General features: G+C 35.1%; 8 protein-coding genes across 17 annotated transcripts; 4 read left to right on the forward strand and 4 right to left on the reverse strand.

The window, feature by feature from the left end:
- Nucleotides 1–23524: 23524 nt before the first annotated feature.
- MCM2 (minichromosome maintenance (MCM2/3/5) family protein) lies at nucleotides 23525–31528 on the forward strand. Its single transcript, XM_078303341.1, has 18 exons — nucleotides 23525–23651; nucleotides 23925–24145; nucleotides 24539–24726; nucleotides 25019–25203; nucleotides 25376–25565; nucleotides 25907–26126; nucleotides 26604–26811; nucleotides 27522–27656; nucleotides 27743–27934; nucleotides 28032–28204; nucleotides 28454–28642; nucleotides 28847–28963; nucleotides 29064–29148; nucleotides 29785–29922; nucleotides 30010–30135; nucleotides 30300–30482; nucleotides 30590–30754; nucleotides 31226–31528. The coding sequence occupies exons 1-18, from the start codon at nucleotides 23649–23651 to the stop codon at nucleotides 31346–31348; spliced, it is 2841 nt and encodes a 946-aa protein (XP_078159467.1). The 5' UTR covers nucleotides 23525–23648; the 3' UTR covers nucleotides 31349–31528.
- A 1846-nt stretch (nucleotides 31529–33374) lies between these two features.
- Nucleotides 33375–38578, reverse strand: LOC144555240 (methionine aminopeptidase 2B-like). 2 transcript variants are annotated; one of them, XM_078303514.1, is made up of 12 exons: nucleotides 38391–38578; nucleotides 37934–38134; nucleotides 37797–37833; nucleotides 37569–37676; nucleotides 36900–36999; nucleotides 36257–36402; nucleotides 36068–36159; nucleotides 35904–35998; nucleotides 35708–35804; nucleotides 35441–35584; nucleotides 34743–34960; nucleotides 33375–33711 (listed from the first exon to the last, which is right to left on the reverse strand). In XM_078303514.1, the coding sequence occupies exons 2-12, from the start codon at nucleotides 38115–38117 to the stop codon at nucleotides 33601–33603; spliced, it is 1332 nt and encodes a 443-aa protein (XP_078159640.1). In that variant the 5' UTR covers nucleotides 38118–38134; nucleotides 38391–38578; the 3' UTR covers nucleotides 33375–33600. The 2 variants fall into 2 exon arrangements, with proteins under 2 accessions (XP_078159640.1, XP_078159632.1); XM_078303506.1 differs by having other exon boundaries at nucleotides 37569–37697.
- A 15504-nt stretch (nucleotides 38579–54082) lies between these two features.
- LOC144553566 (zinc finger protein ZAT5-like) lies at nucleotides 54083–54802 on the reverse strand. Its single transcript, XM_078301826.1, has one exon. It carries the CDS (start codon nucleotides 54800–54802, stop codon nucleotides 54083–54085), a length of 720 nt encoding a protein of 239 aa, XP_078157952.1.
- A 3268-nt stretch (nucleotides 54803–58070) lies between these two features.
- On the reverse strand, nucleotides 58071–69437 carry LOC144555197 (endoribonuclease Dicer homolog 2a-like). Of its 6 annotated transcripts, XM_078303448.1 has the most exons (23): nucleotides 69075–69192; nucleotides 68854–68924; nucleotides 67898–67987; nucleotides 67514–67805; nucleotides 66975–67112; nucleotides 66691–66778; nucleotides 66548–66600; nucleotides 66288–66428; nucleotides 66073–66201; nucleotides 65869–66004; nucleotides 65675–65768; nucleotides 65397–65592; nucleotides 64709–64869; nucleotides 64071–64289; nucleotides 63452–63693; nucleotides 62736–63013; nucleotides 61529–61986; nucleotides 61331–61431; nucleotides 61059–61249; nucleotides 60777–60989; nucleotides 60133–60531; nucleotides 58882–59163; nucleotides 58071–58725 (listed from the first exon to the last, which is right to left on the reverse strand). In XM_078303448.1, exons 3-23 carry the CDS (start codon nucleotides 67960–67962, stop codon nucleotides 58381–58383), a joined length of 4221 nt encoding a protein of 1406 aa, XP_078159574.1. In that variant the 5' UTR covers nucleotides 67963–67987; nucleotides 68854–68924; nucleotides 69075–69192; the 3' UTR covers nucleotides 58071–58380. The 6 variants fall into 6 exon arrangements, with proteins under 6 accessions (XP_078159574.1, XP_078159590.1, XP_078159582.1 ...); XM_078303464.1 differs by lacking the exon at nucleotides 68854–68924 and having other exon boundaries at nucleotides 66975–67109; nucleotides 69075–69437; XM_078303456.1 differs by lacking the exon at nucleotides 68854–68924 and having other exon boundaries at nucleotides 60777–60986; nucleotides 69075–69205.
- Nucleotides 69438–79489: 10052 nt separating this feature from the next.
- LOC144555228 (ARM repeat superfamily protein) lies at nucleotides 79490–87520 on the forward strand. Of its 2 annotated transcripts, none has more exons than XM_078303496.1 (24): nucleotides 79490–79918; nucleotides 80001–80104; nucleotides 80187–80411; nucleotides 80797–80916; nucleotides 81005–81088; nucleotides 81190–81249; nucleotides 81332–81460; nucleotides 81563–81624; nucleotides 81710–81766; nucleotides 81857–81977; nucleotides 82061–82183; nucleotides 82268–82348; nucleotides 82427–82540; nucleotides 82641–82723; nucleotides 82834–82969; nucleotides 83039–83188; nucleotides 83272–83357; nucleotides 84305–84495; nucleotides 84578–84670; nucleotides 85105–85292; nucleotides 85840–85951; nucleotides 86035–86195; nucleotides 86904–87020; nucleotides 87099–87520. In XM_078303496.1, the coding sequence occupies exons 3-24, from the start codon at nucleotides 80223–80225 to the stop codon at nucleotides 87327–87329; spliced, it is 2688 nt and encodes an 895-aa protein (XP_078159622.1). In that variant the 5' UTR covers nucleotides 79490–79918; nucleotides 80001–80104; nucleotides 80187–80222; the 3' UTR covers nucleotides 87330–87520. The 2 variants fall into 2 exon arrangements, with proteins under 2 accessions (XP_078159622.1, XP_078159617.1); XM_078303491.1 differs by having other exon boundaries at nucleotides 79496–79918; nucleotides 80001–80099.
- Nucleotides 87521–90099: 2579 nt separating this feature from the next.
- LOC144555252 (chloroplastic import inner membrane translocase subunit HP30-2-like) lies at nucleotides 90100–93753 on the forward strand. The gene is made up of 6 exons (XM_078303524.1): nucleotides 90100–90615; nucleotides 91406–91521; nucleotides 92070–92196; nucleotides 92289–92437; nucleotides 93130–93192; nucleotides 93497–93753. Exons 1-6 carry the CDS (start codon nucleotides 90301–90303, stop codon nucleotides 93528–93530), a joined length of 804 nt encoding a protein of 267 aa, XP_078159650.1. The 5' UTR covers nucleotides 90100–90300; the 3' UTR covers nucleotides 93531–93753.
- A 27785-nt stretch (nucleotides 93754–121538) lies between these two features.
- Nucleotides 121539–127674, forward strand: LOC144555121 (heparan-alpha-glucosaminide N-acetyltransferase-like protein (DUF1624)). 3 transcript variants are annotated; one of them, XM_078303353.1, is made up of 13 exons: nucleotides 121539–121901; nucleotides 124984–125121; nucleotides 125237–125318; nucleotides 125433–125509; nucleotides 125630–125745; nucleotides 125853–125964; nucleotides 126074–126190; nucleotides 126345–126436; nucleotides 126540–126606; nucleotides 126701–126779; nucleotides 126894–126985; nucleotides 127091–127234; nucleotides 127328–127674. In XM_078303353.1, exons 1-13 carry the CDS (start codon nucleotides 121755–121757, stop codon nucleotides 127346–127348), a joined length of 1284 nt encoding a protein of 427 aa, XP_078159479.1. In that variant the 5' UTR covers nucleotides 121539–121754; the 3' UTR covers nucleotides 127349–127674. The 3 variants fall into 3 exon arrangements, with proteins under 3 accessions (XP_078159479.1, XP_078159495.1, XP_078159487.1); XM_078303361.1 differs by lacking the exon at nucleotides 121539–121901 and adding an exon at nucleotides 123341–123359; XM_078303369.1 differs by lacking the exons at nucleotides 127091–127234; nucleotides 127328–127674 and having other exon boundaries at nucleotides 121551–121901; nucleotides 126871–126985.
- An 807-nt stretch (nucleotides 127675–128481) lies between these two features.
- Nucleotides 128482–131240, reverse strand: LOC144565534 (UPF0481 protein At3g47200-like). Its single transcript, XM_078315329.1, has 4 exons — nucleotides 130882–131240; nucleotides 129727–130111; nucleotides 129082–129520; nucleotides 128482–129001 (listed from the first exon to the last, which is right to left on the reverse strand). The coding sequence occupies exons 1-4, from the start codon at nucleotides 131106–131108 to the stop codon at nucleotides 128682–128684; spliced, it is 1371 nt and encodes a 456-aa protein (XP_078171455.1). The 5' UTR covers nucleotides 131109–131240; the 3' UTR covers nucleotides 128482–128681.
- Between the last annotated feature and the right edge of the window lie 12939 nt (nucleotides 131241–144179).

The following is a 144179-nucleotide window of genomic DNA, read 5'->3' on the forward strand; positions in this document are numbered from 1 at the left end:
TTACTTACAAATGTTGCAACCGTGTTGTTCGTGTATTTAATTGAATACCATGCACCACTACAATGATTAAGGCTGCCCTTTTTCATAAATTGTATGCGAGAGTAATCCATCCAATAATTAGGGTGTCAATGTCACCCTTTTACTCGTTTATCTGATCTGATTTGTAATGTATCCGATAATATGGATATAAATAAAAAAAACTTCTTTTTTAGTTTAATTTATCGGATACGAGTAAAAAAAAAAATTATTTTCAACATAACAGGTAAATATTATTTTTATATGTTTCTTATACAGTAATAATTTAAAATAAAGATTATAAATTATTTATATATATATATATATATATTTACATAAAAATTATGAATGATATGATATAGTTTTATTCATAATTTATATATATCAATGTAATGACACTCTTTTATCTGTCCATATGTATTGTATTTAATAAGAGAAGTATGGATAAGATTTTTCGTTTAACTTATCATATACATATAAGGATAATTTTTTTTTAAACATAATGAATAAGGGTACGAAGATGCTTCCTCCTAACCTGTTTCCTATCTGTAACTAACAACCCTACTCCCTCTCTCTATCTCTCTCTCGGCTCTACTTCTTTGAGCGGAGAGGAGAATAAGAGAGAAAGGAGGGAACCGAGCGGACCTGACCGGACCTGACCGGAGTCGAGAGTATGGTATCGTTGGAGCTTGGAGTTTAGAGTCCTCATCTCGATTGGAGCATGACGGTGAGTAGATTTGGTTGTTAGAGTACAATGGCGGTCAGAAGTGTAGATCCGGTCGTAGAGCGAGATGAGGATTAAGGTGTTAGAGTGATTATGAGTGTATATAAGTAGGATTAGAAGAGTAGATCTAAAAATTTAGAGGATGATTTGTTAAATATGTACTAACAGGTCAGAATATTTTAGGCCTTAATTAATAGTTAATTAATTATGGATTAAGTCTTTTTGGGCTGCATTAAATATGGGCCCGAAATACTCTGTTTTCTGATATGATATGATCAGATATGATTGGGTATGCATATCTGAATGGGTGCGAATTGAAAGGATGCAACCAACAGATGTATTGTATTACTAGTATTGTACCCGTGCGTTGCAACGGGGGCATTTTATAAGATAATAAAAATATATTCTCATATAAAATAAAATATTTTCATAAAAAATAGACCAAAAAAAGAATAATTATTCAATAATGAAGTTAAATTAAAAGTCCAATGAAACAAGGTGCTAATTTAACTTCATTTTTTCCTAAAATTTTAAAAATAAAATAAATAATTAAATAGAACTTTCTATAATATAAACAAAGCCAACAGGTAAACCATACAAATTCTCCACATTTTGAATGATATAAACCTAACAATATAACTTTAAAAAAGAAACCATACTTGCTCCTGCTTTAAGGCTTGCATCTCCAAGTGCTTACACAACTTCTCATGTACATACATTGGAAAGTTTCAGCATTGTGTTTTTTTTTTAAATAAAAATAAAATGATAAAAATTCCTTCAAACAATAAAAAATTATGCATTCCCCTTCAACAGTGCCCTAACTGCCCTTAATGTTTCATCTTCAGAAAAGTGTATTAAGAGATAAGAAATAAATCACCTCAGTGTTGAATCTTGTATCAGCTGTTGGGATATTCAAATTCTCCTTCTTCTTCCAAATCCTGGCTTTAAATGGCAGCACTATGAAACATTAATAAAAAAAAAGTATATCATTTGTTCATCCTCTTCTTACCTTGAAACCATTGTATTGTAACAGCAGATGCTATGTTACCAGAATAAGATGGAACAAAAACATTACTTTCTACTTAAATGAAATAAATCTAGAGCTGCGCCATTTGAGACACATCCTTGCTGAAAGGTCTCAAACAAAACCAAATTTGGTCAAGCCAACTTAACAGTAGATAAATAAGATCAAGATGAGAAAATAATAATAATATCATTTGGACATTCCTATTGAAAATGGTGGCATGTTGAAATTCATACTTTAAAAATCCAAATTCTGTGAAGTGTGCCTTGACATCTACGCTGTTATAAATTTTGCATTAGTGTTAATCCAAGTGTTAGATAGAATTAAATATTAATATTTAGCTGCATGGTAGACTTGATACTAAAGTTTAAATCTGTGAAGTTTCATTCAAAAACAAAGAACCAATTTGCTGTATTAAAATTGCGACAACCTGAAGTAGTGATGAACAAATGTTTAAAACTTCGCATACTTGGAAGCAACAACCTGAAGGAAAGATTTCAAGCTGAACATTAAAAAAGTAAATTATTGTTAAGAAAAGCACGACGACAAATTAAATTCAGTTTGAAACATGATGAACAAAAGGCATACCCCAGTTTCTTCTTTTCTTATTGCTTCAGAAAAACTATCCTCAGACAACACTATCAACACAAATAACCATTGAGTAATATATTTACATTTATTTTGTTTTCTCATGAAATCCTGCTAATAATTAATTTAATTTGTTGTAAATAATCTTTAAGTGCTTCTTTTGCCTTTTTTCATGTTATTAATAATTAATTAACCTTGTCGATGATAAAACCAGTTGGAATTTTCCAAATGCCAGAACACCAGGAAGGGCCTTTATTCTTTTTCACCACAAGAACCTGCACAAATTGTTGGTAACGAATGAAAAAAAATACCTATTTATCCAAAAAGAAAATATTGTATTGTTATTGTCTATATTGAAACAATTTTAAATTACACCACTTCAGCCAAAACTCAAACTATCAAACCCATCAACATAATAATATTACCCATTAACATCTGTTCATAGTGTATGAAAACCTTATTGTGCATATGCATTATGCAACTTAATGATTTGTGTTTCTAAAATAAAGTACAACGTCGACCATGCCCCATATCTCAGATAGCATCAAGAAAAATTCTCAATCTCATAGTATGAACCAGTCAAACCAGTAAAGATAGAAAAATGAAAAAAAAAATACCAAGGCCAATTAAATTAAGATAATTGAGCATCCTCCAGAGTCAGGAGGAACCAAGCAAGCCAACACGCATTCAATTTGTCCATGCTAAACAAATGGCTTCTCTAGGTGATGAATAAGGAAACTCAGAAATTGAGCACAAGGACGTGCAGATTTGTATAGAAACAAGTAAGTAGATATAAGGAAAAAAAATATCAATTTTCATTATGCTTAATTGAAGAAGGAGAATAAGGAAACATATATATGCAGAATTTGTTTAATTGAAAAAGGAGAAATAAGGAAATATATGTCACGCAAAAAAATTTGCCTAAAAAATTGAGGTGGCTCAAATTTAATTGTAATAAATAGTGTGATTGTATGTGTGGCGAGTTTTGTTTTAACTAAATTTAAACTTCTACATATAAAAGAGATACATTTTATCAATAGAAGACAAATTATGTGATTAAAGGGTTGAGATTAAATTCAAAATTTTATATTTCAATCGTAGCCGTTGGCGGATCGGACACCCAACGTGCTTAATAATGGAATGGAGATAAATATAATGGGTAATTATAATTTCCTCCACCTATCCATCTCCCATTTTATCCCCCAACTAACTTTCTATTTTAACTATAACTATAACTACTATTTCTAACAACTTTTATTTCTTTCCTTTTTCTCCCTTTCTCTTCCACCTCCATTTTTCCTCTTTCACCTCCATTTTCTTCTCCCACCTCCACCTCCGCCTCCCTCTCCCACCTCCCTCTCTCACCTCCGCCTCCCACCTTCCTCTCTCACCTTCGCCTCCTACACCTCACCTCACCTCCGCCTCTACCTCCCTCTCCCACCTCCGCATCCCACCTCCTCCTCCGCCTCCATTTTTTCATCGATAAGCTCCCCTCCCTCTCCCACCTCCCACCTTTCTCCCACCTCGAAATGGTAAATACAATAAGGTCCCTCCCTCTTACACTTTCGCCTCAGTTTTTTACCTCTATGCCTGCTGCTCCCGCTCCAGCAAACGTTCTGCCGGAGATCATCCGTCACTCCATCCCAATCAAGCACGCCTCTTCCAGGAATGAATACTTCAACGTGTATGAATGAATACTTCAATGTGTATGAATGAATACTTCAATGTGTAGGAACGAATACTAGAGCACGTCTCTACCGGGTCAGATCCGTCACTGTCGATCGTATCAAAATAATTTTGTATATGTATATGCAATTAATCCCTTTCATGTTTATGTTTCCCTTCCTCATGAAGTAGCGACTTTTGCAAAGAACAAAGCTTTATTAATGGTGAATTAGGCCACTGCATATTAAATAAATGACATAAAAATAAATTTTGAAAAAAAAAGAGAGATATATGAATGAATACTTCAATGTGTATAAATGAATACTTAATATCTTAAGTATGAATACTTGCGTGACAAGATATTAATACTTGAGCAACGGACAACTCGAAAGTATGTCATCATGGATCTCATTTGCAAGATAAAAATGTGTAGAAAACATTCGTGGTTTTAAATTTGCAAAATTTTTCACAGATCGTCAGAAATATTGGTTAGATTGAACGGAGAAAAAAAAATCCACCTCTAAAAACATGTAAAAGATGGATGAGTGATGTTCCAGTTTTTATATTTGCACTTGCACGATGAGGATAAATACTTTCTCGATAAGGATGAATACTTGTACAACGGACAACTCAAAAGTATATCATCATGGATCTCATTTTAAAGATAAAATTATGTCAAAAACATTCGTGGTTTTAGATTTGCAAAATTCCTCACTGATTGTCAGAAATATTGATTAGATTGAATGAAGAAAAAAAAATCTCACCTCTAAAAACGTGTCCAGTTTTTTTTTAAATACTTGATATATTAGATGTGAATACTTAATGTGTTATAGATGAATACTTGATGCATTATAGATGAATACTTGCGCGTGCCAGTTGTAAAATCTTTCAAATATTATGTGGTTCCCAAATAGTAAGTGGTCCTCCTAGGTAGTTAGTAGTTATTGAAGTAGTTAATGACTGGGGATGAAATGGGGGATTGTTACGGGGGGATAGCTAGGTGCTCCCAAATATAATACATATGCTATTTTCGGGGTTGATCTCTTCAGATCTCTCTCTCTCTCTCTCTTCAGAACAGATTTCCCTCTCTCTGTCTGTTGCAATTTTCAGATAGAACCAAAAACAGTAAAAAACCAAAAATAAATATATTTTCGGACAAGAATAGAGAGGAGATTTCGGATAAGAAAAGAGACTGAAAATAGATGAATAAGGATTTTTGAATTTATTGGATGAAACCGAAAATCTGATATGTCTGATTCGCACTTAGTCAGAAATGAAAAGGAAAAGCAGAAAGACAAGAAGGGGATTGCAAGTTGGCACTAGCACTTCTACTTGCAGTTGTTCGTCAACCTGTTCATGTGGATACTGATAGAGATGTGGCTGCGGTAGCTGTTGCGTGAATCCAACACGAGGTGTACGAATCGAAGAAGATCACTGCTAGGGCTTGAAGTTTTCGCTGCGCGTCTAGTGGTAAACTCTATATTAATCTTGGAATTAGTTTTATACATGGATTCTGGTTTTCGGGTAGTGAATCGAATTGTTGCACTATAACCTACCCGAAATCCCAACATGATTAAGGACGATTAGAGTAATTTTGAGTAATCTAGAAGATTTCGTGAGAATAAAGGAACAAATTTAGGAATTAGAGTTACTTAACTCGTTGTAAATAAGTTGTTTATTAATCGACTTGTTAGTAGTTATTAAAGCCATTAACCTTCAAAAAGAAAATGACCCCCTACCACTGATGCAAAGATATATATGTTTTCAATTGTGAAATTAGATTCTACAAATCTAGTCTAAACTTTGCCTTAATCAGCAAAGACGAACTATTTTTTGAAAAAGAAAAGAGAATCTAGTCCTCATTTCATTAATCAATTTGTAGTTACAAGGGATTGGAACTGTGAAGAGTAAAACAAAATAATGTTGCTCAAGACAATTAAGCATAAAAAATGAAAAAGAAATAAAAAAATAGAGACAGAAATAGAAAATACATCAACAAAATAGTAAAAATATTATTCTAATGTTGTAACATCTCAATATTCTTCTCAATTGCCTGATGATGAGTTGTATCTCCGTTGAATTTCAATTTGTGTACAGTATATATATATCCTTCTAAGTGTTTTAATGCAAATATAATTAAAGTAGCATTTTACAAAATTGAAATTAGAACTTGCAATTTAAGAATTGAAGTTTTCAACTTTTCAATTGCTAATTAAAAAAATCTAGTGACTGCGGTCACAAATTAAACGTGACTATTTGCTATCATATTATTGTGGTCTGCATGAAAATTTGGCACACGAGAAATTTTCCCATAAGAAAATAAAATAAAATTAGTATTTGAAAATGAAACTTAAAAAAAAAAAATCAAAACAAAGGGTTAGATTTCGAAAGACTGGCCTTTATTTTCGGTCCATACTTCAAAGTCCAGCGCAAAAATAGTGGAATCCGTATCACCCCAGGTACCTGAGGTGCAAGTTTAAAATGAGGACCGTTCTTTTAGCATAGCACAAATCTTAAAGCAGCCCCCTACAGTAACTACAACATTAAGTTTGATTTGAATAGAATTAATTTGAACCGTTCGTTCTTTTAAATTGCACCTCAGATATCTGGATACGCACTCAAAATAGTGACCGGACTTTTTTAATCCCATTTTTTTTCCCAATTTTAATTAATACAAATACTAATTTCGATTTCTTTCCAAAACTGAGCTTTATGTCTCTTTTGTTTATTTTGTATTTTTTGGATAGATGGCCAGTTATCTGTATCAATGTTGCAAAAGACGTCCGTTTAGACCGATTAGTCGTTAGCGGTGACTAAACCATCATGAATTTTTTTAACTAATTGGTCGATTATTTTCAATTATAGCAATTATTTTTTATTATTCCCGATTAATCGCTTGGCGGTCTGCATACCGATATTTACAAAATTATTAAGATCCTAAATTTTCATCCAAATTGTTCCTCTCGTCATGATGGCATAGTAAGAAAATATCCATATTTTAGTTGTTTCGAATAATTTCAAAATGCTGCAGATTGGTTTAAAAGTGTTTTCCCTCAACAATAGATATTTTATACCCTAGCAGATATTCACAGATTTGTTTTAAAATATTTTAAAAATACTCTGAATTTGAATTTTTATGCTACCAAATTAATTTAACGAACATCATACAAATTTTTGACAATTCTACATGAATGTTATTTTAATTATTCTTAGTTTCATGTTGTAGACTTAAAAAACTTCAAATAGATGTATATTACTCTGATAAATTTGTCAATAAATTTGTATATAAATTGTAATGGTTACAGACAATTTTGGTGAAGTTGAATTTGATTTAATTTAATCAAGTTGCAAACTAGTTCAGTGGCAATTAAGTAATAATTTAATGAAATTGATGTAATGGACTAGTGACTATAGGACAAAGATAGACTGAAGAAGAGAATTGTATTATAAATGATCTTAGCGGGACTTGTTAACAAATCGAAAATGACTATTACCAACTGTTGCCGTTTACAAACCGAATAAATATTTAATCATAAAAGACAGTTTTACTTAGAAGAATAATTCCTTAATTCCTTTACACAGATTAAGAAAACAAAATCAATTTCAACAAACCACCGCCCTCTCAAAATTTAACTAATATCACCCCCAACCGCTAACCCCCCAAACGGTAGGGTAAAGATTTTAACAGAGGAGTTTTCACTTCATACAGAGCACCAACTATAGAATCAAAACAGAGCTACATATGATTCATGCGCTGGATGAAGTCAAAAGTGCTCTGTTAAAATCTTTACCCCAAACGGTACTAAGAAGAACAACACATCACTGTTTCTTTTCTGAAACAAATTAAACTGTAGAACACTTACCATACATACATAAAAACCTAGTTATATATATGTGTGTGTGTGTGTTACAGTAGAAAAGTTGATCAGGAAATGATGCAGCCACGTTCTTCATGCCAGACAACAGTGCCATACGGCGGCATATACGGCCCTAGGCTACATGAAGTGCAGCAAGAGACTATCTCCTTGGGTGGATCATCGGGTTTTTTTTCTGGACCAACGCTCTCGATCTGTGCGGGTTTTTTCTTCTTCCTGAGAGCAGAGATGATACACACCGGATCCACATCACCCACCACCGTAAGAGTGCTATTTTCGCCATCAATACTTAGTGACTTGATACCTGTACGAGTTAGTAGGAACCATAAAAGTAAAATGTGCATCAACATTAAGCATATATATATACAAACAAAAATTGTAGAGAGAGAGAGAGAGAGACCTTCAAGTTTGGCGACTGTTTTCATGATGAGAGTTTTGCATTTTTCGCATGCAATGGTCACTTTCACCACAATCTCCTGTTTAATCAATGTGTACATGAGAGAAAGGAAATAAAACAAAGTTAGAGATTGATATTTATATATAATCCCAATACAATCTATAAAATTACTGTAAATACAATAGCAAAACTTCATAAAATATAATCAAATAATAAAACAATATATCCAAAGAAACACTAAAATGAACACAAACTAATTGGAATCAATTTATGGAAGGGAATTGGCATGCATTATGCATGCAAAACCAGAAACAACATTTTATCTTGTGCATCATCAAGTATACCTTCATATTTGGGAGCAGAACAAATGAAATGATAAGATATCAAGTCTAAAAGAGACAATGGTTGTTGTTAAAAGTACCCCGATGTGAGATTATATGTAGTTCTGTGTTACAATTTTTTATAGGCTATTGACCAAGCCTAGCTCTTCGTTGTTTTATATTTTGGGGTGGCCCCAATTTAATTAATCCATTTTACCACTTGAAAATTACCGACTTTAGTTTTATAGCCCCATCTTGTCTATGGATAGATTCAAATAAGGACTTTGATCCTTATTTTTCCTCAAAAAAACTCTTGATTTTGACAAGAAATATTGACCAAATTAATTAGGTACATCAATGGAGTGTTGACTTGACTTTTGCTCCAACGACCTTAATTAATGGACTTGGTTAAACTTGGCTGCATGTCATGAGCACTATACCAATTAATCATGTGCTAATTTTTGGAGAACATACATAAGACAAAAATCACATATTCGTCCTGGAAAAGACTCACAGCTCTTAATTACTTACTTTCATATTCCATATTTCCATTCACTAGAATTTTGAATTTATAATTTTTCTAAAACTCGTTGTAGTATTTTTTTATTTTTTTTACCAAGTTACTAGCTAGCTCGATTAAAAAACAATGTACTTTTACAGCCAATTAATATTCTTCATATAAGCGCCAAAGTAAAAAAAAATGTTTAGTATCAACATAATTTTCTTATACTACTCTAAAATTACATTAATGCATGTGTGATTAATTATTTTTTGAGAGAAATGTGTGATTAATTATTGTTGTAATTGTTTTACATTTCATTGAGAGGCTTCAGTGTGGAACGGGAAACATATGTTTGTTTACAGTAACAATAATTTGTAAAAGGAATACTAACACAACAATTTGGCTACTGATTAGGGACCGAATACTAACACAACAAACAATGGAGATAAGAGGAATAACTGTGGTGCCAGGGTGTGCAATGTGCCAATCGGATAGGTTGGAGGACAGAGACCACCTCATGTGGTCATGTAGGTTTGCACGTAGATTCTGGTTGGGAATTGAGGCACACATGAACATACAATTTCAGTGGGGGGCGCAAACAATTGTTAGAGCATGGTGGGATGCAAGGCCAGCAACGAGGGACATCAACCAAAGGAGGAGGGACACGGCATGGGTAGCGGGATGCTGGGCCATATGGCGAGAGAGAAACAGACGGACATTTACTAATGAGAGTAAGACGGAGTGTATCCTCATAAAGGACACAATAAGGGAGTGTATGCAATGGATGGAGAACTGCTAAGAGGAGTGTAAGCAAGTACTATGTAAATAGGTAGATCAATTGTAGAGCTAGGATAATAGAAGGCGTTGTAAATAATTGAACTATCTTTTCTTCTTAATACAAAAAGTCAGAGGCTTTGCCCTGACATTCAAAAAAACAATAATTTGTTCTTTGCTCAATTATATCACAAGAAAATTAATAAACCTATTTTTGCTGTAACAGTAATTTGTTCTTTACTTTATGATCATGGAACTTGATGATTTCTCTTCATATATAGATTTTATTTATGAGATACAATCACACACCAGCTCTATTCGTTTCAATCAAATACCTAACATATTACCAACCAAAAAGAAGCATTCCCAATACCATCTGATCAGGTGGCATATCATAGTGGTGCATGTCTCGTCCATCTCATTAGTTATTTATACTGCAGCACTAATTAAGTGTATATATAGCTTGGACTCTAAGGCTGTGCTCCAACACTAATTAGTCTAGAAGCAAGGAGAGGCGCAGCGTGTATTTTAAACGGATCTTGTCACCTCCAATTCGGGATGTAAGATTTACTATTCAGAGGTAGCGAACTCCGTATTTCTTCCTTCCGTCCCTTCCCTTCCTCTATGGACGCTACTTCTGAAGCACAGCCTAAACATCACAGGTCATATGCTATGAAAGTTACCAATATTAATTTTAAGTCATGCTCACTGTATCGGAGATGAGGAATCTCGATGTTGCATGCCAGAGTCCCAGACACCTTGTTCCTTGCTTCTAGACTAATTAGTATTAACTTCAGATTAAATGATTTTTAGGCGAATAATCAACTCATTGAGTAATTAAAAGGGAGAATTTCACGAATACCCCTCAAAAACTTCAAAATTACATATTTCCCTCTCTGAACTTCAAGAACTCACATATTTATCCATTTTATTGTCTTTTATATAAAACACATTCTAAATTTATAAAATACCTATTTTACCCTTTTATTAAAAAGCATAAAATGCACATCTGGCTCCAATTTGAATCTGAAGGCTCCTCTACCGTTCAAATTGCTTTAAGATCTGTATGCACTAGATCAGCACAAATCTTGAAGCAAACACGCACGAAATATTGAAGCAATGTGCACAGATCTTAATGCGATGCATGCGGATCAAAATTGCTTTGAGATCCGTGCGTGTTAGATTAGCACGAAATTTGAAGAGAACACGTAATAATCTTATTGCAATGCGCGCAAATCAGACGGCAGAGGAACCCTCCAAATTCAAATTTGAATTTGATGGAGTGTTTTATACTTTTTAATAAAAGGGTAAAATAAGTATTTATAAATTTAGAATGTGTTTTAATATATAAGAACAATAAAATTGATAAATATGTGAAAGTTCATAGGGGAAATATGTAATTTCAAAATTTAGAGGGGGAATACGTAATTTTGAAAGTTTTTGAGGGGTCTACGTGAAATCCCCCCAATTAAAAAGTCATTAGTCCTATATTGTGATATTCTTAAATCTTAATATCGCTAGACAACTTAAATAAAAAAGGTCAAAATGGTCAATTAATCCATCTCATGAAAAATAATTCCGTTTTTGCAATATTAAAATGTGAATGTTACTAAACTGATGCTTGACAGTACCAGGCTACCAGCATCATTTTGTTGTATTAGACTACTGCCTGTGTACCAGTTAGGTGGCTGGAAAAGAATAATTTACAAAAATGATATATCGTCTGAATTAGCAGCTAGGATATATAGCAATCACAAATTGGAACATTTGATGGTATTGCAGCTACTATTCTTGTCAAAGAAAATTATGTGCTGATGCAATTATCAGTTATAGCATATAAATTAACATTCTATTTAATAGAACGAATTTATGCAGCACATTTGAGTGTTTCTAATTAAATATAGAAGTCGGAAGGGGAAAATAAACAAAAGAGGAAACGAGAAACTTATCTCACCGTATTTCTCCGAAGAACTCAAATGCTTTATAAAATCCTTAACGTCATCTTAAAAATGAAGAAATCTAAAACGAATTCTAAAGCACCATGGTAGATAGAAATGTAAAAAAAAAAAAAAAATGGAAAACCAAGCTCCTAGTAGGTTACTTGAAATGGAGAGCACATGACGAGGAAAACAGAGAAACAGTGGCAGCGGCCTTGGACTAGTATCATAATGGAACAATTTGGGCCGAGGCCTTGGGCTTAGTTAGCTGTTTGTTTTTGTCAACATTTTAAGAACAGACTTTTTCTTATTCAGATTTCCTTTGCCAATATTTAATATTGAAACAACACTGGATACTATAATAAATAAGTTGTTTTTATTCCCTGCATAATTCTCTTGGGGTCCCTAGTTAGTATTAAATTTTTGTATTATTTCTTGCCCCCACCTCTTCCCCCTCTTTGCTATGAGTCTGGGGGAGGTACCTGAGGTACAATCCAACAAAATAAACGGTCTAGATTAATCTCATCTGATTCAAATTAGATCCGGTGTCTATTGAAGTTATAGGGGTCTGCTTTGAGATTTGTTACAGGTAAAAAGAGCGGTCCAGATTTGACACTTGCACCTCAGGTACCTGGGGTGATACAGATTCCTTTACTATTGCATTGCTTTATCTCTCTATTGACATAGAAGGCAGCCATTTTCTTAACTAGTCCCTTTTAAAAGTATAAAACATCTCTTTGAACTTAAATTTGAATCTAGAGGGTTCCTCTATGGTTTGATCCGTGCGCAATAAGATATGTGCATGTATGCTTCAAGATTTGTACTGATCTAGCGCGCACAAATCTTAAAGCAATTTTGATACGCGTGCATCTTTTTAAGATCTGTGCACGTTGCTTCAATAATTGTGTGTTCTCTTCGAGATTCGTGCTGATCTAGTGCGCACGGATCTTAAAGCAATTTGAATGGTACATGAACCCTTAAGTTCAAATTGGAGTTAGGTGGGTGTTTAATGTTTTTTTAATAAAATGGTAAAATATGTAAGTTTTTGAAATTAAGAGGGGAAAATACGTAATTTTAAAATTTAGAAGGAGAAATACGTAATTTTGAAGGGTATAAAAGTAAATGTTGTAACCCGTTCGGTGGATGAATTCAGATTCAGTGTAATACTTACCGTGTAGAATGAGATCTGAGTCATCCGACATTCATCGGACCACATCCCGTTTTTATCAAATTGTTAAAATTAAAGTTGTAACCCGTCCGGTGCACGAATTCAGATCCAGCACCTATATTTCACATAGACACTGAAATTATTTTGATTGAGATGTTTGTATACTCATGCTCTGTTCATATTTCATTTTTAAAGTTTAAAATGTAAATTTAAATCTTTCAACATGATTTTTGTATTAAAATGTACTTAGAGATCAATTTTTTTAATATTTGAAAATAATTTAATGTTATTTTTAATTTTTTAAAATCAATATTTTTCAGATTTTTTTACTATTTTTATTTAATTAAAAATAATGATTTTCATAAATTCTAAAGAATAGTAAAGAATTTAAAAAAAATAAAAATTGATCTCCTTCACTTTTGATACGGAGGTCGTATTGAAAAGTTCAGATGATTGTGTGAACTTTAAAAAAAAAATACGAGGGTAAAGTAAATTAGAGTTTTCAGAGCATAGTCGAACTCATATAATGAATAGAGGAGGGATCCAATTACACTATTTTATGGTGACACATCTTGACACCATATTTTATAAGTTATTTTTGCAATTTTAAAATTTAAATAGTCGATCCGAACCGTTCAACGTGATGTCCATATTAAAATGTACTTGGAGATCAAATTTTACATTTTTTTGAAAATTTATTACTATTTATTTAGAATTTTTTTAAATTGTTGCTTTTAATGGTCCAAAATTGCCTGAAAACAACAATTTTGTACACATCATAATAAATACTAAAAAAAAATTCAAAAAATGTAAAATTTGGTCTCCAAGCACATTTTAATACGAAGATCTTGTTGAACAGCTCGGATCGTCTGTTTAGATTTTAAAATCGCAAAAAATAACTTATAAAAAAATGATATCAAGATGTATCATCATAAAATGATGTAATTGGATCTCTCCGATGAATATTGAAGTTGCACAAATAAGACTGCAGCATTCAAACTCTCGACAAAGTCGAGCTGAAATCTCTCAGCTCGGTCTCACACTACCTTGAAAGCTGCATTTTATTTTATGCAAATTGAAAATCCAGCATTCAATAAATTTATTATTTCATAAAAATATTCGATCTTAAAAAGATGCCCGTCCTTGAAACTACAGTCAATTTTTTTTTAGAAAAAAAAATATAAAGTGGTGGTGATCATAATGCAGGCTTTCGTATAAACTAACATCTGCGTAGCTCAAAACTCAAAACCATAAGTGACGGATAGAGTTAAAACTATAGGGCAAATTGACCTCCATTAGTTTTCAATTTTTATGAGACTATACATAATTTTCTATATATTTACTATTTTAAAGTAAAATGCTACATGTACTATAAAATTGATTTTCATTCACTGTATAAAATTTTTATATAATTAATCCTCATACTTTGAAAGTCTGACTCCGTCGCTGAAAACGTATACAAAAACATGTATATCAGTATGAGGAGGGTTCAAATGCTACCATGTTTTTGTGCCTCCATTATGCCTCCATCTCTCTCCATCATTTTCAAAGTTTAAACAGTCGATCCGAACTGCTCAACCTAACATCCATACTAAAATATGTTTGGAGACCAAATTTTATATTTTTAGGAATTTTTTTACTATTTTTTTAGATAGGTAAAAAAATATTGTTTTTAGATGGTTCAGATTTACTGATTTTGTACCTAAGAAAATAGTAAAAATTTTTCTAAAAATATAAAATTTGGTCTCCAAACATATTTTAGTATGAAGGTTAGGTTGAGCGGTTCGGATCGACTGTTTGAACTTTGAAAATAATGGAGAGAGATGGAGGCATGATGGAGGCACAAAAACATGGAGGCATTTGAACCCTCCTCTATCAGTATATACTCTATTAAAATCTAGATGCCATGAATTTAATTAATAACAGATTACAGGAGAAGAATTAGAGACTGCATATAACTAAGTGATTGTTATAGACTTGTAGTTGTAGCCTTCGTAGAAAGATGGTTTCTTACAACGGAATTAAACGAATCAACGATTCCAAACCAATATCTTTCCAATTAATACAGTTTATTTCTCATGCATCTTCACATACAGAATATATCAGATCTTCAGAACTACATATGAACAACGAAAGCTTTCATTAGAACTTTCAGAATTATTAAGTACATCTTTCTATCGGTTGAAAATGTAAATTTGTGGAATCTAATAGTGAAAGCTATTGGGCGGCAACCCTGCAGTCACTGTATGGAGTGCACCGAGCTGACCAACTGCAAAAACATGCTACTAGCTCCTTTTTTATCAAATCACTCATGCTCCTACAGCCTTTCTACAATTCCTCTGTCACGCTTGACCCACAGACAAACAGCATAACCTGACGTTGGACGACATCACGTATGTTCTCAACAAAATCGGCCTGTGCTATGTTGCACCAAACGGGTATTACGTGTGTTTTTTGGCAAAAGATCTGGAAATTCAAAGTTCCGATCAAAGTCAAAATATTCGTTTGGCTCACAATCCACAACAAAATCCTTACGCAACAGGTGCTCACGATTAGAGGGTGCAATGTGGTGCAGGGATGTTGAAAATTTCTGATAAAAGGAATTTATATATTTTATTGATTATCAATCATAATTTACAAGGTACAAACCTACTGCTATTTATACATACATAGGCAATATAGCCATTTGAGCTAACTAAGGAAGATAATTACAATTAATTAATAGAAAGAATATAGAGCGGATCACGGGACAGATTGTGATCTTCTGGAAATGGAAATAATACAATCACATGAGTGAGAATTGCCAGACATCAAGTTCTGCCAGCCAAGGAAGAAACGTCAGGGAAGGAAGGGTTGGAATTTGGGTATAATGTGCAAATTTCCAACATGCTTTGATAGGTGTCCCCAAAAGGTACATCTCCAATAAATATGTGCTAGTTATTTTCAACACTCCCTCTCAAGTTGGAATCATATAAATTGATAGAACCCAACTTGTGCAAGATAGTTTGAAAACTTGATGTATCTAAAGCCTTTGTTAAAATATCTGCCAATTGATCCTTGGAGCTAATATAAGGTGTTTCAATCTCTTTTGATTGCACTTTTTCTCGTATGAAATGGCAATCAACCTCAATGTGCTTTGTACGCTCATGAAACACCGGATTGGATGCAATGTGTCTAGCCGAGTTGTTGTCACAATGCATCTTCATAGGTTGATCATTTTTAACTCCCATGTCATTTAGCAATTGTTTTAGCCAAACTAGCTCACTTGCGGTTGCCGCCATTGCTCGATATTCCGCTTCGGCACTTGACCTTGCTACGACACTTTGTTTTTTGCTTTTCCAAGTTGTAAGATTACCTCCAACAAATGTGCAATAGCCGGTTGTCGATCGCCGATCGCAACTTCCCGCCCAATCCGCATCGGAGTAACCTACAATGGTCAAATCATTATTTTTCTTAAACAAAATACCTCGACCGGGTGAACCCTTAAGATATCTAAGAATCCGTTCAACATCATCCATATGACTTGTCCGGGGAGCATGCATGAATTGACTTACTGCACTAACCGCAAAAGCAATGTCGGGTCTAGTGACGGTTAAATAAATTAATTTACCAACAAGTCTTTGAAATTGGCCAATATTCTTTAAGGGTTCACCATCCTCGAGATTTAATTTTTTGTTAATTTCCATTGGAGTGTTGAATGGTTTAACACCTAATTTTCCTGTTTCTTTTAATAAGTCTAATGTATATTTTCTTTGTGAAATGAACAAACCTTTAGTTGAATAAGCTAATTCAATTCCTAAAAAATATTTAAGTTGACCTAAGTCTTTAATGTCAAATTTATTTTTTAAATGACGTTTAATTAGCTCAATATCTTCGTCATTACTTCCGGTAACAATTAAATCATCTACATATACTAATACAATTGTTGTTGAGTTTTTGTTTATTTTAATGAACATGGATGAATCGGTCGAGCTTTTGGTGAAACCAAATTCTAAAAGACCATAACTAAGCTTGGCATACCAAGCACGTGGTGATTGTTTGAGACCATATATGGACTTATGCAATTTGCATACCAAATGTTTGTTATTTTCTTTTAGGTGGCCCGGTGGTAGGTTCATATACACTTCCTCATCTAAGGTTCCTTGCAAAAATGCATTTTTAACATCCATTTGGTACAATTTCCAACCTTGATTTACTGCAACCGAGAGCAATATTCTCACCGTACTCATTTTTGCAACAGGTGCAAATGTTTCTTTGTAGTCTATGCCATATGTTTGTGTAAACCCTTTTGCTACTAACCTAGCTTTATATCTCTCAATTGAGCCATCACTATTATATTTTATTTTGTAAACCCATTTGCATCCTACGGATTTTTTATCTTGGGGCAATGTAACAATGGTCCAAGTTCTATTTTTTTCAAGCGCATGTAATTCTTCTTCCATTGCTTTTTTCCATAATGGATTTTCAATTGCTTCTTGATACGTAGTGGGCTCATATTGATTTGATATAGAGCTTAAGTAAGCACAAAAATTTTGTGAAATACTTTCATATGACAAATGATCTTGAATTGGATATGTAGTTGCATGATATGTTACAAAGTCATTTAGTCTTGAAGGGGGTCTAGTGGAACGAACTGACCTTCGTAGCGTGTTTGTATTTGTAGTATCACCTCGAGCTTGTAGATTGTTACCTTGATCTTCATTTTCTTCAAGTTGAAGTTCTTCAGTACCTATCTCATGATTTACACCTTGCTCAAAAATTGTTAGTTGTGGTCTAGGTTGTTCAAAACAAGTCGGATCCTTTATTTGATCACTTTCTTCTTGTTGAAAAAATGGTTCAAATTCAAAAAATGTAACATCTCTTGATATGTGTAATTTTTTATTGATTGGGTCATAACATTTATACCCTTTTTTCTGTAATGAGTATCCTAAAAATATGCACTTTGAAGCATGCTTGTCTAATTTATCCCTATGTTTATTTTGAATGTGTATAAAGCAAGTGCACCCAAATATACGTAAATGATCTAAATTTATAAATTTATTATTCAAAGTCTCTAAAGGTGATTTATCTTGTAAAACATTGCTTGGTGTTCTATTAATTAAATATGCTGCAGTAAGAACAGCTTCGGACCAAAATAATTTTGGAACATTATTTTGAAATAACAATGATCTAGTTACCTCAAGCAAATGTCTATTTTTCCTTTCTGCAACTCCATTTTGTTGTGGAGTGCCAACACATGTTGTTTGATGCACAATGCCAAGATTTTTAACAAAATCTGAAAATTCTTTGTTTATATACTCTGTTCCATTATCAGTACGTAATATTTTAATGCTAGTATTATATTGGTTTGATACCAAATTTACAAATTCTTTAAAAGTACTAAATACTTCTGATTTTGCTTTTAATAAATAAATCCAAGTAGTGCGAGAAAAATCATCGATAAATGTAATAAAATATTTGAAACCATTGTATGAATCAATTGGAGCTGGACCCCAAACATCCGAATGCACTAGTTCAAATGATACATTTGTTTTATTTTGAGAATTTGGAAAAGGAGATCTTGTTTGTTTTGCAAAACGACAAACATCACAACAATTATTATTTAAATTTGGTAGCACAAAAAGTTTATCTAAAACTTTATCAGAAGGATGACCTAGTCTATAATGCCATAGTTTATCTTTGCTAGTACAAGAATTTGCAATATGAGCATAATTAAGTGAATCTAAAATATATAATCCATCTTATAATGTTCCCTCACCAATCGTCTTCCCTGTAACTATATCCTGAAATATTACATTATTGGGTGAGAAAATCAAATTGCAATTCAATTCTTTTGTAATCTTACCCACGGATAATAAATTAGAAGTCAAGGATGGTATATACATAATATTTGAAATATTTTTTGAGAAAAAATTAGTTTGTCCTACACCATTTATTGGGACCTTAGTACCATTTGCCACTGTTACAAATGATTTATTATTATTATTATTTGAAATTTTTTGCAACAGTGCTAAATTTCCAGTCATGTGGTCTGTGGCACCCGAGTCAATTATCCAATAATTTTTATGAACCGCAGATAATGCAACAACGCCTCTGGAATTTTCAGAATGGATAGAGTAATTAAGTATAGGTTTTGCAACAGTTTTTGCATTTTCTAAAAATTTCAAGGGCTTGTCACAAAAATTACCATTATCATAAAAATTACCTTCTCCATGCTGGCTGCGCTCATGAGATGTCACAAAAATTACCATTATCATAAAAATTACCTTCTCCATGCTGGCTGCGCTCATGAGATGTTGAATAGTTCAGTGCCTGATTAAGTTCAGTTAGATTCGCTTGACCGAGCTGCCCCGTCTCACCTAGGCGTTGAATTAAATTATGTAAAACAGATGTGATAGGTTCGTTTGCACTGGAGGAGGCTTCCGCTAAGTTTCCCTTCGCGGCTCCGTTCGAATTAGCCCTATCTGACTGATCGCCTCCAGTCACTTTCTTCTCCTTGTTCGGCCTGAGGTGTGGATGCAAATTCCAGCAATTTCCTCGCTCGTGCCCACTCTTGTTGCAATAATCGCACTTCAGATTGCGCATCTGACCACTTTTTCCTCTCCCCCTACCGCGACCGCCACTCGGTGCGTATCGATTGTCACTATGGTTCACGGCTAGGGCACTCCTTTCTGTTTCAATGTTAGTTGAGTTGTTCCCTTGATTCATCAGCTTTCTACGACTCTCATCTCTCTGTACCAAGCTTATGGCACTAGCAAACGAGGGTAATTCGGGAGAGAGGAGAATTTGACTTCTTACTTGTTCATATGATGAATCAAGGGATGATAGAAATAAATAAACATTTTCTTGGTCTGCTCGTTTTTGTAATTCACCCAATTCAATTGTCGGAGGCTGGTAAACAACAAGCTCTTCTAATTTTGATTTCAAAGATCCAACATGTTCAATAATTGATTGGTTTGGTTTTTTCTTTATTTGAAGTAAATCTTGTTTCAATTGGAAGATATGAGCATAATTATTTTGTTGACCATACATTTGTTTGATTCCTTCCCACATATCTTTTGAGGTGTTAAATGCAAGCATAAACAAGTTAGATATGCTTGGTTCCATTGAGTTTAATAACCAAGTCATAATCAGGTTGTCAATTGAATGCCACTCTTCCAATTTGTTTTCAAAGTTTGGATCTTTGCCATCAGATATAGGAAGAGAAACTTTACCGTTTATCCAGCCAATTATTCTTTTTCCATGAAGCGCCATTGTCACTGAACGCGACCAAGTTAGGTAGTTATCGCCATTGAGCAGCGTGGTGGAGAGGCGCAAAGATGAATCAACAGATGAGTTTCTGTATATGCTCGCATTTCCAGGGTTGGTGCTTCCAGGATTATTGCTTACACCTTCAAGGGTTGGTGGTGTGTTGTTAGGAGGGTTCGACATCACTTATCTAGATTGCTACACCAATTTTGTGAAATAAGCAGACTCAATTAGTCTGTGGTTCAATATGCTCTGATACCATGAAAATTTCTGATAAAAGGAATTTATATATTTTATTGATTATCAATCATAATTTACAAGGTACAAACCTACTGCTATTTATACATACATAGGCAATATAGCCGTTTGAGCTAACTAAGGAAGATAATTACAATTAATTAATAGAAAGAATATAGAGCGGATCACGGGACAGATTGTGATCTTCTGGAAATGGAAATAATACAATCACATGAGTGAGAATTGCCAGACATCAAGTTCTGCCAGCCAAGGAAGAAACGTCAGGGAAGGAAGGGTTGGAATTTGGGTATAATGTGCAAATTTCCAACATGCTTTGATAGGTGTCCCCAAAAGGTGCATCTCCAATAAATATGTGCTAGTTATTTTCAACAGATGTGTCTTATGTACAAACAACTTACAGGAGGATAGAAACCACTTGCTTTGGTACTGCACCTTTGCCACTGGGTTTTGGAGAGGGCTATTGGCTCAGCACAATTTAAGGCTACCGATGAATGGCAATATGCCACTCAAATGGATATGGTGGAATCATCGTACGGGCCAAACACCTACACAGAGACGAGTGTGGGATACTACTTGGGCGGTAGGTATGTGGGCGTTGTGGCGTGAGCGTAATAGGAGGATCTTCTCGCAGCAGATCAAGATGGCGGCAATTTTGATCAATGAGACGGCTTTGGAAATTCACATGTGGATGCAAAATTGCTAATACACTGGAGCAAGTGACCAAAGATCTGGTGAAGCAATTTTGTGCTTTCCTCTCTGTCCTGTTTTGTATTTAGCAAGTTCAAATTCAATTATTGGGGCAAGCCGGGTACCCCCGGTATCTTGTAAATATTTTCTTATCAATACAAATCGTTAGTAGGCTATCAGCCACTAACCTTCAAAAAAAAAAGAAAATGTAAATTTGTTGAAACCCATGCTACAACCAACGGCAATAAAATTTGTATTCTTGCGACTAACATTTTTTTAGAGAAAAAAATGTGGATCAAGTCCACATTTAATTTAATTAAGAAAGTTACAAAAGTTTTGTAACAAGATTACAAGAGTAAAAATAATATCCAATATTTGAGCAATAAAGTGAAATAAAAACAGAATAGGAATGAAATAAAATAAGAAGTCTAAAGTTTCAAAAATCCAAAACTAACTAGTTACTTCCAGTATTATCCTTCCTCCATGAAGCTCTGCATCTTTTAATTCTCCCCATTATGCCCCCATTGCCCTTGCCGTACTAGTTGGACCGCTCGCACCGGTTTCTGGTAAAATTGCAGTGTCTTCAATATCTCTTCAAGCAAATCTTCTGTTGTCTTGTTTGACTCCGAGAAGCATCTGTTGCACCTTTCTCTCAATATAACGAATTGCATAATGACTATTGCTGATTTTTCTGCTTTTCCCATCGCGCCAGTGGCCGTGTAGTCTAGTTGCAAAAGAGGCCATTTGTGAGATGGTCTCTTTAGCATTAACTCATTATACAATTTTACCGTGTAAGGGCATTCCTGGAATAAGTGCTTTGTTGTTTCTTGGTGTCCCCTGCACAGTGTGCACATACTTGCAAATGTCCATCCTCTTTTTTGAAGATTTGCATGTGTTAGAATCTTGTTTTGTATTGCCAACCATCCAAGTATTATCATACTTTGCCAAACCAGGTCAAATGCAATTTTCTTAAAAAAAAATTGAACCGTAATTTGTACCAAGCACTCTCGAAAAAAAATACATATCACAAATGTTGAAGATTTTAAAATCACCAAAACCACTAAATCAATAAAAAATTCTTAGAAGATTCTAAAACTTAAAAGTATTACTCCTGTTTCATTTCTATTTTAAAAGCAGAGTGAGTCTATGGTACTATGCATATTACGATTTGGTCCGTATTACGGCTTAATATTCAACTTTTCATAATTCTAACGGTCGATCCGAACCGTTCATCTTGTTCTCCATATTAATATGTATTTGGAGACCAAATTTTACATTTTTACAATTTTTTTTACTATTTTTTTTAGATTTATTGGAAATCACTGTTTTTGGATGGTCCAGAATTTTCAGATCAAGTGATTTTCTAAATATCTAAAAAGATAGTAAAAAAATTTCAAAGATTGTAAAATTTGGTCTCCAAAAACATATTAATATGGAGAACAAGATGAACGGTTCGGATCGACCATTAAGATTTTAAAAACTCGAATATTGAGCCGTAGCACGAACCAACCCGTGATATGCATAGTACCATAAACTCACTCTTAAAAGTATCCAAACAGAAACCCCAATCATTCTCTGTGCATTTTAGTCCAAGAAAGATTGAATCCGGATCACCCCAGGTACCTGAGGTGCAAGAGGTAAATTTGGACCGTTAATTTCACTTGGCACGAATCTCAAATCAGACACCCTACAGCCTCCACAGCTACCGGATTGAATTTGGCAATGAAATTAATCTGGACCGTCCATTTTTATTAATTGCATCTCAGGTTACCTGAGGGGACGCACTCAGAAAGATTGTTTGATCCCTACAAGTCCATCCGAATTTATATCCTCTGAGATATCTCAAACTTTGCGTGACTTTATGGAAAATCCCAACCGTTTAAATACGTTATGCATGAATCTCAAAGCACACATAATACTGACCCCCTACATCACCCCCGAATAGGCACCGGACACGTAGGTCACGCAAAAGTTGAGATATCTCAGAGAATATGCACTCAGTCCATCCGTCCCTGAAAAAATCTAACCGGGCCGAGGGAGTGATGGGCCGAAGAGCCCATACCAATCTAGGTTTTCCGTCGGGAAGGAAAAGTGGAATCCAGATCCACTAAAATAACTCAAAGTTTGAGTTTGGATCTAAACCGTCTAATCAGAATCTGCACGAATATTAAAGTACCTCGTGAATTTTACCTCGGACCGGATTGATCCGGATCCAGATTGGACGGTCATAAACCAAACTCAACTTTTGAGATACTTTAGGGACCGGACCCGCAAAAGTAACCTCAGTCACGTGCAATGCACACACTTGCCCGGGAAGCCACCCAGCTTTGGCGCCAAATATTCCCGCCAATACCACTCTCGCATTACGTCGGTACAGGGTCCACCAGACGCAGAACATATCTACAGCAAAATAAGATAACCAACAATTGAAGAAAAAGAGCAGCAGCAAAGCCCCAATTCGTTGCCATGGTAATCTCTCTCTCCCTCCCTCCGTATCTCCGCCAAGTCCTAGACATCATTTCAGAAATCAAATAAGAAGCAAGTACTACAGCTAAAATTCGATCTCAACATTAATTAATGAGCTATTTTTGTTCTTTATGTGAAACCTACAAACTGGTCGCTCTACCATTTCTGTACGCGCAAATCAATAGAAACAGTTCTACAGATCTAATGCGAAATAGCCTTATTCACCTATGTCTATCTCTATTTTTTTTTTAATTCAATTTCTCTTCCTCTCTGTAGGACGATTCAGAGAACAATCCATCAACTCCCGTCTCCCCAGCGTCAGCTGGATTCAGCACAGATCGGCTACCTCCGACCCGCAACACAGAATCCTACTCTGACGAGGAGGCCGCAGAAGATCCGCACATCATCGAGGATGTCGCTGATGATATGGCTGCTGGCACTCCAGCTGATGGAGAGGACGAAGAAGGGGAAGATCTCTACAACGATAACTACCTCGAGTGAGTTTTATTATCAATTCTCTTATGCTGGTGGTGTTAATTTTTCATATGCTTTGATCATTTCTGATATTCCAGTGAAAGGCATTATTATCAGATTGGCCCTTTATTTCTAATATACAAATGTTTGGACAAGGGAATTGTTTGTTGTTATACTTTATTCTCATGATTCATGACCATTATGTTCAATTATTGGAATTTTGATTTTGCACCTCTTTTTGCCATGTCTTAAAAAAAGCATCAATTGAAATCGAAAATTATGTTAAATTGCACAGCATGTAATGTCAGCAAGGAAAAACAAACAAATGGGTTAAAATGATAAGTGAATCTGATCTGAAATTCTTGACCTGAATTGGGAACTGCTTCTGAATTATTTTCTCTGCATGCTTGATCAAGTGATTACCGGCGATTGGATGAGCATGATCAGTACGAATCAGTGGGGTTAGATGAATCTTTAGAAGATGAAAGAGACTTGGATCAAATCATGGCTGACAGGCGTGCGGCTGAGGTCGAACTTGAGGCAAGAGACATACGTACTGGGGTCGCAGGGGGTACCAGAAAGCTTCCCCAGATGCTCGATCAGGGTAAATGCTTATTTATTTGCACTTAGACTGACAAAATTTGTTTCATGCAAGGATTCTTTAAGAAAAACAGTCAAAGATTACACATTAAGTCAAACAACATATGCTTGCAATAACAAAAACCTGCAGTTCCCTCTAGGTGCTTAGAAGTTCAGAATCTTCCTTGTACTAAGTCTACTTGTGCAAGAAAACAAAATACTTCATGTTGTGAGAACCAACATGACATTGATCCTAACTTGAAGGTCTATTTGTTATAACTTCTTTTTCCTTTGTCTATTTTTTCTTGTTATTGTAGACACTGATGATGAAACAAACTTCAGGAGGCCCAAGCGTCACCGGGCCCATTTCCGACCACCGCCAGCTGGCGGTCCAGATGATGACGGAGAGGATGGTACACCAAGCTCACCTGGGCGGTCCCAGCGTGGCTACTCAAGAGAGGATACACCAATGACTGATCCGTTTGATGATGACCCCTATGATGTAGTGACATTATCCTTTCCCAAAGCACCCTTCTAATTTATATTGATATTGCGCAATATTGATTGGTTTGGTTCGGCACCTGTAGTTTTCCTTTGTTTTTTGGCAATTCTAATGCATCTGCCTTATGTGACCCTAACTTATTTTGTTTGTATTTTGGTATCTTCCATAATAGGATGAGACAGATGATGTGGATGAGACAAGCATGTACCGGGTACAAGGTTCACTGAGAGAATGGGTTGCAAGAGATGAGGTGCGCCGTTTAATTGGGAAGAAATTTAAGGAGTTCCTTTTGACCTATGTCAATCCCAAAAACGAGCAAGGGGAGTTTGAATATGTCCGTCTCATCAATGAGATGGTTCTAGGTAAGAAGTTTTTTAATTTCTATGGATGCTGTTTTTGTACCCAATGACCACCCTTTACTTATTCCTCCCATACCAGAATCATATACGAAGTTCATTTATTAACTTGATAACTAAGTAGTAAACAAGCTGACAAATTTACAAGGGCACTTGCACTGCAATTAACTGGTACATGGATGGTACTTTGTTTAGTTTCCAACAGGTGTATATCTGGGATTTCTTCTTTCTTAGCAATTTTAAGGGGACGTTGTAAATTTTAGTTTTTCGTGTCAACAATGTAGGTTTGTGGCAAAACTCGCACTGATGTTTAAGAAATTTAATTCTTTTATTCTTTTTATTCGCAGCAAACAAGTGTAGCCTAGAGATATGCTACAAGCAGTTCATTTATGTTCATCCAAACATTGCCATATGGCTGGCGGATGCACCGCAATCTGTGTTGGAGGTGATGGAGGAGGTTGCACGAAATGTCGTTTTAAACCTGCATCCGAATTATATCAAAATCCACCAGAAGATCTATGTCCGGATCACTAATCTACCTGTCTATGACCAGATTCGCAATATCAGGTAAAGAGATTAATAACCTAGATTATTTTGTCATGTGCTATTCCAGTACCAATTTGGCCAAAATAATATAGCATAATGGTGCAGAATTCAGAATATTACCATTTCGTGAACTCTTTTCAGAATATAATACAGCATTTTGAAGATTTCTCTGAGGAAACATTGTGGTTCCTTATAAAGCCTAACAGATTGCAAATACCCTGAGAGGCAATAGATATTTTCTGTTACTTGTGGGATGTAAAGACATGCACATCCATCCGCTATCAATATTTTTTTAATTCCCAATCTGCCTTCCTCACCTTTTCTCTCAAACAGTTAATGAAATGGAAAATAATTTGGGCACTGTTAAAAATGGCAGAGGCAAAATATTTTCCAACATCTTAGGACGTGTATGTGTTAATTTACAGGGGCTAATATTTTGGATAGCTGCTATTAGTTTTCTATCCTAAAGTAACATGTGCAATTTTTTTTGTGGGACAGACAAATACACTTGAATACAATGATAAGGATAGGAGGTGTAGTTACGCGTAGGTCAGGAGTGTACCCACAGCTACAACAAGTAAAGTATGACTGCAGCAAATGTGGGACCGTGCTGGGGCCCTTCTTCCAGAATTCCTATTCTGAGGTCAAGGTTGGCTCCTGTCCTGAGTGTGAATCCAAGGGCCCGTTCACTATCAATGTTGAACAGGTACATTTCTTTTCAAAGACTTCCATGCCAGTGCAATCATGCATTTTATGGTGTTCTCTTCTGGCTGATATTCCCTGTTTCCAAAGCTGCATCCTTTCTCAGCATTGCATGTGAACTCAAACTTTTTATTTTTTAAGTCAAACTGGCAAGGTTTGAAGTACTGACAATAGAAACCTATATGGTCTGTATACAGTGATTTACTGGTTGGTTTGTGTTGGTATATACTGAGTCCTGTTCTAAATGGATGAATTTCATTGGATAGGTTCTCCAGGAGTCTTGCGAAATTAACTGTATTTAGAAACTTGTCATGCTCCAGGACACTTAATTTCATGGGACATTTATATTTTAATTGAAAAAATGTTGTTAGGGGTATTGAGGTAATTTTATATTAAAAATATCTACACAATATATATTTTTAAAGATTTAATCTATGGAATTGATCAAGAATATATACACGTATTCTCAGCTGATAAGTATCTAAAACCAATCTATTAGATACCAAAAACTCAAGACTGGATATTTAACTTTTCCATATCACCCTTCATTAATCAAACTGTTGAAATCAATCTAATATTTTGCCTCTTAAAATAGTGGTATCTTAGTGCAAAATTATTTTGAAATGAAGTGTAGGTTTGATAATATGCAATAAGTTCTTCTATTTTGGGTAAATATAGTATTGTTCTGACATCTGTAGCTATCTTTTCATGCAGACAATATACCGAAACTATCAGAAATTGTCACTTCAAGAGAGCCCTGGTACAGTGCCAGCTGGCAGGCTCCCCAGATACAAAGAAGTGATTCTTCTAAATGACTTGATTGACTGTGCCCGACCCGGCGAGGAGATTGTAAGCCAAAATATATATTTGCCCCTGACAAGTAAGGTTCTTACATTGTCACTTTCCCTGATCTACCCTTGTTCTTGTCTTTTTAGGAGGTGACTGGGATATACACGAACAATTTTGATCTTTCTCTAAATACGAAAAATGGGTTTCCTGTATTTGCAACTGTGGTTGAGGCAAACTATGTGGCAAAAAAACAAGACCTCTTCTCAGCTTATAGACTCACTGATGAAGACAAGTCTGAGATAGAGAAGCTGGCCAAGGATCCAAGAATTGGTGAAAGGGTTTGTACCTTCATCTTTAATAGTTTCCACATTCAACTTGAAGTTGTTCAAAGGTATTATTTAATCTTCAAATAAACAACACTTTGTTGTTCAACAGATTGTCAAGTCGATAGCACCGTCCATATATGGCCATGAAGACATAAAGACAGCAATTGCACTGGCTATGTTTGGTGGTCAAGAGAAATTCTCAACTGGTAATCATAGGCTAAGAGGAGATATAAATGTCCTTCTTTTAGGTGATCCTGGCACGGCTAAATCCCAATTTCTCAAGTAAGACCTAATTCTAAAGATTTTTCTCTATTTTCTCTGTAGGTATATTTTTACCATATATCATCTTAGGTAAAAAGTATCATGGTTTGGTTGTAGGCAAAGAACTATATATTCCACTAGCAACTATAAACATACAATGTATGCAGTACACCATGCAAAACGAGATGTCCTAATGTCCTAAATAACTTGTTAAATATCCACCCTAACCCCCCCTATCTGAACTGCTTAACCTTGGTAACTTACTGACAGGTATGTGGAGAAGACTGGGCACAGAGCTGTTTACACAACAGGCAAAGGTGCCTCAGCCGTCGGTCTGACAGCAGCGGTCCACAAGGACCCTGTGACACGTGAGTGGACCCTAGAAGGTGGTGCCCTTGTGTTAGCTGACCGTGGCATATGTCTCATTGATGAGTTTGACAAGATGAATGATCAAGACAGGTTAGAAGAATAGTTCTGTACTTGAAATTTTTATTTGAACTTTTAGGTTCTGATGTTATATACTGCAATAGATTCATGTAATTATCTGTGATTGTAACTTTTTGGGGCATATACTATAGTATCTATAGTGTGTACTATGGTATCTGTAACAGGCCATGCTGGTACTAATACCATATTATTTTTCTCAATTTTAACAAATTGCAGAGTGAGTATTCATGAAGCAATGGAGCAGCAAAGCATAAGCATATCAAAGGCTGGGATCGTTACATCTCTACAAGCTCGGTGCAGTGTCATTGCTGCTGCTAATCCAGTTGGGGGAAGGTAATTTTTTCTCAACAGACTAGTTATTTTATTATGTTCATGAGTGGAAGCATATTTTACCAGAAATCTGTTGTAATTTTAACACTTCTATTAATATTAGGTACGACTCGTCAAAGGCATTCACTGAGAATGTTGAGCTAACTGACCCAATCATCTCTCGTTTTGATATCCTGTGTGTTGTCAAGGTGAGACTCGAATTCCATAGTCATCAATAGATTAAAATAATGAGGGTTCAAATGCCTCCATTTTTTGTGCTTCCATCATGCCTCCTTTTTTTAATGTTAACAACTTAAAATTTTATCTACTTATTTTCTCTACATACACAAAATTTATCACTTTTTTATTTTGTTTATATGACTCAATAAGTTAAAAAATCAACATCCAGAATTTATTCGTGCAAGCTCCAGGATTTTGGTTGCGAGCTCTTGATGCCGATCAAAACAAAGTCAAAATGTCGTAATTTTATTCGTCCATATAGAAAATGATATAGATCAAATCTAATGGCTTTATTTTAATATTTGAGTTTTAAATTTGAAGTTATTAATATTTAGAAAATGGAGGCATAATGGAGACAAAAATGGAGGCATTTGAACCCTCTTAGGATAATGATGAGAATAAGAATACAAATAATAGTAGACAAATGAAAATGTCAATTTTACTAGTAAAGTCCTCTTTTGGATTTCTAATTGCTATGAAGATAGACATGAGCATATTATCCTCTAGTTTTTTTGTATAAAATTGTATTGCATTGACCTGTATCTGGAAAAAAAGTTCCTTTGTATTCTATAACTGTGATATTAATATTTTGTTTTCAATTACAGGATATAGTTGATCCAGTAACAGATGAAATGCTTGCTCGATTTGTAGTGGATAGCCATGCTAGGTCGGTCCCAAAGGGTTCCAATTTGGAAGAAAGGGCTCAGAGTGGCAACGAGGAGGCTGGACCAACTGATCCAGATGTACTAATTCATCAATAAGCTTGCCACTTTTTTTTTCTTTCCGTTTTCATTATATCCCTGTTTCTAATAAAACTTTTGTTAAACCAGATTTTGTCGCAAGATATGCTGAGAAAGTATATAACATATGCAAAGCTAAATATATTTCCAAGACTCCATGATGCTGACACAAACAAACTGCAATATGTCTATGCGGAGCTGCGGAGCAAGTCAGCGGTTAGTGCGGCCCCACATTTTATCTTTTTTTTTTATTGCAGAGGTTACATTATTCAGACTAGCATTACATAGATATTTAGGAGGTATTCCTTTCGACTTCAAATAATGACTTTTTTATTTTTAATTATTTATTTATCTTATACGTTTTGTTTTCTGATGTTTAGTATGGGCAAGGGGTGCCAATAGCAGTGAGGCACTTGGAGTCGATGATACGAATGTCAGAGGCACATGCTCGGATGCATCTCCGGAGATATGTATCACAAGAGGATGTTGACATGGCAATTCGAGTGCTTCTTGACTCCTTCATCTCCACCCAGAAATTTGGTGTACAAAAAGCCCTTCAGAAGGTGCAAAATATACAACTTTTGTTTAAATCCCATGTCTTTTGGTGAAATTTGGTGTTCATTTGGATTGAACTTGAATTGAGATGTTCTACTTGTCATGTCTATAACAGAGCTTTAGGAAGTATATGACCTACAAAAAGGATTACAACGAGCTGCTCTTGCACCTCCTGTGTATGCTTGTGAATGATGTGTTACATTTCCAGAGGACCCTCTCTCGGTCACGTGCACCACACCTAACACGTATTGAGATTAAAGTGTCTGACCTTCAAAACAAGGTTAGAGAGTTGTACCCATGTCTTGATTTCATAATAAAGACCACAGAACTAATTAAATCTACTCTTTTGCAATTTGATCCCTCCACTTTAAAAAGTGTTATTAAATAGATCTGATTAGGGAAAATTGGTATTAAAAAGGCTCAGTTGAAACTATCAAGCTTTAATGCGTGGTTGTACAGCAATAATCTGCTCCACTTACAATAAGCAAGCTTAATAAGAGCTTCTGTAAAAGGAATTTGCAGCGATTAGTTTTGCATGACTAACATTTCCGGATAAAATGCGTAAAAGGGATAATCTAAACAGCTTCCAAACATGTCAGAAAATGTAGAGCATTAATCATTATATCTGCAAAAGAGGTTCAATAAGACCATGAAAAGGTTAATTAAGGTTATGCTGGCCTACTTGGGGTGCCTGATTTTGCTACCAAACAATATTTTTCAAATATGTAATTGCACTTTTTGATTGATTCAGGCCCAAGAGTATGAAATTTTCGACTTGAACCCATTCTTTTCAAGCTCACACTTCAAGGATAACAACTTCATTTTAGATGATGTACGTGGTGTTATCACCCATCCAGTTGCTGAAGATTTTTAAACCGAAATTGAGAGATTTTTTTAAGAATTTAGAGGGCTAAGAGCTTTGTGAGAATCATTGGAGTGGAGTCTCTTTGCTGTGAGCATCTGTTTCTATGTTTAATTGTTAATTGTGTCATAGATTACTGTCTTGTCTGGAAATTCTCCATTTTCTGATAATATAACACCTAATTAATCTTTAGCTGGTTCTCTGACGTAGCAAATAACTTTTATTTGGAAACAACCACGCGCTCGATTTTGTGTAAAGTATTTTAAGGGGTTCGAAAGATTTAAGCAAGAAATTATCAGGTTTTCACTATCTTATACGGATTCGTAATTCCAAATTTCTATCTAGTTCAATTCAAGAAATCACAAAATTAGTGGTATGGTACCAAGCTGGTACCATCACGCCATAGGTTCGTACAGCAATACAGCAACTATTAATTATTACAAAACCAGGTAGCCGCACCACATCCAACTAAGAAGCCTACTACATGTCTTTTTAAAAACAAATTAAACATCTGATCTGACAATACAAAAAATAACACTTTTGAATACAGACCCACAAAATATGACAAAAATATAGAACCAACGTATAGGACTGCCAAATATCCATCCTCCATAGTGTTCCTCTCTATTCCACACCAATCATCCTACAAATCTGGATGGTCCTCTTCCTCTTGAGTTCTCCCTTGGTCTAAATTTGGATGAATTTTCTTAATATCATCTGGCAAAATAAGAGTAAGCTTAAGATAATTACATCTTAATTTGGAGTTCTCCTTCGTGCTCTCTCCATCTTCATTCCCTTTCCTCACAAACTCGGGAGCATATATATTCTATTAGTATGAATGAGCCTACGGTATTATGCATACAATGGATCAATTAATATTTGTATTTTCAAATTTCAAACAATTAATATAAACTATTCAATATGATTTTTATATGAAAATATATTATCAACTCATATATTTTTTTATATTCACTATTCTTTTTGATAGGTAGAAAATCACTCGATCTAAAGATTCTAGACAGTTTAGAAGTAGTGATTTTTTTATTAAAAAAAATAGTAAAAAAATATAAATTTTAATATGCAAGTACATTTTTATATGGAAATCATGTTGAACGGTTTATATCAACTATTTAAATTTTATAATAAAATTATTAGTGTGTATTAATGAGTTGAGTTTAAACGAGTTATCCCTAACTCGTGCTCAGTAAATGAGCGAGTCAACTCGAGTTGGGATATCAATAACAAGCTATAGAGCTAACTCAAGTTCAGCTCATTACCAACTCGAGTTGGCTCACAACTCATTTATAACTCGTTTGACCAATCAATTTTCTTAGTTATAGTTATATATTAGTAAGAGTTTATCTAAACAAAAACAATTCAAAAGATTTAGTAAGAGTTTATCTAAACACAAACAATTCAAACATAGTTAATAAAACAACTAACAAAACAAAAAAATCTAAACAACAACTCAAGAGTCATTTAGAAGGGCATAAGATTTATTGTGACGACCACACGAAGTTATAACATGACACGACCACACGAAGTAGTCTTACGCTAACACCTTGCGTAAGGTGGATGTAACTTGCAAATACACGCACGGTTCTTCATTCGGAAACCTTATTAAGGGATTTGAGCCTCACATCTAGACTCCAACAAGCATCCAACCAAATTTGACAATGCTTGCTTTTGACCCCAAACTACGAGCAGCATAACCAAAACCCAACCAACACAACTGGAGAGTAACAAGCTAAATAAAAACCCACCTATGCGACAGGCTATGCTAACGTGACATCAAATATGAATCAGAAATCTTAAATTTATAGAAGCACCATGCGTGTTATTCATGGGATGATAGGCTATGCTAACGTAATACCCAATTCTGAACCAACGAAGTAAAAAAAAAAACTCGAATTGACTTGAAATGGATGAGTCAACAACCCCATTGAACTTGGACTTGAATCAACATCTAGTGCCACAGAAGTCTTGACTCAAAACGGCCATAATCTAAAGAAAACCAAACGCTTATTGACCCCAGCTAAATGAATCCAACAAGCCTTCTTTCCACCCGGAATAGTAAGGTTCTATGAAATACAAGGGCACTAATTTAATTGTCACAAAGGATAGCAAAACAACTAATTTGGAATTTCTAATGAATCATCACTTGACATAAATAAGGACGACCACATTACAAACCCATCTTACGATATAAATACATGCTTTCAGAACATCTTCAAATGCAAAACTGCAAGACTTCATAAGGAGTCTCAGTAATCGTTGCCGCGAGATATAACTTCTTTGCAGGTAGGTCGAAGCAAGATGGTGTGCTCAAACTGTGACACATAGCTTCCTTTTGCATCACACAGAGGAGGATACGCCTGCCACAATACATAAGAGTAATACATATTAGGGATGGAAGGTCAATGCTTCATAAAAATAACAAAATAATACCTACCATTTTTCTGTTTATGCAAAGAACACCTAACATCTTATTTGCAGCAAGCAGCAAGTAATATGGACTTGTGGTTTAATGAATGCAGTCCACTAAATGTGACAAGTTTGCCTTTATAATACAATCTTCTTCACTGGACCATATAGGACACTTATTTTATGTAAGCACAGAAAAATATTGATGCAGATCGAAGCTTTTCAGGATTTTTGATTTCTAAGCAAGGCAATAGTGTTCATGATTATTTGAGGACACAATCAAATGACGGAATCCAATCTTAAAAAAAGGACCGCCTCAGTGCCTGAGCTCTGTGAAAATCACTAAATTATCATCTCAAATTTGCAAAATTCACATTTCCACTAGGCTCGGCTTCTGAAATATCCAAGCTTAGCTGATTTTAAGCTATTATACCTTTCAAAAAATTAAGAAACATCACAGCATCATCTACAAGGGACTTTATTTCGTGCTTAATACATTATTGTTATATTAAGTACATATAATGAAACGACAGATAGCAGCAAGGGGGATTGAAGAGGTCTGCAGTGGTGCTTATAAAATTGATAACAGAGGAAAGCAACAATAATGGGAAGGCTGTATATAAGTGGAATCTTCAAGGCTTTGTGGTACACCTGTATATCTTTTCTGTCCTAAAAGATTTATGGATGTGGCAAATTCCTATTGTCTTGCTTACACGTCGAAAACCCCAGCCAACTGCTCAGATTTCAAATTTGAAACTTTCTTGTGCTTAGATTTAAAAAAAAATAGCCGGATATTAAACTGATATCAAGGTAAAAAAGAACAGAGATTTTGAGTAGCTGGTATATATACTGGTCACTATAAACTTAATAGGTATTGATACGAACAATAGACTTGTTTTTTGCTTGACGAACATTGAACATGGCGACTACATGTCATTTCAAAATAAACATTGATCAATAAAAATAATCTAGTCACATTTACCTGGACAATGCCTGTATCACAGAGATTTTTGAGAGCCATGAGGTACTTGCTCTCACCAATACGATCCAAATACCGTCGGCAAAAAGCCAGAGTAGAGAAGTTTTTATTTATAGTTGTAAGGAGTTGCTTGGCTCTTGGCAAACGAAGTGGTATGTGTCCTGCATCAAAGTTCTTCATGTAATGGCTACATTCCAGATCCTCCCTTACAAATCCTTTGCCTGAAAAAACATTCCAGTTGGTTTAACTAAACACAGATAACAAAAAAATAAATTTTACAGCTGTCTAACAATCATCAGTTCATTTGTATGAAAATCATATGATAATTTTCAGAAAGGTGCTATCCACTAGTAGGTATGACATTTTTTCAGGAAAAAAAAGGAGACCATCAGTGATTACTGTGAACACAAAGTTATTTCAAGCATACAATTGTATATAATAAATAATAGCTAATCTCAATATGATAAAAAGGACCTCAAGAATTGTTCATCTACATAATAAAGACCTGTATTAAATTAATAGACGCCTCCATTTTTTAGGAAGCAGAGGGACCAAGTTTCCACCACCAATCTTCATTTTGTCAAACAGAATTTCATAATCCTTATATTTTTTATTTCACCAAATGGTATGTTTTCCTATAAAATTAATCAATTCACTTTTAGACAATAGAAACACACTCTCATTACAATGCAAAGACTAACCTGTAGAACCAAAAGTTTCAATAGCATAAAACTCGCCTTCCTCCATTTTTGTTTGTTCCCCACCTTTCACAATTGGTACAGATTTACCAGCATGGATCTGGTATGGTCCGATGCTGTGTCCATTCAGGTTCCTAACACTTTTCACTACAATCAAATTACAGAAAAAATGCCATAAAGGTGAAACAACGAACATTCAAATCACTATTCCAAAAAGGTGAGATAATATTCAGGAAGAAAGGAAACAAGAAAGAAAATTAGAAAATTAACCTTGAAAAACCTTTCCATTGATTTCAACTTCATAGGATTCCATGACCTCTTGGATTGCAGCTCCAACATCACATAGCCTCACATCTATCCCAGCTTCCTACAAAAGAAAATAGTATCATTCAAATTTTAAAGGGTACATAACAGAAAACCAAAAGAATGAATCGAGCTCCACATGCAAAGAATTAAGTTTCCTTGCCTTAATTCCTGTGTTGGTAGCCTCCTTTGTAGCCTCAAGTAATGGATTGAACATGGGGTTGAATGCAACAGTAAATGCACAGTCGACGATGTATCCTACAAGGCAGAAAATGAGATTAACTATGTTCACAACAATTAGAGGAGACACTAGCAATTAAATATTACCATCAATATGTGTGCCAAAATCCAACTTCATAACATCATCATACTGCAACACAGTTTTATCACCAGAATTAGGAGTCCAGTGTGCCGCCACCCTACAATATTGGGAAAAAAAGGGCAGAGTTATACAAAATTGAACGATACAATTCTCTTATAAAACTGGAAAAATAAAATAAAGAGAAAACAAATTACCAATTTAGGGAGCAACCAGTGGGGAAGGCAATGCCAGCTTGAAGTCCATTCTCTTTAATAAGCTTTCTCACCATATTCTCTAAAGTTTCACACATATCCGCCATTAACATTCCGGGCTTCAATATGCTCCGCATATACTTCCTCACCTTTATATTTAAATAAATCCCATTTTAGCATCATAAAAAATGCTTTCAAAAATGTTATTCAATAAGAGAATCTTGAAGGGTATGGAGCAGGAACCATTGAGTGCTAGTTTGTGGATGGATTGTGTTTCATACGCTTTTGTGTAATAGATCAGACTTTTTAAGGCATATTCAGCTTTTGTAATAGCTGTATTTGATCAGAATTACTAGGGCTAGTTCTATGTTTACTTCATGATGTATTAGGTGTAAAAATTCTAGAAAAACAGACTGTAGGTTCTTGTAACAAGGGATATGCATCAGATGCTTGGTGCCCTTCTCTTTTGATCCGTTGATTTCAATGAAATCGGTGGGATTCCTTCCACTCTTATAAAAAAAAAACAGAGAGAGAGAGAGAGAATTTCGAGGTAGTCTTATTTCGGTGTTGCAGAAGATGTGTTAGAAAATGTAGTTTGTTTAGGATAGTCTCAAAGGAAGAGACTAAATTTAGGAAAGTAAAGAACCTGTCTATGGACTTCAGCTGCTCGGCGGACAGAATTGTAAATGGATTTTTGAAGGCGCTCTAATTCTCTCTTTTCTTCTGATGTCACTCGCCACAAGTTACTACCAATCCATGTAAAAAACCAAAAGAAAAAAATTATTGAACAGTTGCATTTTTTTATGATCCAGGAAAAAAGTTCTTCAAGATATTTATGAGCATCATTTGATCAAGTTTCCTAATATCATAGCAAATGCCATACGCAACTAAAACCCAACAGTTTCATACACGTACAAATAGGACCTCTCAGTAAAAAAAAAGGTCAATTTAAATGCACATTCCAAATTTGACCAACTCTGCCATTATTTCTTCAGTCAAACTGCTTGAAAATGATTCACCCTAACTTAGATGTCCTTATTATGGGAAGGGGATTTTTTTTTTTTTTTTAACCTTAGTGCATACTGAACTTGGGAGAGAAAGGACTTGTTAAAAGTAAGGGCAGAATCATTAACAATTAATAGAATTTCGTAACACTCACCTACTTCGTGAGTGTTATTAGCAAATGGCCAACTACTATAGGTTTACCTGTTAGCAAGAAAATATTGGGTTCCACGGCTACCTGCAGACAAGATTGCAATTTGCAATAATCCCCAAAAATTATAAAAAAAAATGTATAAAGGGAAGAAAAACATACTCGTCTTTATACTCTTGGATTTCACCTTCAGGAAATTCGCCAGAAGGAAAGAGTTCATCAACAGGGATTGATGGCGGATCAGTCTGCTCAAGAGGATCTTTCTTTTTTCTACAAGAACAATTAATTACACTTTTAACTACACCATTTAGAATAATGCCAAACATTGATCAGACTAATCATCGACTGATAACAAGGGAAGATAATGGAGATGTCAAGAAGGATGCTCACTTTGATTTATTTTTCTTCTTCTTTTTCTTAGCAGCTCCTGTTGTAAGAAAACAATTCGGCAAGTAAGGTTCAGCAACAAATATAAATTATGATGTACAATTACATCCATTGGATGTGTTTTCTTTCAAATAAGTTACCAGGGGCAGCATCTTGAGACTGTGCTTGATCATCATCCTCATCATCACCTACTCCATTAGCATTGGAATTAGCATCAATGTCCTCTTTAACTGAACTCGAACCCACACATTTACTTTCTTCTGACATTGTTATTTTAAGTTCTTCAATCTTCTCAGCAGCATCAGTAGCTTCCTTCCCCACCATTAGGCTTGCTATATCCCCTGTATTAAACAGATTTAACAAAGGTGTTAACTCGTCCCAAAATCAGTGATATCAGTGGCCTAAGTAATGAATTTCTTTTAAAAATTAATAGTTATAAATCAGGGATATCCCAAATTCCGAATCAGATGGAAAAAAAAAACATAAATCTCGAAAAAAATAGAGATAAGCAAAGAGGTCCGATCACACGCAAAAAAAAATATCAGTATGCTCACACAAAGCTCCAGAGAGGTCAGAAGAGAGCGAGAGAGAGATTACCTCGACGATAAAAGTTGTCGTAATCAAAACAGATGATCGGACGGCGGAGAGGCTGCGCTAGGGTTATAAGTCTAGTCGGAGGAGGTGGAGGAGGCCAGAATATGACCTAAACGGGTTTAGAAGAAATCAACAGAATGACTGAATGAGAGCGAAACCGGCTGACTCGGTGAGGTATTCTAAACCGCGTTAATGGGTCGGATCAGATTACACCACATGTGATCCGAATTCCAAAGAGTTAGAAGTTAGAACTGATAATTGAGTGGAAACTCTTAGAAGTTAGAACTGATAATTGAGTGGAAAAAACGTGCCATGTCGTGACTAATACGTCGTAATTTTTATTTCGTGACGTGCTATGATTAAGTTAAATTTTCACGTGTCATACTGTACCGTGACCAAAATGTCAAAGGATGGTCACACGCGAATGATCACGCTACGTGAATCACGTCATGTCCAAACGTGCTGTGACCAAACGTGTCTCGCGTGATCATTTGATTATAATTTTAATTTAAGTTAATTTATTTAAGATTTACCATTTAATCAATATTTCATGGCTCTAATTACACATGACTCGCGTGACCACGTGCCATGTCGTGACTAGATCTTTCACGTAATGTACCGTGCTAAAGTTTCAAAAGATAATAACAACACGGGAATAGTCACGGCACGGAACACGCGAGTCATGACACGAAACTAACACGCGTATCGTGCCATTCCATACCATAACTGTATTGTTCTATGACGAAACCAACTCTGCCGTGCCATTTTTCCCATTCTAACTAAGAAGGATGTAACACAAATTTTGAGTATAGATATGCACCATCTGATCAGAGTCCGATCAATCTGGTACGATGTATAATGTACAATTCCTTTGATATTCGTGTTATGGTTCAAATCTAAACTCAAAATTTGAGTTACTTTAGGTGATCTGAATTCAAGGGGAGGATTAGATGTAAGAGACAATATATAACCACACGATAGATATTTTTGTTGAAGAAAATTAAACATAAATTAAAAAACTGACTTCCTTTAAATCTATAGAAAGATTAAAAATTAAGGAAGCTTAATTCGTAACAAAAATGTCTTAAAAGTTTAATAAAGGCCAAGTAGTGAAGTAAAATGAGGTTAAAGCATGTACTAATTCTCGTTATATAACTGGTGTCAGAAAGAATTAAACAAAATAAAAAACTTAAAATGTTAAAGAGAAGTTGTCAACATATACTAAATCACAAATTTAAAGTAAATAGAAGTAAACTTATAATATAAAATATGAGATATTATATTTGATTTGCAAATACATTTTTATATAAAAATTATGTTGAATGGCTTATATTGACTGTTTGAATATTGAAAACAAAGATATTAATGTAGAGTTAGGCTAATATGACATTGGTGTTATTTGAAACTAAATAACACCAAATCTTAAACCCTTAGATCTGCTTTAAGATTCGTACAAAATAAAGTGCTTGAACAGTAAAAGCGGATATTACGAATCTTAAAGCAGATCTAAGGGTTTAAGATTTGGTGTTATTTAGTTTCAAATAACACCAATGTCATATTAGCCTAACTCATTAATGTATAGTACAAATCAATCTGCTCCATACACAATATCATACTTTGAAAAAATTATTTGAACCTATGACTTTTTATATAGAGTTCATTGTTTTAGCTATTAGATTCAAGATTATTTTTTTTTCCAATATCTTAGACTTAATGGGTTGAACTTTAGTTTTAGCATATTCTTTCTAGAGAAATATTATATTTTAGATTTTATTTTTCTTAATGTTATTACTGTTACATGTCTAAGAGGAGGAATGATGATGCTTTGTGAGCAAGGAAAACTATATCCTATCACCACAGATGCATGGGGTCCGCATCCTCTATAGTAACTCAATTTTTGAGTTTAGACGTGTCAGGTGTCTATTCGGAGATAGCGAGAGGACCAGTATTATTTGAAGGGTTGATGCTCTTTAAGATTCGTGTAAGAGTATCTCAAATGGTCTGGATCAAAACTAAAAAATTGAGTTACTTCATGGGATCCGAATTCAGATGTGTGCCGGTCTAGTGAAAATGTGCTTGGGGCGCCAACACGTCCACTTGAGGTCGAGTTCTGTGAATGCAGATCTCTGAAAGTAACTCAATTTTTGAGTTTAGATTTGAACCGTTTGATTCGAATCCGACCGTCATATTAAAAGGGCAAATGCCCAGGCACATAGCAGTGCTTGGCACAACAAAATAAGCCGAGTCCGAATCTAAATATATTTAGGGTTAGAATTAAATTTGAGGAACTCTGAAATTTCAAATCCAACCGTCTAAATTTTTTTATACAAGAATCTTAAAGCATACAATTTTTTATGCACAGATCTCGAAATATATAGATGATTGAATTGAGAATTCCAGAGTCCTGACTGAGGATTCCAGCCGATTTGTTTCCATTTAGGGTTACACAATTAATCCTGTCATACAAACCACTATGGCACGTCTCGGCATGTCTATTATTCGCTTTTCTTGGGGAAGCCTTTTCCGTTTACATGATTATCAACATCGTGATAAAAATTACAGCGCACTTGCATGCCGCTGGGTTTTTGAAGAATTTTTCATCATACAAATGTCGATGTGGTATAAATCTCATCCGTTTCATGATAAAAAAAAAAAATCCACTTTAGTAGAGAAATCTATTAACCTAAAACCTTAGGTTCATGTCATCGTATAATTATTATTCTTTTTTGTTTTTTTTTTTAATTTTTGTATTGAGTGGCATAATTTGTAAGAAATAAAATAAAATTCAGTGACTACTGCACCAAAATAATTTAATCTAATAAGTAGAAAACATTCAAAATAACCAAGGTTCTAAATAGCGATTATAGCGGCATAGCGGGGAGACCAAAAAAAAAAGCTATTGCGAATAGCGTAGCTATAGCGAAAGCTATCACACGTAGCGATTTTCTCTTTTCAAACTTTATATTCTATATTTCTACTAATTATCAACATAATCAATATTAGAGAATTTATGTAACAACTAAATGACAACTAATCTAAGTCTATACTTTTTATCAATTACGCAAATAAGAATGAAAAAAATCTAAAAAGTAATATTATTTAATAGTTTATACTTCATGGTATTACATATTATAATAGACAAAGAGCAATTAATTTTATAAGGTAAATGAAGTCAATATACATATTTAAACATTTTATAATTATAATAATAATCAAAATCAGCTTTCAATTGAAACGAACGATAATAATTTTACAAACGAATATTATAAAAAGAGTAATCAAAATGAATAATTAGTATTTGAATATTTCTCGATATAGAATGATAGAATAAATCACAAATAAAAATAGAAGCTTATAGTTTGGTTTAGTATACTTATCGTAGAAGACCATGTGGCATTAGAAATAAGAATAGAAGTACAGAAGTCCATATAAATTGCAAAAAAAAAAAACCATGTAGCATAGCGGTAGCTATAGCGGGTCTCATATAGCGGTAATAGCGGTCAGCTATTATAGCTATAGCGGTCGTAGCTGAGTTAGCGCAATTTTATCTCATAGCTTAGCGTTTATTGTCCGAAAAAGCTATAGCGTAGCTATAGCGCCACTATAGCTAGCTATTTAGAAGCCTGAAAATAACACACCAAATAGGCAAATACATACACAAGTAACACAACACGGTTTATCCCGTTATCCGAACAATGCACCAAATACAGACAATCCCAAGTGCTGATCACTATAGTGACAAATAAATAGTTTGGATTCGGTTCGGCGGGATAAAAAAATTTGTGATTTGGATATAATTTGGAAATGATTCGGTACAATCAGAAAGCAAAAAAAAAAAGGTAAAAAAAAAAACCCAACCTCCCCCCCCCCCCCCCCCCCCCCCCCCCCCTCCCCATTTTTTTTTTAAAAAATTCGCGTTATTTTGTACGTTTTTCTCGCGAATAATTCGTGACTTGTGTTTTATTCGCGAATAAAACGTATTATATATTTTTACGTTTTATTCGAAGTTCAATTCAAAAACATTAAAAAAAATAGATAAAACATAAATTATTTGCAAATATATCACGTATATCCTATCGCTAGACTAGAAAAAGTTCGTTCCAAGTGATCGTACAAATAAAAGTTTGAAAATATTTTTATTTGTATAATGAAATTACTAATAGGCAATTGTCTGCCACCTTAAAAAAAAAATATTTGTGGTCATACTGTCCATATACAAGCATGCAATAAGCTAGACCATATTCAATTTTTGCTATTATTGAACGAAACTAACGTGGCCGTTGACTTATTGGCCCAGAACTTGTTTAAAAATAATATATTACAATTTTAAACTGAAGTTTTAGAAATTAAGAAAAATAATTATAAGTAGAATGGATGATTTTTTTTTTTTTTGGTTCCTACCTTGAAACAACAGGCCAAAAAATAAACGAAAGGAATTTTCCACCTCAGCGCCTTTTTTTTCTCAGCATGGACAATTTTCCCTTTTTTATCTGTAGTATTTAGAAAGGAATAAAATAAAATAAAAACATCATTTTTGGGAAAAAAAAAATATGAAACGATAGTAAGGACGTAATTTTTTAGAGCGACTGACTCAATTTTTATTTTATTTTACTGGACGCTACTGTTTATAGTGTCTATTTGAGGACTATTGTTCACAACGTTCTGGGTTTTTTTTTTCAGTAGTTCGGTCAGTAGAAAATTAAAATAATTAAAAAAAATACTTTTAAACTAGACATTTTTCAAAATAGAAGTTGAATTATTTGCAGGAATAATTATTTTCAAATCAAAATGTTATTTGAAAATTATTTGTGAGTGAAATTCATGAATTAAAATTTAATTGCAATTGATATTAGTTGAGACATTTTGTTATACTTTGAATTACCATTATGAAATAGTTATTCAAAAATAAAAAAAATATAACCAGACATTTTTTCAAACCACACGAAGAGCCTTTACCACTAGACTAAAGTATGATTTTCTATTTTAATAGTAATTATTTTTTATTTTCTACCGACTGAAACATGTAAACATTAAAAAAAAACATAAAAACTGATCTGGATACTGTAAACAATATCATCCAGGTTAAAAAATATATATATCCGAGCCGGACGATGTGAAAAATAAAAATGACATTATTACTGTGATCCGAGATTTTCCGAAAATAATATATGTAATATATGTTATTTATTCAATTTGTTTATTTTAAATGCTACTTAAAAAAATGGGACAAGTTTCATTTGCCCCGGAAAAAAAAACCGTATATAAAAAAAAACATTTTTTTATAAAAATAATATACACCACCGATTTCATTAATAAACGAAACCTGCATAATTACTAGACAACGATACTTACCAGTTTGTCAGATCACAAAAGCACAGTTCATTATACAAAACATATCACAAAACCTACTACATCGTAAAACTACAGATACGATACCCAGTTCTTTTAACAAAAACCAGCAGAAATCTGCATACACTACTACATCAACAAAACAAGTAAACTAAATGTCAGACTATTCTGCATGAACTATCAGAAGACTATCTCCTTCATTTCTATGCTCTAATCCACTTGTTCCAGCTACAATTAATCTTTCCTACTGTTCGCTTACAAAAGTATGTTACAAAGTCTCAGGTACAGCTAGCTGTACCAGTTTAAACCTTGAATCAACTTCCGTCTAAGACTGCAAGTGCACAATCCTATCCTATAGTATAATAAGGTATCAATCCTCAGGGACGGTATAATTCGATTCTAAATTCCTACAAATCCGAGTTAGGTACTAGAAGTGACAAACTTTGGTTGAATTGGTTTCAATTTCTAAATTCAATAACAAAAGATTGCAAAAGAAAATAAATGTTCGTTTCAGTCAAGTTTAAAAGGATGTTTCCAGGGTTTCAGATTTCATCCTCAGCTTTGCCTCTCTGGACCCTCACTCGACTCGCATCATCTCTGATGCGACCCTAGTGATGCGACCCGCATGGTCTCTGTTCGCTTACAAAGGTATGCTACAAAGTCTCAGGTACAGCTAGCTGTAACAGTTTAAACCTTGAATCAACTCTCGTCTAAGATTGCAAGTGTACAATCCTATCCGTATAGTATAATAAGGTATCGATCCTCAGGGACGGTTTAATTCGATTCTAAATTCCTACAAATCCGAGTTAGGTACTAGAAGTGAAAGGTTTGGTTTGAATTCGTTTCAATTTCTCAATTCAATAACAAAAGATTGCAAAGGAAAATAAATGTTTGTTTCAGTCAAGTTTAAAAGGATGTTTCCAGGGTTTCAGATTTCATCCTCAGCTTTGCCTCTCTGGACCCTCACTCGACTCGCATCATCTCTGATGCGACCCTAGTGATGCGACTCGCATGGTCTCCCATGCGACTTGCATGGCCCTCGAGTGAATGCAGCATTGCACATGTTTCTGAGTTATTCGATTGTGCAAGGTTCTACTGACCCTACCTACGATTCCTGAGCCTCAACTCTCGTTTATTAGCACCAGAAACCTAGTAAGGAATTGCAATTTCACCTTCTTAGATCTACAACTTTCAACTCTCGTTTATTCGTGTTCAATCTAAGTCAATTGATCGGTTTGCTAAAGGTATCCACTATCTCTCAATAAATGAAAATCTCACCTTTCGGTTCAATTGATCTATCTTTTCAGATTTCTAACCTACCTCATGTGCTTGATTAAATTGCAAGAAGGATCAAGTCAAGATATTAGATGAGATGCAAGAAACACTCAACAATAGACAATCAAGATTCAAACAATCAAAATCAAGCAATGGAAGAATAATACTCAATCAATTGATCACAAGAACAACTCAAATTCAAATGCAATACATACAATCAAAGCTTTAGACTACATCAACCCTAGAAACAAGAAAGATCTACTCAAACAACATCATAAAAGAAGAGAGAAGAGAAGAGATCATGATAGAACCCAATGTAGTAATCTAGCAAGGATCTTCCCTTCTTTCTTGATCAACACTCCAATTCTTGAGGTTTTGAATCTTCAAATTCGGAACTCCCTCTCTGGTAGCAGGGGTGGCCTATTTATAGACTTTTCAAAACGAGTGCTTCAATTCTGGGCCTTTATTGGGCCTTTGCTGTTTGCTCTGGAAGCTCGCGATGCGACCAGCGTCAGGTCTGATGCTACCCGCATCGACTCTGATGCTACCCGCGTCAGGTCTGATGCTACCCGCATCGACTCTGATGCTACCCGCGTCAGGTCTGATGCTACCCGCATCGACTCTGATGCTACCCGCGTCAGGTCTGATGCTACCCGCATCGACTCTGATGAGGGTCACGTCAGATGTGATGAGGGTCGCGTGCAGAGTCTCAGAATTCAGTAACTTCCCTGATTTCGCCTGTTTTCTGCAAAATAAGAATGAAATCGCAGCAGTACCACATTCTATGGATATTCAATGTAAAATACGCGATTTGGTGGTTTAAAACACATATTTTGGTACAGGAATTGGTCGGAACAATAGATCAAATATGGAGATATCACCTACATTAGCAAATTATCAAAGAAAAAAGCAATTGCATCACATATATAGGTAAAACATTAGATAATGTAATTACGCAAAGATCAAGATATGCTGAATGCTATACGTTTGGTGAATTATACAAAATCTAGGTTGCAAGATATGAGTGATAGTGGCTGGGATTCATTATTCCAATTAGTGTGTACATTTTGTGACAACCATGATATTATTGTTCCAAATATGGATGATTTATATGTAGTGAACCCACGGTGCCCAACAAACTTAACTAATTTGCATTATTATCGTGTTGATTTATTTTACACGGTTATTGATATGCAATTACGAGAGCTTGGTGAAAGATTCACGGAAACTGATACCAAACTTCTTATTTGTACGTCATGCTTAGATCCAAAGAACTTTTTTTCATCATTTAACAAAGATAGGTTGCTTCAATTTGCTCAATTTTATCCCTCTGATTTAACCAATATGATCTATTAACCCTAGATAGTCAATTGGGGAATTACCACTTAGATATGAAAGATGATAGAGATTTTGAACTAAAGACCTTAAGTGAACTTTCTAAAAAAATGGTGGAAACGAATAAGCACAATGTTTATCCCTTGGTTTACAAATTATTAAAATTGGCATTGATATTGCCGGTGGCAACCGCTAGTGTTGAAAGGGTATTTTATTTCGTGAAAAATAACTTAAGAAGTGCCATGGGAGATCAATGGTTGAATGATTTGTTGGTTACTTACATTAAGAAGGAGTTTATGCGTGTCGATGATGAAAGAATTATGTAAAGATTCCAATCTATGAAGAACCGTAAAGAAAGACTCTCTCCATTGAATTAATTAATTATTTAGCATATGGTTTTTTTTAATATGTGATGTCACATTATTAGACCTATTATATTGACTTGTTTCCATACAGAAAATGATATTTTGAACCAACAAATAGCACCTTTTACATTGAATATCCCTAGAATGTGGTACTGCTATGTTTTGGTTCCTACTTTGCAGGAATCAGGTGAAATCAGGCAAAAGGTAGACTTCAGGAAGCTCTGATGCGAGTCGCATTCACCTGGTGCGAGTCGCATCCAAGCCCAAAGCGACCTGCGATGCGACCCTCACTGCTCTCTCTTGAAGACCATCTGATGCGAGTCGCATCCAGTTGATGCGAGTCGCATCCAGTTGATGCGAGTCGCATCAACTGTTGCCGCCCAATTCAAATTCGACCTGATAAGCTCCAAGTCAGATCTAATGCCTATATAAAGAGGTCCTAAGCCAGAAATTGGAGAGCTTTTTCCCCCTCTACATTCCAGAACACAAAAAGAGCGAAGATCAAGAGAGAAGAAGGAGATTGGAGCTTGATTGAAGAAGAAGAGAAGGGAAGATTTCAAGATCCTCTCCAATCTACTTTGGATCTTCGAGCTCCATCATGATTTGCTTATTCTCTCTCTCTTTTATGCTTTCTTTTGCTATGCTTGAGTAGATCTCTAGTTCTTAGGGTTAAGATGTAATCTCTAAACCTTTTCTTTGAGTTGAATGATGTTTTGATCTAATGTTGAACTTGTGTGATTGATTGTTTGAGTATTCATCGTTTGCTTGATTGTGATTTCTTGATTGATTCTTGATTGTCTACTGTTAGATGTCTATAGCATCTCTTCTAGTAATTAGGCCTTGATGTATCTTGCAATTGTAATTGAGCACTTGAAGTAGATCTAAGATCAATAGTAACCGAGAGGTGAAATTTCTATTATCGAGAGGTTATAGATACTTCTAGTTAACCAGACAATCAATTTAGGATAGATACCAGTAGGCGAGAGCCACAGGTTGAAGCCTCGCACAAGAAATCAACTTAGATACGAACTCATGTCAGCTCTGCTCGAGGGCCATGCGACCCGCATCAGAGATGATGCGAGTCGCATCACACAGGTCGCATCAGAGATGATGCGAGTTGTATGATAGGTCCAGAGAAGGAAAAGTTTGAGATGAAGTCTGAAACCCTAAGAACACCTTCTATAATTGATTCAAAACCAAATCTTTTAATCGCTTTCATTTACCTTTAATTGAATTGTCTTTTGAAATTAGGAAACATAAACAAATCAAACCCAATTCTTCAAACTTCTAGTACCTAACTTGGATTTGTGAAAGTCTAGAATTGAGTTTAACCGTCCCTGAGGATCGATACCTTATTTTACTACACGGATAGGATTGTACACTTGCAATCCTAGACGTGAGTGGATTCAAGGTTTAAAAACAAGTACAATTAGTTGTATTTGGAACTTTGTAAGCACACTCTGAGAAGCGAACAATATGTAAAATGATAATATTTGTTGTTGTTTTTGTTATGCAAAAGAATACTATTTTGTTGATTTTTTGTCATGTTTTAATTAGTAGTTTGCTTAGTTGATTATCTAAATATTATGGAGTAAATTGTGTTATAATACTATTTTTGTTGTTTTTGTTATCATGCTTTATCTAGTATCTGATTATTTAATGGGTTTGGATCCGATTATCTATTTAAATCCAATTCAATAATTTCTTGTCCTACCCTGATCAAAATCCTGCATTCGCCTCTGAATGTAAAGAGACTGTCCCTCCCTTTTGATTTCATCTAAAATTGTGCTAAAGAAATGATTTGAGCTCCTATAAATCTAATAGAAGTATGAACTCCTTGAAAACAAAACTTATTTCTTGTTAACAAAATAAAAATAAAAAACATCTTTATAATCCCTTTTTTATTTTTTTTCAAGTAAGAAAAGGAGCAGAGATTGATCTCACATTCTCACTATTTTTTTTTTCTTAGAAGTAGCAGGCAATTATCTCGATCTCACAAGTCGAACTTAAATAATAACACAAATTCATAACAAGCAGCGGTCTTTTTCCGAAATACTGTTTCCATGTCCACTGAACTAGTGTTGTAACAACGGTATACGGTGGTCGAACAAATACCATCAAGCAATTAATCGAGAATAATTGATCGATTAGTTAGAGAAAAACGTGACGGTTTGATCACAGCTAATGATTTAGTCCGATTACTAAAATAGAAGAAAATTGTATCTGCATTTAGGTCATGTTTATTTTTCAAACTTTTTAGGATTTATAACCTTGATTTTTACTTGACCTTGAATAGAATTTGTGATTTTGAACTTAATTGCTTGAGATTGCAAATTTGTCAAGATGTTTTACGAGGTTATGAAAAATAGAGTCTTGCATAATTGGACTTCATTGTCTGAAAGTGCATAAAGTATAAAACTCATGTTTATTTTGGCGATAAATTTGTGTGATTGTTAGAATTAAGTACTTGATTGAAAATTTTTGATTGTGATTTGGATGACTTTGAAAGATTAGAAATAACCCCATGTTTGATCAAAGAATTGCATAGGATGGGATGTTTAGAAACTTTGAAAAAATGAAAACTTGAATTGTATTGAAAAAACATTTTGAAACTGAACCGTGCCTTATAAAATAGGGAATTGGGGATTTTAAATAATAGAAAGATTGGGATATCCATGGGTATGAAAGAATACCTTGGATGTGTGTATTCATGATATATGCAAATGAAATAAATGAAAAGATGGAGAAAATAAGAGTACTGGCAATAAGTCCTACTGGGCGCCTTTGAGCTCGTCTCCCAAGGAAAAAAGAGTACTAGCACAATTCGACGGGATGCCTTTGAGCTCGAAAAGTTTCAAAAATATTTGCAGTTATCAACACATGAAATCCGCGACTTTCTAACCTAAGCTTGTTTCAAGCTTGGGGGGGGCGAAAAAGGAAAAATCACCACAAACGAAGGCATAATTTCAATGTAAGAATGAAAGATTGATCAATTCAAGTAATTAGTTTTTGCAAATATTAAAGCATCTCATAATATGAAATTTCATTAGTCAATTTGTGGGGTGAATCAAATTGATCAAGGAAAGTCCAAATTGTATCCAAAATGATTCTCTAGGTTCTTAACAATAGCAAGCTCATGTAAATTTTTCACATTTAGGAATTTATCTGCATTTAGGTAGTCCAACCCGATACCTAAGTTGGGATTTTTGCTTGAGGACAAGCAAAGTTCAAGCTTGGGGGAATTTGATATCTCCATATTATATCTAAATCACAGCCCTAATTTATACTAAAACCTGTGTTTTAAAGCCTATAAAAGTGGACTTTGTACTTGTATTTCGATAAAATGTGGTACTGCTATGCTTTGTTTGGTATTTTGCAGGAAAAATGGCGAAAAACTGGATCTGACTACTTTTCATACGGCCCGTACAAAATCTGCCCAACCACACAGAAGGTTCCACAACAGAGGCACAAAGTCTCCAAGACAAAGCACAGGCATACGGCCCGTAGGACGCTAATTCGGAAAATCCAGCTGGAATCTGAAATGAGCATAATTTAAGGAGGCCGAAAAGGAAGCCTCTGGGGGCATAATCTGAGGTATTAAATGAGATATTCCACACCATAAAAAGGAGATTTCGTGGTTGAACCTGGACAACCTTCCCTAGGGGGAGCGAGGGCTTGGCTTGGAGAACAAGTAGAGAGGAGAAAAACGAGAGTTTTGCGACGGATCTTTTTCGTTCCTCGAGTTTTGCCATGAGCTTCCTTATCATTATCTTTACTTGTTTTATTTGCTTTCTTTTCTTTTAGTTTCTAGGGCTAAGATGTAGTTTCTAGTTTGGTTTTGTTTGCATGCTACTTGGATTTTGTGTTGAATGCTTTGTTTTTACCTTGTTGTGTAGTATTTTGATTGCTTTATTTGTGCTTGCTTGAATCGATTAGTCATCCCGTTAAATGAATGCGCACATCTAAGTGTTAGGAGCCAAGTCTATGACATTTAATCCAACCGAATAAAGTATATGAAGTAGGGTGAAATCAAGGAGTACCCGAAAGGTGAAACTTTCCTTGAGGCGAAAGTCCTTGGATACTTTTAGTAAACCGATAAGTAACTTGGATAAATTAGGCCAAAATGCGAAAGTTGAGGTTTAATGCATCTAAGAGGGAAGTATTTGAGTCCGGTAATCGGGTACTAGGCCAAAATGCGAAAGTTGAGGTTAGGTATCTAGATCTGGTCGATAGAAACCCTAAACATTAGCACCAACGCAGAAAACAGTAGCTGCAGCATTAACTCGGGGTCCCCTACGGGCCGTACGGGAATCCGTACGGGCCGTATGCCTCGGGGCTGGACAGAAATGAAATCTGAACCCTGGAAACACCTTTTTATTCTTATTAAACAAAACCCCAAAAATATTTATTGTTTTGAATATTATTATTAATCTTTTTAAAACACCAAAATCACATTTTCAACTTCTAGAATTTATTTAATTTAAGTAAAGTCCAGTTAAGTTTCAACCGTCCCTGTGGATCGATACCTGATAATACTACGCGATTAGGATTGTACACTTGCAATCTGAGTCGAAAGTGTAATCAAGGTTAAAAGGTACAGCTTGCTGTACTGAAACTTTGTGCATACTTTTGTGTGAACAAGTTTTCTACCAAAAACTTGGACTACACAGATTGTTCACACAAAAGTATGCACAAAGTTTCAGTACAGCAAGCTGTACCTTTTAACCTTGATTACACTTTCGACTCAGATTGCAAGTGTACAATCCTAATCGCGTAGTATTATCAGGTATCGATCCACAGGGACGGTTGAAACTTAACTGGACTTTACTTAAATTAAATAAACTCTAGAAGTTGAAAATGTGATTTTGGTGTTTTAAAAAGATTAATAATAATATTCAAAACAATAAATATTTTTGGGGTTTTGTTTAATAAGAATAAAAAGGCGTTTCCAGGGTTCAGATTTCATTTCTGTCCAGCCCCGAGGCATACGGCCCGTACGGATTCCCGTACGGCCCGTAGAGGACCCCGAGTTAATGCTGCAGCTACTGTTTTCTGCGTTGGTGCTAATGTTTAGGGTTTCTATCGACCAGATCTAGATACCTAACCTCAACTTTCGCATTTTGGCCTAGTACCCGATTACCGGACTCAAATACTTCCCTCTTAGATGCATTAAACCTCAACTTTCGCATTTTGGCCTAATTTATCCAAGTTACTTATCGGTTTACTAAAAGTATCCAAGGACTTTCGCCTCAAGGAAAGTTTCACCTTTCGGGTACTCCTTGGTTTCACCCTACTTCATATACTTTATTCGGTTGGATTAAATGTCATAGACTTGGCTCCTAACACTTAGATGTGCGCATTCATTTAACGGGATGACTAATCGATTCAAGCAAGCACAAATAAAGCAATCAAAATACTACACAACAAGGTAAAAACAAAGCATTTAACACAAAATCCAAGTAGCATGCAAACAAAACCAAACTAGAAACTACATCTTATCCCTAGAAACTAAAAGAAAAGAAAGCAAATAAAACAAGTAAAGATAATGATAAGGGAGCTCATGGCAAAACTCGAGGAACGAAGAAGATCCGTCGCAAAACTCTCGTTTTTCTCCTCTCTACTTGTTCTCCAAGCCAAGCCCTCGCTCCCCCTAGGGAAGGTTGTCCAGGTTCAACCACGAAATCCCCTTTTTATGGTGTGGAATATCTCATTTAATACCTCAGATTATGCCCCCAGAGGCTTCCTTTTCGGCCTCCTTAAATTATGCTCATTTCAGATTCCAGCTGGATTTTCCGAATTAGCGTCCTACGGGCCGTATGCCTGTGCTTTGTCTTGGAGACTTTGTGCCTCTGTTGTGGAACCTTCTGTGTGGTTGGGCAGATCTTGTACGGGCCGTACAAAATATCATACGGGCCGTATGAAAAGTAGTCAGATCCAGTTTTTCGCTATTTTTCCTGCAAAATACCAAACAAAGCATAGCAGTACCACATTTTATCGAAATACAAGTACAAAGTCCACTTTTATAGGCTTTAAAACACAGGTTTTAGTGTAAATTAGGACTGTGATTTAGATATAATATGGAGATATCAATTACATCCCACAGTATTGGCGTTGTTTCGCTGTAATTTGCTCTTTCCAAAAACAAAAAAGAAGAAAAAATAATGGGTGACAGTAAGCCTGATCATCTAATCTAATTGAGTTACTTTATTCATCATTAGAGCCTCCTTATAGAAAGATCAAAGCACTAGAACTATAAAACATGAATGAAAAGGTATATCAGCTCTTAGCCTCTAACTCTGCCTTAAATTAAGCTCAATCAACCACCTATATCATTTTAGGTGTTTCTTCATAAGGAAAAAAAAGTACATCACGTTAGTATCTAGAAAATTCAATTTTTTTTTCAGTAGTTTAAGTACAGATATGCACATAGAGCTTGACTAATGGTGGCCAGCTCTAAGAGAAAAATTAGGAGCACATGCTACATGCATCTCCTTCACAGGTAACACCGATCGTATTATTTACATATCATTTTTTGCCTCCTCAAAATTTTGTAAACCCTTGTGTTTGTGTAGTCCAAGTGGTGTGAAAAAAAAATTACAACTAAGACACATTACTCACACTAGCATCAAAAATGAAAATCCACCTCGGGCGAGACCAACAAAGTAGTTGCACGTTTTTCTTCCAACGGTGGTGGGAAGTTGAGATCAAGAGCCAATGGACTATTTTGATTTTCTTTGTTGAATACCTCGTTTTCTTCCTTTATGTCAGTATCCAGTGCAACCATGTCTGGATTTCGATGCCGCCTAGTCAATTGCTAACGGGTTACCCGTGACCCGTTCCGGGTTACCCGTTACGGGTAACGGGTAGGACGGGTAAAGGGGTAGGTCGGGTACGGGTAAAACCCGTAACGGGTAGACGGGTAATTGGGCCAAAACCTATATCCGGTCCGTTTATTACCCGTACCCGTTGCGGGTTGACGGGTACGGGTACCGCGGGTACAGGTCCGGGTATCCGGGTACGGGTCCGGTCCGCCCGTTTTTTTTTTTTTTCTGTTTTTTTCAAAAAAATTCAAATTTTTTTGAAGTGAAACGGGTCGGGTACGGGTATGCGGGTAGATGGGTACGGGTATGCGGGTAGATGGGTACGGGTAACGGGTACGAGTATGCGGGTAGATGGGTACGGGTAGGCGGGTACGGGTTGGCGGGTAGACGGGTACGGGTACAACGGGTTATTTTTTAAATTATGTTATCCGGTCCGTTTATTACCCGTACCCGTCTACCCGTTTGTGCCCGGGCAACAGGTACGGGTACCACGGGTAACGGGTACGGGCCGGGCAAAACGGGTTCTACCCGTTCCGGGTTTAGCAAATGTCTAATGCCGCCTCATGTGGCCACCAAGTGCCTGTCCAGAGGCTAATTTGGATCCGCATATCGTGCATTGATGGACTCTGGTCTTGGTAATAGCCATAGTGAATGAATTCATGCTCCACTTAAATGTATATTCTTCTTCTCTCTCCTCCTCGGCAACTTTGCTAATTTCATGGATGCTAGTTCTGCTATTGTACTCAATTTTAGGCTGAGGCGTCGACCTTGACTTTTTGTGACTTGCACAGTGGCCACCAAGTGCTTGAAAGCTAAGAAAGTCCCTTGCGCAGGTGGTACATCGATAGAAAACTTGACCATCTGAATTGATCCATTTGCTTGTGTAGATGTTTTTGGACTTGGCCTCGGCCTCGGCAAATTGAACTGGCAGTGCCTCATTAATCAGTATAGGTGCCACATGACAGGGAGCCTCAGGACTGTTGGAAAGTAGGAGGAGGTAAGATGCTACTGCTTGCTCTTCCTCGGTATGTTTTTCACATAATGATTCTTGAGACGAGGGAGATGACAATGACGGGGGTGAGGGAAAGTCAACAGCCGGAGCCAATGAACCAACAATTGGCCCATGATCTTGATCGCAAGAGCAAAATCTATTTTCATTTTCTTGTAGAGCTGGTGGGAAGGGAGGTCTATAGCGCTTCGTGCGTCTCCCTTTCGGGATCGATCCTATTCTGATTTCGTCTTCTTCTCTCCCTTGCCCTCCATGTTCCATTTCACTATAAAATATGTGGTTTGATTTTCACAATACAAAAAAAATGGGTGAAAGAGGGCAGGTACTGTCTAAGACTTGCAAACAGTGGCTGAAGCATTAGAGATAGGGAATGATAACAACACCATTTATAACGAGAAAGCACGGTCAATAATTAATGAGAGGCATAAGTGAACGAAAAGGGTAGTGGTAGAAAAATACCTATTTTTAGATTATTTTTTTCCGCTTGTTACTTAAGTTTGTTGAAGGGTAAAGAAAGTTGGCTGGCTTTGCACAAAGTTAGGATTGTCCTAGATAGCCAGAATGTGTAGTACATGGGTGGCATGAGGATGCATAGTAACTAGTACAAGCTGGTTCGCTCGTCTCGCATTGCTCCCGAACTAAAAATGGAGAAACAAAGTGGCCACACGATAGAGGGGCGTGCCGGAGGGAGCAAAAGCATACCAGAACATTGCGCAACAGCAATAATATTTTCTTAGAAGTAATAAGTTCCTTTTTTTGAGTTTAGTAGTCTAGCAGTCTACCTAGAGTAACAAAAACAAGTTCTTTTATGTGAAATTTGAGATGTTATGTCCTATAATGAGTGCTCAGAAGTCAGAACCAAGCAGACACATACACTAGTCAAAATCTAAAACAAGATTAAAACAAGTTATATCAAATCATGATAAAATCTAAGAGTGGTCTGAAAAGTGATCTAAGTAATAGCAATACCAGCTTCTGGTTCCATCTACTGACATCATTCCACTACTATAGTTTAGTCCTTCTCTTTTATATTCTTATTACAACTTTTTTTTTTAATTCTAAGTTGTATAGTTTTGGTACTAACTAATACATACTTGAGGCTTGATTGAAAAAATTAAGTTAATTTGAGGCATTTGCACAATGGTTAATCAGATTTAATTGGTGGTAAAAATTGCACAACTAGGGAAATCAGCACACTGCTGTGCTACAGGACACTTTAATTGTTTATAGTTATACTCACTTTGCCGAAGTGAGAGAAGAGCATGTTGCAGTTCATGTTGCTCGATGCATCAGGCATGTTCACTATTTAAAGATATATGCACAAGAAAGTGATCAATGGGATAAAAATGCCTTTATTAGAAAGGCATGATAATTAATTTTTAATATGAATCTAATATATTTTATAAATTATGGAACTCATGATAATTATTTTTTATTAAAACTATGGGGTCAATTTTCAATTTTCTTTAATAATTTGCGTTGACATAAGGAACAAACTAATACTATGCAAATAGATGCTATTTTGAAAAAATAAGAAGAGAGAATCAATTAAACCTCGTTTGTAAAATATAAATCTTCTTCTTCTTCTTTAAGATCGTGTCTTCCCCATCAACACGACAGCACCTCACACAATATTCCTGAAAGAGTGTGGAAAATAAGTTCCGGCAGAGCGAGCTGTAAGAGAGGAGAGTTGTCTGGCTACTTGATGGTTAGAAATTGGAATAGTGATAGGCAAGGAGTGAGGTTATATGGTATTGTGCACAATTAGAACTGTTGAAAATTGCTCAAACTCTTAACTTGCTCATAACTCGTTCGCTAATTGCTCACTTTAACTCGCTCATTTACAACTCGAGTCAGTTATAACTCGAGTTGGTTGATTCGTTTAATAAATGAGCTAAGTTTGAGAATACCCCAACTCGCTCATTTAGGAGGTATGGATATAGGTTTCACCATGGAGCTGTGAAGGAACACGACACTAGTAAGTATCGATATGTTCCGCATAACGACCATTGTGAGGCCAGTTTCTTTTCCTCAGGTTTTCGTTTGTGAAGAGCTTGTTTTGCAGCTTAAGCAGGAGAAAGATTTTGACTTCCAGCAGATGTTAAGGAGCATGCAGATGCCGAGGTAGATTTCACACTCCCAGACTACATATATTACAATGTTGTTGTTTTTATTATGGAGCAATTTTAGTTGAATATTAAAATTTAATTTAATTTTTTTATATAATTTAGCCTCCTCATAAAATATTAAATTTGTGCATATAGTTCAGTGGTTAGAATTTTACTTTGTAGTCATGGAGATTTGGATTTTAATCTTAACTGTCACACATTATTATGTATTATACTATTTCAGGCTTCTCAATTTTTTGGTTCAGTCTGTAAATCTGTGATCGCTTCGTCAAAAGAATTGCGTCAGAGAATATTGGTAGTACCGTTATGTATATATCAGAGAATTCAGAGAAACATGTACATGTTAACCAAAAAAAAACAAAACAGAGAAACACGTACATAACAATTTACTAATTTGAGTACTTCATTTCATTATTCATTTGGTTCAACACTTTACCGATGCAAAAAGCTCTCGGCAAACATATCTTTTTTTTGGGCGTAATTTAGTATTTAATAAATTATTAATTTTATATATTCATATATTATTTTGAGATGGACTATGGTGCATTGCAATGCATAGGCTATGGTGTGCATTGGACCATAAATCACCGATTCAAAATCCAAATGACCGATCCAAGCCGTTCATCTTGTTCTCCATATTAATATGTGCTTGGAGACCAAATTTTACATTTTTTGGAATTTTGTTTACTATTTTTTTAGATTTATTGAAAATCTGAGTGAACAGTAAAAATTTCTAGACCACCAGATCAGCGATTTTCAAAATGACTTAATAAATAGTAAAAAAATTCCAAAAGAATATAAAATTTGGTCTCCAAGCACATATTAATATGGAGAACAAGATGAACGGTTTGGATCGGTCATTTAAACTTTGAATCGGTGATTTATAGTCCAATGCACACCATAGCCTATGCATTATAATGCATCATAGCCCATCTCTATTATAATGGATCGGTCCAATACACACAATACATTTTAAATGCCTTTAAGAATAATTATATACGTAATTTCTGATTTACCTGTTTGGTTTTTGAAAAAAAAATTATGACCGTGTAGAATTGGTTGATAATATAAACAGATGCCCCTATAAATATAATGGTCAATTTCCATACTAATACCGATTATACTCATTTTTATAGTAAAATTTGCGAAATAATGTCCCTAAAAAAAAAGAATTAATCTATTAATCCATATGACCATATCAAGACAATGACTTCCATACATTTGTCAAACAAAAACACTATCGCTATAGCATTTCCTAAACCATAAATAATTCAGAAGGGCTGATCAGAACTAAAATATGGCTAAAGCCCTGAACAATTCAACAAGGCCACCAATGGAAAGGACTTCCATTTGATCCCAATCAGAAAGAACAAAATATATTAATAAAAAAGTGAGGAACATAAATAAACCAACAAATTTTCTTTTAGTTAATACAAAATAAATGTAACGATTATATAAAATTAAGAAATTTATTTATTTTGTAATCAATATATAATATTATATTATGCAAGGGGAAGGCAGCCTAGAAATTCCATTCTCCAGACCCCACAATGTGTGGGAGCTTTCGGCACTGGTACAGCCCCTTTTTTTTATATAATATTATTAAATAGGTATAAAAATGCTCTAAATGGCTAAACCCTTGGCTATATTCAAAACCTAGTGGCTTCCACAAAGAACAATACCTTAATAACTATTACCAAGACCTAACTACTAATCTGTCTTGATTTCCTTGAGGCACTTAAGCACGGCTCGAGCCGCAAGCTTTTTAGCTGTCTTTTTGTTGGGCCCGGTTTCCTTTTCGCTGTAAGTGACCCCTCCAGCTTGCACCTCTGCTACGACATAAGACATGCCGTTCTCCGCAGTGGTTTTGTAATTGCTAGTGTAGCCTTTGCAATCGCATAATTCCCCCAGCTCTCTAATTGGATTGTACTCCAATGTTTCAGGGCTGACAATCGGCTCCAGCAAGGGTCGGATGCATCTCCATACAGTATCCTTGTCACACCCACTATCCAGGTAGATAGCACCTGCTAACGACTCAATCACATCCCCTAGCACCTGTATTAACATTAGATTTCCCAAATTCAATAACATACAAATCTTCATTTTTATTTTTTGAAAAGGCAGTTGATACTTGATAGCATATCAACTAAAAGAAAATAACTTTGTTGTAAACATACAAATAAATAAATACATAACAAATTTGATGGATACCTTCGGGAGAGCGATACCAGCATCCCAGCCATAGGAAGAGCCAGAGAAATGGTTGCCGAATTTTTGGAGGTAGGAGGTGATTTGACGGTGTAGCTCTGACGAGGCATGGAGAATGTCCCTGTTTAACCCTGCTTTGACAGCTGCATGAGCATAGCAGTCATTGTTGGTCGATGCAGACCTCAGGTCTGTCAGTAACCCAGGTGTCATTGCTGGGTAGTACTTGTTGTAGAGGTGTAATGTTACGCAGTGGTCCAGCACAGCATCCCCCAGAAACTCTAACCTCTGTCAGAAACAAAACCTTAGTTTAAATTAGACATGAAGTGCATTTGATTATGGAAAAGGCTATTGCCAAGAGAAGTAAGCTTAGTCAAACTGGCTTAGTAAAGCATGCTGTTACAACTATTATGCCTGGTTAGTATAGTCTAAGGTGCTCACTTCATGTGCTTAAGAGCAAACCGAAGCGTGATTGAGAACATCACTTCTTTCATTTGCAAGGCGTGCGCTTCTCTGCACCTTACTGTGCTTAAGCAATAAAAAATCATATATGAAGCATGCGCCTATGTGTTTTTTATTTTAGCTTCACTTTTGACCTTCAAGGAAACCACTGATTTTCATATAAGATAGTTCTGTTTGTCCTATGCACTACTGTTTTCTTAATAATATCATTTGATAATTTACACAAGCGGTGGATTTTTTTTGCAAGCACTTTTGGATATACAAGTATTGGCTGTCCATATGGGCGTTAGTTCATGCAAAAAATAATTATACTAGGAACACATCTTGATTAAATAGTTTGTGAAATTATAGATGGAAGTTCATAACATGAGCAATGTAAATAACAATCAACATCAGATTTATTATTTATTAGTTATGACATCTGAGAAAAATGCATACTCCTGGTACTTCTGCACTATAACTGTATCTATAGTGAGCAGATATGAATGCACAAAATTTAATTAGCATTTAAATGAAATGTTCACAAGATATCAATAAATCTGATACTAATATTAGCAATACCCAAATTAAGCATTATGCTACTCAGGCACGCATTTTTTTTGTGCCTCAGGCAAATTTACGGCTTTTGCACCTTTTATGTGCCTTTCGCTTTTTATTGGATTGCCTTGTTATGCAATATACTGCTATGATTTGATAATATACCACTAATCCTATTTCCAGTTCAGTACATCATTTTTAGCCTGACATCAGTGTTGTTAATCCTGAAAAAAAAAATTAACCGAGAAAAGAAAATACCTGATAGGATCTAGGCACGTCAGATATCTGGTAGGACCCATGTGTCAGAGCTTCAACCAACAATGACGAATCACAAAATTTGTAGTCAAGAAGCTTCTCCAACCTGTTGATGTTTACAAACATCTCAGGCCTACACAGAATCGGCCTCTCAGCAGCCATTCTTTCATGAAATCTGATGCCAGTGCCCAACCACTCCAGAAAGAGGAAGGTAGCAGCTTCACCAGCTGTGCTGAGAGATGCCCCAATCAAGGCCTCTATCATATCGGCTATCCTCTTGCTTTTTATTGGCCTCATTCCCCTCGAGTACACCTCATTTATTGATGTGGGAGCATACATGTGAGGGTTCAAACCGGGACAAGCCCTCAGCTTAGGATTGAACTCCTCTGTACGAACATATCCCTGCCAAAAAAAAAAGAGAACAGAAAAAAGATGTTACAATAATAATAAGAAACAAGAAAATTCAGAACAACAGAAAAAATACATCACGGTGATAAAAAATTTGATCCCGAACAAGACAATAGAATATGTCACAACCAGACGTATATTAAAATTTAACGAGGGGGGGAATGGTCCTAGATCAAAATTTTGCAAAATCCGAGTATTAGAAGAAAAAAAAACAGGGGGGGGTGTTGTCAGGGGCATACCCCTAGGTTATGGAGGCAACCAATGTAGCAAAGACGAGTATTGGAAACCGACATGTCCTTCTTGTTACTTAGAATGCCTTCATGATGATGCTCATATTTTGCGAAAAGATGTTGGCTGGCAGCATATTTGAGAAAGGAATCTCCAAGTGTTTCTAGAGATTCATACGAAAACTCCTCATGACATTTCTTAGCCGTGATTGCCTCCAATATCTGCTATACCATGTTACTAGTACATTATTCTTCATCAATTTTTTTAGATAGAAAGAAATATATCTATAGTACCTTAGTTGAAGGAATATTCACATTCTGCATGCAGTGAATCCGCTCTTTCAATGCAGAGGCAAGAGCCATGCACTGAACCCGATGCATTATAGTCGGCATTAACTTAAAGGAATCTAACATATTGACCGATAGTGGGCACAGTATGACACTGCATAGTTCTGGCGGTAACTCGACAGTTCCACTGCTCTCTCCTGCCCACAGAAAAAAAACAGAGATAAATGTTTAATAACTTAAATGCAACAGAGCAAAAGTGACGTGCCTAAAAAAATTACCTTTCTCCTTTCTAGTATGCTGAAGCAAGTAATTATGAGGTCTGGCAATATGTCGACCAGCCAGAAAGGGTGTGCTCTCACAAGTCAAAGTAATACCATACCTAGATTGACAATAAACATAATCAAATTTTGCATTGCAAGTCAAGCATTGCACATATCAATGATCGATAAGAAAACCTTTCAATAATTACTAATTACTTTGACTTGTAGTAGCTCTTGTAGGTTACACTCTCGCCTTTTCTCAATTCAAAGGAAGAATTGGCATGTACGGACTCAAGAACTCCGTCAACAATGTAGAAATGACCACTGTGGGCCGTATACACTACTGAATTCTTTAACATGCATGTGAAAAAGGGGGCAGTTTTTGTTAGTACCAAGCCACACTCTAATTTGCATGAACTCAAATGGTGAACCTCCGCAGTTTTATTTGACATTTTATTGGAAAAGATGGTTGGAGAACTGATGGCTGCCCAGTCGATTCTGCCCTCTTTGCATGGTAGAAGCAAATAACAAACTTCCTTTGTAGGACAGGATGAAGAAGAAGAGAGTTCCTTTTCGAAGGAAAGTAGCTGGCCCGTCACTTCCTCAAGCTTAGCAAAATCTTGATCAATAAGCAGACTAAGAACACTCGTTTGAAATCGTCTGGCCATCATAACCTGTCATGTCACATATAGTTGAAATAATCATCAAATTCATTAATATACTCGTGCAACCTGTGCATTTTTTTTATTTTACAAAGTAATATGATGCATATTACAATTGTAAGCAATTCTATAATAAGGTAAGTTCTGATAAAGCACTATGTTCTCTACATAATAGCGATAATCCTACAACCTCCTGTAAAAAATACAATACAAAAAAAATATGCTCCTACACCACAATGCAACTGCAATATTAATGATTAATATTTAGGCTTAAACCATTATTTATAATTTCAGGAATGTGTTGTTCATAGTGATTTACCAAAACTATTAGGCTTAATGTGTAGCTAAAAATTTCAATAAGATTAAGGATACTAATTAAATAATATGCAGCTAAATATTTTGCTAATATTTAAAAACTCCATATATAAACAGAAATTTTTTTTAACAAAATGAACCAGGCTATATGCCAATGGTATCAAATTTCAGCTTTTCTGATCTGAAGGATTTAAAAGTATTTAAGTAATAATGATTTGAACTTTGTCTAATGTATCAATGTGACTCTGTTATCTGTAATTCGATATACCCCTCTTCAAAAATTTCACCACCCCAAATAGTAATAATAAGTGAGGGGCAGTTCAGTGGTATTTTAGTTTAAATTGACTAGGGGCACAGATACTGTTATCCTTGTAAGGGCATGATCATGTATTTGGTTAGGGAATTGTTAAAAGATCCATCATCAGAAATAGAAGATGGAAAATAACCTGGTATGCACTAAGAGTGATGTTGTATATACGTTGCAGAGTAACTCTCAAAGACCCCCACCCGACCTCCAAATTAAACGAATAGGGAGATAAATCAGATCCTAAATCAGAGCCCAAAGCTAAGATGACATTCCCAACAGGACCATATCTGCCAAAATTGTGTTGATCAAAGGATATCATGTAGCAGCAGTAAATTCCTCTAAATGTGAAGGTGCTCCAGGAGTCTAACAGTACTGCTGGAAAATAGTCAGGATGCTCCTCTGTACACAGTTCTGTGGCTAAAAAACAAAAAAAAAATCTTGATGAAAGAAATAAGTTCCTATCGTTGAATGAAATTAATAGCTGACTGCATGTACAAATAGCATCTGGTCTGCATCATAATTCCATACCTTGGTCCTTATCTTTTGGGCATATTTAAAAATTACTCAGTGGCTCCAAATATTAAGTGTAAACAACACAGGTTCTCTTCAAAACTAAGTCCACAAAACTAGGAATCCAAGATCTAAATCTGCTTGGCATCATTGTCAGACTAATTTAGCAATGTGAGTCCTTTGAGTTACCATAAAAAATAATCAAATGTTTTGCATATATGCATTTTCATTACAAGGTTATTTTCTTACAAGTTAATGTTTTTTATTTGCAAATAGAGCAAAAACTAGGATTATTTGAACAGGATTTATCCCGCATTAATAAAAGAAACATCTAAAAAGAAGTACCATTTTTTAGGCCAATATCATCATCATCATCAATTGAAAAATCAGAATGAGGTAGCAAATAGTCGTTCAATGCACCAACTTCATGCAACTTCTTGCATGCCTCAAGACAAACATTTCGCTTAAGGGACACGTTGTCCTTCCCCCTAACACTAACCATCTGTACCGCACTATTCTTTGGAAGGTGCAGTGTGGCAGAATTGGCTTCCTTGTCTATTACAAATCTGGGGCTAGATTTGAAGTACCTATGTCATAAAACCAAAAGAATCATAATTTATTCACCTTATTAGTCGCAACTAAATAGTAAGAATTTTCCTTTAGTTTACTGTTAAGTGACGGGAAACATTCCGTTTAATACCGAGAACTTGTCCCAGAAACTGATTAGCTACTTCTTTTTCTGAGCCCAAACAAAGTAACAACTAAACCAAGATGATCTTGGCATTTATTTCAATTTTATTTTGGAGGAAGTGGTTATTAATTGCTTTTGGTTTGCAAAAGTATTCGGTCATTTTTTATTGCTGAACTGAAGCCAAACCATGGCTTCCCTGTACTTGGCGAGTACAGCAGAATGCTGGTATAACTTTCCGGCCACACAAAAAGAAAAAAAAAATTATGTATCTACCGATCAGAAGGAAGCTTGGAGCAGTATTTATGAATTAAAGAGACACAAGAACTCGAGGTAACAATTGCCCCAGTTTTTTCCACAAGGTAAAAACCTTCTTCCAGAAGTTCACTGCCCAGGGGTTCACAAGGCTCGGATGCCAATTTGAGAGATTCCTTCCTCATCTTTTCTCCACTGTTTAAAAATTCTTGCACCTTGTTCTGCATCAAAATATCGCCCCTGAACAAAATTCATAAACAAAATTACAGGTGCTTTCAATAGCACTAATTCATTCATAACACTACTAATGTGTAAAACAAATTTAAAGACAATAGATAAAAAACATTGGGGATTGGAAGTTACAACGAACAAAGATAGCAGAACTGCCCTGGTTACTATCTATCTGTAATTCAATATGCTACAATTCTATACATTTTATTGCATTTACTTTATCATTCTTGAACTCTATTTCTACTGCATCCTTTCTCTTTTTGGTGTATGGACCAACCAAAACAGAAATTGAAGATGCATGTCTGTACCAGACTACAACCAAAGGAACACACTGGTCTCAGGACTGGCCAGGATGATTCTGATATGTGAGATCAAGGATAGACTTGACACAATGGAATACAATTTGTAGACATGACAAAAAAGCATACTCTCTAACAAGCAACAAAAAGTCAGAACCAGGACATCGGGCACGGCCCCTTGATTGAATGAATCTGCAGGCATTCCCTGCGGGATCAAACCGCACAACCAAGTTACAACTAGGCACATCCAACCCTTCCTCTAGAATTTGCGTAGCAACAATAATATTCACCTATATGTACATGAGACGACAAAGTCAACCATCAGAACTGACTATTTGTCTCTTTATAAATCACAACCTTATTTTACTGTTATTGTACTTCCAACTAACAGAAATTCTTTAAATTTGAGTTATTGAGCAAGTAGGACATTACTTGGAAACCAAATTTAGGCCAACCAAAAATAACCAAATCGCCCCACTTCCCTCTCAGGAAGGAAAACAAAAACAGAGAAAATGTGCTACACTGCTCTCAAAAACTGAAGTTGGAAACCAAATACTACCACTGCTCTATTCTAGTTGTATGATCTTGAACCAGCGGAAAATATTTGAGCTCAACAGGGAGGGTATGATTGTCAATGTTACATGGAATGTATATTCTGCATTATAGTGTGGTATTAAAAGCGTGCACGCAGTTGTCTCAAAATAAACTGAGAAAAATTGGCACCGTTGTTAAACGAAAAAATATCATAGGTATATTTGCAAAATATCCAAAAATATATATATATATAGCAATTTATACAGAAGAAAGTGCTAGTAACCTCTCCTCCTCTGAAGGCATCCACAATTTTGTTCTTTTCATTGATGCTCCGACTTCCCAGAAAATTGAAATTGCATCCAACCAAAAACTCAATTCCCCATCCCGACATTTGATGGAGGCTACTTAAAAAAGATTTCAACACAATAGCTGTAATAACTCTTTCAACAAAAACAATACATCTCAACTCCTTGACCTCTCTGAAAAAGCAAGAACAAATAATTAATTAATTGGTAATCCAATAGTTAACACACCTAGTATTAAAATCAAGTTCTAGCAAACCTGTACTCTGCAAGGCATTGGACAAGGCACTGCAATTTGGCAGCCAATAAATCTGATTGAACATCTGTTATAAGATCAGCACCTATGCTCACGTCTGAGCAACATAATAAAAGTTAAAGAAAGAAACAACACGGTATGATGCAAATATACTAGGTACAACTATCGAGTTTTCTAAAATGCAGTTTTTTATATACCTTTTGTAAGATACTGCGAGAAGGCTTCATACACCAATTGACTGAACTTTCTCACATAATTCTCACTAAATTCTTTCACTTCACCCCAAAAAGACGAGCAAGTTTCAATACTTGATGTTGATAATAATTCTGCTGCCTGTTCAACCTAAAATGTCATACTTCTTATATTGAAGAATAAAAAGATAAACAATTTATAATTGATACCTTAACCGCCAACCAAGCTCCAAGATCAGTAAGGCAATACACAAATGTATCATGCAACCTCGAAATTTTTCTCTTTACACTATCTAAAGAGGGTGAATCCGTCATTTCTTTCTCCAATTTTGAGATATACTACAACAAGGACAAGGAGACAAACTACTCATATGTACATATAAATGAATCGGATAAGTCAAAACAATGCACAAAGGGAGAGGCACCTCGAGTTTAAGTCTCCTCAACTTTTCCTCAAGGCGAATATACACATGAGATGGAATCACAGAATCTTTGTATGATATTATTCTTGTCTTCGAAAAGGGGATATACTGGGATAGAACCGATTCGCTATCCACAGTGTACACCTTCAAATCACCAAAAGAGTAATGTTTTTCATGTAATAGAAACGAGAGAAAGAGTTATGTAACACTTGGCAGCCACTACTAAGCTTTCGAAAAAAAAAAAAATGAGAGACTTTTATTACCTTTGAATTCATAAGAGTCTCAAGTCCTATAATTTCTTTGTTGTAATCAGAACCTGTAAGAAAATGGAGGAAAGCAAAGAAAATTTTATAGTATAGGTAACCAAATTAACATTTCAAAGGACAAAACCATTTGAAATCTTTACCGCTGGAATTAATGAGAGAAGCTGTCATTCCAAATATTCTTGGAAGGCTTGTTGATTGGTTTGATTGCACCTTTGGGTGGTAGAACTCCTGGAAAAAAAATGTTAATCTGCACATTAGTGCCATGATAATAATACAACAATTAACTCCAATTTGTGGGGAGAAGGGCAGCTGATAGCTTAAGATTTATCATCCATTGCCAATTAACTTATAATGTTCGATATAGTTGGAATGGTTGAATGCAACAGCTATTTGGGGAAGAAAATGGGAGAAGGCATTAACATACAGTCATTATCAATGCATAAGGGCTTCTTCCTTTTGCATTATGGCATTCATCAAAAATTAGCAACTTAATGCAATCCATCCGGAGAAAGGTCTTTCTTAAACAATCATACAAAATTTGAGGAGTCATTACAAAAACCTGCTTATTTAGATGAAAAAAAATGTCAATGTCAGTCAAAATTGGAATTGTATTAGCCTCTCATCTGCATTCGTAAAATTAACATTGACCTTAATTGATTTAGAGTTTAGTAAGTGAATATATTCAGGCAAATTGAATTGAAGAAAAGAATTGAGATAAAGTTAACGAAGAAGCTCCGCCCACGCGCATACACATATATACTCATAGAGAGATTGCCTGATGGTTTTTATGTTCAATACAAACAACATGGCAGCCTCTGCCAAGGTTTCAAAAAGAAAAAGAAAAATACTTGATCTAGTACATTGAGAAAGAAAAAATTGAATAAACACAAAGATAGGTAGACTAATTCACTTAAGCGAGTGCAAGACAGAAGGTGAAAATTAAGCTAACTCGTGCATGCATACCTCAAATTGATTCACATGGGAATCCCAGGTGGCAGCATCCCAGTCATCAACACCCATCTCACCCCAAAATTTGGTGACTTTTAGGTCACTGTGCATCTGCACGACGTCTGCTTGCTGAGACACCAAAACAACGGTAGGAACCAAAAACACACCAATGAAAGGAGATGGCTTGCGAAGGAGGTGTGCATATGACTTCAGCAGCATCACTGCTATCAGAGTCTTCCCTGACCCCGTTTCCAGGTAAACGATTGTGTTCTCCCTTTTGGCTTTCTCCAATGCCTCTAGCTGATAGCTGTCATTCACAGAATCTTTTTCTTAATATCAGAGGTGAAGACGGAGAAGAATGCTAGTGTATCAATTTAATCGGGTTCAGACTAAATATACCTTCTTGCATATGTCTCGAGATCTGGTGACATCTCTTTTCCTTTGGCATCTCTGACCTCCACCATTGTTGTCTAATTATATGTGTGTGACCTGTCAAGTTGAAATTAAGATAAGGACCTGTTTGGATTTCATTTCAGGAAAAAGGAAACAGGAGTGGCTCTTTGGATTTAGGTAGATAGAAATACTATATGTAGAAGTGCAAATCATAAAACTAAGCTCCACACCAGTTGGATGCCCGTATTAGAAACTGTATTGGGTAGCTCAAAATCAATAAATGGAGATGCTGCAATTGGAACTCCCATTTCCCATGTTTGAATGTGTATTTGCTTCTGGCAGCTTCTGCCATAAACTTTTCGAAAAAAAAAAAAATGAATGTGTGTTTGCTGACACTACTGTAGTTTCAACTCTAGTGTTTGGATTTATGATGCTCAAACTACAGTAGTTGAAATTTTAGTCTTTGAATTCCTCTAGTTGCACTGATTGCACTTTCTTGCATGCTTGACCAACCCGTTAAATACTAAACCTGTTACGCTGAACACAACTCGCAATTTCACATTATTGTACAGGTACAATTATGTACCACTTTTAGGTTCACACTCAACAAAACATACCCAAACATAGATACAAACTTTTATGCCATTGACAATGCATGTCCCATATGTGCCATTGATTACATAAAAAAAAAAAAAAACTTTAATATATGATCACCAAAAAAATCATTAGTAATTTGACAATACTGTAATTGCATAATACAAAAAGAGAAAGTCTATAAAAAAAAACAGAAAATACAGAAAAAATAATCCAATAAAGTACCTAATGCTTGACGCTAAACTACGCTCAATTCAGAAGTTGATGGTATACTTTAAAAATCCTAGATAGGGATTAATTAAAAAAGAAAACAAAAGTAGGGTATATTGCTAAAAAAAATTCCTACATGCATAACAGGAAAACTACACCTTTTGTTGAAATTGATAAGTTTCCCCATATGCAGGAACTCGAATCCAAAACAATATATTCGGTTGGAGTCCTGGGAAGTAAAGTATAAATATCGTTTCAATTGAGGGTTGGGGCACACGCAAATGCTGATAGTCTTAATTAAATCAATTGTAAGTAGAAATCTCAAACCAAGGTCTAAGAATTATCTAAGAATAATAGCATATATAATTTCAGAGTTTACCTGTTAGAGTGAGAGCGGAGTTTTGGAGGCGAAAATAGATGGTCGTATTTAGAGGCAATGAAATTTTATATCAACGCTAGCGATTTTCCCTTCCTTACCAGAGAGATACCGAATGGTCCTTCTCCTTCGTCTCCAGTAGCCTTGTAGGTCTAAACGAAGCTCACTGACTAAACTTAGGCAGTGCAAGAGAAATTGAGAATAAAATCACATCAAAAAAAATTGAGAACAATTGCGCGAGTAGGGCTTTAGGCTTTAGCCATTATATTTGGGGCAGTTTGATAATTTGAAAATTGAAATTTCGGGAACTGGAAGTGAGCTCGAGCGACGAGAGATATTTATAGGGCGGGAAAGGAAAGACGAGAGCTGGTTGTGCTGGCCTGCTGGGTCCAGATTCCCTAAAGTAACACAAATTTTGAGTTTTGATCTGGACCGTCCGATCTGAATTCGGACCAATCCGGCTCAAGTAGAATAAACAGCCCCTACAGAGTAAGACCGGACGGTCCGGATCCAAACACAAAACTTGTGTTACTTTAGGAAATCAACGACAGGTGTACTCTGAGATTCGTGTCAGATATATTGGATCTGAATTCAGTCTTGCTCCTTGACAGTCGTCAAGTCTAGTCTCTTCACGACTTACACCATGTTTGGATGGAGAGTAGAGGGAGGAATGGGAGGTTAAGAATAGAAGGGAATGGAATGGAATGAAATAGAAAGAAAGATTAACATATTTAACTTTTTTGTGTTTGGATGATTAATGAGAGAAAATAAATTTAATTTTTATTTCCGTCTTATTTCTTGTTTGATTGATTAAAATTTAGGATGTTAATGAGAAATTCGGTGACTGTTGTAGGTTTGAGGAAAAAATATTGTATGAGAATTATATATATATAATATAGGATTGGGTATTTGTGTTATTTTTTTTCTAAAAATATTTGTAACAAAATTTATTTCCATCCGTTACACTCCAATTTGGGAGGGAACTTGATTTTATTAATTATAATGATACAAGGTTAAATCTTTCACCTCCTACATAATTTTAACAACCAAACACAATTCAACGGAAAGTTTTTGTTCCTTTCCATTCCCTCCCTTCCTCTACTCTCCATCCAAACAAGGTGTTAAAAGAAAGGCGTCGTATCTGTGTTTTTGCGTGGGAATCACGGCTAGGTCCCTTATTCAGTTTAAGAGATTCTCTCTGGATGCTGATCTGGTGTTGTTGGGGACTTGGGGCCCTTGTTATCCTTGCTAAAGGAAACATCTGAGACTTAACCATGCAATCAGCAGATTTTGTACATTTGTATTTATGAAATCACAAATAAAGAATGTAAATATTTTAACTTTTATATTCAGCAGATCAGATCTTGTATATTTGTATTTGTGAAATCACAAATAAAGAATGTAAATATTTTGACTTTTATTTTTATGACCGTGATTATAACATAGAAGGAAAAGAAAATTGAAAGAAAGAAAAAAAAAGGGAGATCTCTCTTAAAACTAACCGGACCTTATTTTGTTACACGTTCTCTTTGTTTCATATGTGGTGATTAACGAGAGAGTTGGATTATACTCGTGCTCGGTTTATTGGCTTAATAAGTGAGTCGACTCGGGTTGAAAAGATAATACGACTTACAAAATTGGATTTGACTTTGGGTTTGATTCGATTGAGATTTGATATGACATGATTCCATGTAACTCAGTTCTTAGTGAGCGAATTATGAGCGAGATGGAGTATGTTTATGCTTGGTTCATTAAATTAAAGAGTAAATTGTCAGCGAACTTTTAGCAAACGAGTTACGAACGAGTCATAAGTTATGAGCAATTTACTCACTCCTACATATGACTAACACCAGCAATAAAATAATTTCGAACTAGCTAGGGACTAGGGTATGTAACAGTAAAATCAATGCCACACCAAGTGGCAAGTTGGTGCCATACTGATGATTTTTTAAATTATAGTCAATCCAATTTCTTTTATCTTGAACAACAGAAGGACCCAGAAGTTTTTAAAAAAAGGAGGAATAAACCCAATCAAACGATCTCCACATAATAAAATGATATATTTAATTCACAAGTTAAATTCATGGAAAATTACGAAACTTTTATTAACTTAAAGACGTTCCAAAATTTAACATGTTATATATTATTTTAATAATTTTAATTATATATATCGGAACTAACAAAATTTGACCATATTTTTTTATTCAAATTTTTTTTGTTGGATCAAATAGAGAAGAATTTGTTCACTATTATTTTTTTTTACTATTCCCAATGAATTATCTCATCAATTGAGTATTTATAAAATTTCTTTCGGACTGTTCAAAATTTGAATAAGTATGAAGTTGTTCATGATTGATAAGCATAATTAATGGCAGAAATTATTTAAACAAAAAAGTCATGAATTCTCCACCCCTAATTTGATAGCAATTAATCAGAAGTAAAATACAAAGGTATTTAATAAGGAGTAAAATTGAATTAAAAATAAAAGAATTCTTCCTTACTCAAAAGTAGAATTCAGGTAGCACTATTGGCTTAAATTTTCTGGAACGTTCTCTTTGTCTTTTTCTTAAAAACAAAGGATCCTCTTTTTAGGTATTTTTTTTTTTATGAAAAATCCGTAGGCCTCTCTTTTTAGGTGTTGGTGCTCGCCTGTCGCCTCTGTGTTGTCCATTCTTAATTCTCAATCAATCCATCGGCTCTCTGCTATCACTTTTATCTTATTGGTCTGATTTTTTTTATGAAAAATGAAGATCTAATCTATCAGTTTTTCTATAACCTCTGTTTATACATATAAATTTTTCAATTTTTAGATTTCGAATCTATAACCTAAAAAGAGAACTATGTGGTTTTCTCATTACTTATTTTACTGAAATTTTTTTTTTTATTGAAAATCTACGAGTAACTTAAAATTTGAGTTTGAATACGGACCAATATTTGCATTGATTTAGTTCGTATCTGAACTCAAATTTTGGATTATTTTAGAAGTTTTTATTCTTATTTTTGAAAGACTTGGTAGTAGCTATCATTATTTTAGGAGTTTCAATTTTTATTTGATCTCTCATCATCGGTTTCGAATCTTCTTAAAATAACTCAAATTTTGAATGCATTCGGACTGTATGATTAGAATTCGAACAAATTCAGTTCAAAAATAAATGCATAAAATATCTCTAATATTCGTATCAAAATAGATTGAACGGTCCGAATTCAAACTCAAAATTTAAATTACTTGGATCCGAATTCCATCCTACGCGTCTTCGAATCTGCATTGTCTGAATTAACTCAAAAGAGCATCTTTTGAGATAACGCATCTCAGCTGTCTATATTCAAACGAAATCAATTTAACCACAACTTATAATTCATGAGCTATTTAATATAATTATAAATCTAATCTGCATATATTTAAAATGAATCAAACAATTCAGATGGAGTAAATCTAATATACACTTAAGTGTACCGTACTCTTAAGTTTAGGCCGCTCGATTTCTTTAAAAATCGTAATAGCACGACTTTTAAAGAAATCAAACGACCTAAACTTAAGAGTAAGATACCCTTAAGTGTATATTAGCTTTACTCATGCTGATGCATTAATTGAAAATATTATTTTTTAGTTAATGCAGAGGTACGAATTCCGCGTCTCCTTCGTTCCGAAGGAATCCATAAGTGCCTTTTTCTGTTAATTGTCCTTTTCTGGTACTACCACTGTTCCACACGGTTCCTTGCAAATGAAGAAATCCAGATCTGCTTTATTTCTGATATTCTGGGCCGCTACTTTCTTTCGGTTCCGCGTTAACAAGTATATTCCAGGATATAATTATTTAAAGTAAAGTTGCAAAAAAATATTAAAAAGTGTTTAAAATTTAGGAGACCGAATTTATTCAAACACATTTTTAGTGCGGAAAACAAAACTAAAAAATGGAGGGCTCTTGTTTATAAGTCCGATCGTCCGAAGATTAATACATATAATTTTGATCCTTCATCCTTCTAGGTTCACTGTTTGAGAATTCAGCTCAGCCCTTCAAATGCTATTATTTTCTAAATACAGGTTTTTCTTTTTCTTTTTTAAATAAAAAATAAGGTTAGGCCGAATATTGATTTTCGACCCTCTTTAGGCTCGACAATCAAACGATGGCTTAATTGAATGTTTTGGGTGCATTTGGATGGGTCCAGATCTCCTAAAGTAACTCAATATTTGAGTTTTGGATTGGGATCGTCCGATTCGAATCCGTCGTTCAAGATTGCTTTGCGATTCGAATTCATCTCTTGAGATGCATGCGCTTCACTTTGGATAGATTATCACGTATTCGAATCAAACGGTCTCGATTTAAAACTCAAAGATTGGATTACTTCACTTAATGTGAATTTGAATAACATGGGGTTGTTAGTATTTTTGGGTTGGTAACTATTTTTCTCTACTGTTCTACATTTGAATCACTCTAAGAATATTCCTCGGACTAGCACTGTTCTTGCTAACCCATTTGAGGGTATGTTTCGTTGCAAGACAAGAATAGTTATAATAGTTAAATCAAGAATAACTATTGTTTGTCTTATTAAAAGAGCCAAACCACAAAACCCTTAGATATAGTTTATTTTAATAAGACCAAAAATTTGAATTCACTATTCTAGCTATTTTAATCCAACCAAATACTGAATAAGTTATCAATCCAACAAAACGTATCTTCAAACGATGGAATAGTGCTAACTCTAGATTAATGCTATTCTTGTTATTCTTGATGTTGCATCCAAACACACCCTAATTGTTAGGACTAGAATTTCAAATCCCGACCTTCCTATATTATGGATTTTGTCTAATATGTCTCTAAAAGTTTATGAAATTTTATATTTTCGGAAATTATTTGACAATACACGATTCGAATATAATTGGAAATTATTAGTTTTCTAGGTTTCTATAGGTTTATGAAATTTTCGTAATAAATATAATTCGAGAATGATTTAACAATACACGATTCAAATATAATTGGAAATTATTAGTTTTATAATATAAATAATATATTAAACGTATTCTAAAATGTCAGCAAATATATTTATAGATTCTTCAAATGGTCGGGGTTCATTAATTACCAACATAACTTGATAAATATTGACAAAAGCTGGTAACTTTAGCAATAAAATGACAAAATTTAGGTTATTAAAATGTACATGTTTTAAAATTTTCGTCAAACTAAGATGGTAAATTTGCGGTAACATAACTGGACAGCATTAGGCATGCATGTTGTCTGTCTTATAGTTGAATTATGCGTGAACTTTTGTGTAATTTGAAAGTCATTTAATAATCTATTATACATCATTAAAATTGGATCGTTATAATTTTTTTAATTATTTGATAAATGGTCAAACAGACATCAATTTTTATGCATAATGTGTAGATTATATTTAATTGTAAGATATTTAAAATTAGAAATTGAGAAGGGCTCAAATGCCCCATTATTTCATGCCCCAATCGTGTCCTAATATCTTTATCCTTGATTTCATAGTCCAAACAAAAAATATGAATAGCTCAACATGATATCCACGTTAAAATGTGCTTCTAGATCAAATTTTATATTTTTTTGGTATTTCTTTACTATTTTTTAAGATAGGTACAAAATTATTGTTTTTGGATGGTCTACAATTTTCTGAAAAAACATTGATTTTGTATCTATCTTAAAAAAAATAGTAAAAAAAGTTCAAAAAAATATAAAACTTCATCTCTAACCACATTTAACGTGGATATCATGTTGAGCGGTTCGAATCTTTTATTTGATTTTTTAAAATCGAAGATAAAAATATTGAAGTACAATTGAGACATGAAGCAGTGAGAGATTTGAACCCTTCTCCTGACACTGTGATCTCTAGCTCCTTTTTTTTTAAATCTTCGTAGAGGCTGCAAAGTCGTGAAGAAAAATCGTACTCTCGACTTTTAAGTATAACAACTCTAAAATATTTTTCGCCAATTATGCTACCTCTCCTTTCTCGTGATCTCTAATTCCTAATTCTCAAGCATCTAATTTTATAATGACTTGGCAAACTATTCGCCATTTTTTATTCAGTGATTTGCACATTATTAGTTTAATGCGATAATTATTTACAGACACACAAAGTTTACAGATACATCCGATTTGATATGCATATTTCTTTAGTCTTAGATACCTTCGACTTCAGCTTTTTCACTATAAGTCGACTTGACTATCCTTTTTTTTTAGCTAAAGTCAAGAAAAAGAATCTAACCCGTAGAAAACGACAACTACATTCTCAATTTATTCTCCCTCTCCTCGACTTTTGAACTTTACTTTTTGGTCGGAAAGAGAAACTATTAGCATGATTTATTATTGGGAGAATTTCTAGCGTGTCTATGCAAACTTTTCAAATAGCTAATATTTTTTATCAAAGCATTATAATATTCAATGTTCTCATTTTTCTTCTCTCTCTTTTAATCTATATAACAATTTAATTTAGCTCTTTAAATAAATAAATTGACAAATATAACTTTTATTTTGAATGAAGCGTCCCTTGTTGCCCCATAAGATCTCATTATCGATCCATGGAATCTATATCAAACTCGATCTCATCTCGTATAGTGTCAAAGATTTCTCTTTTCGAGTTCTGACAATGCTGGCCAGTTGGGTTATTTTATTATCTGGCAAGCTCTGTGGACCCTCAGTCCCTCACTCAATCTCTGCTTCTCTTCGTAGTTCGGGTCACGTGCTTTCGATTTTGGTTGTTTGATACTAGGAGAATTTCTAGCGTTTCTTATTGTTATTTTATAAGTTTTAGTCACTGAATCAGATGTTATCAGTTATTTTGTCATGTCACTTGTGTTGGGTTGCAAATAATTAGATGTTAATCTCATCCTTTTTTTCTACTCATTTTTTTAGAGCATTTGAACCCAGAAATTTATTCATATCCTAAAAAAAAACGAAATTCCAAAATGACTTCAGATTTCCGTTTCGAGATGTGCCCCTACCACTGACATCTGCCAAGAGTAGAAGTTTATTAGGGAAGCACTTGTGTACTTCGAACTCGTTAATTCAAGATCAAGCTAGTGGCAAGCAAATTAGATCCCAATTCAGTCTAGCAACAAGCAAGCCATTAACGAACAAATCAATTGCGAGTCACAATTGAATCACGAGCCACAAGTTTTTTTGCCAACTCTACTCAAAGCTCACTCATTGTGGCTAGTGGGCTACAAATCTACAAGCAGTCACTGCACACCACAGTGATTTCTTGAGGATTGCAATCACAATTTATGATGATTTCGCTACTTATATATATATATATATATATATATATAATCGAGTAGAACTAGGGTGCTCTTAAACTCACCAAAGTTTTGGTGAGCTTAACTCTAAAACTTATCAAATCAATTTCAAATGACGAATCCGAACCGTTGAAACCCGTCTACCTTACGTGTGATGCATCTACATGTTAAATTTTTAAACATTCGAATTAATTTAGTACAAAGTCAAACGGTCAAAAAAAGTTCAAAAATGAATGCACTAAAATTAATTTATTAACCTTCTAATTTTGACCGCTTGACTTTATATTAAATTAATTTGAATGTTTAAAAATTTCATATGTAGATGCATCTCACATAAGATAGGCGGATTTCAACGGTTCGGATTCGTCATTTGAAATTGATTTGATAAGTTTTAGAGTTAAGCTCACCAAAGTTTAAGAGCACCCTAGTTCTATATATATATATATTTTGTTTGTGAGAAAACTATTTATAAACAACGATACTATCAATTTAATTTATTGTTTTGTTAAATGTTACGAATAAAAATACGACACATCTCACTGCTGGACTCTTGATGCTCAGTAACGAGAACACCAGTGCTGTCGACCTTTTTATATTTGTACCACTTAAAAAAATAAAATTCTAAAAGTAGCACGAAAATGGAAAAAATAAAAATCAGAACCTACTAGAAACACTACCCCAAGTCTGCCTTTGCCCATTGGTGAAACTCAGACTAGGATAGCGTTTTCCGTTTTCCACCGAAGGAAACTTGTTTTGCTTTGATTTTTGTCTTTTGACTGAATAATGACGTACTATTATTTGTCGCTGTGAGCCGTTCATGATATGTAGAATATAAATCACAGATGCGACACAAAAAGATTAAGTACAAATGTAAAATTAAATACGATTATATAACTCTAATAGTCTTAAAAAGAAACTAATACAAAGTAAAAAATATACCGAGTTGTATCTATGTGGGGGCTAGAGGTGGCAAAACGGCTCGTAGCTGGTGGCTCGATCGTGACTCGTACCTGATTCGCTCGCTAACAGCTTGTTCGTTACTGAACCGAGTTGTTAACGAGCCAATTTGCCACTAGTTTGGTCTAGAATTAACAAGTTCAAGCTGGAGTCTAACTTGCTCGCCAGCTCAGCTAGATATCAATTTGTGAATCTGTATGAATTTGTGTGCATTTTATACTGTCCAACTTAATTCAGCTCGGTTCAAAAAGTTTGTAAAATTTATTTTGTTGCTTAAAACAAGATCTAGCCAAGCCCAACAAGCCAGTTCGTTAGATCGCGAGCTAGTTCGGTCCGGCTCGTAACGATTTCAAACTAAGATTTCAGCTCGAACCTCTAAAGTCAGCTCGCTCGTGATTCGAACGAATCAGTTTGTAACAAGTTCAAACTGGACCCAACTCGTAACGAAGCAGCTCGTTACCACTCCTATACGGGGCCCGCCAACGTCTTCTATGTGGTTCAACACCCTCCTAACAGGTTCAATCTTCTCGTGTGTGCCGGGTACAGATCGAATAGAGCGGGGATTATATGCGATGGATCAAAAGGTGTAACGGCCCCTTACTGAAACGTCTTCGCACCCCCTCATTGACCTGCTGGAATGTCTACATTTGATTTATATTAGGTATTAATTTTATTTGCATTATTTGGTGAAATACTAACTTTGCTAGTCTAAAACAACTTGCATTGAAAGTAATATAAAATGGTTTACGTAGATACTATAAATTTAAAAAATTGTCTAGGCAAAAATGCCGACTTCGAGTCTTCGAGAATCAAGATGAAAAAAGAAGAAGAAGAATGTTATGGCCTTGAGGCCTCCAAAATAAATTATGGGCTGGTTAAATGCACATAAATCAGTATCAGTTTTTAAAGGCTGGAGGCCTCCAAAATAAATCAAGTGTTGCAAAGAAACGATTAGCAATATCATAATCAACAGATACGACGATAGATGCGGTATAAAGAAAATAGGAACGAAGTGCAAGCACCATAGTTAAAGCCTTTTTTGAACCGAAATTTTTATTAATAGGAAATAAAATAAATAAATATCCAAATTGAAGAACGCTTTTGGATTTTTTTGAGATATAGGGAAAACGCGATGATTAATCACGGCCTCTGGCCGTTATGGTTTATCACGGACAGGATTAGCGATGTTAATCACCGTACTTATTAATTAACTAAAAATAAAAAATAAAAAAAATAATCCTGGCCGTGATTGATAATCACGGACAGAAATTGCCTATGAAGTAACATCATTTGCCTATAGTTTGCTTGGCCGTGATTGATAGTCACGGACATAATTTTTTTTTTTTTTTTTTTTTTTAAGTTAATATGTGTGATTAGCATCGCTAATCCTGTCCGTGATAAACCATAACGGCCAGAGGCCGTGATTAATCATCGCGTTTTCCCTATATCTCGAAAAAATCCAAAAGCGTTCTTCAATTTGGATATTTATTTATTATATTTTCTATTAATAAAAATTTCGGCTTTTTTGAACTACACTTGAAAAAATTCTTTATGAAAGAAAATTTGCTCGTGGCAAATTTAAACAAGTAAATATTTTTTGTAAAATATAAAAACCATGTATTACAAAGAACAACACAATCAGTCTCAGATGCATAGTAATAAAAAACTTACTTTTTTGTAAAATATAAAAAATATATTACAAAGAACAACACAATCAGATGCATAGTAATAAAAAACTTACATTATTTTAAAATTTAATTATATCATAAACAAAACAAACAAACTTTTAAAAGAAAGAAATAACTATACACAATTTTTTATCAAAATAAATAAAATGAAAAAATTACATTAAACTTCTTCATAGAAAAACAAAAAAATAACGAAGGAGATCAGTATTGAGGTGACGTAACGGACTAACAAGAAGTTAAAGAACCAAATCACAGTATAGATTAATCAAAGCTCGCCAGATTGTGGAACAAATAATCGAATTTATATAACCTAAAGTAACTCAAATTTTGTGCTTATATTTGGACCGTCAGATCTGTTATGGCACGCATATTAAAGGCCCAGATTGGCCCAAATTATGATCGAGCGGTCTGAACTTAAACTCTAAATTTGAGTTACTTCAGAGATTCGGACAGCCTAAGCAAGCCGTTTGATCCGCAGACATTCGATAACTTCACCCCCATCGCACCGTCCATTCTTTAGATTATCATTCGTCCTTTTTCCCTTCTTCTCCGTCGCTCTTTCTCTCTCCTCTCCTTCTCTCCCCTCCACAGCCGTCCGATCTACCCCCTTCCCCTCCGAGCCCTTCCAATCGATTGCACCACTTGTCACTCGCTCCTTTTACCATCCCTACTCCCCCTTCTTCCACTTCTACTGGCGCAACCTCGCCAGTGACAGAGAAAGGAGTATGAGTAGCGCGCTGGAGAATGTAGTGGAGGCGGTGCGAGTGCTGAACCATGATACGCTCTCGTCCAACCGCGTGGCAGCGAACCAATGGTTAGTTCAATTCCAGCATTCCCACTCCGCTTGGGAGGTCGCTACCTCGCTTCTCACCACTTCTTCTCTGACTCTCCCTCCCGGTTACAACTTCGAGGCGCATTTCTTCGCTGCTCAGATCCTTCGTCGCAAGGTTTTCTCATCAATCTCTTTTCTATCGACTTCAATTTCGTAGTTGTTTTCTTGACCAATTTTGCTTTTTGTTTGTTTTGCAGATCAAAAGTGAAGGATACAACCTAAATCCTAGAGTCAAGACCGACTTGCTTAATGCTCTTCTCCTAGCAGCTCAAAGGTTTAGCACGGGACCGTCTCAGGTGAGGTGCTTGTCTCCTCTTGACATATCATCAAATTAACAATGACAAGCATTAGTAAGGATGTAACTGTAAATTTAACTTCAACAGTTACTGACCCAAATATGCCTGGCATTGTCGGTACTGATGCTAAGGATGGAGGATCAAAAGACAACCATTGAACAATTGTTCAGCAGCCTTGAAAAATTACAGGCTCAAAACAATGGCTATATTGCAGTTTTAGAGCTGCTCACTGTCTTGCCAGAAGAGGTAACTGAGGATTTGATTGGAGGCACCAGTGCTGACTCCCAAACCCGAAGCTGCTTCAAAAGAGAGGTTAATTTTAAAAATGTACAAAAAAGGTGTAGTTATACCTATATGTCTCTAATTAAAGCATGCGTCTAACCTGTTTCAACAATGTAATTTCAGGAAGTAGAGTTAAGTTAGTCGGGGTACCTGAGTGTTTATTTATTTTTCTCAAAGCACCCTTAAAATGAGGTAAAAGAATGCAATATATTCAGAGATATGGAGGAAACTTATAACAGTACATTCCAAAAAATAGTATAACATCTTATGAAAACATATTACAACATAACATAATATCTTGCTGAACAAAAGCAACTGAAAAGTTGAGGTGTTCATGTACAATCGAGCACTGAAAATCCTAAAATACATTTGGTTTGTAGTGTTTTATGTAAATTTTGTAATTGTCTCAATGTAGCTTCTTTCTTATACGCCAACTGTTTTGGAGTTTTTAATTATGCAATCTGAGCGGAGGCTGGATGATGGCCTTCTGTTCCATGAGAGGAACAGAAAAATTGTAAAATGCTTGTTGAGTTGGGTAAGTGCACTCTTTTCTTTTATTCTCTGTATCAACATTTTAACTTCATCTCTTGGGCTTTCTTTTAATGTAATAATGTAAATTGCAGGTTCGGGCAGAGTGCTTTTCTGAGATGCAGCCTGCATCTGTGGCCCAACATCCCCTTCTGAACTTTGTATTCAACTCTTTACAGGTACCAAATTTAGTGTCTCAATCTTCTTACCTGACTGTAGTAAGAATTATGATAATGCCATGTTAATGCAAAAGCTCAAAAGATGTTTATTTGTGATGAAGATTTCACACGCCTTTGATGTGGCAATAGAGGTCATGACTGAGCTTATCAGCCGGTATGAGGTAATCAATGATATATCCTTCCATATGAATGTTACACTACTTAAATATTTTGAATTGAATTATATGCTTGTACTTTGGACAGGGATTGCCAGAGATATTTCTGTGTAGAGTTCAATACATTAAAGAACTGCTGCTGTGTCCTGCTTTGATTAGCAGAGATGAGAAAATGATAATTGGTATCGCTACATTGTTGTCTGAAATTGGTCAGGCTGTGAGTCTTCTACTTTTGGAATTAAATTATTTTTTCATTTATCATGTTTAATTCTTTCTTAGTTGATCAGTATTTTCTGTCTTCTTGATTTCTCTAAGGCAGGCCCCTTCATTAATCGCTGAAGGAAGCAATGAAGCACTTCTCCTTGTTGATGCACTTTTGAGGTTCTAATCAAGTCTCTGCACTTAAATAGATTTAGACCTGACAATTGAATAAAATTAATTGAGACACATTTTGTGAACTTGACAGTTGTGTTGCTTTTCCAAGTGAAGATTGTGAGATTGCAGAATCAACTTTGCCATTTTGGTATCATCACTATACCTTTGCAATAATTAAAAACATATTTACTTTTTTGTAGATTAATATTTAGTTGTTTTTTTTCTAATTCCTTTGCAGGTGTAGTTTAGCGCAGTATATTCTAGGAATAGAAATTCAAAATGGCAAAAGAAGGGTGACATTTGAAGTATTTTGCCCTGTATTTTCTGCCTTGTTAGATGCCCTTCTATTGCGGGCCCAGGTTTGAAACTATGACGATGAGTGAATGAATTACTAATATTTGAACTCTCAGCGTTGTTATTTACTGAAAGCCATGTTATGAAGGTTGATGGTAGTGAGAATGAGAGACTGTACATGCCAGATGGTTTGATCTACTTCAGGCTGAATCTCGAGGAGCTCTTAGTCGATATTTGTCAGCTTATGGGTCACACATCTTTTGTAACTAAGGTTTTAATTGTGTACATGTTGCTTTTGACATTGTGCTTTGTTGTGTCCGTGTTCTTAATTACAAAAAAAAAAATATTAATGTAGCTCATTTCTGGTGGTTGGTCTTCTTCAACTCAATCAATCCCATGGAAAGAGGTTGAAGCTAAAATGTTTGCACTATATGCGGTGAGCACTTTATTTATTTATTTAAATGTTAGTTGTGGATATCATATCCAAATTTGTGAAATGTTTTTGTACTTTCAGGTTTCTGAGGCAGTTGTACAAGCAGGGAACCCATTTGATGTCTCAGTTATCATGAACTTGGTCACCATTCTCTCTAACAGAAAACCTAATGAGCTAAATGGTCTTTTGGCCTTGGTAATAACAACAATTTTACTTATGCAAGCAACATCGAAAAAGAAAAATATGGTATGTTATGCATATTTGATTTGATTTGTTGTTGTTTCTTGTAATGAAGGTTTATAAAACTGTTGGAGAAGTGTTGAGCTCTTATTCCAAGTGGTTTCTATCAATTGCGGGCCCCAACTTAAGGCAATTACTGTAAGAATCTGTTCATGTCTTTTCCTAAAAAGCCATCTCCTTCAACCTATGAAATTCTTTCTACAAATTTCTCTGATTTGCCAGAGGGGTGTGGTCTTATACGTGTGTAGTGTGTTTTGTGCATCAGGGATAGGTCAACTCATATGCTCAAAAGCATGTTCTTCGGCCTTGCGTAAGTTTTGTGAGGAGGCTTCTTCAGTTATCCATGAGCCCCAAAATCTTGAAATCCTTTTCTGGATAATTGAGGTAAAATTGCAGGCATACTCCCTTTTTGGTAGTTTTTTGTTAATCTCACTAATTTGGTCTATCATATAGGATTTGGAGAGAAAAAATATGGCAATTGAAGAAGAAGAAGAGGTGGTAGGTGCGATTACTCTTGCTCTGAGTTGCATCCCCAACAAGAACCTTAAGGAAACTTCTCTTGCAAGATTGATCTCTTCTAGCTACACATCGATTCAAAAACTTGTATGTGAACACTTGTATGTTTGATCTTTGATGCATATTGAATCCTCAATTTCCAATTATTGTTGCCTTAAATTATATTGCAGATAGATGCAGATATAGATCAATCTTTGAGACAAGACCCTGCTGCTCACACAATTGCCATTAACCTTGCTGTTAGAGGTCTTTCCAGGTTCATTTTTCTTTTTGTTTGCCTTAACATTCTTTTATTACTGTCACTAGACATCTTCATCATCGAGACTTTTAAGTAGCATTTTTCATGTGTGCCTTTAGAAAACAACAATATATGATGTGCATTTGCAGACATATGCAGGGTGTAGCCATGTGTTGGCAGCGTAGAGCACGTACCCACCCTGGCTCATGAAAAATATTTAATTTCTTTGATTTCTTTATGATATTTTTAAAAAAAATGCCAATACTTGTAATAAAAATAATTGTAAAATTATGCCCCACCCTAAAAGTTATGACAAGTTTTTGCCCCACTTAAAATTTTTCTCTTGGCTCTGCCCCTGGTTGTATGATGTCATTTGTTAGAAGTTTTTTCATGTTATAGTTTTTTAATAGCCTTTTACAATCTATTCCCTCTCAATATCATCAGCATCTTCCTCCAATGAGGATGCTGAAGCTGCTTGCTTCTCCCTCTGTTTGATTAGGATTTCTTACTTATTTGTCTTTCATGCTTTTTGTCAGGAAAAATTAACTTGTATGGACTATTTTCTATAATATTCGCACATATGTGTCAAGACCACTGAATATTGGATTAAATTTACCTCAGTTTTTATAGCATTGTTGCCATAATGTCGCTATCTGGAACTATGATAGCATCAAGTCAGATTTATCTCATGCCTGCCTGAAAAATGCTAAACATCAGATATAGCCCTTCTCTTCTCTTATTTTCATATAGGAAAATACTTAAATTCTTTTTTATCCTCACTTTCATGGGATCAGTGAGGAAGGAGGGGCAGTTCAGGAACATATTGAATGATTGGGAATAGGGGGGGGGAGGCTTGATTATAATTATGTGATTCATGTTGTTTGACATTTTGCAGGGGCACACTTAAATATGATTCTATAATTATGTGATATTTTGGTCATCATTACCTTTGATTTGATTTCTAGGCTGGGAGCACTATTTGGAAACCTGATAAACCCCACGTCACAAGACGTTGAGTGCGAAGATGATACAATTGGATCACTTGTTGGTATTTTGTGGCCCCTCTTTGAGAAACTTTTCACCTCATCTCATATGGAGAATGCTAATTTATCTGCAGCCGCTTGCCGATCCCTTTCCCTTGCTATTCAGACCTCAGGTACTTGTCATACTTAATGAGTTTGTATGTGTGTATGCATGTGTGTTTCTTGTCATGTTGAACTTTTTAAACTTTTATGTAGCGCGATACTTCCTGGCTTTGCTGCCTCGGATTCTGGACAGCTTATCCACTAACTTCCTCAAGTACCAAAACCATGACTGTTATTTGCGAACAGGCAAGTCATATAAACAGATTTTTTAATGTTTCCACAAAGTATTCGATTTTAAAGAGGAAAGAAAGATAACAAGTGGAATAAAAAGGATTTGGAAAAGTGAGGCATTTAATTTAGATGAGAACCATTTTTGGTCCCTATAGGAGGCTAAATGGGTTAACATATCAAGGGCAAAGTGGTCAGGTTATCATGTTTTCCTAATACCCACTTGGTGCTCATGTTAGTGATGTGTGTGTTTTTTTTGCAAATTCCATACGTAAGATGTTTTGCCCCCTCCCCCCCCCCCCCCCACACCCCACCCCCCAAAAAAAAATACATAAATAAACAAGAGAGAGAGAGAGAGAAGGAAAATAGCAGTCCAAGGGTTTTTTTTGTATGAAATGCACCTTTTTTATTTTTCAAGTTCTCGATTCATGTTATTCTTAGATAATTTTCAGCTGCGGTAGCGTTCAAGGAGTTTGGTCATATTGAAGAGTACAGCTCACTTTGCATGAGCACTTTTGAGAGGTTCAACTCTTCTGCCTCAATATCCGCACTCACCTCTTCCTACATTTGTGATCAAGAACCCGAACTGATTGAAGCCTATGCTGGCTTTACTTCTACATTTGTTACATGCTGTCGCAAGGTATGTGTTATCCCAACCTGGAGAATAGGCTCCTCCACCCTCTCTTGCCTCTCTTTCTCTCATATGAAAGAAAACATGCAGTGCATCATAATTACCCAATTTTTCACTTGCTTAAACTACATTATTTCTTCTTTGGAACTTGAGCCTACACTCACCTTAAGATAATTTACCAATTATTTTTTACTAGAATTGTATATAACCTTCAAATTTGTGGGTGAAGATTTTCACAGAGCAGTTTTAATAAAACAGTGCTGCATATGACTTGTGCGTTGCATGAATAAAAAACCGCTCTGTCAAATTGTTTACCCAAATTTGTTGTATATTTTCTTATGTTGAGTTGGTCAACAAAAATGATCATTACATAACTTTTTGTGGCCTTGTCCTCTGTAATTGGAATATTTTTGATACATACATTTGTGGCCATTGTCCTTTGAAATTGGAACATTATTGATACACGCATATGTGGCCATTGTCCTCTGAATGGTATTATGTTTATTTTGTACACTGAGCATGGAATTGAAAACATCTTTTTTGCTTTGCTTATTAGGAAGTACTTGCTGCATCAGGTCAGCTCCTTGAATTTTCATTCCAAAAGGCAGCAATTAGTTGTACAGCGATGCATTCCGGTGCCGCACTTGCAGCCATGTCTTACATGTCATGTCAGTACTCTCTCTATATCTCTATCTGAAAAAATAGTACATTTGTACTTCTAATTTATTCAATTTATACTCTATTTGTGCAGGTTTACTTGATTTGGGGCTCAGTTGCTTGTTAGAGAATGAAGCAAGCAGGACTGGCCAGGGATCATTAAGCGGGGTAGTGGTGAATCTTGTCTCTCGCTGTGGCGAAAGCCTAATTTCTAATCTAATATATGCTCTCCTAGGTGTTTCAGCTATGCCCAGGGTAAATCCCTGAACCCCCACCTCATATAAAACCCCCCAAAAGGAAAGGAAATATAAAGACAAAGGCACATTATTTACACTGGTTACTGTCAAGATTTATACTGGGCTATATGATTAGGCTTGAGGTTTAAAATAATGACAAAGCTATAAATTTAAATAAATTTTTGTTTGGAGACAGCAAACTTTAATTGCATCTAATTTCTGGTAAGATATTTAGAGAAGGCAGATGACATATTATTTTTTTTACTTATGATTACCTTGTTTACATTGCACTTTATCACTTGATTAATACATACTTCTATTGGTGTTAGGGTGTTCACTGTAGTAACTCTTTGATTTCTCCAACAATATACAGGGTTTTGACAATTTATTGGCAGAAAGTTCTCAAAATCCATAGTATAGCAGACTTTCTTTTTTGCAAATTTTTATATATTGTAGGCATATTAATTTTTGTTTCCGCAAGTTTAGTAGTTAACTACTACCAACAATAGATTAAATAAAAATTCTTTTTTTTTTCAATATTACACTATCTTTTAGACAATAAAATTAAAATCAGTCGTCAATCACACTCAAAAGTTCCAAACTGACCCGAGTCCACAAGACACATTCCGGGTTGAGTTAGGGGCCCTGATGCCAAACTAATTTGTTAATTTCTCTCGGCTTTAAGATCCAGATTCATCCATGATAAGCTTTTGATTTGTGGTCGCAGGTGCACAAATCGGCAACCATTTTGCAACAGCTGGCAGCATTGTGCAGCATCTGCGAAAGAACCTTATGGAGGCCTCTGCTTTCTAGGGATTGCCTTTCTCTCTGGCTCCACTCCTCGGTAAATCTCAGTCTGTAACTTTGTGCAATTTTGTTCCACTTTATTTGAGAGTGATGCTTAGTCAATTTACCTCTTCAGGTGCAAGCACTCCCATCAGAATATCTAAAGCCAGGGGAGGCAGAGGCCATCGTACCTTTGTGGCTTGAGGCACTAGAAAATGCAGCCTCAGATTTTCTGAAGACCGCGGCAACACCTGGGGACAGCTATGTGCACATGAGAGGGAAAGGGGGGAGGACTCTCAAACGAATCATTAGAGATTTTGCAGAATCCCATCGACATACTCCTGCCACCATTCTCAATCCATTTTAGGTATTTTTGTTGAAAATTTGTAAAAAAGCCAAGTTTATTTGAGTTATAACTGTAATTCAGGGTGGTTCGAACCGCCCAGCTGTATTTGAATTTTGAAATATCCATCTTTGTTATACTTCTTGGAGCAGGGAGACTATGTTGTATTGTCGGGGATGATTCTATTAAAGTGTATAGTTTGATCATTTCTACTCGTACCTATTTACTCCTTTTTGAGTTTTGGGTTTTAGTCCTAGTATGAATGCAGTAAAATACTTTATTCAAATTTTTGTTCATTGCATCAAATAATGACATGTATAGTTGCAATATTTGACTTTGAATCTAATTCAAAATGATTTGTTGAATCAAAACGTTTTGTTCAAAATGATTTGTTGAATCAAAACGTTTTGTTCAAAATGATTATATATTTTTGTTTAGCTTTTGCGAGATAATTTAGCTTGTAGAAAGTAGAAACAAATGGGTTTTTACGAATTGTCCCCGATAGGGTTAGTCTCGGTCTCGGGCATATTTGTACCATCTATTTGATATCGGATGGTTTAAATTAACTCTGATTGTTCTTCATCTGTATGTTCTGAAAATTTCATTCATATAAAATTAGACTTGATTTTGACCGTTCGATCCGAAAGTAACCTAAATCTGCATGATGCTCTCCGATCAATTTGGAGGGGAGCCGGGTATGCTCAATCTTGCAATAGCACACCGGGGATCAACTTTCAGTTGACTGTTGTGCTATTATCAACTTTTTGGTGAGCATAATTCTAAAATCTATCTAATTAATTTCAAACGAGATAAATTAAAACTTTTAATATCGATCTACTTCACAGTGATGCATATACATGCAAAATATTTTTGAATTCACTTAGTACATAAGTCAAGCAGTCAAATATGGATGAAAAATGAGTGCATCAAAATACTTGTAAAACTTCATTTTTTTTTTTGCATGTACAAAGTTATTTTTTGACCGCTCGACTTTATACTAAATAAATTCAAAATTTTACATGTAAACATATCACTTGAAGAGTAGATTGGTTTCAATAACTTAGATTCGTCTTGTTTGAAGTCAATATGATAGATTTTAGAGTTATGCTCGTCAAATTTTTAGTGAACACAACATACTCTAGCTTTGCTCCACTAACATATGAATAACTTCAATGTATATGAAAGAAAATTGAAAGAGTTGCAATTCCATCATTTATAGACTTTATTTAGATAAAATAAACCAATTCTCAAATTATACTTCCGTGTTCCACAATACTGTAAAATTTTATTATCATCATCATCATCTCTACCTCACCGTCGTCGTAGTCATAATTTTTTTATGTCTTTCACAATGTTTGTAAATTTAAACCGTAGACCAAGAAATGAGATAATTAAACAATAAAGATTTCCTAGTCAAGAAATGAGATAACCGCCATCTTTGACCAGCCATGTTTGGTCTTGAATTGAGGTCAAGAACTAGAAATATTCAGATGCATTTGAATTACTTGCTAAAAAAATCGAAGACATAATTTGCTTAATTTGGAGAAAATTTAGCTTTATTAAACTTGGGTTCATGTCATCTTTTTTTTTATCGAAAATAGTCATTTGCCATTCTATTATAATAATTGTAATTTAGTAGCAATTTTTGTTTCATTGATGCTGATGCATGGTTAAACCTAAATTAAACCTCAACCTATTTCTACAACCTCAAACTTAGATAACAACGAAAGATTTTAGAAAAGAAACTAAAAAAATGCTTGTGTGATCCTATATTCCTTTTTCTGGTACACACTGGTTGAAAACTTGAAATGCGTGACTGAGCTAGCACTTGCAATGTATGTATGTTGCTATTTTGATAATTTTGATCAATGATAAAACAATCAATATGACCATATATCACAAAATAAAAAAAATAAGAGCAAGCAATTCCTTTTTATTTGTCTGAGCAACCAAAACGATATCATCTGTGCATCATTTTACTAAATAATTGAAGTAAAGGTCTTGAAAATTGAGTCATTTGAACCCCTGTTGCTGCTGCTCTAATCGTCGTCGTGGTCGTGATTACGATTTTTAATAATTATCATTGTTTTATTATTATAATTAATTAAGGATTAATCTTTGATATTTATTTTTTAACTATTATTTTTGTACAAAATTCTTTCTTTTATCTTTACTTCGCAAAATTCATGTAGGAATTTATCAATTACTTTAATAAAATATCTTCATCTTACTAGTAAAGAATCGCATATGTTGATGCGATAATTGTAATTTTAATTTAAAAATTGTGGAGTAATTGTTAATGTAGTAATTGGTTAAATTAATAATTTCTCTAAAAATGTCATAATAAACTTTATAAGTACTAAATGTAATGTTAAGAATTGTAAAAAGTAAATTCATTCTTTAGGATTACAGCAATGTAGAAACGGATTTTTTTATATTTTTTAGAAATTAAAAATTCAAATCTTCAAAAAAAAAATGATTGTTTTTCTTTAAAAAAATTGATAGAACTGCATCAATAGTGCGGTTTCATCAAAGACAAACTTATGAACAGTACCACTAATGCATTTTCATACAACTTTTGAGAAAATATGTGGTCCATATGAATTTTAACGTCTGGAAAATACTAAAACTGTACACCTACACTTGCTAGCATCGTATTATTGGTGCGGTTATATCTATTTTTTTTAAGAAAAACAATATTTTTTTTTAAGATTTGAATTTTTAATTTCTAAAAAAAAATAAAAAAATCGCAGATACGTAGATGCTAAATTTTGTAAAATTCCAAGTAGTCTCTCCTGTATTCAACCTAACTTGGCAAAATAAAAGTAAAACCAAGTGGGTTTTTGGTCAGGTTGGTCTTGGAAGAAAGGGATAAACCTCGACCTTGGCAGTTGGCACCTCGTTTCTTCTCTTGCTACACCTTTCCATCCCAAACAAGCCCAAAATCAAAATCAAAACATAAAGAAAGACGAAAGAAGAAAGAAGAAAGAAGAAGATGGGAATAGACGGAGTTGGGCAGCAAAGCATGGTCTTGGCTCCCGCGGGTTCGGCGCCAGTGCATCAGAACCCGAACCCGATTGAGCAGATAACGGAGCGTATCCGAGGTGTCGAGACCAACTTCCGTTCCTGGCTTGCGCGTCAGCCAATCGCCCTCGAGGCAGCCATTACCACCGCAACTGGAGCTCTCCAGGGCGCCGCTATTGGAGGCCTCATGGGCACTCTGACACCACCCGATGCTATTCCCTCGGCGCCCCCTCAGGCCGCTGGGTCCCTCAATCCACAGGCCATGGCTTCCTTGAAACAGGCGCAGGTCCTCTTTCTAAATTTTCTTTCTTCTTTTCCATTTAATTATCATTTTTGATAGAATTAACTGCATGAACTAGATTTTTGTTGATTGTGCTGTGTTGTTGCAGGCGTGAGAAATTTTGGGCGTGTTTGCAAAATTAATGAAAATTTGAACGAGTTATTAATCAGTTAAACTACAATGAATTTTTGTTTGGCAGAGGTTTTGCATTGAATTTCTTAGGCCATGATTTGGTTTCTCAAATGCCAGATAAATGAGATGCTTCTGTCTTTTGTATTCAATTTTAATTCATTTAGACTCTTTTGCAAAATGTACCTGCTACCTAGCTATTCAATTAACACTAAGGAATGCTTCCTTTTCAACATAGACCTTCTTTTCTGAGACATTTTGCAGATGAAATCCAAACTTTTAGATTTGTGCTAGAAGGTACAGTTGTCGAATTGTTGACAATACTGCTTCTTAAGAAGCACTTTTTTGTGCAAATCTAAGTAAACTGAGAATGAAACAAAAATGACTTATGTTTCATCTTGAAATTTAATGTACTGGTTGGAAGGAGAGTTAGTCATTTGTTAAACTAGAACTTCTGTTTTTATTGTTAATGTGTCGGTGTTATCTGCAAAGAATTAAGAAATATTATAAAGAAATCCTAGAGACGTGGATGTCTTTTGAAGTACGGTTAGAATTAGGTTAAATTTGGAAATAACAAAGCTTGACTTTATTTTTGGTATAGTTTTTGTGAATGCTTAAGATTTCATAAGATATATGTAACCCTTTTTTTTATTTTATGGGAATAAAGGCATTTGCTGGAGGACCCTTGGTGCAAGCCCGTAATTTTGCAGTGATGACTGGTGTAAATGCAGGGATCTCTTGTGTCATGAAAAGGATTAGAGGTGTCGAGGATGTTCAGACTAGGTAGTCATTTTTATTGAACTTTAGTTTTCTAAATCATGTGTAAATCATTTTAATATCTTCTGTGTTTGGGGAACTTACTGATCTAGCAGAGTGAACTAGCTATCTATTTTGTTGAGATATAGATATCTGGTACTTATTCCAGATGATATTTGATGGTATTTGTTAATAAGCCAACATTTATCCAGTCTGCAACTACTCGATAATATACACTGACATAGGTTAGGCTGGTTGCAAATAACACCCAACTGTTAAGTTGGGCAAATATGGAACTAAATCGCACTTCAATTTGGTATTATTTTTTTACCAAATGTAAAGTCACTCTTATATACATGTTGATTTTAAACACACAATCAATGTTCAAGTAATAATTTTAACTTTTAATGAAATCCATCTTTCTTAACAATAACCCAACATCTGGCTGCAAAAAAATTTGTGTTCTAGTTGAAATGGGCTTAAATATGTTATGATTGCAACTGAAGTAAAATACTGCATCTACTTTGAAAAAGAGAAAAGATTGAACTGTAACAAATACAAAATACTGGTGGCAGTATGGTGGCAGCATTTGGCTCAGGTGCATTGTTTTCTTTGGTGAGTGGAATGGGCACACCGAATCCTGCAGTCAATGCAGTTACTACCGGTTTATTCTTCTCTCTTTTCCAAGGCGGTATCTTCATGGTATGCTTTTCTATTTTATGCTCATCTTGAGGGGAGAACTTCAGTAACTTTGCTTATATCATTGTGTATTGCTTTTATGATAAAAACTGTAGGTGGGACAAAAATTCTCTCAGCCTCAAAGTGAAGATGTGTACTACTCGCGTGCTAGAAGCATGCTTCTGAATCTGGGGCTCCAAAAATATGAAAAAAATTTCAAGAAAGGACTTCTCACTGATGTTACATTGCCCCTCCTCAATGACAGGTCTAGAGCACCTCTCCCCACCCCTTTCCCAAACACGAATCAGATCCGGTGCAATATCGCACCGAGTAGTATGAGATCTGAGTTGTTCGTTTTAATCTGGCACAAATCTCAAAATGCCCCCCCATATTCTAAATAGGCACCAATGTGACTTTGACCCGGCTGGGAGTATTGTACACGGCCTGGTACCGTAGAGGATATGGATTCCCCAAACACCCCGCACAGCAAATAAAGAAAATAAAGAAAAAAATATTCATCTAAAAAAAAGAAAAAAAGAAAGTGCCACATACAGCTAGGCTAGTTTATTTAAATCTGGACTGGGCTTGTCACTATTAAATTTTTGCTGTTTTACTCGTGGACCTGAATGTCTTGGCCCAAATAGGCCCAAATAAGTAGAGCTGCTAACAAAATCATAAAAAGCCTTTAATTTTATTACCAAGTAAAACAGCTATTATTTGGGTAAAAAAGGGTATAACAATTTTTATTGGACGAAGCATGTATGCCATATAAAATAAGGTGGACCACAAAAGGGAGTTGTCAAATTAGGTACCTGGGCAGTTTGTTGAATTACCTTTCTGTAGTCATATCATCTTTTAAATAGGCAAATTATTTTTCAGAAATAAATAAATTGATAGAATACAATGTTCTCATAAATTTTCTCAACTTGTTGTTTATTGTTTTATTTTTTACTACAGTGCTCTCAGAGATGTGAACATTCCACCTGGGCCAAGACTTCTCATTCTTGATCACATCCAGAGGTTTGTCTTGACCTTTCTAAGCTAATTTGATATCATGAAATGTCCATACAAGTTTCTAACAAGTATAAATGTAACTAAGCATTACCCCCCACCCTCCCCTCTCATGTGCACTATCACATGTTTTGCAAGTTTTGTATACATATTTTTTTCTTCTGTTTTTTTAGTAGTTTTCTCGTCTTTTGTTCTTAGTATTTCGGATGTATGAGACATCACCAAAATTTTCAAGTGCATATGATGTATCCCTTTATTGAGCATTTGGCTTATTGCCTTTTTATATATATAATTATTATAATGTGGTTTGCAGGGATCCTGAGTTGTCGAAGGATCGGCGATATTGAGAAGCTTTTTCTTTATCAGCTAGAAGTTTGAGTTAAATCAGGTTTTGTTAGAATTTTCAGCCTATGGCATTTAGGGATGCATAAATGGTTATGTTTTAAACCAAGTTCTTATGTTTTGTTTTAATCATGTGGCTTTGAAATTAAATTATTGATTCTGCATTATTTCTATGGAAATATGGAACGGAAGTGCAATTAAAATATCCATGGGTTGTGTTGCTTTGCCCGTTGATCTCTTATCTCTTTCTTTTTTTCGGAGTATGTATATTTGAAAATTTCGTCTATGCCTCTACAAAGCTATAAAGTAGCAATTGCAAACCTGCAAGATAAGAAATTTTTAGATAATTTTTGGTAGCAAAATCATATCTCCAACTATCTTCAAAAGAATGTTTAAACTATTCATTTTCTCAGAATTTGTCTAGAGGAACAAGAATGTTTAAACTATTTTCACAATTCTCCCTTAAACTATTGTTTAGATGCATTTGTGGGAGCTTCGGTATCTTATAAATGCAAGGGGCAAATGATAATTTATTATCATTTTTTTTTTGAGTCAAGATAATTTATTATCATTGTTGTGTATTGTTGCATTTCATATGTTTTAGGATATTTTCTCAATTTGCACCAGTGTATCCGATATTTTTTCAGGATTAGCTGGGGAACATATGGATTATTTCCTTTGATCAGGAGCAAAAATTAGTTACGATAAATACCATTTTGCTATCATATGATCCAGAAAATTCAATGTGTTTTGGTTTTATCTGTAAACTGGCCAATTTAGTTTTGTAGGAGGCAAGTTCTTGATTACGCATGAATCGTCCGAATTTATTCAGACAAGAGATAATACTGGTATAATAGTGTGGTCATAGCTATTGCAGTATATGCTAATGGTTGGGACATCCGTTAGAGTTACTGTGGTATGGAATAATAAGGAACAAAAGATGATAACAAGGCACAAGGAACTTAAGCGCCACTATATTATACAAATTAATGTGATAACACAACTGTAGGACGAAAGACAAAAATTGAAATGAAATTGGTAAAGTTCCAGATGACTAATTTGATAGTTGACAAAAGATCAAGGCCCAAGAATTAGTTTTTCTAATAATATCTCCTTGAGCTTTTAGGTCATGTTTTGTTGAGGAGTAAAATGAATGATAATTAAATTGCATAGTTCATCTTACTTTTTATATTTCCGAATTAATTTATCTTTTACTCCATCTTACTTCTCTTATATTCTTTGTTTGCTGGCTTAAGTATGAAATAAGAGCTTTACTCCATCTCTTACTTCACAACTAATTACGACCTTACTTTCTTTGATCCAAGTTAATAAAACGGTACAAAAATTTAAAATATGTCTGTGCGTTTGTAATACATGTTTGTTGAGGAACACTTAAAGGAGTTGATCAAATAGTTAGACAGTGCTTCACAACATCTTCGTTAAAGGATAAAAAAGGGAGGAAAGGAAAGAAAGGGGAGCACAAGGAAGCAGAGACGATGTGCAACTTGTATAAACTTAACAATTTTGTTTATTCTGATTCAATACATAAAAGAGGTGAACTCTCTCGTATCTCCTTTTCCTTTTCTTTATGTTCCTTATTGTCACGCAACTGTTTTTGAAGCCCAATTTTAGAAAAAAAAAATTGATCTGATGCAAACTGTGAATTTTTCTGTTGTAAGAACTGCTTAATTGATAAAAAAACTCATATGATCATCTTTTTTTTTTTTTCAGAAACAAAATATAAAGGAGCTTTAATTAAAAAGCATGGAAAAATTATCCGTTATCAAGAAATTGAATCAAAATCAATGACAAAAAATAAGTAATCTTCATGCGTTGAAAGCAGTACGTGACTCATTTATAATTTGAAAATTCATTGTTGGTAACACGTACCTAATTAGCCCAACGGGGAACGCACATAGGAGGTGACAACTAAAGAAAAATAAATAAATTAATAAACAAACATGAAAATTGAAAAGAAATGCATCCGACAACGCTAGACTTGAAAGATGCAGTTAACTGTCATATCATGCAACATGATACATGCATTTTACTAGACTTAGCACCTAGTGGTACCAAAAGAAAAATTCTAATTTTCTCCTAACTTATTTGTGGCATTACTTGCATGCTTAGTGCTAGTGGTTGCATGATCTTAAATTGTCCTTTCGTCTCCATATTGTGGAGGCTTCAGCTTGTGTAGTTTGTATGTGCGCGGTGCGCCCCATTGTCTGATGTTATGGTGATAGGTTTTACTAAATTTATCTATTATTCAAAGCATGACTGGTTATGGAGTCAGATATAAAAAGAGATTAATCATATAAAATTTTTATTCTGCAAATGAGATTAATTTTACATTACTCATAACATTTTACTGTAAACTATATATAAATTAAGATACAAGTACAAAAAATTTGAAAACAAAAATGAGGGTCAATTAATCTGTTTCTATCAAGTGGCTTTGCCACTAGTTAGCTGCATCAGTTACATTTTTTTTCTTAAATAATATAGCAGTCAGGTCATTTAACTATTCAATATTCATAAAAATTCTTTGTTCAGATTTTAAACTTACAATTTCTTATGAGAACATTATCTTTACCATTAGGCTAACCAAAGATTGATTATTGATGTGTTAGTACTAGGGGTGTAAATGGATCTAGATTATTCGATCTAAATTTGTTTTGTATCCGGTAGATATTCGAATACGGATTAAACAGATCGGATATTACTCAGATATGGATTCATATATTTTATCCATAACTGGAACAATGTTTGGGTAACCGTGTCCGGATACGGATACAAATACGAATAAATCTTTCAATTTGAAAACGAAACAGATATTATCCGAACCAATAGATTCACAAATCCACAACCCAAATAATCCAGCGTCCTCTAAACGTTTTTGCTGTTGCGGGGAAGATAGTTGAATTAGTATTTAAGGTCTCAAGATTATTTATATTTCAAGTGTGGGACTAAAGTTTGGTCTGATCCAGAAAGTTGCTGCATCATTGCAGCACATTAGTAGTGTCTTTAGATAGAAAAAGAAGAGGGTGGCTTCAACCCCAAATATAATACTCCAATTGAAAGTCTTTGTAGCACTATAGTAGTATCTCCATATGACAAGAAAAAAGTGTATTTGCAACCATAATACAAAACTCCAATTGAAGGTTTTTGCAGCACTATAGTAGTGTTTTCATATGACAACAGAAGATGATTGTCACAACTGTAATACACACACCAATTGAAGGTCTTTGTAACACTCTAGTAGTGTCTCCAGATGACAATATAAGAGCATAGTTGTAACTCTAATGCAACACTCCATTTGAAGGTCTTTGTAGCACTCTAGTAGTGTCTCCATATGACAAGAGAAGATGATAGTTGCAAGCTTAATACAACACTCCAATTGAAGGACCCTAATGCAACACTCCAATTGAAGATCTTTTTGTAGGAATCTAGTAGTGTCTCTATATGGCAAGAGAAGAAGGTAGTACCAAGCTAATATAACACTCAAATTAAAGGTCTTGGTAGTACTATAATAGTGTTTTCATATGACAAGAGAAGAGAGTTATTGCAACCCTAACACAACATTCCAATTGAAGACGTTTGTAGCACTCTAGTAGTGTCTCCATATACAAGAGAAAAGGATATTTGCAATCCTAATACAACACTAAAATAGAAGGTGTTTGCAGCACTCTAATAGTGTTTCCAATTGGCAAGAAAAGAGGGTAGTTGTGACCTTAATACAACACTTCAATTGAAATTATTTGTAGCACACTAGTAGTTTCTCCAGATAGCAAAACAAAAAGGGTGGTTGCAACCCTAATATAACACTCCAATTGAAGGGCTTTGCAGCACACTAGTAGTGTCTCCATATGACAAGAGAAGATAGCAGTTGCAACTCTAATACAACACCCCAATTGAAGGTCTTTGTATCAATCTAGTAGTGTCTCCATACAACAAGAGAAGAGGGTATTTGCAACCATAATATAACACTCAAAGATAAGTTGTTTGCAACACTCTAATAATGTGTCTCCTAATGGCAAGAGAAGAGGGTAGTTGCGATCCTAATACAATACTCCAATTGACATTGATTGTAGCACACTAGTAGTGTCTCCAGATAGCAAAAGAAAAGGGTTGTTGCAAACATAATATAACACTCCAATTGAAGGCCTTTGCAGCACACTAGTAGTGTCTCTAGATGGCAAGATAAGAGAGTAGTTGTAAACCGAATACAATGCTCCAATTGAAGTTTTTTGCAGCACACTAGTAGTGTCTCTAAATAGCAAGAGAAGAGGGTGGATGCAACCCCAATAAAACACTCCGATTGAAAGTCTTTGCAGCACTATAGTCGTGTCTCCATATGACAAGAGAAGAGGGTAGTTGCAACCCTAATAGGACACTCCAATTGAAGTTTTTGCAACACTCTAGTAGTGTTTCCATATGACAAGAGAAGAGGGTAGTCAAAATGCTAACACAACACTCCAATTGAAAGTCTTTGCAGCACTCTAGTAGTGTCTCTAGATGACACCGGAAGAGTATAGTTGTAACTCAAATACAACACTCCAATTGAAGGTCTTTGTAGCAATCTAGTAGTGTCTCCATATGACAAGAGAAGAGGGTAGTTATAAGCCTAATACAACACTCCAATTGGAGGTCTTTGCAGCACTCTACTAGTGTCTCCAGATGTCAAGAGAAGATGTTAGTTGCAATCCTAATACAACACTCTAATTGAAGATCTATTTGTAACACTCTAGTAGTGTATATGACAAAAGAAGAGGGTAATGGCAAGCCTAATACAACACTCCAATTAAAGGTCTTTGTAGTACTATAATAGTGTTTCCATATAGCAAGTGAAGAGAGTTATTGCCACAACACTCCAATCGAAGGCGTTTGCAGCACTCTAGTAGTGTCTCCATTTGGCAAGAGAAAATGGTATTTGCAACCCTAATACAATACTCAAATAGAATGTGTTTACAGCACTATTGAGTCTCCAATTGGAATGAGAAGAGGGTAGTTGCAAACTTAATACAACACTCCAATTGAAGTTGTTTGCAACACACTAGTAGTTTCTCCAGATAGCAAAAGAAAAAGGGTTGTTGCAACCCTAATACAACACTCCAATTGAAGTGCTTTGCAACACGCTAGTAGTATCTCTATATAGCAAGAGAAGATGGTAGTTGCAACTCTAATACAACACTCTAATTGAAGGTCTTTGTACTCTAGTAGTGTCTCCATATGGCAAGAGAAGAGGGTATTTTCAACCCTAATACAACACTCAAATAGAATTTGTTTGCAGCACTCTAATAGTGTCTCCTAATGGCAAGAGAAGTGGGTAGTTGCGACCCTAATACAAAACTCCAATTGAAGTTGTTTGCAGCACACTAGTAGTGTCTCCAAATAGCAAAAGAAAATGGTCGTTGCGACCATAATATAATACTCCAATTGAATGCCTTTGCAACACACTAGTAGTGTCTCCAGATGACAAGAGAAGAGGGATAATGCAACCCTAACACAACACACCAATTGAAGGCATTTGCAACACTCTAGTAGTGTCTCCAAATGACAAGAGAAAATAATATTTGTAACCATAATACCACAATCAAATAGAAGGTGTTTGTAGCACTTTAATAGTGTCTCCAATTGACAAGAGAAGAGGGTAGTTGCGATCTTAATACAATACTCTAGTTGAAGTTGTTTGCAGCGCACTAGTAGTTTCTCCAGATAGCAAAAGAAAAAGGGTGGTTGCAAGCCTAATACAACACTCCAATTGAAGGCCTTTGCAGCACACTAGTAGTGTCTCCATATGGCAAGAGAAGATGACAGTTGCAACTCTAATACAACACCCCAATTTAAGGTCTTTGTGGCACTCTAGTAGTGTCTCCATATGGCAAGATAATAGGACATTTACAACCCTAATACAACACTTCAATTGAATGTGTATGGAGCACTCTAGTAGTGTCTCTAGATTGCAAGATAATATGACATCTACAACCCTAATACAACACTCCAATTGATGGTGTTTGGAGCACTCTAGTAGTGTCTCTAGATGGCAAGATAATAGGGCATTTACAACCCTTATACAACACTTTAATTTTTGGTCCTTGGAGAACTCTAGTAGTGTCTCAAAATAGAGATACAATAGGGCATTTACAACCCTAATACAACACTCCAATTGAAGGTTTTTAGAGCACTCTAGTGTGTCTCCAGATGGGAAGATAATAGGGCATTTACAACCCTAATACAACACTTGAATTGAAGTTGTTTGGTGCACTCTTGTAGTGTCACTACACGGTGAGATAATAGCGCATTTACAATCCTAATACAACATTCCAATTGATGGCGGTCGGAGCATTCTAGTAGTGTCTTCAGATTGGATGATAATCGGGAATTAAAAACCCTAATACAACCCTCCAATTGATGGCGTTTGGAGCACTCTAGTATGGCCTCTATATGGCTAGATAATAGGGAATTTGCAACCCTAGTACAACACTCCAATTGATGGTGTTTGGAGCACTATTGTAGTGTCCCTACATGGAGAAATAATAGGGCATTTACATCCCTAATACAAAACTAGAATTGAAGGTGTTTGAAGCACTCTTGTAGTGTCTCCAGTTGGCCAGATAATAGGGGCATTTACAACTCTAATACAACACTCTAATTGATGGTGTTGGGAGCACTTTAGTAGTGTCTCTATATGGCAAGATAATATGGCATTTACAACCCTGATACAACACTACAATTAAATGAGTTTGGAGCACGCTAATAGTGTCTCTAGATGACAGGATAATTGGACATTTACAACCGTAACACAACCCTCGAGTTGACGGTGTTTGGAGTACTCTAGTAGTGTCCCTACATGGCAAGATAATAGCCATTTACAACCCTAATACAACACTCCAATTGATGGCATTTGGAGCACTCCGGTATTGTCTCGAGATGGCAATATAATAGGACAGTTACAACCCTAATACAACACTCCAATTGATGGCGTTTGGAGCACTCTAGTAGTGTCTCTATTTGGCAAGATAATAGGACATTTACATCCCTAATACAACACTCCAATTGAATGTGTTTGCAGCACTCAAGTAGTGTCTCTAGATGGCAAGAGAACAGGGCATTAACATCCCTATTAGAACACTACAATACAAGGTGTTTGGGGCACTCTAGTACTGTCTATGGATGGCAAGATAATTAGGCAATTAAAACCCTAATACAACACTCCAATTGAAGGTCTTTGGAGCACTCTAGTAGTGTCTCTAGATGACAAGATAATAGGGCATTTACAACCTTAATACAACACTCCAATTGATGGTGTTTGGAGCAAACTGGTAGTGTCTCTATATTGCAAGATAATAGGGCTTTCATAACCCTAAAACAACACTCAAATTGAAGGTATTTGGAGCACTCTAATTGTGTCTCCAGATGACAAGCTAATAGGACATTTACAACCTTAATACAACACAATTCAATTGATGGAGTTTGGAGCCAACTAGTAGTGTCTCTATATGGCAAGATAATAGGGCATTTACAACCTTAATACAACACTCCAATTGATAGTGTTTGGAGCACACTAGTAGTGTCTCTATATGACAAGATAATAGTGTAGTTGCAACACTAATAGAGCACTCCAATAAAAGGAGTTTGGGCACTCTAGTAGTGTCTATAGATGGCAAGATAATTGAGCATTTACTATCGTAATACAACTCTCCAATTGAACATATTTGGAGCACTCTAGTTGTGTCTCCAGATGACAAGATAATAAGGCATTTATAAACTTAATACAACACTTCAATTGATGGTGTTTGGAACCAACTAGTAGTGTCTCTATATGGTAAGATAATAGGGCATTTACCACCTTAATACAATACTCCAATTAAAGGTGTTTGGAGCACACTAGTAGTGTCTATATGGCAAGATAACACGGCATTTAGAACCATAATAAAAAATTCGAATTAAAGGTGTCTGGAGCACTCTAGCCGTGTCCCTACATGGTAAGATAATAGGACATTTACAACCCTAATACAACACTCGAATTGAAGGTGTTTGGAGCGCTCTAGTAGTGTTTCCATATGGAAAGATAATAGAGGCATTTACAACCGTAATAGAACACTCCAATTGAATGTGTTTGGAGCGCTCTTGTAGTGTCTATACGGCAAGATAATAGGGCATTTAGGACCCTAATACAACGCTCCAATTGAAGGTGTTTGGAGCACTCCAGAAGTGTTTCTATAAAGTGTGTTAACAGGACATTTACAACCCTAACCCTCCAATTGAAGGTGTTTGGAGTACTCTAGTAGTGCCTCTATATAGCGTGATAATAAGACATTTACAACCCTCCAATTGAATGTGCTTGGAGCACTCTAGTAGTGTCTCTATATAGCGTAATAACAAGACATTTACAACCTTAACACAACGCTCCAATTGAAAGTATTTGGAGCACTCTAGTAGTGTCTCTATATAGCATGATAATAAGATATTTACAACCCCAATACAACCCTCCAATTAAACGTGCTTGGATCACTCCAGTAGTGCCTCTATATGGCATGATAATAGGGCATTTACAACCCTAATACAACACTCCAATTGAATTTGTTTGGAGCCCTCTTGTAGTGTCTCTATATGACAAGATAATAGGGCATTTACAGCCCTAATACAACCCTCCAATAGAAGGTGTTTGGAGCCTTCTAGAAGTGTCTCTATAAAGTGTGATAACAGGACATTTACAAACCTAATACAACCCTCCAATTGAACGTGCTCGGAGCACTCTAGTAGTGTCTCTATATGGCAAGATAATAGGGGCATTTACAACTGTAATACAACACTCTAATTAAATGTGTTTGGAGAGCTCTTGTAGTGTCTCTATATGGCAAGATAATAGGGCATTTAGGACCCAAATACAATGCTCAAATTGAAGGTGTTTGGATAATAGGACATTTACAAACCTAATACAACCCTCCAATTGAACGTGCTTGGAGCACTCCAGTAGTGTTTCTATATGGCATGATAATAGAGGCATTTACAATCGTAATACCACACTCCAATTGAATGTGTTTGGAGCGCTATTGTAGTGTCTTTATACGGCAAGATAATAGGGCATTTAGGACCCTAATACAACGCTACAATTGAAGGTGTTTGGAGCACTCTAGTAGTGTTTCTATATAGCGTGATAATAGGACATTTACAGCCCTAATACAACCCTCCAATTGAACGTGCTTGGAACACTCTAGTAGTGTCTCTATATGGCATGATATAGGGCATTTACAACCCAAATAGAACACTCCAATTGAACGTGTTTGGAGCACTCTAGAAGTGTCTCTACATGGCAAGATAATAGGGCATTTACAACCCTAATTCAACGCTCCAATTGAAGTAATTTGGAGGACTCCTATAGTGTCTCTAAATGGCAAGATAATTGGGCATTTATAACCCTAATACAACACTCCAATTTAAGGTGTTTGGAGCTCTCTTTTAGTGTCTCTATATGGCTAGATAATAGGGCATTTACGACCCTAATACAACGCTCTAATTGAAGGTGTTTGGGACACTCTAAAAGTGTCTCTATATAGTGTGATAACAGGACATTTACAACCCTCCAATTGAAGGTGTTCGGAACACTCTAGTAGTGCCTCTATAGGGCATGATATAAGGCATTTACAACCCTAATAGAACACTCCAATTGAAGGTGTTTGGAGCACTCTACAAGTGTCTCTATATGGCAAGATAATAGGGCATTTACAACCCTAATTCAAAGCTCCAATTGAAGTAATTTGGAGCACTCCTATAGTGTCTCTAAATGGCAAGATAATTGGGCATTCAGAACCCTAATACAACACTCCAATTGAAGGTGTTTGGAGCACTCTAGTAGTGTTTCTATATAGCGTGATAATAGGACATTTACAACCCAAATACAACCCTTCAATTGAACGTGCTTGGAACACTCTAGTAGTGTTTCTATAGGGCATGATATAGGGCATTTACAACCCTAATAGAACACTCCAATTGAAGGTGTTTGGAGCACTCTAGAAGTGTCTCTATATGGCAAGATAATAGGGCAATTACAACCCTAATTCAACGCTTCAATTCAAGTAGTTTGGTGCACTCCTATAGTGTCTCTAAATGGCAAGATAATTGGGCATTTAGAACCCTAATACAAAATTCAATTGAAGGTGTTTGGAGCTCCCTTGTAGGGTCTCTATATAGCTAGGTAATAGGGCATTTACGACCCGAATACAACTCTCCAATTGAACGTGTTTGGAGCACTCTAGTAGTGTCTCTAGATAGTGTGATAACAGGACATTTACAACCCTAATACAACCCTCCAATTGAAGGTGTTTGGAGTACTCTAGTAGTGCCTCTATATAGCATGATAATAAGACATTTACAAGCCCAATACAACCCTCCAATTGAATGTGCTTGGAGCACTCCAGTAGTGTCTCTATATGGCATGATAATAGTGTCATTTACAACCGTAATACCACACTCCAATTGAAGGTGTTTGGAGCGCTCTTGTAGTGTCTCTATATGGCATGATAATAGGGCATTTAGGACCCTAATTCAACGCGCCAATTGAAGTAATTTGGAGCACTCCTATAGTGTCTCTAAATGGCAAGATAATTGGGTATTTAGAACCCTAATACAACACTCCAATTGAAGGTCTTTGGAGCTCTCTTGTAGTGTCTCTCTATGGCTAGTTTAGGGCATTTACAACCCTAATACAACCCTCCAATTGAAGGTGTCCGGAGTACTCTACTAGTGCCTCTATATAGCGTGATAATAATACATTTACAACCCTAATACAACTCTCCAATTGAAGGTGTTCGGAGTACTCTACCAGTGCCTCTATATAGCGTGATAGTAATACATTTACAACCCTAATACAACTCTCCAAATGACCGTGCTTGGAGCACTCCAGTAGTGTCTCTATCTAGCGTGATAACACGACATTTACAACCTTAATACAACGCTCCAATTAAAGGTGTTTGCAGGACTCTAGTACTGTCTCTATATAGCATGATAATATGACATTTACAACCCCAATACAACCCTCCAATTGAACGTGCTTGGAGCACTCCAATAGTGTTTTTATATGGCATGATAATAGAGGCATTTACAATCGTAATACCACACTCCAAATGAATGTGTTTGGAGCGCTCTTGTAGTGTCTTTATACGGCTAGATAATAGGGCATTTAGGACCCTAATACAACGCTCCAATTGATGGTGTTTGGAGCACTCTAGTAGTGTTTCTATATAGCGTAATAATAGGACATTTACAACCCTAATATAACCCTCCAATTGAACGTGCTTAAAACACTCTAGTAGTGTCTCTATAGGGCATGATATAGGGTATTTACAACCCTAATAGAACACTCCAATTGAAAGTGTTTGGAGCACTCTAGAAGTGTCTCTATATGGCAAGATAAAAGAGCATTTACATCCCTAATTCAACGCTCCAATTGAAGTAATTTGGAGCACTCCTATAGTGTCTCTAAATGGCAAGATAATTGGGCATTTAGAACCCTAATACAACACTCCAATTGAAGGTCCTTGGAGCTCTCTTGTATTGTCTCTCTATGGCTAGTTTAGGACATTTACAACCTTAATACAACCCTCCAATTGAAGGTGTTCGTAGTACTCTAATAGTGCCTCTATATAGCGTGATAATAATACATTTACAACCCTAATACAACTCTCCAATTGAAGGTGGTCGGAGTACTCTACCAGTGCCTCTATAAAGCGTGATAGTAATACATTTACAACCCTAATACAACTCTCCAAATGACCGTGCTTGGAGCACTCCAGTAGTGTCTCTATCTAGCGTGATAACACGAAATTTACAACCTTAATACAATGCTCCAATTGAAAGTGTTTGGAGCACTCTAGTACTGTCTCTATATAGCATAATAATATGACATTTACAACCCCAATACAACCCTCCAATTGAACATGCTTGGAGCACTCCAATAGTGTTTCTATATGGCATGATAATAGAGGCATTTACAATCGTAATACCACACTCCAAATGAATGTGTTTGGAGCGCTCTTGTAGTGTCTTTATACGGCTAGATAATAGGGCATTTAGGACCCTAATACAACGCTCCAATTGATGGTGTTTAGAGCACTCTAGTAGTGTTTCTATATAGCGTAATAATAGGACATTTACAACCCTAATATAACCCTCCAATTGAACGTGCTTAAAACACTCTAGTAGTGTCTCTATAGGGCATGATATAGGGTATTTACAACCCTAATAGAACACTCCAATTGAAAGTGTTTGGAGCACTCTAGAAGTGTCTCTATATGGCAAGATAAAAGAGCATTTACATCCCTAATTCAACGCTCCAATTGAAGTAATTTGGAGCACTCCTATAGTGTCTCTAAATGGCAAGATAATTGGGCATTTAGAACCCTAATACAACACTCCAATTGAAGGTCCTTGGAGCTCTCTTGTATTGTCTCTCTATGGCTAGTTTAGGACATTTACAACCCTAATACAACCCTCCAATTGAAGGTGTTCGGAGTACTCTAATAGTGCCTCTATATAGCGTGATAATAATACATTTACAACCCTAATACAACTCTCCAATTGAAGGTGGTCGGAGTACTCAACGAGTGCATCTATATAGCGTGATAGTAATACATTTACAACCCTAATACAACTCTCCAAATGACCGTGCTTGGAGCACTCCAGTAGTGTCTCTATCTAGCGTGATAACACGACATTTACAACCTTAATACAACGCTCCAATTGAAAGTGTTTGGAGCACTCTAGTACTGTCTCTATATAGCATGATAATATGACATTTACAACCCCAATACAACCCTCCAATTGAACGTGCTTGGAGCACTCCAGTAGTGTTTCTATATGGCATGATAATAGAGGCATTTACAATCGTAATACCACACTCCAAATGAATGTGTTTGAAGCGCTCTTGTAGTGTCTTTATACGGCTAGATAATAGGGCATTTAGGACCCTATTACAACGCTCCAATTGATGGTGTTTGGAGCACTCTAGTAGTGTTTCTATATAGCGTAATAATAGGACATTTACAACCCTAATATAACCCTCCAATTGAACGTGCTTAAAACACTCTAGTAGTGTCTCTATAGGGCATGATATAGGGTATTTACAACCCTAATAGAACACTCCAATTGAAAGTGTTTGGAGCACTCTAGAAATGTCTCTATATGGCAAGATAAAAGGGCATTTACATCCCTAATTCAACGCTCCAATTGAAGTAATTTGGAGCACTCCTATAGTGTCTCTAAATGGCAAGATAATTGGGCATTTAGAACCCTAATACAACACTCCAATTGAAGGTGTTTGGAGCTCTCTTCTAGTGTCTCTATATGGCATGATAATAGGGCATTTAGGACCCTAATTCAACGCGCCAATTGAAGTAATTTGCAGCACTCCTATAGTGTCTCTAAATGGCAACATAATTGGGCATTTAGAACCCTAATACAACACTCCAATTGAAGGTGTTTGGAGCTCTCTTGTAGTGTCTTTATATGGCATGATAATAGGGCATTTAGGACCCTAATTCAACGCGCCAATTGAAGTAATTTGGAGCACTCCTATAGTGTCTCTAAATGGCAAGATAATTGGGCATTTAGAACCCTAATACAACACTCCAATTGAAGGTCTTTGGGGCTCTCTTGTAGTGTCTCTCTATGGCTAGTTTAGGACATTTAGAACCCTAATACAACCCTCCAATTGAAGGTGTTCGAAGTACTCTACTAGTGCCTCTATATAGCGTGATAATAATACATTTACAACCCTAATACAACTCTCCAATTGAAGGTGTTCGGAGTACTCTACTAGTGCCTCTATATAGCGTGATAGTAATACATTTACAACCCTAATACAACTCTCCAAATGAACGTGCTTGGAGCACTCCAGTAGTGTCTCTATCTAGCGTGATAACACGACATTTACAACCTTAATACAACGCTCCAATTGAAGGTGTTTGGAGCACTCTAGTACTGTCTCTATATAGCATGATAATATGACATTTACAACCCCAATACAACCCTCCAATTGAACATGCTTGGAGCACTCTAGTAGTGTTTCTATATGGCATGATAATAGAGGCATTTACAATCGTAATACCACACTCCAATTGAATGTGTTTGGAGCGCTCTTGTAGTGTGTTTATACGGCAAGATAATAGGGCATTTAGGACCCTAATACAACGCTCAAATTGAAGGTGTTTGGAGCATTCTAGTAGTGTTTCTATATAGCGTGATAATAGGACATTTACAACCCTAATACATCCCTCCAATTGAACGTGCTTGGAGCACTCTAGTAGTGTCTCTATAGGGCATGATATAAGGTATTTACAACCCTAATAGAACACTCCAATTGAAAGTGTTTGGAGCACTCTAGAAGTGTCTCTATATGGCAAGATAAAAGAGCATTTACATCCCTAATTCAACGCTCCAATTGAAGTAATTTGGAGCACTCCTATAGTGTCTCTAAATGGCAAGATAATTGGGCATTTAGAACCCTAATACAACACTCCAATTGAAGGTCTTTGGGGCTCTCTTGTAGTGTCTCTCTATGGCTAGGATGGGACATTTAGAACCCTAATACAACCCTCCAATTGAAGGTGTTCGGAGTACTCTACTAGTGCCTCTATATAGCGTGATAATAATACATTTACAACCCTAATACAACTCTCCAATTGAAGGTGTTCGAAGTACTCTACTAGTGCCTCTATATAGCGTGATAGTAATACATTTACAACCCTAATACAACTCTCCAAATGAACGTGCTTGGAGCACTCCAGTAGTGTCTCTATCTAGCGTGATAACACGACATTTACAACCTTAATACAACGCTTCAATTGAAGGTGTTTGGAGCACTCTAGTACTGTCTCTATATAGCATGATAATATGTCATTTACAACGCCAATACAACCCTCCAATTGAACGTGCTTGGAGCACTCCAGTAGTGTTTCTATATGGCATGATAATAGAGGCATTTACAATCGTAATACCACACTCCAATTGAATGTGTTTGGAGCGCTCTTGTAGTGTCTTTATACGGCTAGATAATAGGGCATTTAGGACCCTAATATAACGCTCCAATTGATGGTGTTTGGAGCACTCTAGTAGTGTTTCTATATAGCGTAATAATAGGACATTTACGACCCTAATATAACCCTCCAATTGAACGTGCTTAAAACACTCTAGTAGTGTCTCTATAGGGCATGATATAGGGTATTTACAACCCTAATAGAACACTCCAATTGAAAGTGTTTGGAGCACTCTAGAAATGTCTCTATATGGCAAGATAAAAGGGCATTTACATCCCTAATTCTACGCTCCAATTGAAGTAATTTGGAGCACTCCTATAGTGTCTCTAAATGGCAAGATAATTGGGCATTTAGAACCCTAATACAACACTCCAATTGAAGGTCTTTGGGGCTCTCTTGTAGTGTCTCTCTATGGCTAGTTTAGGACATTTAGAACCCTAATACAACCCTCCAATTGAAGGTGTTCGGGGTACTCTACTAGTGCCTCTATATAGCGTGATAATAATACATTTACAACCCTAATACAACTCTCCAATTGAAGGTGTTCGAAGTACTCTACTAGTGCCTCTATATAGCGTGATAGTAATACATTTACAACCCTAATACAACTCTCCAAATGAACGTGCTTGGAGCACTCCAATAGTGTCTCTATCTAGCGTGATAACACGACATTTACAACCTTAATACAACACTCCAATTGAAGGTGTTTGGAGCACTCTAGTACTGTCTCTATATAGCATGACAATATGACATTTACAACCCCAATACAACCCTCCAATTGAACGTGCTTGGAGCACTCCAGTAGTGTTTCTATATGGCATGATAATAGAGGCATTTACAATCGTAATACCACACTACAATTGAATGTGTTTGGAGCGCTCTTGTAGTGTCTTTATACGGCTAGATAATAGGGCATTTAGGACCCTAATACAACGCTCCAATTGAAGGTGTATGGAGCACTCCAGTAGTGTTTCTATATAGCGTGATAATAGGACATTTACAACCCTAATACATCCCTCCAATTGAACGTGCATGGAGCACTCTAGTAGTGTCTCTATAGGGCATGATATACGGTATTTACAACCCTAATAGAACACTCCAATTGAAAGTGTTTGGAGCACTATAGAATTGTCTCTATATGGCAAGATAAAAGGGCATTTACATCCCTAATTCAACGCTCCAATTGAAGTAATTTGGAGCACTCCTATAGTGTCTCTAAATGGCAAGATAATTGGGCATTTAGAACCCTAATACAACACTCCAATTGAAGGTCTTTGGGGCTCTCTTGTAGTGTCTCTCTATGGCTAGTTTAGGACATTTAGAACCCTAATACAACCCTCCAATTGAAGGTGTTCGGGGTACTCTACTAGTGCCTCTATATAGGGTGATAATAATACATTTACAACCCTAATACAACTCTCCAATTGAAGGTGTTCGAAGTACTCTACTAGTGCCTCTATATAGCGTGATAGTAATACATTTACAACCCTAATACAACTCTCCAAATGAACGTGCTTGGAGCACTCCAATAGTGTCTCTATCTAGCGTGATAACACGACATTTACAACCTTAATACAACGCTCGAATTGAAGGTGTTTGGAGCACTCTAGTACAGTCTCTATATAGCATGATAATATGACATTTACAACCCCAATACAACCCTCCAATTGAACTTGCTTGGAGCACTCCAGTAGTGTTTCTATATGGCATGATAATAGAGGCATTTACAATCGTAATACCACACTCCAATTGAATGTGTTTGGAGCGCTCTTGTAGTGTGTTTATACGGCAATATAATAGGGCATTTAGGACCCTAATACAACGCACCAATTGAAGGTGTTTGGAGCACTCTAGTAGTGTTTCTATATAGCGTGATAATAGGACATTTACAACCCTAATACATCTCTCCAATTGAACGTGCTTAAAACACTCTAGTAGTGTCTTTATAGGGCATGATATAGGGTATTTACAACCCTAATAGAACACTCCAATTGAAAGTGTTTGGAGCACTCTAGAAGTGTCTCTATATGGCAAGATAAAAGAGCATTTACATCCCTAATTCAACGCTCCAATTGAAGTAATTTGGAGCACTCCTATAGTGTCTCTAAATGGCAAGATAATTGGACATTTAGAACCCTAATACAACACTCCAATTGAAGGTGTTTGGAGCTCTCTTCTAGTGTCTCTATATGGCATGATAATAGGGCATTTAGGACCCTAATTCAACGCGCCAATTGAAGTAATTTGGAGCACTCCTATAGTGTCTCTAAATGGCAAGATAATTGGGCATTTAGAACCATAATACAACACTCCAATTGAAGGTCTTTGGAGCTCTCTTGTAGTGTCTTTATATGGGTAGTTTAGGACATTTACAACCTTAATACAACCCTCCAATTGAAATTGTTCGGAGTATTCTACTAGTGCCTCTAAATAGCGTGATAATAAGACGTTTAGAACCCTAATACAACTCTCCAATTGAAGGTGCTTGGAGCACTCCGGTAGTGTCTCTATCCAGCGTGATAACACGACATTTACACCCTTAATATAACGCTCCAAATGAAGGTGTTTGGAGCACTCTAGTAGTATCTCTATATAGCATGATAATAAGACATTTACAACCCCAATACAACCCTCCAATTGAACGTGCTTGGAGCACTCCAGTAGTGTCAGTAGTTTCTCTATATGGCATGATAATAGGGGCATTTACAACCGTAATACAACACTCCAATTGAATGTGTTTGGAACGCTCTTGTAGTGTCTCTATATAGCAAGATAATAGGGCATTTAGGACCCTAATACAACGCTCCAATTGAAGGTGTTTGGAGCACTTTAGTAGTGTTTCTATATAGCGTGATAGTACGATATTTACAACCCTAATACAACCCTAAAATTGAACGTGCTTGGAATACTCTAGTAGTGTCTCTATATGGCATGATATAGGGCATTTACAACCCTAATACAACACTCCAATTGAAGTTGTTTGGAGCCCTCTTGTACTGTCTCTATATGGCGAGATAATAGGGTATTTATGACCGTAATACAATGCTCCAACTGTAGGTGTTTGTAGCACTAGTAGTGTTTCTATATTGCGTGATAATAGGACATTTACAATCCTAATACAAATCTCCAATTGAACGTGCTTGGAACACGTAGTGTTTCTATATGGCATGATATAGGGCATTTACAACCCTAATAGAACACTCCAATTGAATGTGTTTGGAGCACTCTAGAAGTGTCTCTATATGGAAAGATATTAGGGCATTTATAACCCTAATTCAACGCTCCAATTGAAGTGATTTGGACCACTCCTATAGTGTCTCTAAATGGCAAGATAATTGGGCATTTACAACCCTAAAACAACACTCCAATTGAAGGCGTTTGGTGCACTTTAGTAGTCTCTCCAGATGGGAATTTAATATGGCATTTACAACCCTAATACAACACTCCACTTAATGGTGTTTGGGGGCACTCTAATAGCGTCTCTATATAGCAAGATAATAGGGTATTTACAATCGTAATACAACAGTCAAATTGAAAGTGTTTGGGGCACTCTAGTAGTGTCTCTAAATGACAAGATAATAGGGCATTTACAACCCTAATACAACACTCGAATTAAAGGTGTTTGGAGTACTATAGTGGTGTCCCTACAAGGCAAGATAATAGCGCATTGACAACTCTAATAGAACACTCCAATTGAAGGTATTTGGAGCAGTCGAGTAGTGTCTCCAGATAGTAAGATAATAGGGCATTTACAACCGTAATATAATACTCCAATTGATGGCGTTTGGACCACTCTAGTATTGTCTCTATATGGTAAGATAATAGGGCATATACAACCCTAGTACCACACTCCAATTTAATGTGTTTCGAGCACTCTAGTAGTGTCTCTAGAGGGCAAGATAGGCATTTACAACCCTAATAGAACACTCCAATGAAAGGTGTTTGGGGCACTCTAGTAGTGTCTCTAAATGGCAAGATAATAGGGCATTTACAACTCAAATACAACACTCCAATTGAAAGTGTTTGGAGCACTCTAGTAGTGCCCCTATATGGCGAGATAATAGGGTATTTACAACCCTAATACAACATTCGAATTGAAGGTGTTTGGATCACCCTAGTAGTCTCCAGATAGCAAGATAATAAGGCATTTACAACCCTAATACAACACTTCAATTGATGGTGTTTGGAGCACTCTTGTAGTGTCTCCAGATAACAAGATAATTGGGCATTTACAACCCTAATACAACACTCCAATTGAAGTTGTCTGGAGCACTCTAGTAGTATCCCTATATGACAAGATAATAGGGCATTTACAACCCTAATATAACACTCACATTGAAGGTGTTGCATTCTAGTAGTGTCTGCAGATAGCAAGATAATAGAGTATTTATAACTCTAATACAATGATATCTCGTTATTTTGTCTATATTTCGACCAAACTTTGCATTAAAATCTGTGCCTAATACTCTGAAATCATGTTTATTTTATTGATTATCTGTAAGATGTGGTACTGTTGCGCTTTTATTCTTATTTTGTAGGAATCGATTGAAACCAATGAAGAAGTTGGAGTCTAAAGACCTATACACGGACCATGCACCATCTGCATGCGGACCGTGCACCATCTGCCCGACGACAGACTGAAGACACACGACTGTGCACAATCCACCTCACCAAGACACAGGCACACGGTCCATCCACCCATGCATACGGGCTGTGCATGTCATTTCCAAAAACATAAATCAAAGATGGAAATAGAGGTCAGCTGGGGAAGGTCGTGAGTGAAAGGTTTAAAAGTGAGATTCTAGGTAACAAAGACATCATTCTGGAGCCAAGGAGAAAACCTAGGGTTTGAAAAAGACGACTAAGCTTGGAGAAGAAGAAGAGAGGAGGAAAACGCGAGTTTTGCGATGAAAAGAGGGTAGTTGCGACTCTAATATAACACCCCAATTGAAGTTCAGTATAGCGCACTAGTAGTGTCTCTATATAGCAAAAGCAAAGGGTGGTTGCAACCTTAATACAACACTCCAATTGAATGCCTTTGCAGCACACTAGTAGCTTCTCTAGATGACAAGAGAAGATGGTAGTTGCAACTCTAATATAACACTACAATTGAAGGTCTTTGCAGCACACTAGTAGTGTCTCCATATGGCAAGAGAAGAGGGTTGTTGTAAACCGAATACAATGCTCCAATTGAAGTTCTTTGCAACATACTAGTAGTATCTCCATATGACAATAGGAGAGGGTACTAGCAACCTTAATACAACACTCCAAGTGAATGTTTTTGTAGCACACTAGTAGTGTTTCCATATGGCAAGAGAAGAGGGTAGTCGCATCCCTCATACAATACTCTAAATGAAGATCTTTGCAGCACTCAAGTAGTGATTCCATATGACAAGAGAAGAGGGTAGTCGTAACCCTAATACAACACTCTAATTGAGGGTCTTTGTAGCACTCTAGTAATGTCTCCAGATGGCAATATAAGAGAGTAGTTGTAACTCTAATACAACATTCTAATAGAAGGTCATTGTAGCACACTAGTAGTGTCTCCAAATGATAAGAGAAGAGGGTAGTTGTTAACCGAATACAACCCTCCAATTGAACTCTTTGCAGAACACAAGTAGTGTCTCTAGATAGCAAGAGAAGATGGTGATTTCAACACTAATACAACACTCCAATTGAAGGTCTTTGTATAATTATATTAGTGTCTCCATATGACAAGAGAATAAGGTACTTGCAACCCTTGTACAATACTCCAATTGAAGGATTTTGCAGCATTCTAGTTGTGTTTCTATATGGCAAGAGGAGAGGATAGTCGAAATGCTAATACAACACTCCAATTGAAGGTCTTTGTTGCTCTCTAGTATTGTCTCCAAATGGCAATAGAAGAATGTAGTTGTTACCCAAATACAACACTTCAATTGAAAGTCTTTGTAGCGCTCTAGTAGTGAATCCATATGACAAGAGAACATGGTAGTTGCAAGACTAATACACTCTATTAGTGTCTCCAGATGTCAAGAGAAGCGAGTAGTTGCAACCTTAATACAACACTCCAATTGAAGGTTTATGTAGCACTCTAGTAGTGTCTCTATATGGCATAAGGAGATGGTAGTTGCGACCCTAATACAACACTCCAATTGAAGGTCTTTGTAGCACTCTAGTAGTGTTTCTATATGGCAAAAGAAGAGGGTTGTTGCAACCCTAATACAACACTCGAATTAAAGGTGTTTGCAACACTCTAGTAGTGTCTTCATTGGCAAGAGAAGAGGATAATACAACACTCAAATAGAAGATGTTTGCAGCACTCCAATAATGTCTCCAGATGACAAGAAAAGTGGGTTGTTGCGATTCTAATATAACACTCCAATTATAGCTGTGTGCAACACACTAGCAGTGCCTCCAGATAGCAAAAGAAAATGGTGGTTGCAACCATAATACAACACTCCAATTGAAGGCCTTTATAGCACACTAGTTGTGCTTCTAGATGGCAAGTGAAAATGGTAGTTGTAAATAGAATACAATCTTCCAATTCAAGTTATTTGCAGCACACTAGTAGTGTCTCTAGATGGCAAGAGAAGATAGTAGTTGCATTCCCAATAACACTCCAATTGAAAATCTTTGCAGATTTATAATAGTGTCATCATTTGACAACACTTTGATTTAATTTTGAAACACACTCAATCCATAAACAAGTTTTTTTTTTTTTTATCCTATTTTTTTTTAATAATTAATTTTTACGTAGTGGGACATATTAACAAAGAGAGAATTTTCTTTTTTACATGATTAAAAGCTGCATGAGGAGACAAAAACAAGGTGATATTTATCTAGCTTGTCGGAGAATAGTCATTTTGTTTTTTTTAGAGATACGAAGGTTTGAGGTGGAAAGCATTATCGACCCGTGTTATAAAAAATGTTTGTTTAGACCGATTAATCAACTAATTAGTAATTAGTAATGATTAAACTATTATAATCTAAATATAATTAATTATTACCGATTAATCACTTAACGATATCACATCCATCCGACAACTGCATACTATTATTTTCAACACTGTCATAGACAAGCAAACGGGATATCAATTGAGTGTGGTGACGATACCAACAAGAGCTGGGACGTACTCCGATAGGATTTTCAAAGACTTTTATATTCTAGAAAAATATCGGCGAACTGGCAAATATCATTTTAGCCTCAAATGCTTTTGGTACGGAAAAGTACAATCAGAGAAGACAACTAGCTGCAACTGCAAAGCGATAACTTATTTTTTGAGAGACAACTAGCTCAAGACCATATTTTATTTTGAGAGAATGGTCGGTATACCTATTAAAATATTGTTTATATATTTTCTATCCAAATTTATTTTTTTATCTTTTTCCAATATAAATTAGAAGAAATATATCATACTTAATCGGTTATATTTTTTTTCCTACATAGTCTAATATGAAGTAACAATTTATATTTCGATTTTTGGAATATGGAGAGTTTCTTATTAAGAAACAACGTAGAAAAGTTTCTTATTAAGAAATTATTTATGAACTCCAAACTGATTAAATAATTGGCTCAATTTTTTTTTTTAATTTATTGTTAACGTCGCTTAATAGAAACTCTAAAATTAATTTCACGTATGTAAAAGTTTAAAAACTTTAGAGTCTTTAGTTTTTAAAAGGTGATTAACAGTTACTTAAAAGCTCATTTGAATTGCTAGAATAAAAATGCCTACTCGGTTAAATATACCACTTAATTATACTTTCTTTTTAGTAAAAGTAAAAGTTTGAGTTACCCAACTATTTAATATTTACAAAAAATTCTCTTTACAACCTCTAAAAAAAAAAAAGGCAACCGCCAATAATTTTATATGCATCTTAATATTTTATAAGAATATAACTATTTAAACAATCAGCAGCTTCATTGGTCGGCACTAATCTAATGAAGAATCGATTTTTAAGCATGAGATAAGTTCAAAATAATATCTCATCTCTAATATGCATGGACAGTAAATCTTGAGCTTGCCAAGTTGACTTGAAACATGATTGGATGTGGTACTTGATGATATAGTCTGATTAGCTTCTTCAACTGACATGACATCTGAACCATTTATTTCAATCTAGCACGAATTTCAAAGACCTCCGTATCTAACGCAGGTCTGAAATAAAATTGCTTGGTTGGGATTTTGTTAGATACACGTGTTACATTAGCAGTTGTTTTTCTCCTTTGTTGTTTTTTCCTTTCTTTTTGTGTGATGTAATAAGGACCTTACCAATTTGATAGCCGCTGTCAAACAATTTCAAAAAAATACATTAGCAGTTGATCTTTTGATCAATCAAGGAGAAATGGAGAAAATTGTATTAATCGTTTTCCCGCGTTTAAGACAGCGATTGACCGTGTCCGATTTATTAATCTGTTGATTTTAGGAGAACCGATTCCAAGAATTATAAATGTTCTCAATTTGATAAATTTGATCGCGAGATGCATGATGGCTCTTATTTAATAAACCGAGCTAAATTATATGGATTGATATTGGGACACGACACACATGGGGTTATTGGTACCTCATTAAAGAATCATTCTACTTAATGATGACAATAATCGAGCCAATATTCGCATTTTTTTTTTCTTTGCAAGAACCAGATCTGGAATCTTGATTATGTTGGTACGGAGTGTGCCATCAACATTTGTAACCATGTATGTAACGATCAGCTGCCCTGTTATCGATTAATAATCATATTTGTATTCATAATCACACAACTCACGTTTAATTAGCGAATTATTCGCATTTTATTCGTTTTTGAACTGAACTTCCAATAAAACGCAAAAAAGTACGCTTTTTTTTTTTAATTTATTTTGGGGGGGGGGGGGGGGGGATTTGGGTTCCCTTTGTTTTTTAACTTCTTTATTGTACTGAATCATTTCCGAATTATATCCGAATCACGAATTTTTAACCTCGCCGAACCAAACCCGAACTATTTGTTTGTATTCAATCTTTCCAAGATTTTTTATTGTCATTGACTCGCCACAGTATGTTTGGATCCATATATGCCACAGAGAATCGAATTGTGGTATAAGTTAAAGTTGCGAACCGGCTAATACACTTGAGCTGTGGTTCAGTTGAAAGGCGCAACCCACCAACCGCACCAGTCTCTAATCCTTTGAACTTATATGCATTGCAAATTCCCATTTATTTTGAAAATGAGATTTTCTATGAACACCCATATGAATTCCGTCTGTGTAACTGGTCAATGACACCAGTGGCATACAGTGGCATACACACATTATAGAATCCATATATCAGCTATTTACAAAATATAGAAATAAATATAGGTACGAATGTGAAAACCCACCACACCACTATACGCTTGGTACCAGGAACAGGGGCCAGTATTATGACTTAGTAGTTGATAAAATGGGAGCTATTTCTTAATTGACCTGATCCAATAGCTCCCCTTAATTAGCTGTCTCTGTAAAGAATCAGTATCAGCTGGAGACGTTTATGTTTGACTTCTTTTCGCCTAATTTCTTTTTATTTCTTAACTGTGGAAAACAAAAGAGAAAGGAAAATGTTATTTAGCTATCAGTCGATCACATAGCGAAAGTGAACTGGACAGGTTTGGCGCGTTAAAACACGTTGTTGGTTTTCCGTAAGTTGAAATCAAAATTGTATTGTCGATATCTTTTATCCAATTTGGTGTGTTTGTTATCTGGTTGGTTTACGAGGTTTTTTTATAAATTAACCTCTCTATGTTACAGTGTAGGGGTGAAAATAAAATTATTTCTATGAAGTTTGTATTACGAGTTTCTATGTTACGCATGTATAGGGGTGGACCCACATGGTCCGGGGAGGGGCAGCTATCTTTTTCTGAATTTTGAGTTTTAATGGAGATCAGAACGTTTCGATCGACTTTGTTTTCCCTGAAATTTTTTTTGCCTCCTTCTGAATATTTGATTTATAATTTGAGTTAAATTTAGTGTTAAAATTAAAATAAATTTCTTGAATTATGATTGGTAATTAGAATTATAGATTAGAGAATTATAAATTACAAATCAAAGTATTGAAAAGTATAAGTTAAAACATTATTTTTTATCGAGTACCTAATTAGTTAATAGGTTTAAATCTGATTTGATATTTTTTTTGCCCCCTAAAACAAAAATCCTGAGTTCACCCCTGCACATGTAACACAACATAAACATAACTTAAATCAATGTTTCAGTTTGGAAGTTCATTATAAGTGTAATATGTCTTGAACAAAGAAATAAAATCACTTATTTGTTAATGTCTTCTGAAAAAAAAAGCAGGAGACAATTGACTCTGTTATCTCTACTTTTATCTGGTTTTGTTCCCGTTCATGATAACAAGTTGGCTAAAAAAGTGCCACTGGCAGACTCCATTACCTCTTTTATTTTATTTTAAATTCTCAAATCACATACAACGCAACTGCAAAATATTGATGTGATGATCACAATTTTAATTGCAGGTGGAATAATTATCAATTTAGCAATTTTATTAAATTAGTAATATATTTAAAAGTGCCGCTTTATCTTTCAATTGATAATTACAAAATGTAAAATTTGAAATTGGTATAATACTAAATTAAAAAAATATTAGAATCAATTGCAGAAATGTAGATGATGTAAAATTTATTGAGCAATAATTGTTAAAATTGTGGTCGTGTTAAAAAAAGAACATCTTTTGTAATTTTAAAAAATGAAATATTGTTAAGCTTATAAAAAGAACATTTCATTTGTAAATATCTCAAAAGCTGAAATAAATCAACAGTGAAGGCCATTCGTAGTGCATGTCAGATGCCAAAGAAGATATGAACTAAACTGCCTTATATTCAACACTTAGTATTTCACTTGACAAAAAATATTAGCAACGAAGGAGTTGATTTAGATTTATTTTCTTCTTTTAGATATAGAAAATTTAATTATAAAATAGTAAACTTTTTTTTTTGTTGAGTGAGGCTATGATACTTTGTATAGTGCATATTGGCCCATGCTATGGACTCAAATTTTCGATTTGAAAATCTTTGCAGTCGATCCGAACTGTTCAACATAGTATCGATATGAATATGAATATGTATTTATAAACTAAATTTTACATTTTTTTTAAATTTGTTTACTATTTAGACAGATAGAAAATCACTTGATCTGAAAATTCTGGACCATCCAAAAAGAATGATTTTTATAAAATAGTAAACTATTTTTTTATTGAGTGAGGCTATGCCCTATGGTACTATGCATAGCGCATATTGGTCCGCGCTTTGGACTCAAATTTTTTATTTGAAAAATCATAATGGTCGATCCGAACCGTACAACATAGCATCGATATGAATATGAATATGAATATGAATATGAATACGAATATGTATTTATAAACTAAGGTTTACATTTTTTTTAAAATTTGTTTACTATTTAAATGGATAGAAAATCATTTGATCTGAAAATTTTGGACCATCCAAAAACAATGATTTTCTATCCATATAAAAAAAATAGTATTTTTTTTAAATATAATACATATTCATATGAAGACTATGTTGAACAGTTCGGATCAACAATTAAGATTTTGAAAACAACAATATTGATCCGTAGTACAGACCAATCTGTGTTATACCCTCATTCTTTTTTATTTGTTTATCTTTTATTTTTGTTCTATTTTCTCTATATATATTAATCAAACCTGTTTTTTCTGTTTTCTGCGCTTAAAATTAAAAAAATAGTAATTATAAAAAAGAAAGGTTCACTTGACAATGTCCAATTAGGACATGGATAAACTTAAATAAAAAAATTGTTTGATTTGGATACATTGATTTGAATTTTGTTAATTTTGATTTTGAGATAAGTATAGGAATAAACCACATAAATAAAAAAATTGTTCTAAATTCAGAGCTTTCCAAGTTTAGAGGGCTAAACAGAAACTTTTGTTGCTAAATTTGTGCGCTAAAATAAGTAAAATGTCCAATTGGGACATGGATAAACTTAAATTCAAGTACTAATTAGATCTGAAAACAAAGCTCTCATGCTAATAACAGAACCAATCTACCAATTGATTTTCATAGGCCAAATGTGTCAAAGTCTAGCATGATAACTTATGTTAATCAGTGTTTTAAAATGCGACCGCATATACTTATGCATATAAAATTTCATGTAGTAAAGTCCATGCGGTTTTGAATATACAGGTACATATACGGTTCATGCGGACTTAAAAAAAACCTAAAAACTATTTTGCAATGAAGAATATTAGAATCTATATTCTTTATAATATAATAAAGAGCACAAACCACTGGACTAAACAAGTCTTTAGATATAAATTAGCTTTATTTTATCTATATTTCTTTAACAAAGCATAGTAAAATCACATATGTAGTTCTGCATACAAATCCGTATATGTGGCATGTATATTTCTTTAACAAAGTATAGTAAAATCACATACATAGTTCTGCATACAAATCCGCATATGCGGTCACATGCCACATATGCAGTATGCAGTGACATTCCACATATATGAACAAAATCACATTTTTAAACACTGATGCTAATAATAGAACCAGTCTCTGATTTTCATAGTACAAATGTATCTAGCATGATAATGGACTCATAATCATACAATTATTTCCTTGAATACAACACTTTATTATTCTTTTTTATGACAAATACGGACAAGTCTCCCCATGTGGGATGCCATGTACAGATTGACCCCACATATTTAACAACACTAAATCTATACTATCAATCAATGAAAAGAACTCAAAGGTTAAAAAGGTATGAATGGGGGCACCTTCCAACAAAGGATCCACACAATGTGGCCATTATAACATGGAAATTGGAAGGTACATAATTACACCACCATTGCACGCAAGAACACACGTGCCACCGCCACATAAATTTTCCCAAATAAATCCGAGACTGAAAACAGACGCAAACCAAAAGCCACACCACCATTTGTTTATAATTAGAGAAGATATGTATATATATATATATATAGAGGCGCCATAACCTACCTCTATCTTTCTATCTCTTCCTCTCCTTTTCTGTGGCACTCTGTTTTTTTATTTTTATCTCCCAAGATAAGAATTAAGACGCATCATATAAACCAACAAAATCACATAATTTACAAAGAGACGCTTCATCTCCTTCTTCCTTTTCTTTTCCTTAATTTTCTCGCCTGCTTCTCTGCCTCTTCAATCGAGATTTGAAGCGTGGAGATGGGTGAATACAAACCGATTACAAATGCTGAACCAGTGGATATAGAATCTGGAACCATTAAAAACATTGATGAATCCAAGAAGAGCTCGAGGCCTGCTCAGCACCGCCTTGTATCTCTCGATGTCTTTCGCGGTATCACCGTTGCGGTATGCCCATATCTTCATTCATTCTACTTTTGTTTGTTATCAATTTCTCAAAATTGGGTTCTTTTAATTTGTTTTGGTTTATGTTTTGCAAATGTCTCTCTTTAGATTTTCTTTTTGGTTCTTTGAATTTGGGATTTATGATTAATTAGGTATAGGATTTAAACATTTAAACTCCAACTATATATATATATATATATATATATATTAGTTATTGCGTTCTTTGAATTCATATAGGGTCATTTTTGAGGCACATGGATGATATGCAAAATTTGATAAGAATATTACTTTGATATTTTGGAATTATGCTGCCAAAAAGGTGACATAGACATATATAATTGCATAAAATGCCTCTTTCCCTAGCTGTATATATATACTAAAATAACAAAGTGGGTTCATAATCACAGTCCATAGAGATAACCAAGCTAAAGGCACCGTTAAATTATCTACACATTGTTGGTATAAAAATTAACAACTAATAAAATGTTTATATGACTAAACTAAGAGAAATTATATACTGTAAAAAACAGTTTCATAAAGAAGTTCCTACGGTAAAAAAACATTGTAATTCCTGATCGTTCAATTGGTAGATTCCATACCATATAGGGGTAGGTCAGAGCTAGTTTGAGGCTCCTCTTTTTTCTATTTCTTTTTCCTTTTTTTTTGTGAAGATTAATTTAATCAGATGGTGGAGCCTCCAACTTAACATGAGTTGCATTTTGCATGGACTAAGACCTTAAAAGACAGGTGTCATTTCAAATCAGAAAAAAAAAAAAAAAAAAGCTTATTTTATTTCTGGTAGAGTTAAATTGCTAAACTACTACTCTCTATATTTACTATAGAAAGTAAATATCTGCTGGACTTATGAGCATGTGATCTGCGACTAATGAATTATTAAACGGCTCATAAGTTAACATGTGTGGAATTGGGGGGTCCAATTCTTTGAAATGGTTAGACAGTTCCAATCCAACACACTGCCTATGCCTTACCCTCACCGACCTAATAATCTAATATGGGACTGTGTGGCCTGTGAAATGCCGTACATGGTATGCTACTATGGTGAATTGTAGTTTGTGGGTCCCACGATTCAGTTGTTGTTGGTTGAAGTACATATGGGGTCCATCTGTCAATGAAGATTAACAGTGGGTCTAACGTCTGTATCCGACCAAATAAATCTGGATTCGTTCCCACCTCTGATTTTATTTTATTTTTTTCTTTTGTTTTCATTTTGGAGAAATTATATTTTTTTATTTTTAAGAATTTTTGGGGAAGATCCGTGGAACAATCACGTACATTTTTTCTAGCATCAATACATCATAGTGAAAAATTCCCACTAACCCTAAAAAAAAAAAAAAAAAATTTTGGGGAAGCCGCATCCACCAATCAAAGATGCTACCGTGGTATATCACACCACGTGGCGAACGGTGCACGTGCAACAAAACGTGAGGCATCCAAATTGAGGTCTTAATCTCTAGTAAAATATGTTATTATTACTATTGTTGGTAATCTATCCTTTTAAATTATAATTATATCTTCTCTCTGAGACAGAAAATCAAATAAAAATCATATATACCGTCAGGTAGTTGAAAAGTTAGTTGACCTTACTTAGACCTCTTATATTGTCCACGTGGCCTTGCTTTTTATATACATTGAAATTGGAAAAGTAAGGAGTTCATTTTTCGTAGTGAAGCTGTTGCTTCAAAGCAATAATATGAATTGAGTAGAATTAATCTGTTTTTAAATTCATCATATTGTTTATAATTTTAATTTTAAAATTTATCAAATTATTTTTTAATGACGAATTCAAATTATGGAAATCAATTTACTTCTTAAGTAATGTGTTTACATATAATAGTTAAAATTTTAAATTAATTTAGTATAAAGTTAATTAGTAAAATATATATATATGTTAATTTAATACTTCATTTTTTATATATTTTTTGACCGTTTTATTTTATACATATTTAATTTATAATGTTCTCATGTAAATGTATCATTAATGAAATGAATTGGTTTTAATAATTTAAATTTGTTATTTGAATTAATATAATAGAATTTTAGAGTTAAGCTCACCATAAATTTTATTAGCTTAAAATCACTCTAGTTCTACTTATAATTATAAAAAAATGAGTAATTATTTTGCAACCTAATTGAGTTAGTTTATTTTGTACTTGTAAACACTTATCATTCAATTATGCGTGATCTCAAGCTCAAAGCTAATTTGAAAAATATTCGATCAAAGATATAAAAATTCATCAAAAAAAAATATCTTTTAATTTTTAATTTCCGCTATACTTTTTACTATAACTCGTGAAGATAATTTAATATTTTTAATAAATAACACTTGACACAATATTTACATGTTAGTTCACTACAGTATATTTCATTTGTCAGGAGTAAGGAATTAGAAAATTTAGATTTAAAAGCTGACGCATAAAATGCAATGTATGACAGTTAGAACTTGAACTCAAATTTCCACAACCACATAATAAAATACAAATTTGAACAATGTAAACTTTTTATAAGAAAAGTTCTATTACATTTTAATATATAAATGTCCCTTTCTTGCGTGCTTGCGCATTTACCCTGCTTACCGGACGGTGGTAAAATAATTTTATTCAAATACAAAGGAAATTGGGAATAACCTTTTTCAGTAAGTGACAATAGAATAAAAAAAAAGTAATCCTATCATAAAATAAGAATAGAACAAACCGTTGCAAAAGCAGCCGCTATACATGCAATCCTGAGTCATTTTCCATGCCATGTTGTCATCCCTTCTTTTGTTGTTTCAATTTCCCCCTTGATTTTTTTTTTCCCTTTTCCTTTACCCACCCATGAAAAAGGGGGAAAACACAAAGGAAAGAATATCTACGTCACTTTCAACCTTTTTTCCTATTATTTTCAAAGTGCATGGATAAATTCCATGTAAAATATTTGTTTTTGTGTTATAGAAAATCTGATATGAAGTACACTTGGATTTTTTTTCTTTTCTTTTATTTTACATTTTATTTAGTTATTCATCTTTGATCATTTATTTTAAAACAAAAATGAATTATAATATTGTGGCTATTCACAATTTCTACAGCTAATGATACTTGTCGATGATGCCGGTGCATTTATTCCGGCAATTAATCACTCACCATGGGACGGTGTAAACCTCGCCGACTTCGTCATGCCTTTTTTTCTTTTCATTGTTGGTGTAGCCCTAGCTCTGGCATATAAGGTGCTAATGTCTATATTGTTCTTTGTTTCTCACTTTAGAATATAATTCCATTAATTAAATTTACTCAGCATATTTGTCTGAAGACTAAAAATCATTTATAAATGATTTTTTTCAGAGGGTATCAGATAAGTCTGATGCAAGTAAAAAGGCAGTACTTCGGGCACTGAAACTGTTTGCTTTGGGTCTCTTTCTCCAAGGTATAGAACCTTATTTCAAAATTATTTATTCTCAAATTTAATTCAAAAAAGTTGTGTGTTGTTTCTTTTGCAAGAATCAACCCTTCAATGAAATCTTGCATTTCTGTGATACAGGAGGTTATTTCCACGGTGTACGCAGCCTTAACTTTGGAGTCGACCTTGCGACAATTCGTGTCATGGGTGTGTTGCAGGTGCGTTCCTTATTTGACATTCATCATGTCAATCTAATTTATATAACTAAATTTTAAATTGACTTAATACGTGTTCATTATATTTTAGAATGTTTGTTCATATTTTTTTTGGGAAAACAGAGGATAGCCATTGCTTATTTATCGGTGGCGATTTGTGAAATCTGGCTCAGGAATGACAGCGAAGATCCCCCAGCCGATTCTGGATGTGGTCTGCTAAAGAAATATCGGTACCAATTGTAAGCAAAACAAACTTCTTTCTCTGTTCTTTCCTAAATTTCATTTTTTTTTTAATGATAGATTCTCATTCTCATTATTAGTACTTGACATTTGTAAACAATTTCAGGTTGGTTGGCTTCGTTCTTACAATTGCTTACACGATATCGTTGTATGGGCTTCGTGTATCTGATTGGGAGTATGCTATACAGGATGGAACATCAGCACCGCAGTACTTTTTAGTATGTGTTCCGATTGTTAATTATCTATGAAATTAAAAAGATAATCATCTTTTATCCTCTGTGATTGAACTATTGTAACTTATACTGTTTGTTTTATTTCCTACTCCAGGTGAAATGTGGTGTCAAGGGAAACACAGAACCAGGATGCAATGCTGTTGCCATGATAGACCGTAAAATCCTAGGGTTGCAACATTTGTACCGGAAACCTGTTTATATGCGAACAGAGGTTTGTGGAATTTTATAAAAATGTTTGTCATTCCTTTTTTTTTTTTTTGGGGGGGGGGGGGGGGGGGGGGCGGGGGCGGGGGCGGTCATTTTTGTGTTGATGTAATTATTTTTGTATATATCATGATAAATTTAAGTTGTTTTTTTCAATCTAGCAATGCAGCACGAGATCACCACAGAACGGGCCCCTTCCAGTGGATGCTCCATCATGGTGTCAAGCACCTTTTGATCCTGAGGGCCTACTTAGGTACAAATAATTAATCCTAGCAATTACATGGTCAATTCATAATTATTTGATTGGTGCTGTAATAACTTATCTTTACTTATAAGACTAATTCCTTTTATTACAGTTCTGTGATGGGTATAGTTACCTGTTTGATTGGGCTTCAATTTGGGCATATAATAGTTTATTTCAAGGTATTTTTCTCAAGCAACTCTCAATCAGTGTACATAGTCTCTGAAGGTACTTTCAAGTACAAGCTTACTAACCTAAATTATTGAATTGATGCAGGATCATAGGAGTAGAATAATGCTATGGTTGATTCCTTCTTGCTGCCTTTTAGCTTCAGCTTTCTGCCTCGATTTCTTCGGTATGAAGTTGCTTGTTTTAATATGGAATAGATAATAATATATATACATCATTGTCGGCATTCGATCACATATGTATCATGATTGTAACAGATATCTAACTTTTAATCAAACAGGGATACAAATGAATAAACCCTTGTACACATTAAGCTACACTTGTGTGACCACTGGTGCAGCCGGGATTCTGTTTGCTGGGATTTATGTGCTGGTACGAATTGATGTTCAATAACATTTCCCAGTCCATATAAACTTATTATTCTTATAGTATCTTTTATATTGAGATTTGAGTGAATTTTTTTTTTTTTTGCTGTAGGTTGATGTGTATGGATTAAGAAGACCAACAATAGCATTTGAGTGGATGGGCAAGCATGCATTGATGATTTATATATTCATTGGATGCAATATATTGCCTATTCTCATCCAGGGCATCTACTGGAAAAAACCCCAAAATAACCTAGTAAGTTATTTATTCAATTTAAACTACTCTATTTGTGTCTGAAATTAATTTAATGAGTGCTCATGTTACTAAATTTATTCTGAACTTTGGCAGTTAAAACTGATTGGAATTTAGCTGACACATGATGAACTTGGATTTATAGCAAGCTAGTGAAGAGGTAGTTCATAGGATAGGCATTTTATAGTGGTACAGCGCTAGCTATTTCATATGAAAATGATGGGCAATATTTTTATTGTAAAGATGGCTTTTTTTTCATGTTGCCATCTCATTGTATTTTCTTTTGATGGTCCATCTCATTTTATTTTCATAATAGTACAAGAGAATTTATTAGGTGAAAGCGCTGGTTTGAGCCTTGCCCTTGTGTATAGAATACAGATAGGGAAATACCTTTTTTTGGATTTCACTGATAGAGGATAATATATACAAGTTTCCTAGTTGTATATAGCATATTCCCTTTAAAGAGGAATCAACAAAATAGAATAACAAATAACTGTGCTAAAATAAGCCACCAACAAAAGTGACCCCTCAAATTATTTCACCAAACAAAAGCTCAAAACAGAGCTGGTCTTAGCTTGTGAGCTTGCTGGACCAGGTAAGGTTGGCAAAAAAAAAACAACAAAATTAGCCTTTTTTAAAGAATTAAGATCACGTAAGGTACCTGATTGTATCGGGTTAGAACCGAAACATCATAAGTAAATTTGCACGAATCTTAAAATGAGAGCCCTTATATATCAAATAGGCTCAGTTTTTTATGGTCGGCTGGTACTATTCTATCCCAACAGTACCGCAGGGAATACGTACTCTTTCTTAACACAGATGCCCACACGGCACACATACAAACTTCTCCACTAATTTCTTCATATTTTCCTATTAATTTAGTTTTTTTTGGGAACAGATTCATTACCAAAAGCATGCCAATTTTTCTGTATGAAAGGTTGCAGTTTGAAAACAAATATTTTTAGAAATTTAATGTTGATAAGCATGTCCTTGTTTTATCTAAAAAAAATTATGACCTCTTGAAAACTATTCTAATAACTTACAATTTGAGTTGCTAAGGTCGAATTTAATTACCGTATTACATGTATATAAATTATTTTTTAATTTTATGATTTTCTGGAGCCAGAAATATTTTTCGAAGAATAAAAATCTGAATTTTCATTTTGACTCGGCCATTCCGATATATTAGCCATGTTCCAATTCTGATCACGAGCTTCAAAACCATGAATGCTGCTAGGAGAACAAACAAAGCAAAACAACAATAGAATTTTTTCTTCATTTTATTTACGTTCAATCAAAATTCAAAATCAACCAGAAGCAAAATAAATGAACAATTAAACAACATAGTGACATCAAACCTCTGTCACCACTTCAAATTAAGTGCAATGACGAACAAAATAAAATAAAATAAAAGTTATGTGCAATGATGATCGATGAAAAGAGCGTGTCATCACTTTGGGGATGGAGCAGCCGGAGAAGCAGAAGCAGATGAGCTACCCTGGTAGTATGGAAGCACAGTGAAAACAGTTTGCATGACAGTCATGACGATTAGGAAAATAGCAGCGGCGAGAGAGAGAAAGGCCCAGGGGCTTCTAAAATAGGTGTGAAGCAGGTTCGCTCGCCACATGTTCCACGGCTTCTGACAGTAAACATTCACCATCCTTTGCACCTTGTCAAGGTTGCTTTGCGGCTCCAACACCACATCCTTCGACAGGGTATTAAATAACTTTGCAACCGCCTTGTCACTCCCCATAGCATTTTGAATTATTCCTGTATTTATAGTTATGTAACCGTTGGATTAATTATTAGTCCAGAACCAATTTACATTTGTATTGATTAGCTGCTTGTACCTTTGGTGGTGAGTAGGCTAACATCTTTTGCTGAGTCGATGATGTTGTCCATGAAAAAGACATACGACGTGACATCATTGCCGGCCCCAACATGAAGGCGCTCGAAGGCCATGAGATTGAGAAACATGTACTCAGTTAAGTCGTCAACAACGATCACTGGCAGCCTAAGGACGCCGTGCTTGAAATGAATGTCGTGCAGGCTAGTTGTGCGGCTGTGCTTGAAACGGATGCCGGCCTCGTACAACTCCGTGGCTGATCGAATTATCTCGCTCGAATTTGGATCAGGTTTGTAGTCGGGCAGGTTATCCTGTGGGCCTAGGAGAAGGGTTTTCCGGAATAGATCAAGTGGGTGTAGGCTCAGGCCAACAAATGGCCGGGCTACTAAATTTGGATTTGGAGAAAGAAATTTCAACACTAGCCTGTTTATGTTTTCGTCGGTCTGCATGGTGAAATAGATATAAAAAAATTAAAAAAAAAAAAACCCTTTTATAGACAATTGAAGATGTATAGACTTAAAACAGTTGCATTTGATGCCAGTTAATTTTTTTCTTTTTGAAACTCCAGTGGCTGCTAAAGTATGTGCCAGCTAATTTAATTATGCTTAAAATTAAATGACATGCATTGCTGAATTTGTTGCACGAGTACCTTTTTCACTCCAGCTGTGGCGATTAGTCTTTCAAGCACTAGCAAAGGCAACTGGTTTTCTATCATGAGCATATCCCTTTTAATATATGGCACGGTGTATAGCATCCCGTGTGCACTAAATATCGGGTCATTGTATACATAGTCGTCAGCCGAGCTCCTGTGTCCGGTTGTTTCAAAATGGAAGGAGATGTTAGTTGATTTACACATAACCTCAAGCATGAAGCAACCATCGACTATCATGAGCTGCACGAACCCATCTCTGTCCTTGATCCACCGTTCATCCAGGTTCTGGTATGACTCCTGCAACTCCACCACTACTTCTTCCACTGCAGCTACAAAGTGTTCCACCGGCTGCTTGGTACGCTTGAGGAAGTGAAGCAGGGCCCTACAAAAAATAAGTACACAGTACTATTAGCCGATGACGCTAATCGTATCATGTTTTTAATCAGTCTTATATTATAATCATAGTAGAAAATATAGGCCAATGCCGATCCGGATCGGCCGATATGTATCGGTATCGGCCGAGACCGAACCGATACCTTGCCGATATTCGCGGGTTTTGTGTTTTTCATCCAATTTCTGTCATTTTGGTCCGATTCTGATTATTATTCGTCTGAAAACTTAAACCTGTGATTGATTAAATAGAGTATAAACTATGCACATGCTGAAAACTCGTCACATTCATTGGTTAAATAGAGTATCAACTATCAACTATGCTGAAATAGAGAAATATGAACCCGTAATTAAAGATGTTAACAATCTTTCATTTTAGTCTACAATGTCTTCTTCTTTTTGTTCCGGACAACAATATCTCCATTTTTATCATAATACAAACGACGATGAAGTGATCCAACCAGCACGACATAGTTTCTAACAGTGAAAGAGTGTGTTTATAATTTTAATGCTTGTATTATATTGTATTAGTGGATTATTTTATTGTAATTATTTATCTAAACATAAATTATTGACAAATTATTTTTTTATCATTTTTTTTTTTAGTGTAAAACAAACTTCTTGACAAAAAGTCCAATTTTCGAATCCGAATCAGCCAATACTGGCCGATACCCTGATCCCAGATCGGTATCGACCAGGACCGATCACCATCCCAATACCGATATTTCCTACTATGATTATAATAACTACTATTATATGTACCTGTGTTTATGTTCTTCCATGGACATCAATTGGTGCTCACCATGATGGAACGGGCCGAAGGACACCAGTTGCGGCTTGTACGCCTTACTATTCAGGTCCTTGATGCACGCTGGTACACGGTATATCGAGTTCTTGTTCCATTTCTGGAGCTCCGTTGTCGGGGTTACTATATTGAGACTGTTTCTGACCTCCTTGATCCAACTTTTCTCCCTCAACAAATTTGACATGATTAATAATCAACAAATTATCAAGCTAGGAAGCTAGGAAGCCTAGCTATCTATATATTAATCATTTATTATGTATGTGTGTTTAATTATGTGTATATATAGAAGGCTAACAAAAAGGAGATGTACCTGGGTCTTGAAGGAATCTAAGCTTGCTTCTGGTCTCCATGAAGGCATGCATGACTTTACAACCCATGATAGATAAGATAATTGGCAAGGGACCAGCTTTAAAAAAGATAAATTGAGATAGGAAGTAATTCACACAATTCAGAGAATTGAGTGTAAGGTTGGGAAGGCATTGCTTTCTTTTCTTTTGTTCTCTTGTCAAATAAAAAAATGCTACAGTTTATACCAAACCTAATTTGGTCAAATCAAGATTAAGTGCCACCACTCTTATACCCATCGTAATGCGGGTCCGGATCCCCTAAATAACACAATTTTTGGATTTTTGATTGGGACCGATTTGAATCGGTCGCTCAGAATCTCATCAAGATTCAAATCGATATCTCGGGATGTGTATATATATTCAAATTGGACGGTCCCGATTTAAAATCCAACAATTGAGTTACTTTCGTGGATCTGAATTCTCGTAATGCTTGGATCAATAAATATTCTAAGGGATTAGGAAACAGTAGGAATTGGTACCACACGACCACTTCCCTTGTTTGTTATGATTTCAGTACGAATGAAATCGGTAAAATACTTGTTACAAACAGTGATTGAGTAAAAAGCTTTATTGATTATTTAAAAATATATATAGTTTCCTACGAGGCCTTAGAGCCGTTACATGAGTATCTAAGAAAGAAAAAAAAAGCAGTATACAAATGGGCAAAAAGTAAAAAATTCACATAGGGGCTGTTAAATATACCCTATTAGTGCATCTCCCATCATATTTTTTTTTATATATATTTTTTCAACAGCACTCCCACTTTCTTCCAAAAAAAAAAAATTTGCTCGGCTAACATCTAGCCCAGCTCGTTTTGGCACGAGACGGGTTCAAACTATAATCTTGTTGGTACCAGTCGGTACCTGTCCACAAACCAAGTCAAGAGATGATCTTGCATTCCATATCATGACCACAGTAAAAATTTAAACTATAATATAGACCACGGTAAAAAATGGTCCGCTCGGTTAACATCTAGCCCAGCTCGTTTTGGCACAAGATGGGTTCAAACTATAATATGTGTTGGTACCAGGCGTACTTATCCACAAAACAAGTCAAGAGATGATCTTGCATTCCGTATCATAGACCGCGGTAAAAATTTAAAATGAAACATAATCTTATATTCGATTATAAACATTTTTTACATTTTTTTTAAATGAACGGAGTAAAAGTATAATTTTAAGAGTAGAACTAGGTGTTCTTGAGGTTACCAAGCATATTGAATTATTGATGAGCTTAACTTGAAATTTACTAAATAAACTGCAAATGGGCAAGTAGGAGCAGATCCAAAATTTTAATTAGGGGTAGGCAAAAAATATTGATAAGACTACAATTTTTTTTTCTTCTGACGAGTTGGTGCGAAGTAGTGAATAGGGATTTTAAAAAGTTACAGTACGACCAAATACGTCACGGTGAGATACGGTTTTGTCACGGTACGTGTGTCGGTTACGTATTGTGACCATCTTTTGAAAATTTGGCACAACAAGGCACGTCACACAAAAAATTTGGGCACGGCACAATACATGGTCACATATAGTTAGAACCATTAGATCTTGATCAAATAGTGAATTTTAAATAAACTAACATAAGTTATGAAAAAAATAATTACAAGACAAATATAACCGATTACGTTTAGACACATTACGTGTGGTCATGACATGATTAATGTGTTATGACCATCCACGTATCATGACCATTCTTTCAAATTTAGTCACGACAACACACGTGATCCAAGTTACGACGTGACTAGTCACGACACGGTACATATATTTATATCCTTAGTAGCGGACTTCTTTTTTCTCCTAACAAATGAATGAAGTAGAGTAGCGAATCAGATTACGTCTTTTTTCTTTCTTTCTTTTACGCGAATCAGTATGTGCTGACTTTTTTTCCGCGCAATTTTCATCTACTGGACTGTGAATTAAATCCAGGGGTAGGCACTATATCCATTCAGGAATAGGCACAAGTATAAAATACTACTGGATTGATCTAAAAAAAAAAATTGAATCCACTTGCCTACCCCTGACCCTTCTTGGGTCTGCTGTTGACGACAAGTCCTAACTGCTGAAACCAATCTACTTCACGAGCGATGCGTTTACATTCAAAATTTATAAATTTTCGAATTAATTTAATATATTGTCAAATTGTAAAAAAAAAATTATAAGTTAATTATAATACATTTATTTTTTATTAATTTTTACCACTTAACTTTAAACTAAATTAATTCAAAAATTTATAAATTTTGATTGTAAATGCATCACTAGTGAAATAGATCCGTTTCGACGGTTTGAATTCATTATTTGAAGTCAATATGATATGTTTTGAAATTAAACTCATCAAAAACTTAGTGAGTTTAAAAACACTCTAGTTCTACTCTGATTTTAATTTGAGTTGGAAACAAATGTTTTCTTCTGGTATCACGTAGCATGGCGTGTGAGGTAGAACAAGTGCAAGACGAAATAGAAGTGGCAAAGGGAGAGCGGGGGGGTGGGGGCAACAAATGCAAGACGAAATAGAAGTGGCAAAGGGAGATAGAAAATAGTCATTTTTTACCATGATAGGTAAAACATATTTTTGTAGATGAGGACGGTTCCAATATTTCATATTTTTCATACCTCATCATACTTCATATTTTATATTTTTGTTTTAAAAGTCCAAATTGTTGATTGGAATCATTCAAACAACAGTGATTTTCTACCCATCTTAAAAAATAGTAAAAAAATTTCAAAAATTATAAAATTTCATCCATAGACATATTTTAGTATAAATATCATATTGAACAATTCAGATCGACAATTTAGACTTTGAATATGAAGAAAATAAAGATATAAAATAATGAAGCATTGGAACCCTCCTCCTTGTAGATATGTACTTTAAAATTATAAAATTTAACAAGCGAATTGTTTTATTTGAATTTTGTATGTATGGTGTTACTAATTTACTATGTAAATTTCGTTTTATTTAATTTACTTTGTAAAAATTACAAAAGAAATTTGTATACGTTTGATACAAAACAAATAAAAAGTAATAAATATAATATCACATATAATTATGAATTTAATTTCCATCGGATAGTGTTATGTGAAAATGCCAAATCCACTTTATAATATTTTGTCTTAGTAATCTAGCATTATTTACAGTGACATTACATAGTATTCAGAAGCGGAATAAAAAAAAATTAAGATTGGAGTCACTACTCACTATTAGTAATAATTTTTACAAAACATACAAATTTTAAAGAATAAAAATGCAAAATTTTAATTTATAGGCAGGCCCGGCCCTGACCCAGGATACCCAGGGCGATAGCCCCGGACCTCAAAAGTCAGAGGGGCCCAAAAAACAAAAATAATAGTTTGTATATGCCTCAATTTTGGGCCTCTCTGTTCCACCTACAGCTAGGCCGCACTCTCCAAATTAACCACCTCCTTCTTTTAGCTGGGCTGATTCATTCTACTTCAGAAAAAAAAAATTGCCTCTCTTTCAAACTTCTCCCTGCCGCCTCTGTGTGAAACGAAAAAAAAAAAAAAAAAAAGCCTAAGTCCTCTGGTCCTTCCTATGATCTCGTTTTGCGGCGGCTTCGAATTTTTTCGAATCTTGCTTTTCTAGACTAGCTGAGGTGAATTTGAATTGGGATTCGAATTTATAAGCCAAGTTCGAATTGGGGTTCGTCTCTTTCGAATTGAGGTTTTATCTTTATAAGCTAAGGTTTTTTTTTTCAGGTAACATCTTGTTGGATTTCCTTTGAATTGATGAACTTTTTTTAGTGGAACTTTTGTCGAACACTTAGCATGCATGAGTAATAAGCATCCACCAGTAACCATAAAACCAAGCAAATGACGTGGCAATTATTTAAACAGAACCAACTCTTTGAGATCTGAACGCCAACAATGCTTGCATTAATACTCTATCAAAATGGAGCCTTAAAATAAAATAAAACATGTAGAGAACATAAGAGGATCCAAATCGAAGAATAAACATTACCTACATACTGATCACCGAAATTTTTAAATATACCATTATCCCAAAAAAAGATAAACCAAACCACCACTTTCTCTCAAAATTTTGAATTTTGACATGGCCGCATTCTCAAAATGCGGCCACTTTTCTGCGGGCCGCATCTAGGGGATGTGACCACCTTTTTTTTCTTTTTTTTTTCTTCTTCGTGCAGTTCAATCTGAACGGAAAAAAAGGGGTGGCCGCATCCCCTAGATGCGGCCCGAAAAAAGGTGGTCGCACCTAGGGGATGCGACCATGTCAAAAATCAAATTTTTCAGAAATCGTGGTTGTTTGATTTTTTTTTTTTTTTTGGAAGTATGGTATATTTAAAAATTTCGGTACTGATCACTATAGCCACTTTTAGTTGTGTATTAATTAATTTAATAACTTAGCTTTTGCCAAAAAAAAATTGTCTTTAGAGCGAATATCAAATTTAGGTAACTCATAGTTTAATCTAATTAAGTTAGTGCAGCAGCAGCGACTCAGGAAGCAAGAAGCATAATGTGGATATGTTAATTATTGACTCATTGTATATGTTTTTATTTTGAGGAGTATTGGTTTTATGTCCCCCAATTTTGTATGATATATTGGCATATTAATAAAAAAAAATTATATATATTAAGACCTCAAACTTTTCTCTCGCTCCAAAACTTAAAATCTTCAGAATCGGCCCTGTTTATAGGAGGTGATTAGCTCGGTAGCACCATTTCCCTTGTATCTTCTTTCACCCCAGCTCATATTTGAGCTTCCAGATCTGTTGTGGCGATGGTACTCCTACGTCCAATCTTGTCTAATGGCAGCCACTTTAAAGACAGGTGGGCATAGAAAATAGGAAATATTAAATTTATGAATGGAAAAATAAATATAACTATAATAATAACACACTACTCTTTAATTATCTTGTATGATCTGCCCTATATATTTTTCTCAAGAAAAAAAAAATGCATGGTCATGGCCTCACGGGTCGGGACTTGATTGTCCTTCGAAATTTGACACTGATACGGTACCTTTGTTGGCTAGCATATATCCGTATATTATGAATAACTGCTCACTGCTGAAGTGCTGATAGTGGTCTGGCATCAAACAAGTGCAAAAAAAAAAAAAAAAATAATAATAATAATAATAAAAGTATGTGCAATGATGATCGATGAAACTAGCGCATCGTCACAGCGGGGATGGAGCAGCCAGAGGAGCAGAAGGATACAGATTGCCCTTGTAGTATGGAAGCACATTGTAAACAGTCTGCATGACGACCATGACAAATAGCTAGGAAAATCGCTGTGGCAAGAGAGAGTAAGGCCCAGGGGCTTCTATTAAAATTACACTCGGTTTCAATATAACTTGGGAATCAAGTCGAATCCTCTAGAAGATCTATATTTACTCAAAAAAAAAAATATTGTAGAATATCAATCATATCTAGTGAAATAGGCAATAAATAGTATTTGATTATTTATCATTAATTTTAAGGATTGGTTTTCATGTTTAGCATGATATACAAAATATTTTTGAATTGATAAATAGGCATGTAAGAGCCGTGTAATTCAATCAAGAAAGAAAAAAAATAAGGGAGGGAAAGGAGATTCATAGGAGTCTTGTGTTCTTTAGTTGTTTTATTATTATTTTTTGACAGTTCTATTAATTATTTTTGATATGGTATCAGAGCATGGTTGCTTGGTGGTATAGCTAGAGAAATTGTTGCCCTTCTTGTCTTTAACTTCAATTTCTTGTGCTATACTGCTCTAAGGAGCGATCCATACTTGGTAGAACAATGTCAGAAGCCGAATCCCAAGAATCGGCCACCATTGCTGCACTGATTGAGCAGATAACGAGAATGATGACTCAAATGATAGCTATGCAAACTGTTGTCATAAACAATCCTCAACCGGCGACCCAAATCATACCTCAACCTGTTGCCATGACCGAGGATATAATTCATTCTAGTGCTATTGATGTAAAATTTGATAACACAAAACTAAGGTGCACGAACTGTGGCAAAAACCGGCACACAAAGGAGCAATGCTTCGAAGTGGTAGGCTACCCGGATTGGTGGAAAGGTGACAAGAAGAAGAAGTATGAGGAGAAAAGAAAAGGTGTAGCAGCAACAACTGTGGCTGCAGGCAGTCTGGTGACCAGCAAGTAGCAACCGACATTTATAAAAGGAGCAGCAGCTGGATCTGAACCAGAGCCAAGGCAGCAGCCAGGACCGAACTAATCTGGTCAGCAGGTAACAGTCAGAACTGAGTCACAAACAAAAGGACAAGATTATTGTGAAGGTAAAAATGGTATTTTCAAAACTAGCATGGGTAAGTGCAATATCTCAAATTTGAGCAAAACAGGAAAAATGAAGGTTAGGTCATTGACTCAGGTGCAACGGACCACATGACACATGAAAAAACTGAATTAGAAATTATGTGCACTTCACATAAAACTGAAATCATTAATGCAAATGGGGAAGTTTATCTTGTAGAAGGTGCAGAAGAAATTGTATTATCAAATCAAATAATGTTGAAAAATACACTTGTGGTTCCTTCCCTTGCAACAAAACTGATATTTGTTAGCCAACTTATAAATGATCAAAATTATGTTGTGCTTATGTTCCTTGACCACTGTGTAATCCAAGATATTCTCATGAAAAGGATCATTGGCCATGGTACTAGACGGGATGGGTTGTATTACTTTGATGAAGTCAAAACTGGTAGCAATTATATAGTAAGGGGAGATCATATATCTACTAAGAATAAAATTTGGGTATGGCATAAAAGACTAGGTCACCCGTCTTTTGGATACATGAAAAAGCTTTTACCCGATTTATTTTTGCATTTAGATCCTAAAGATTTTGTTTGTGAAACTTGTATCCAATCTAAGAGTCATAGAACAACTTATTATAGTAGTCAAAATAAATGTAAGAATCATTTTGATTTGATACATACAGATGTATGGGGACCATCTGTTAGTTTGTAATAATCTAGAAGTCAATAATATGATAAATTATCATAAAGTTTTGTTCATGAATTGAATGTTTATTTATATATCATTTTGTTGCCTTGAGTATTATTGAATTTATGGATCATTTCGAGTTCATGACTGAAATTGTGAAACTCCATAATATAGATGATATATACTCTTAAAAGGTCACTGACCAAGGTAATTAGCAGGAACACTAATTACCGCGATAAGGTTAGTATGTGGATTAAAAGATGGTTAAGTTTTACAAACCACCTGACACAAGATGTCATTTTAATCACATAGATACATGTTCTAGGAACATGGTATTTGACAGACCCTGAATGAAACATTAAATAGAATTGTGTTCGTGTCATTTATGTTTTCATTCAGTGTCACGTTCTACCACTGAAAAATATGTACGTGTGATTGTTATCCACCGCTGTCCGTAAAAAGCAGTCATAACGGTAGCTTTTCCATATGTATAGCTTAGCTGAGGAAGTGATAGTTTACCAAGAATACTATTTGTCCCTCGTATCTCTATACGAGCTATAGCATCACTGGGCCCCTTGGTAGAGTTAGATTATCTGCATGCGGTATAATTACAAGAGTAATTATATTTGATAATCTACTCAAGATCAAGAAAAGATACAGTTAGCAAGGATGACACACATCTACCTTGAAACTGATCTGATAGCTATGAGATAGAAGAACAGACACAAGTAAATTGTTTACTGGATCGTGATATTGTACAGTACAGCATCATCTGTGTAATTGGATGGTCATGATGTGTTGCCAGATGCCGCTCATGATTATAGAAGTTAAAACAGTTTTAACTCTATTTACCAACATAACACAGATCCTATTGGGTCACACCATATAGGAGTTAATCGGAGAATCTTATTGTAATTGATTATAAATTGGTTATGATCAATAGTAAGATGGTTATAATTAATTATACGTGTTATAATTAAATTATAAATGTTATGTAAAAATAACAAGCAAAAACATTGGTTAATTTATAAACGTGTGTGACACGTTGTATAAAAGTTAACCGGTTAATTTATAAATGTGCAGGACACGTTGTATAAAAGTTAACCGGTTAATTTATAAATGTGCAGGACACGTTGTATAAATTACCGAAACAACAATCGCAAGAAAAATATATATAATTGTTCAGAATAATTATACGAATATTATTTGTATTCGGGCCGAGGGCATTCGGGTCTTTTCAGATTCGTCCTTATCCGCATGACATGTCATCGATCATATCCAGATGACACGTCATCGATCTTATCCAGATGACACGTCATCGATCTTATCCACATGACATGTCATCCTTATCCATTCAATGGCATATCTTGTAAATAGGCCGAACTTGGAGGGCATTTTGGTCTTTTGGCAACCGACCCTAAACCCTATAAATAGGGGTGGAGGGGTAGAGAGAAAAATCACTAATTCACTCATACCATTTCGTGTCGAAACGAATCGGTATTTTCTCTTTCTCGGTTTCTCTCCCAAATAGTGTTTCAGTTGAGAAAAGAAAGTTATACGTAGTTGGCGTATAATCTTGCGAGTTGTTGTGAAGTATATTTACGGGATCGATGAATAGTGTTTTATCGAATTTCGCGGTATGTCAGTTTTGCATATTGATGAAACTGAGCAACCAAAAATTCGTGTTTACGGGTTTTCGTCTTTTTCCCCGTGAATAGTGTTTTTGCATAATTCCGCGATTTACGGTATTTCTGGCAGAAGAAATAAACCGCTCTCCGGTTAGTCCTGGTGGATAACCGATAGAGGTATCACACGTGTGATACTCCGAGTCGATTCCTTCCTTGGTGAGGCTCTACTCGCTCGGTCTGCATTCCAACTGTTATTTGGAAATAAGGTATAAATATGTTATATTAATCTATTTAATTGGTAAGTAGATTAAAGTTTTAGAAATCAATCATGGAGTAGATCTGTAAAAAGGATTAAATTGGGTTTTGATGCCAAAGGAATACTGAAGGTGGACCGCCTTGAAAAGTTTCCTGACATACCCCGTTTAATCCTGAGCTTAAGTTGGTTGTAGAAATTTTTGTTCTATGGTCATTCCGCAGCTTAAGCCTAAACGGGTTTTAGTTACAGCACCGTAAACCCCAACACCATCCTCTATAATTTTCAAATCTGGTTGTAGATGATATGTTTCCTTTATTGATGATTGCTCCAGAATGATTTGGCTCTATTTACTTAAAACAAAAGATGAGGTTTCTAAAGTTATTCAAGATTTCCATAAATTGGTAAATACTCAATTTGGAAAAGAAATAAAAACTATAAGGAGCGATAATGGGACAGAATACTTGAACCAGAGGGTACAAAAAATTTTTAGAGAAAATGGGATTATTCATGAGACAACATGTGTAGGAACATGTAACGTCCCGTCACGTCAACGTTTTAGTTATTAACATAAATCATTACGAGAGAACGTAAAGATTACTATAATATATATATGTAATACTTCATCATGACTAAGTACATTTTAGAGGGTAAAGAAAGTTTAAGCACTTTGTAAAAGAAGTGTCCAAATGAGAAACCAATCTAATATACACACACCTTGAGTTAGGATTGCACACATAGTTATCTATATAGAAAATATCATAATAAATCTTGTAGAAAAATACAAACATTTCTAAAATAAATGTTTTCTTACCTGACCGCAACAATTAGGACATAAATACTAATCAAACCTGTAATTAAAACCTAGATTTGAACTATCCTATTTTTGATAACCTTCTAAATTTAGCTTCAGCTGAATTTTTCAGACAGATAGTTGTTAGTATTCTAATCACAGCTCACTCATATTAATTCAGAATTAAATGAAATTTAGTACCTGGAACATTAACTTCAGTATCTACAACTTTTGTTTAGAAACCTACCCTAAATTCCTAACGTATAATTCTCCATAAAATTCTAAAATCAGTAAACAGTGTTGTTCGGAAATTGCAGACCTATGTCGACTAATTTAACAATTCCTCCTCACTGAAAATTCCGATTAAGATGAAACCAGATGAATTAGAACCATAACAGAAAAACATACAACTCTTATGTTTTAACTTTCTCCAAATTCCGAACTTATAATTCCAGTTATTTCAATCTTTGAGGACAAACATTAAAACAAAATTCTGTCATGGGCTCAAATCCGAATTTACAATATGTTAGTCCACTAAATTCAAGTCCAAAATTCACAATTTCTCTTCTAAACCTAACCCTACCTTATATAAAGCCTCCCTCTCCACAGCCACCCCCCCCCCCCCCCCTCCTCTTTTTCCTTGCCCTAGCCGCCACTCCCTCTTTCTCTCTTTCGGCCGCTAGGCCACCGCAATCACTCGCGCCCTCCTCAACCTCTAGGCCGCCACCTCCTCGGCCATCACCGCAGCCCCCCCTTCCCCAAACCGAGACCCTTTCTCCTCTACTCTCAAGCCGTCACAGCAGCCTCCACCTCAGATACGAGCCCCACCCTCTCCTAGACCCGAAAACTCAAAGATCCGAATCCCCTGCTGGATCCAAAACGACCAGCCAGCTTCCGCATAAAACTGCCATCTGTACGTTCCGAATATGAATGAGACTTCCACACAAGAATGGTAGTGCTCGAAGATACGGACAACTGAGCGCTAGATTCACCTCAATTCGAGTTTCCACCACCGAGATATGGCCAAAACAGTGACTGTTGTCCGTACTCAAAACAGAAAATCTGGAAGTTCTTTTTATTAGTAAGTATTCTCTCTAGATATATTATAATCTGAAACTTTAATATATTATTAAGTATTTCTTCATGTAGACAATTAATCATCTAGAATTTATTAGTATATTGTAAATGTTAATAATTAAATATTGATATCAGGAATGTTTTCTTTATATAGATTTTAATTAACTTTCAACAAGCATATTATATAGATACTGCGTTATTTAAAGTTTTAAATAAATGTTTGATTTTCATATTTACTCATAATTATTATATTTTTTATATATAGATTTAAAAATAAATCTCAGCAGTTATAAAGATTAGAAATTCCTTTCTAAATTATGGATAATAATTGAACCAATGTAACCAAGAGAATTTTGTAATTAATTCCACACTAAATTATATTTTGGCTAACTTTGTTATACACAATATTAAGAATTAGGATTATAGTATATGAATATAAAATAACGAGTAGTGTAGGATTTTAGAAAATGACAACAAATGAATGTAAATAGTTCTGATTAGAAGTATGTTTAATTATTAGGTGTGACTTCTAAAGATTTAGGAGACGTAAGAGACGGTCAGGAATTTATTGAAATATGATCAGGTGCGGGTTTCCTAGACTTTATAAAACTATTTTACTTTCCTATTGTCATTCAATTGTTTATTATTATCACATTAGTTGGATTTATGCATGTTGTTTTCGAACCATTCGTATGACTTGAGAAGTACACAAATGAATTGCATGAAACGATATGATTCATATGTTAACCGATGAACTTGCATGATAGGATGTGTTGAGCATGGCATGGATTGTATGATTGAATAAATATATGTGAAATGAACGGAAAATTAAAGTGAACAGGGGCCGATATGCTTGCATATCGGGATGTATACATTGGGTCTGGTATTCGACTGGACCCCTCGTTAACATGGCGTTGGTTGGACTTCCCGTCACGGGTCAACATCTAGCGTAGGGTGGACTCCCCGTCTAGTGAGACGGCCTCTCGCTGTTGGTTGGACTTCCCAGTGAGTTGGTAGCCTTCTGCTGTTGGTTGGACTTCCCAGCAGGTTGGCGGCCTTTCCAATGTTGGTTGGACTTCCCATTGGTTTGGCGAGTAAATGGTTAATTGTGAAAAGTGAAAAGAATATGAAAGTAGATATAATAATAGTAGATGCATTGCATTAGGTTACACATGTGCATTTTATTTCTTTTCTTTTTTGTGAGAAAAAGGTAAATGTTTTATAAACTCTGGGCTGGAACTAAATCCCGCACTGAGAGAAGGTTCGATCTCTCACCCGTTCCACTTGTATGTGGGTTCCAGGTAACGAAGAGGAAGGATTCGAGCAAGGACAAGAGTGAAACTAAGTGGGAAGACATAAGACTTGATAAACTGCCACATGTTGCTTAGTTTGTTTTTCGTTAATCAATAATTGATACATTGAGTCGGCATGGCAGTGTTGTGTTACTAGCCATGTCGGCCGTGATCGTTTGTTTGACTCTTTTGCTTATGAAATAAATGTGGCTTTATTTATATTTTTTTATTGATAATGTATGTGATGTGCACACGCCTTACGTAGAAATACGTGGCGGGTTGTCCCGGGGTGTGACAACTAAGTTGGTATCAGAGCCAGCACATACAATATCAATAATTTCCCGCTAAGTGAGTGCGTCTTAAGGTCTTATCTTTAGAATGCAACTAATACAATTTAAATATATAATTTCTTTGAGCCTTTAGATAATGCAGTTTAAGTTGAAATAAGAGTTAAGATTTTATTTTTAAAAACTTAAGCATAACAATTTCTTTTCGAAATTTAACTTTTATTTTCATTTAATATCCAACAATCATAATTCAAGATTTTAATGGTTATTGAAGTTTCAAATTTTCAAAATTGATATGTTTATATGTAATATTCTACTAAATTTCGGTTTAATCTTTTTATTACACGAATCATTAATTTTTTAATATTTAAGCAAAGAAACTTGACTATTTTAGATAAACTTTTGAATTAAATGTTTTTGCTATTGAAGGAAGAATTTTATAATTAAGGTATACAAATAATTAGACTTTAATGTAAGTAATATATTTAATTCTAGCAAAGATACTTTTCTCATAGAACATCAAATATAATATGAAAATAAATAATTCTCAACATATCTATTATTCGACAGAGATACTTTCTTAATTGTTCTTACACCACCCGTGAAAATAAATGCAATATCAATTTTTAGCATTAAAACAACTACGAC

The sequence above is a fragment of the Carex rostrata genome, chromosome 1, assembly GCF_964058835.1.
Source record: "Carex rostrata chromosome 1, lpCarRost1.2, whole genome shotgun sequence".
NCBI classification, from domain to species: domain Eukaryota; kingdom Viridiplantae; phylum Streptophyta; class Magnoliopsida; order Poales; family Cyperaceae; genus Carex; species Carex rostrata.

Bases quoted from the DNA above. Each gene is read 5' to 3' on its own strand.
- MCM2 (XM_078303341.1), top strand. The intron at 25,566-25,906 runs GTAAGAAGTTTT...TTTTATTCGCAG, and splicing joins CATCAATGAGATGGTTCTAG to CAAACAAGTGTAGCCTAGAG. The intron at 27,935-28,031 runs GTTTGTACCTTC...GTTGTTCAACAG, and splicing joins ATCCAAGAATTGGTGAAAGG to ATTGTCAAGTCGATAGCACC.
- LOC144555240 (XM_078303506.1), bottom strand. From the start codon at position 38,117: ATGGTGGGGAAGGAAGCTACTGATGCTGCTGAGAAGATTGAAGAACTT. The intron at 35,999-36,067 runs GTAATATTTAAT...TCTGCCTTGTAG, and splicing joins TTTTGGCACACATATTGATG to GATACATCGTCGACTGTGCA. The intron at 33,712-34,742 runs GTAAATGTGACT...GTATTGTGGCAG, and splicing joins GTGATACAGGCATTGTCCAG to GCGTATCCTCCTCTGTGTGA.
- LOC144553566 (XM_078301826.1), bottom strand. From the start codon at position 54,802: ATGGAACATGGAGGGCAAGGGAGAGAAGAAGACGAAATCAGAATAGGA.
- LOC144555197 (XM_078303441.1), bottom strand. From the start codon at position 67,962: ATGGTGGAGGTCAGAGATGCCAAAGGAAAAGAGATGTCACCAGATCTC. The intron at 67,806-67,897 runs GTATATTTAGTC...TGTGAATGACAG, and splicing joins CTCGAGACATATGCAAGAAG to CTATCAGCTAGAGGCATTGG. The intron at 61,987-62,735 runs GTTATTTTCCAT...GTGACATGACAG, and splicing joins TCACTCTTAGTGCATACCAG to GTTATGATGGCCAGACGATT.
- LOC144555228 (XM_078303491.1), top strand. From the start codon at position 79,697: ATGAGTAGCGCGCTGGAGAATGTAGTGGAGGCGGTGCGAGTGCTGAAC. The intron at 83,358-84,304 runs GTTCATTTTTCT...TTTGATTTCTAG, and splicing joins GCTGTTAGAGGTCTTTCCAG to GCTGGGAGCACTATTTGGAA. The intron at 84,496-84,577 runs GTACTTGTCATA...ACTTTTATGTAG, and splicing joins CCTTGCTATTCAGACCTCAG to CGCGATACTTCCTGGCTTTG.
- LOC144555252 (XM_078303524.1), top strand. From the start codon at position 90,301: ATGGGAATAGACGGAGTTGGGCAGCAAAGCATGGTCTTGGCTCCCGCG. The intron at 90,616-91,405 runs GTCCTCTTTCTA...ATGGGAATAAAG, and splicing joins CTTCCTTGAAACAGGCGCAG to GCATTTGCTGGAGGACCCTT. The intron at 91,522-92,069 runs GTAGTCATTTTT...TACTGGTGGCAG, and splicing joins GTCGAGGATGTTCAGACTAG to TATGGTGGCAGCATTTGGCT.
- LOC144555121 (XM_078303353.1), top strand. From the start codon at position 121,755: ATGGGTGAATACAAACCGATTACAAATGCTGAACCAGTGGATATAGAA. The intron at 125,510-125,629 runs GTGCGTTCCTTA...TTGGGAAAACAG, and splicing joins GTGTCATGGGTGTGTTGCAG to AGGATAGCCATTGCTTATTT. The intron at 126,607-126,700 runs GTATTTTTCTCA...GAATTGATGCAG, and splicing joins ATATAATAGTTTATTTCAAG to GATCATAGGAGTAGAATAAT.
- LOC144565534 (XM_078315329.1), bottom strand. From the start codon at position 131,108: ATGTCAAATTTGTTGAGGGAGAAAAGTTGGATCAAGGAGGTCAGAAAC. The intron at 129,521-129,726 runs GTACTCGTGCAA...TTCACCATGCAG, and splicing joins CCACAGCTGGAGTGAAAAAG to ACCGACGAAAACATAAACAG. The intron at 129,002-129,081 runs GTACAAGCAGCT...CTATAAATACAG, and splicing joins TAGCCTACTCACCACCAAAG to GAATAATTCAAAATGCTATG.